This window comes from Peromyscus maniculatus, chromosome 20 (assembly GCF_049852395.1).
Source record: "Peromyscus maniculatus bairdii isolate BWxNUB_F1_BW_parent chromosome 20, HU_Pman_BW_mat_3.1, whole genome shotgun sequence".
Classification (NCBI taxonomy): Eukaryota; Metazoa; Chordata; class Mammalia; order Rodentia; family Cricetidae; genus Peromyscus; species Peromyscus maniculatus.
Genome location: NC_134871.1, coordinates 45,384,760 through 45,523,504, shown reverse-complemented (window position 1 = coordinate 45,523,504; position 138,745 = coordinate 45,384,760). Strand labels below are relative to the sequence as shown.

At 52.5% G+C, this 138,745-nt stretch overlaps 4 protein-coding genes and 1 non-coding gene across 19 annotated transcripts in view; 3 read left to right on the top strand and 2 right to left on the bottom strand.

Moving 5' to 3' along the window:
• The window catches only part of Spatc1 (spermatogenesis and centriole associated 1), a 24,791-nt gene extending 11,370 nt beyond the window's left edge, over positions 1-13,421 (bottom strand). Inside the window, exons 1-2 of one of the 5 annotated variants that reach the window (XM_076556162.1) lie at positions 13,291-13,350; positions 11,617-13,052 (exon numbers count right to left, since the gene is read on the bottom strand). In XM_076556162.1, the coding sequence (XP_076412277.1) occupies positions 11,617-11,821 (205 nt within the window). In that variant the 5' untranslated portion in view covers positions 11,822-13,052; positions 13,291-13,350. Of the gene's footprint in view, positions 1-11,616; positions 13,132-13,290 lie in introns of those variants that run through there. The other 4 variants (XM_042264909.2, XM_042264907.2, XM_016007710.3 and 1 more) reach the window with 4 other exon arrangements.
• A 19,722-nt stretch (positions 13,422-33,143) lies between these two features.
• Grina (glutamate ionotropic receptor NMDA type subunit associated protein 1) lies at positions 33,144-36,350 on the bottom strand. Its single transcript, XM_006989325.4, has 7 exons — positions 36,205-36,350; positions 34,906-35,241; positions 34,706-34,815; positions 34,421-34,621; positions 34,162-34,290; positions 33,936-34,079; positions 33,144-33,849 (listed from the first exon to the last, which is right to left on the bottom strand). Exons 2-7 carry the CDS (start codon positions 35,216-35,218, stop codon positions 33,700-33,702), a joined length of 1,047 nt encoding a protein of 348 aa, XP_006989387.1. The 5' UTR covers positions 35,219-35,241; positions 36,205-36,350; the 3' UTR covers positions 33,144-33,699.
• A 3,856-nt stretch (positions 36,351-40,206) lies between these two features.
• Parp10 (poly(ADP-ribose) polymerase family member 10) lies at positions 40,207-52,826 on the top strand. Of its 2 annotated transcripts, XM_016007733.3 has the most exons (11): positions 40,207-40,282; positions 40,383-40,561; positions 40,637-40,891; positions 40,967-41,203; positions 41,288-42,021; positions 42,137-42,358; positions 42,451-42,523; positions 42,741-43,385; positions 43,508-43,641; positions 51,974-52,148; positions 52,237-52,826. In XM_016007733.3, the coding sequence occupies exons 2-11, from the start codon at positions 40,390-40,392 to the stop codon at positions 52,539-52,541; spliced, it is 2,952 nt and encodes a 983-aa protein (XP_015863219.1). In that variant the 5' UTR covers positions 40,207-40,282; positions 40,383-40,389; the 3' UTR covers positions 52,542-52,826. The 2 variants fall into 2 exon arrangements, with proteins under 2 accessions (XP_015863219.1, XP_006989386.1); XM_006989324.4 differs by having other exon boundaries at positions 40,240-40,561.
• Positions 52,827-53,158: 332 nt separating this feature from the next.
• Plec (plectin) lies at positions 53,159-114,973 on the top strand. 10 transcript variants are annotated; one of them, XM_076556160.1, is made up of 33 exons: positions 53,159-53,310; positions 54,507-54,711; positions 91,054-91,115; positions 91,449-91,538; positions 92,383-92,460; positions 92,564-92,656; positions 93,603-93,769; positions 94,395-94,510; positions 94,586-94,692; positions 94,786-94,905; positions 94,986-95,081; positions 95,337-95,464; positions 95,751-95,844; positions 96,529-96,683; positions 96,765-97,086; positions 97,172-97,249; positions 97,338-97,499; positions 97,722-97,826; positions 97,936-98,031; positions 98,242-98,367; positions 99,206-99,358; positions 99,458-99,612; positions 99,711-99,837; positions 99,954-100,137; positions 100,227-100,384; positions 100,527-100,705; positions 101,841-101,979; positions 102,067-102,423; positions 102,498-102,581; positions 102,778-102,882; positions 102,978-103,076; positions 104,030-107,410; positions 107,553-114,973. In XM_076556160.1, the coding sequence occupies exons 2-33, from the start codon at positions 54,513-54,515 to the stop codon at positions 113,772-113,774; spliced, it is 13,737 nt and encodes a 4,578-aa protein (XP_076412275.1). In that variant the 5' UTR covers positions 53,159-53,310; positions 54,507-54,512; the 3' UTR covers positions 113,775-114,973. The 10 variants fall into 10 exon arrangements, with proteins under 10 accessions (XP_076412275.1, XP_076412276.1, XP_042120995.1 ...); XM_042265061.2 differs by lacking the exon at positions 53,159-53,310 and adding an exon at positions 53,477-53,914; XM_076556161.1 differs by lacking the exon at positions 104,030-107,410 and having other exon boundaries at positions 53,181-53,310.
• Positions 70,982-71,086, top strand: LOC121824581 (U6 spliceosomal RNA). The gene has a single exon (XR_006066509.1). It is a non-coding gene; the product is annotated as a U6 spliceosomal RNA (small nuclear RNA).
• Positions 114,974-138,745: the final 23,772 nt, after the last annotated feature.

Sequence of the window (138,745 nt, the reverse complement as noted above, 5' to 3'; positions counted from 1 at the left end):
AACCCTCTGGATCTGTAAGCCCAATCAAACAGTTTCTTTTCTTTTCTTTTCTTTTCTTTTCTTTTCTTTTCTTTTCTTTTCTTTTCTTTTCTTTTCTTTCCTTTCCCTTTCTTTTTCTTTCTTTCTTTTCTCTTTCTCTTCTTCCTTCCTTCCTTTTCTTTCTTCTTCTCTTTCTTTCTTTTTCTTTCTTTCTTTCTTTCTTTCTTTCTTTCTTTCTTTCTTTCTTTCTTTCTTTCTTCTTTTCTTCCTTCCTTTCTTTTTTTAAAGACAAGATCTCGCTATGTAGCTCTACCTGTCCTAGAACTTACTATGTAGACCAGGCTGGCCTTGAACTTATGAAGAACTTCAGCTCCCGCTCACTATTTTCAATATGTAAATTTGACTTTTCTTCCCTCCCATGATTATTATGACATCAATAAAACAGCTTAAGAATTCATCTCTTGGGGCTGGAGAAATGGCTCAGAGGTTAAGAGCACTGGCTGCTCTTCCAGAGGTCCCAAGTTCAATTCCCAGCACCCACATGGCAGCTTATAACTGTCTGGAACTCCAACTCTAGGGATCCAACACCCCCACATAGACAGACATGTAGGCAAAATACCAATGCACATAAAATAAAAATAAATTACTAAAGAAAAAAACGTTCAAGGTCAGCATTGACCTGTAGGCTAGCCTGGGCTACTTGCGACCTTGCTTAAAAACAAATAAGAATTCACCTCTTAGCTGGTCAGTGGTGACACACACCTTTAATCCCAGCACTTGGGAGGCAGAAGCAGGGGCAGGTGTCTCTGAGCTTGAGGCCAGCCTGGTCTACATAGGGGGACTTTCAGGACATCCAGGGCTACACAAAGAAACCTTGTCTTGGAAAACAAAACAAAACAACAAAAAAACAACAAAAAAACAAATAAAAAACAAAAACAAACAAACCAAACCAAACAAATAATAACTAAAACCAAACCAACAACCAAAAAAAAAAAAAAAAAGCATTTCTTTACAGACTGGCTTCTGCCAAGCCAGGTAAACTGAGTTCGATCCCTGGGACCCATGTGGTAGAAGGAGAGAACAGACTCCTGCAAGTTGTCCTCTGACCTCCCTCTGCACACCATGGCATTGCATGCCCTCTCCTGAACAAACACAAATAAGCCGGGCGGTGGTGGCGCACGCCTTTAATCCCAGCACTCGGGAGGCAGAGGCAGGCGGATCTCTGTGAGTTTGAGGCCAGCCTGGACTACCAAGTGAGTCCCAGGAAAGGCGCAAAGCTACACAGAGAAACCCTGTCTCAACAAACAAACAAACAAACAGAAAAAAAAAACACAAATAAATGTAATACTTAAAAAAAAAAGAAATAGGAATATAACCAATAAACAGTAACAGAGATAAAATTACATTTAAAAAAGTTTGTCTTTTTACATTTAAAGAATGCCAACAAAAGGTTAATTAATACACTCTTTGGGAATATAATGCCTGGTGCTGCCATCTGAGGTCCAAGAAATAAAGTCTCAAGGCTGGAGAGATGGTTCGGCCATCAGGATCCCTTGCCGCTCTTGCAGATTCCAAGCACCCACACGGTGGCTCGCAGCCATCTAGGGGATCCAACGCCCTCTTCTGACTTCCAAGGGCACCAGGTGTGCTTGTGGTAAACATACATACATGTAGGCAAGACATTCAGACACGCAAGCAAATAAATGCAATTAAAAAATAGTCTCAAGAGGACTCCAGAGCAAAAGAGGGTGCAGAAAGGGGTTGGAGATATTTGTCAGCTATTTATTTCAAAATGCCAACTAGAAAATCTATGTGCAGGGCCAACAAGATGGCGCAGCAGGTAAATGTGCTTGCAGCCAAGCACTCCAGGGATTGAACTCAGAACTATGATCTGAGTTCAATCCCTGGAGCCCATGTGGTGGGATGATAGAACGGACTCCCACAATTTGTTCTTTGGCTTCTGCATGTAAGCCCATCCAAATAAGTGTGATTAAAAAAAGAGGACTCTGTTTTTAAATGCATCTTATGTACATGGAGCCAAGGGTATAGCTTGCCTATTATTCTTGAGACCCTGGACTCAGTTTCTAGTGCTCCCCTCCACCACCAGAACCCCTCACTGTGTACACAAATGCTTCTAGCAGCATCATTTATGAAAGCTTAAAAGAGGAAATAACTCACACCTAAATGTCTGCAAACTGGTGAACAAACAAAATGTTATTAGTCATAAACCCCATATCATGGACATTGATAACGCTACTGAGTAACAGAAGCCATTTACCACAGATGCACACATGATCCCGTGAACTGGGGGGTAAGTGAAATGTCTGTCTGTCTGTCTGTCTGTCTTTTTTTTTTTTTTTTTTTTTTTTTGGTTTTTCGAGACAGGGTTTCTCTGTGTAGCTTTGCGCCTTTCCTGGAGCTCACTTGGTAGCCCAGGCTGGCCTCGAACTCACAGAGATCCACCTGGCTCTGCCTCCCGAGTGCTGGGATTAAAGGCGTGCGCCACCACCGCCCGGCCTGTCTGTCTGTCTTTTAGTTTTTCAAGACAGGATTTCTCTGTGCAGCCCTGGATGTCCTGGAACTCACTCGGTAGACCAGGCTAGTCTCGAACTCACAGAGATCTGCCTGCCTCTGCCTCCTGAGTGCTGGGATTAAAGGCATGCGCCACCACCACCTGGCATGAATTATGTCTTTATAAACTTATTATAGAAAAGGATGCATCTCGGTCACAGGCATTTAGGGTAACATTTATGGCCAGACAATTAAGTGCCCCTAGGGAAGTACCACAGCCTCTGCAGGCACAGACCCTGCTCACACTGGAAGGTCTGCCACAGACGTAACATCCATAGGGTTTGACATTAATCAGGATCACTGAAGAGATCAGCAGCAGCCTGGAGATAGAGAAGTCTGAATTTGGGGATCTCTCCTAAGAAGGTAGGCCATCATTTGTGAGGTGAGATCTCCCACCTAACAGAAATGTACTGTCTAACACACCTTGAAGACATTTCCACCCTACTCCTTTGCCTCTAATGAAAAATGTACAAAAAATTTCGACCCTTTGTTAGAGTTTGCATTTAGTTGATTGGGATTTTTTTTAATTCAAAAGCTTGCTAGGTTCTGGTACCGTACTAGAACCTTACAGAAATTAGAAATTTCAGATTCGCTGAGTGCATGTTTATCTTAATCATGTAGAATTACGGAAGATAAGTTTGTTACGTCAGCCAGTGGGTTAAAGAGAAACGCAGTGTCTTAGGATTTGACTTCAGCTTGTCATGTTTAACTCTTTGAACAGCTGTTTGCCTCCCTGAACCTGGGGCTCCAGCTCTCCCACCCTCCCTTGGTCCTGTGCGGTTTCCTACACTCGCCCCAGCCCTGACACGCCATCTCAGACCCCCCCTCCCCCACACTTTTCAATGGCTCTCTCCAGCCCAGACAGGCCAGACCACAGCAGGGCTAGGGCTCAGAGGGCTCGCCATGCCCTAGAAGGACACCCAGGGGTCCCGATAGGACGAGGAGTATGGGGTAGCCACATTAGGGGCGAGAGGCTGAGTCTGAGGGAAGGGAGGACTGAGGAGAGGGGGCCACCCTAGCTAAGACGTTCAAATGGGGGTTTCTAGAGAGGTGGAGGGATGTGGAGAGGTGGGGAAAGACCAAGCAGGGTAGTGGAGAGGAAGGTACTCAGGGAAGAGATACCTGAGGGGAGGAGAGACCTGGAGACCTGAGGAGATGAGTGACCTGAGGTGGAGGAGAGACCTGGAGACCTGAGGAGATGAGTGACCTGAGGAGATGAGTGACCTGAGGGGAGGAAAGACCTGGAGACCTGAGGAGATGAGAGACCTGAGGAGATGAGAGACCTGAGTGGGAGGAGAGACCTGAGGGGAGGAGAGACCTGAGGAGATGAGTGACCTGAGTGGGAGGAGAGACCTGAGGAGAGCAGAGACCTGAGGGGAGGAAGGTCCTGAGGGGAGAGTCCTGAGGGGGAGGATATTCCCCGTAGAGATCCTGAGGCGGAAGGTACTGAGGTAGAGTCCTGAGGGAGAAGGGTCTTTGGGGGAGAGTCTTGAAGGGCAGAAGCCCTGGAGGAGAGTCTTGAGGACAGGAGGGTCTCTAGAGCTGGGTCCTGGGTTGGAGATAGGCTGTGGGAGCGTGTTTTGTGGGGGACGTCTGAGTACTGAGAGAGCAGAGGTAGGAGGGACTGGCTTGTGGCCCAAGAACAGGCTCCTAAGGAAGTGAGTCTCAGGGCAGAGACAGGTCTTGTGGATAGGTTAAAGTTCTCAGACAGAGGACGTGGTTGGAAGGAAGGGGGCATTCTATAGGTTCTTCCCTGGGAGGAAGAGGGAGGGGGTGGGGGGGTGGAAGGCTGCCCCCTGCTGGAGGACACATGCACCAGCACAGGCAGTGGGCTTTACAAAGGTAAGCTCAGCAATCCAGCGGGCAGAGCGTGAAGGCGTGAAGGCGTGGGCGGCAGGGCCAGGGGACAATAATAGCACAGACTTCTTAGCCATTTTATCCCTAGTGTCTGTCGAATGCTGACCACTGTTTGTCCATGTTAGTCTACGACACTCTGGTCACCTGTTACCTCCCCCTGCCTTTTTTCTTTTTTTGGTTTTTCAAGACAGGGTTTCTCTGTGTAGCTTTGCGCCTTTCCTAGAACTCACTCTGTAGCTCAGGCTAGCCTCGAACTCACAGAGATCTGCCTGGCTCTGCCTCCCGAGTGCTGGGATTAAAGGAGTGCGCCACCATTGCCCGGCTCTCCCCCCACTTCCTGTCTTGCCGTGTAGCCCAGTCTCACCTAGCATTTGTGATCCTCCGGCCTCCATATCTTTTGTGTTGGGATTATTATTATTATTATTATTATTATTATTATTATTATTATTATTATTATTTTGTTTTTTCGAGACAAGGTTTCTCTGTGTAGTTTTGGTGCCTGTCCTGGATCTCGCTCTGTAGACCAGGCTGGCCTCGAACTCACAGAGATCGGCCTGACTCTTTGTGTTGGGATTATAGGCCTGTACCATCCTGCCTTGGTCCTGTGTTTCTTCTTCTGTGGGGAGAAGCTAGATCCGAGCACTGGGGCCAGCTGTCAGCCACTGCCTGGAGCTTGGGACACTCAGCCCTCATTTTTGGCTCTCCTCTGCTGCTTCCCATGTGCACCCATTTGTCTCTGTCTCCCAGAGACATCCTCGTGGGAGCATCTGAGCCAGTCCTGGAGCTCTTAGGAGCAAGAGGCCCCGCAGTCTGAACGCCGTCCTGGTTCTGTTTCCACGCTCGGAGGCTGAGCTAAGATCTGAAAGCTCTTGGCAACTATCTTCCCCAGAAAGTTGTTTTCTTTCTGACAGTCTTCCTAAGGGACCCTTCGTCCCAGCCAGCACAGTCTATCGTGAGTCTACACTCTTGCTAAACCACTGTGTAAGACATGCCTGCCCTCGGGTTACAAAATACTGCAAGAAAAGGCGTAAGGTGGGTGGCGTATGCCTTTGGAAATCTTACCGACGGCTAGTACCATGTAGCTCGCTATACAGTCAAACAGGACTTCCGGGTTTCCTTCTCAGTTCCTACTCCCATCTTTATTTCAGACTCCTCCACCCTTGTTCTTATTTTTGAGATAGGGTCTCACTGTGTAATCTTGGCTGGCTTTGAATTTACTCTGTAGACCAGGCTGGCCTCAAGTTTACAGAAATCTGTCTGTCTCTGCTTCCAGAGTGCTGGGATTAAAAGTGTATACTGCCATGCCTGGCTCCACCCCACCCCCCTTGCTCTTTAGAAAATTTTACAGAGAAAATTGAGTCAGTGAGTCTGAAGTTCCCTCACCCAGTGTTCACACAATTTGTTTTCATTCTTCCCTTCAGTTGAAGACACTTCCTAAAAAGTTCCTCTTTCATTTTGTACATTTTCAATCAGCCTCACCTAGTTTCTTCCAAATATAAACAAATTTGGGTAACTGTCATCTCGAAAAGAGGCAAGTCCTCTCTCTAGCTACCACAGTGTCCACCTAGCTCCCATACCCTCTGGGAAGTTAATTTCTATAGTTAACCTGATTGGATTAAGAAACACCTAGAGCGCCCGAGAGGACATGGTGTCTCCTCTCAGTAATCCTAGCACTTGAAGTGGGGGCGGGGTGTCAGAAGTTAAGCCATCCTGAGCTAGACAGCAAATCTGACACCAGCTTAGACTACATGAGTGACTGTCTCAATACACAAAGCAGACAACCAAAGTCAACCTAACTTTCAGTTTGTCTGAGGGCTTTCAAAGGGTGGTTGATGAGTGTATGAACCCTGACTTGACTATGGGCTGCTGTCCCAGACTGAATAAAAAGGAAAAAGCTAGTTGAGCACCAGTGTTCATCTCTGTACAGATATAAGTGACGAATTACTCACATTCTCATCCCTGCCATGATGGACGATGCGCTCTTGGACTGTAAGCTAAACCCCCTTTTCCTCAAGTTGATCTTGCCACAGTAATGAGGAAAGTAATAAACTCTCAAAGGCAAGCTTCTTGAACTGAGATGTCATGGCCATCTGTTCTTCCCATTTTCTTTTTAAAGTGTTTTTACACCGTGTGTGTACACATACACACATTCACACACACACCACAGCATGTGTGTAGAATTCAGAGGACAATTTGTGGGAGTCAGTTCTCTCCTTACAGTATGGGATCTGGGGATTGAACTCGGGTCATCAGGCTTGGAGCGAGCACCCTTTCCCACTGAGGCACCCCACCAGCCCTGTTCTTTCTATCTTCTTACTCACTCTTCACCTCACTCTGGTCAGCCTTTCTCAGTGAGGTTGAAATCGCTTTGATTAAAGTCATGGATACCAAGTCATTGCTCAGTAAAAGTTGTGAATATATTCAGGACTTTTTCTTGCTCAACTGTTGGGAAAGCCTTTACCTTGCTGATGTCATTTCCTTTGAAATTGTCTCTTGGACTTCAAGACTTTAAACTTTTGACATTTCCTTTGTGTCTTGGGATGTTCCTTTGCCAACTTCTCTACCTGTTCTTCCTCGGTACTTGCCACTCAATCTCTTCATACTGTGCACTCTCTTCCCAGGTGGTCTTTTCTTTTCTTTCTTTCTTTCTTTTTTTTTTTTTGAGACAGGGTTTCTTTGTGTAGCTTTGGAGCCTGTCCTGAATCTCACTCTGTAGACCAGGCTGGCCTCGAACTCACAGAGATCCGCCTGCCTCTGCCTCCTGAGTGCTGGGATTAAAGGCGTGCGCCACCACTGCCTGGCGTTCCCAGGTGTTCTTAACCCCTCTCATGACTTCAATTATCAAAGACTTTCAAATCTTTTCTAGCTAGCCCTGACCTCCTCCTCTGATTTTCAGGATTCATGTTACCACTGTCTCCGGAAGCCTCTCAATGGCTATCTCACAGTCCATCCAATTTCCACTCTTTGACTTCCTCCAACATTGTATTTCCCTTTGCCAGGCTCACCTCTAACACTCACAGGGCTGTGGGCAGGAACACAAATGGGAGCCCACATCCTGTGTTGAAAACTATTATTCAAGTCAACTCTTAATGTTCTTCCTTCTCACTCTGAAAAACCTTTGTAATGACCTAGAATAGTAAATTTAAATTTAGGATTATTGTACTTTCTGGAGTGATGGCCTAGGAGGTGGTCCCTGGCGTAGAACTGATGATCCCTTGGTCCCGAGACCCATCCATCCAACACCCATTTTTTTCCACCATCGGGCCTTGGTGCTGCACTGCAGTGAGCCTGGTGTACATGATTTTGAGTACCTACAGCCCATGTGTTCAAGATCTGTTCATATCTCCCAGCTCTATTTCCTTCTGTGTTCCTCCTGAATTTGGTTGCATCAGAGCCCTGGACCAGAGCTTAAAGGAACAATGTGGTCCCTAGAAAGAGAAATTAAAGCTGGAGTTCTTGAGAGCAAATAAGGAGCCTGACCTCACAGAGAAGGCCATTCACAGAAATAGGTTATAGGAGTCAGGTGTGGTGGCACAGTCCTGTTAGCCCAGTGCTTGGGAGGCAGAGGCAGGGGGATCAGGAGCTCAAAGTCAGTTGGTCTACATGAAACTCTATCAAAAGCCATACATGTAGCCGGGCGGTGGTGGCGCATGCCTTTAGTCCCAGCACTCGGGAGGCAGAGGCAGGCAGATCTCTATGAATTTGAGGTCAGCCTGGTCTCCAAAGCGAGTTCCAGGAAAGACACAAAGCTATACAGAGAAACCCTGTCTTGAACCCCTCCCCCCAAAAAAAAGCCATACATGAAAAAAAAGAAAATAGATTGTTGTAACAAGCAGAGTGAGAGAGTAGTGGGATAAGAGCCACTGAGGTAACTCTGAAGGAGCCTCCTTGACTGGGCCTGATGATGGCAAATTGTGCATTCTTAGGAAGTGGTGCCCGTTAGTCAGACACCTAGTCCTTTCAGTCAGACATACTCTGAATATTTATTGTCTCTTTATTTTATTTATTTACGTTTTTTTTAAAGACAGGTTTTTTTTTTTTTTTTTTTTTTTTTATGTGTATGGGTGTTTTGCCTGTACGTATGTCCATGTATCACATGTGTGCCTGGGGCCTGAGGATGCCGGAAAAGTGTGTTGGGCACTGGAGTTACAAAAGATTGTTAGCTGCCCTGCCCTCTGCAAGAGCACAATGCTCTTAACTATTGAGTCATTTCTCCAGCCCCAAGTTTTGTGGGATATTTCATCATACTGTGAACCCTGAGTGTGCATTTGCATTAATTAAATAAAATCAACCTTGGGTCAGGAGGCCAAATTAGCAACTACTTAACAGAAAGTAATCATAGAGAGTCATAGGTGTCTGTAAGAAGACAGACACACAGGAAGTAGTAGAGAGGGACTTAGTCTAGGGTGGGTTCTTTTGTTTTGGTGGAATGGAAGGATCCTCTTTTTCAGAGACACCAGCAAAAAGAAAAGGTCAACTAGTTGTTACTCAACCTCTTTGAGCTAGCAGGTTTTCACCCCAACCTTTGGCTCCCGAGTCTTATTGATAAACAGAAGAATAGAGATTTAATTAAAAGCCATATTTGGCAACAGCAACAAAGCCAGTGCTTTGGAGAACAGAATTCCTGCCAGGCCACAGCCTGAGTGGCCACTGCCAGAGAAGCAGGCCAGTAACTGTGGAGTCACATTTGCTGGCTAACACAGCAGTAGGTTAAAGTACAGCCTCTGTACCAATGGAAAAACAACACCCAAGGGTTTAAGATTTAAACCTAAAAGCCAGATATGGTTGTATGCACCTGTAATATCAGCACTCTAGAGGCTGAAATAGGGAGATAACCACTTTGAGGCCAACCTGGGCTACATACTAAGTTCAAGACCAGCCTAGGCTATATAGTGAGATCTGCCTCAAAATCACAAGGGCCAGGGAGTTGGCTTCATGAACAAAAGCACTTAATACAAGCATGAAGACCCGATGTGGGTCACCAGAACCTGTATAAAAGTGGGACATGTGTCTATAAGATGCAAATTCCCCTTATGAGATCAGAGGCAGAACCTGGAGAATCCCCCAGAAGCTCATGGGCTGGGTAGCCTGAAGTATACATACAGAGGCTGGAAAAAGAGGAACCCTGACTCAAGATGAAAGATAAGAACCAATGCCTGCAGCTGTCTCTGACCTCCACACATGTGCCATGGCATGTGCATGCATGCCCTCACATACAAACCCATACACAAATACATACTTAAAAGATGAATTTAGAAAGGAACAAAACCCTATGCTTAGAGTAGGAAGACAGAATCTAGCATCTTAGATGAGGGAACTTCTTAAACTTCATACCTTCTCGATGCATATTATTTTTGTTCCCCTGTCTGTGTTATCTCAGTCATTAATGACATGACATGTAAACCTGGAGGTGCACATGTGCTTATGACCACTACTAGGGAAATAAAGAGTGTCCACTACAGCCAGGCTTGATGGTAAGACGCCCGGCGGGGAAGGAGATGGGAAGGAAGCCGTAAGGGAAGTGAGTACTGTCCAAAGGACTTTAGCCTCTCAGTATGAAGGTCTGAGTTCTAAACCAGAACTTCCTTTTTGAGACAGTGTCTTGTGTAATCCAGACTGGCCTCCCATCACTACGCAGCTGAGAATGACTTTTAACTTCTAAATCTTCCTGCTACGGACTTGTGTAGTCATACCTAGTTAGGGGTAGGGATCAAGCCCAGGGCTCCACGCATGCTCAGCAAGCACCCTACCAACTGCACTACATCCCCACGCCCTGGTGAGACTATTTTCGGGGATTAATTAGACCTTCAGGATCCTCCCTGAAGCTATCTTCACTTTAAGTTGGGGGTTGGAGCAGTGCTGTAGGTGGATTGGCTGAAGGTGGAGGGGTGGGCGGGGCTTGGAGCCTGAGCCTGGGAGTTGCCGTGATTACCGTGAGTCAGGACGTAGATAACTAACTTGGCTTGGGAGCTCAGGGAGAGAGTACTCAGCAAAGGGTTATTATTCCCAAATGCCGTGCAGAGGTGGAGAAGGCACTGAGGTGGCACTTAGAATGTTACTCAGAACCTTTCTAGACAGCATGGTTGGCGTCCATTGCCAAACCGTAGAGGTCTAAACAGGCAGAGTAAAGCTCTCTTCTCAGATGAGAGAGACTTCATGCCTGATCGTGAGTAGAGGAAGCAGGGGCGGTTAAGCTGGAGGGCTGTGACAGAGGGTGGGTTACCGTAGAGGGGGACGGACCGTAAGCACACGCAGAAAATCACGGACGGCAAAACACAATGTCTAGGACAGGAAGGCCTGTGTAGGCAGGGAGATGGATATAGTCACTACCAGTGTTCCCTCACTGTGTACACTTTGGTAACCTGTATCAGCCATGATGGCGTCTGTAGCCACATCCTGGGAGCTTATTGCCCCTGTATGTTTTCTGCCTGGTATCTTCAATTCTGACCACACTTTGCTCACAACTTTCTAGTCTTTTAACCCTCCCTTCCTGTTAATATACTGACTGGGCTTGGCGGCCTCTGTCATCTCTTGGTGTCTGAATGCCACCTCCCTCTAGCCCCCATCCCTGGACCTGGGCTTAGCACGGGTCAGCCATTGGTTCAACGTCATTTCTGTGAACGCTTGAACATCTTTGCTTGCTCTCCTCTCTCTTACCCTGCTCTGGATATCTCTAGCCACAGAGCTCCTATCACACACTAAGAAATCCCGAATCTCAACTTCAGCCCTGGTTTCCTCTCCTCAGCTTCTGGCTACGAGTCTCCTTCTGTCGGTCTCTAACTGGAGAGAAATGCAGAAAAAGCTCGTGGGCTAACGGTGAGGGTTGGGAAAGGCTGAAGGCAAGAGAAAACAGGGATATGGGGGCTGAGGGTCGGTAGCACATTGGACTCCGTAGGGAAGAACACTGGACCCCAGAGCTGGGCAGTTTTTCAGTCAATGATGCTGCCTGGAAGTTAGGTTGAGAGGCAGTGAAGAGCTCCTCTTGGGTGAGTGGGTATGGAGCCTAGTTTTACCCTTTGGTCCTATGGTCCTATGGTCCTGTATATTCATCCTGCCTCCATCTGTTGAGGCCAATGTCCTCTATGTTGGCTATTATCTAAGCCCTCCCTCCACAGTTTCCTCAGGCCCCAGCACACCGGCTCTTCCTCGCTCTGCACATCCCCATCCTTCCCTCCCCGCTGTCCTTCTACCCAGGCCTCTTATAGTTACCCTGGTGTTGGGAAGGGCCTGCCGCTGCCTCACCAAGCCCGTTGGTGAACCCGCTGATGCCGAGGCCACCTGCCTGAGTCTTGATCGCAGACTTGAGCTCGTGATTCTCCCGAATGAGCCGTACCAGCTTCTTCAGTTCCTCGTTTTCCCGCACCAACCTCTCTATCTGATGCCGAAGCCCCTCATAATTTGTAAGTAGAGACATGCCCCAGGGCAGTGGAGAGGGTGCGGCCCAAGGGAGGGCACTGCACCTGGAGGCTGCCCAGGGCCCCGGGCCTTGCCCGGGCTGGAAAAGGGCACCAGAGTCTGCAAGGCTAGCCTAGTGGGCCCTGGGTATTGTGAGGTCAGAGACTGTGTCCTCCTCCTTGCCCTCTGCTCTAACAGGTTCAGCTCTCTGTGCCTCCAGGCCTGTGCCTTGCCTTACCTCAGCCTGAAATGTCCTGACAAGGTCTGGCCAATTTTGATTTCAACTTTGCCTCTTTTGCAACGTTTTTTTACTCCACTAGCTAATTGCTGCCTCTGGACTTCCCCAGCAGATGAGTTCGAGGTCACATCACTTATCTTGCATCTGTGAGATTAGCCCCTCAATGCTTTCCACTGGATAGACAGTGCTGATGTTGCACCTCCCTGGAGTTCTCAGGCTACCACAAGGGGTGCAACCTGGTATAGGCATTTGATGACTGTTTGTTGATAAATACTCTTTGTTCTGCCTTCCTGGGCAGGGTGCCCTTCCTTTTGATATAGGGCATGCCTGGGTTTCATCTATCATCCATCTCCTGAGGAAACTCTGTCTGGGATGCTGGGACATTGGCCCATACTTTCTTCTGGCCCATACTTTCACCCGGCTATCGGTCCAGGGTGTCCCGTATCCAAGTACCAGGCTCCCCATAGCTCGGGCGTTTCCATTCCTGACACGGGTCCCCTTCTCCCATCCTTCGTGGTCCTTTTGCACCTGGGTTTCTGCTCCCACGTTTCAAGAATGTGAAGTGAGATGTGATGGTGATCCGACAGTACCCTCTGTTACTCCATGATTGCCAGGGCTGACGTGGCCGATCTGGCTGGGTAGATGAGCATCTCATTCCCCCCTCACTGCTCCTGTGTATGCCTCTGGAATCGGTCCGCTTGGTAGAAGACAACATTCTCCCAGAGGAGAACCGTTTTCAGTCAAAGACATACAGGTAGCCACACTCCTCTGCTCGGACTTCCAAACAAGAACCCGAGACCATCTTCCTCGACTGGTTTCAAGAGACTGAGTCCTTGGTACTCTCTTCTCTTAGTGCCGTCTATGGAGAAGTCCATGGGCCTGATCTTGGGAGCCAATGGAAGCTGATCCTCAGGATCTCCACTGGCTCTGTGGTCACGTTCTCTTGACCTCTCCATGGGTCAGGAAGAGGAGGGTAAAGTCCAGTTTCAGACCAGATTCCAGTGGGCAGACTCTGGTAGACAGGAAAGATGAGGAAGAGGAGAGCACCTGGGACTGGGGTCAGTCTGAGATGAGTATTCCATCTGGACCTCACAATGGGGGGGCCTGACCCCCCACCTCTGACACTCCATGCTATAATCCTAAGTCACTCTGGCCTCGAGGACAAGAGTGCCTGAGGACCAAGGATGCGTTCTCCTCATTATTCCAACTCTATAGACTGTCTTCCCTCCAGTACATGACAATAAGCTTACCATGGTGTTGTCTTTGAGGTGACATCATCCGTGAGGGGTTACATTTAATGTGCTGGTTTGGACAGTCTAGGGTGTGGTGCCCATGGCTTTGGTCAGAAGCTGGTATGACATCACTGTAAAGGTATTTTGTAGGTGTGGTTAACATTTACAAAAAGTTCACTGTAAGGAGATCACCTCCAATCTTCTGGGTGGGCCTCCTCCAGTCAGTGGATGGACTTGCTACCAAAAAACAGTATCGTAAATAAAAAATAAAACCCTGTAAGGCAAAGAGCATCCCTATTTCTTTTTGTCCCAGTGTTTCTCTCCTCCATCTGTGCAGGCATTGTGTTAGGAACTGGAGATGCAGTGCCAGTCATAAGCAGATAGTATGAACTGAATGATCGTAAGGAACACACGAAAAACGTTGAGTTACCCCTGTGATAAACGCTGGGAGGTGGTGCCGTGGGTGGGTTAGATACAATTGGGTCGGGACGGCCCTCCCTGAGGAAGTGAGAGTTGAAATACTGAATATCAAATGTGGGAAGAGTTTCCTAGTAGAGGACTAGTCCCTGCAGAGGCCACGGGGGAGGATGCTCTGAGGAAGGTGGATGTGAAGAGTGGACCTCTGTGAGAAGGATAGAGGGCCTTGGTCATGATGGACTGATGTTGACTTAGAAGGGCTTTAAAAAAGGGAGTGTGGGAGATACTGAATGGGGAGAGCTGCTGGATGGTGTGCAGGAAGGAGGTCATGGCAGCCATCCAAGTGAGTGATGAGGGCAGCATGGAGGTGGATGGTGAAGAAAGTGGTAGGGCTGAGAGATGGTTAGCGCTATTAAATGGAGCGGGCTTAGGGACGATGGCAAGGCTGGGGACAGGGATGGCCTCGGAGTTTCCGGCATGGGTGGTGGAATAGTCACTGGTTATTCCAACCCAAGAGAGAGGAAGGTCAAATTTAGAGAGGAAATTCCAGGTTGAGTTTAGATGTGCTCCAAGAGCCTGGAGGTGTGTTCAGGGAGGTGGGAGTTTCTGTTATGAATCTCAGAGTAGAACAAGCTGCATGGGCTGGAAAGATGGATTTTAGAGTCATCAGCTTCTGGAGTGGCAAGTGAAGGCGTTCGAGGGGATGAGATCAGCCAGGAACTGGTAATGAATGGGAGGCCCACTGTGCCTCAAAGAACTAGGGCAAGTCTGCAGAAGACAGAGGGGTGAAACCGTAGGGATGGATGGACTACTCAAGGAGGCCTGGATGGATAAGCCACACACAAGGGAACACTTCAAGGCCATAGAGCAGCAATACTACCTAATGCTTCTGTGAAGTCAGAAGAGACAAGATGGGAAAGTCTATTAGTTCTGACGTGGAAGTCATTATGTGGAAGGCTGCTTGGGTGGAGCAATTTGGCTGACTCCAGATTCACAAGTCTGGCAAGTGAGTGGGAAGGTAAAGGGAAGGGAGTGCATGTAGCTTTTCTCAGGGCTGGGCTGTGGGAAGGAGTGTGGGTAGAGCTGACTTCCTTCTCTGTACCTTTCCTTCTCACAGTTGGGTGCCAGGGTCTGCTGTGGCCCTTGGCCCTTAGCCTCCAGCTTCTCCGTGGAGCTTACAATGTAGGGAGGGCATGTCCTCAAAGGGCACGCAGACTTTCCCAGGGCACAGAGCTGCTCCGTCCTCCGCTCCATTTTCTACTTATGCCTATATGCTCTCTCTATTCTTTGCAAAAAGATTTATTTATTTATTCATTTATTATTATTATTATTATTATTATTATTATTATTATTATTATTATTATTATTATGTGTGTGTGTGTGTGTGTGCAGGCAGAGTTGGTGCCCACATAGGTCAGAGGTAGATCCCCTGGAGCTGGAGTTACAGGCAACTGTGCTGGGATTCAAACTCAGGTCCTCTGCAAGAGCTGAGTTCTCTCTCCAGCCCTGCTCTTTCTATTCTTATTTTCCTCCTCACTGCATTTTTTCTATTTATTTATTTATTTATTTATTTATTTATTTATTTATTTATTTATTTATTTTCTGAGCATTGGTGTTTGGCCTGCACGTATGTCTGTGTGAGGGTGTTGAATCCACTGGAACTGGAGTTATAGACAGCTGTGAGCTGCCATGTAGGTGCTGGGAATTGAACTCAGGACCTCTGGAAGAGCAGTCAGTGCTCTTAACCACTGATCCATCTCTCCAGCCCCTCACTGCATTGTTCTTTTTTTTTTTTGTTTGTTTGTTTGTTTGCTGAGACAGGGTTTCTCTGTGTAGCTTTGTGCCTTTCCTGGAACTCACTCTGTAGCCCAGGCTGGCATCGAACTCACAGAGATCCTCCTGCCTCTGCCTCCTGAGTACTGGGATTAAAGGAGTGTGCCACCACCACCACCCGGCTAAAAAGTGGGTAATTTTGTTTTGAGACAGGGCTTCTCTGTGTAATAGCCCTGGCTATCCTAAAACTCACTTTCTAAACCAGGCTGTCCTGGAACTCACAGAGATCCACCTGCCTCTGCCTCCTGAGTGCTGGGATTAAAGGCATGAGCCACCACCACCCTGCAGCATTGTTCTTATGGTTAGTTTTATTATGTAGTATTTACAAAGTGTCCTTTGGTATCCAAACTAGTGGGTTTGGAAGTTTGGAGAGTGAGATTTATCTAAAATCCTCCCATCCACCTGGATCTTATATTCCAGAAGTGAGGTCTGGGGAGGAGGGGTGATGGGTGTCCCTGAGTTATCTTCAGTCTTGTTCTCCTGGGCTCCTGGGCAGCACCATCCGCAAACAGATCAGGGTTGTGGTCTGCAGGCAGCTGGAGGTCCAGCAGGACTGATAGGAACCTTCCAAGGTCCACTCAAGCTTCTCGTTCCTCACAGGCATCTGAGGAACTCACTGGGAACTGATCTTAAGGATGTCCCTTCTTGAATGCTGAGTCAGATCCACTCCCTCTGGTTTCCGGTCACTGGGTTTGCACAGTGTACCCCCGTTCAAATTTGTCTTATTAGATTCAGTTCAGCGTTCCAGCTTGGCGATCCTTCAGTGAGCTCTGCTCCCTGCCTTGGCTGGGAATTTGTGCAGCTTCAGCAAGCTTGTTAACCCTTTTTCTTTTTCCTTCCAAAACATCAAGTTGCTAAGGATCTGGGGTCTGTCTTGGAGCCTGTCCATACCCCCTCTCACCTTCAGCTCCCCCTTTCCTCCCCATGGAGGGACCGTGACGTGCTGAGAGACGGTCCCTGGGAAGCTTCCATAGACTGGACATGACCCACACAATGCTAGCAGAGCCGGCCACGTGACCGCTTTGAGCCTGCCTGAAGTAGTCGCTTTTAAATCTGTGGCATGTGTTCACATCCTGTTGATGGCGGGAGCTCCTGGGAGGGATTTGTCTGTTCTCTGCTCAGCTTATCCCTTCCCCCACGTTGTGTTTTTTTGTTTGTTTTTGTTTTTTTTAACAGAGTCTCACTTGGAAGCCTTGGCTGACCTGGAACTCAGTCTGTAAACCAGGCTGATTCCCAACTCACAGAGATCCACCAGACTCTGTCTCCCCATGTCTCCACACCCAGCTTTCAGCTTAGCCTTTGTCCCTGTGCTCCCAAATGCCAGAGGCAACTCTTACCTACCCCTGACTTATACTTCAGATGATGAAGGGACCTCGGGGGACAGTTACTGAGCGCTACGTGTATGCCAGACACAGTTGTGGCAGTTGATAAGGCAGGGGGAATCATGGGACATGTGAGGAGGGCACCAGGACCCAACCGGCTCTCTGTTCCCTCAGCATCTTCTCGGCTGTACGGGTCAGGGCGTGGTGCAAGCTCCACAGTCTCTGGCCTGCTTGTCTCACGTCCAGCATCTTCTTTCACGCCAGCTTTTCTCTGCACAGGTGCCAACAGGGGCTACCCTGCTACGGCCATCAGAACTAGGCTCTGCCCGGAAGAGACTGTCAACAGAGGCTTTTCTCTGTCCCGCCCTGTCCCGTGGCCCCTTGTAAATAATCACTCAGAGGCTTGATATTAATTACAAATTGTGTGGCCGAACAGCTCAGGCTTATTACTAGCTAGCTCTTTCAAATTAACCCATTTCTATTAATCTATGTATGGCCATATGACTGTGGCGTTACCGGTCTGCTGGCATCTTGCTCCTTGGGTGGCTGGCTGGCTTCTCCCAGACTCTGCCCTTCTTTACCTGTATCTCTGCTTGGATTTCCCACCTGGCTCTATCCTGCCTTGCCATAGGCCAAAGCAGCTTTATTTATCAACTAATGAGAGCAACACATATTCACAGCGTACAGAAGGACATCCCACATCAAGAGAGACTTAGAAAGACATCCCAGAAGAAGAGCCACGTCACCTCCTACTTTGTGTTCCAGAGCCCAGCACAGGCCCTGCTGGCTCATAGAAGGGGCTCAAAAAATGGATGAATAAATTGTTATTTTCCCCCTAAGAGAACACTATTATAAAACTGAAAGGTGCTCGCTCTCTCTCTCTCTCTCTCTCTCTCTCTCTCTCTCTCTCTCTCTCTCTCTCTCAGCAATCAATAAGAACTTAATTTTTTTTTTAAAACCAAATGCTACTTGAGTATGGTGGTACATGCTTTTAATCCCAGCACTTAGGAGGCAGAGATAGGTGGATCTCAGGGAGTTTGAGACCAGCCTGATCTACAAAGTGAGCTCCAGGCCACCCAGGGATACTAAGTATGAAAAATCCAACACGTATGGTGGCAACACGCCTTTAAATCCAACACTTGGGAGGCAAAGGTAGGCAGATCTCTATGAGTTCAAGACTAGCCTGGTCTACATAGCGAGTTACAGGTCAGCCATGTTTGTATATATGTAGGCGTTTAAGTGTGTATGCACCTGTGTGTATAATGTACATGCATGTGTACATGTGTGTGTACATGGTGTGTCTGTGGAGACCAGGGGGTAGTTTTAGGTGTGGGGAGCCAAGGAAGGCTTAAGTGACTGTGTAAGGAGTGGATGAAGTCCTGAGGGAAGGTGTACTGTTGACATGGGCAGGGCCTCATGCCCATGCCCAATACCTCAGACCCACGGAAAATCGGCAAAGCCCCCCCTTCCGGAGGCAGGGCCTCTGAATAGACAAAGCCTTGCCTCTGGTCAGAGTGTGAATACTGGCAGTTTGTGCAAAGCCAACAGCTGCCGATTCCTCCTTCTGGATGTTTACAGCCTGAGACGGCTCACCTACAGAGACCGCCTACAGGACTATTTAACTCCTCCTCTCTGTGGAGTACGTGAAGACAAACTCCCTGAGGTTCTAGGCTGCAGCGTGGCTGGTACCACTCCCTTAGAATGCACACAGCTCATCTGAACCCCGTTTTTCTGTGCATGTGTCTGTAAGTCTGGGCTTTCTGCATTTCCTCCTTGCTCTAGTCAGATGTCCAAATCTAAGCCCTGGGATACGGTACCTGGGAGGTATTCTCCAGGCATCGTCTCCATCGGGAGGGGAGCAAAGCTTCACACTGGCCTGGAGTTTGCTGAGTAGGCAGCGCAGGAATGGCCAGCAAGCCCTAGGGATCTGCCTATCCCAACCTCTCCAGCGCTGGGATTATAAACTTGTGCCGCCACGTCTGGCTGCTTTTTTTTTTTTTTTTTTTTTTTTTTTAAATCTGGGTTCTGGGGTTCCCACTCAGGTTCTTAGGCCTGCAAAGCAAGCACTATTGTACCAGGCTTTTTCTTTTGGGCCGCCAACCACCTCCCAAATCATGACACAGAGACTTATCATTAGCTGTGAATGCTCAGCCTAGCTTAGGCTTGTTTCTGGCTCGCTCTTTTAACTTAAACTAACCTGTTTCTCTTCATCTACCTTTTGCCTCGGGGATTTTTACCTTTCTTACTTCCTGTATAACTTACTGTCACTGCTTCTTGTGTCTCCTGGAGCTGCCTGGCTTCTTGCCCCGGGCTTGTCCCCCTCTTTCTCCTCTTTCTCTTCTCCTCCTTTTTGGTTTTTTGAGACAGGGTTTCTCTGTGTAGTTTTGGTGCTTGTCCTGGATCTCGCTCTGTAGACCATGTTGGCCTCGAACTCACAGAGATCTGCCTGGCTCTGCCTCCTGAGTGCTGGGATTAAAGGTGTGTGCCACCACTGTCTGGCCTCGCCTCCTTTTTTTTTTTTTTTAAGGATTTATCTATTTATCTATCTATCTATCTATCTATCTATCTATCTATCTATCTATCTATCTATCTATTTATTTATTATGTATACTGCGTCAGTCTGCACGTATGCCTGCACACCAGAAGAGGGCACTAGATCTCATTATAGATGGTTCTGAGTCACCATGTGGGTGCTGGGAATTGAACCCAGGACCTCTGGAAGAGCAGCCAGTGCTCTTAACCTCTTAACCTCTGAGCCACCTCTCCAGCCCCTCCTCCTTCTTTTTGAGCCTAGAGTTCTCTTCCTACTTATTCTCCCTCCCCAACGGCCCCACCTATCCTTTCTCTGCCTAACTATTGGCTGTTCAGCTCTTTATTAGACCAATCAGGTGCCAAGGTGAAACAAATGCAACACATCTTTACATAATTAAACACACATCCTTACCTCATTAAACAAATGCAGCATAAACAAATGTAACACACCTTTGCCCAGTTAAAGTAATACTCCACAGCACACTTTCATGACCGAGAGCACTTTCTCCCCAGCCTTTGTTTTGTTCTGTTTGTTTGAGAGAGGGTTTCATGTATCCCCCAGACTAGTCTCAACTTTACTGTGTAACCAAGGGTGACTTTTAACTTCTGATCTTCCTCCTCCACCTCCCACGTTCTAGGCTTACAGGCATGTGCCACAGTGCCCTGCCTTACTGGACTCTACACCACATTCTCTACATGGGCGGTGTGCCTGCCTGGGTAGGGCGCTTAGGCATAACTGCTTTACATTTGGCATGAATACCATACAGGTTGGTTATCTTCAAAATAGGCCAACCAGAGAAGCCTTACCTGCTGCCGGCAAAATATCAGTAAACACAAAATATCTGGAAGCACAGATCTATTTTGAAGCCTTGACCAGCTTCCTACACCAGATGTTGACAGGGGAGTTCGCAACTCAGATGTTCAGTAGACTTTTGACAGAGTGTACGCATGGAGTGGCACTGCGCACGGTCTGTAATGAAGCAGTTTTTCCACCTCTATGGTACACATTCTTTTTTTTTTTTTTTTTTCTGGTTTTTTGAGACAGGGTTTTTCTGTGTAGCTTTGGAGCCTGTCCTGGAACTCACTCTGTAGCCCAGGCTGGCCTCGAGCTCACAGAGATCCTCCTGCCTCTGAGTGCAGGGATTAAAGGCGTGCGCCGCCGCCACCCAGCCTTAGTGCACATTCTTGTCAGTGGCTTTGTTGTTGTTTTTGTTTTATTTTTCTGAGACAGGGTTTCACTGTGTAGTCCTGGCTGGAACTCGCTCTGAACATCAGGCTGGCCTCAAACTCAGAGAGGTCCGTCTGTCTGCCTCTACCTCCCAAAGGTGTGCGCCACCACCGCCCGGCACTCTTGGCTTTGCAACCAGTTGTTTCCAGAGTGCTTTACAACAGGTGATACGCAGGCGGTCTGCTCTGTCTGAGCCATGCTCTAGAGACTTCCTTCCTTACCCTCTTTGCCTGGAGGTTGGCAAGCTAGAGGTGGGACTGGCAGGAGAGGATGGCAGCAGCTGCTGGGGAGGATCATGTGTTGACTGGCAGAATAAGCAAGGCATTAACTAAATGTTCTTTTTTTAATTGATTATTTCTTTGACAACGGTGTCTGATCCTGTAGCCCTGGCTGGCTTGGAACTCACTATGTAGTCCAGAATGGCGTCAAACTCAAAGCAATCCTCCTGCCTTAGACTCCTGGATGAGCGGATTATACATGTGAGCTCCCACCCTGGGCTTGTAGGGATCTTGAGAAGACAGACTGTATTCAGCAGAGTCAGGGCATCTATATTATCTGTTGCTAGGAAGAAAGGAAGAAAGGCCTTAGTGAAACTTTCCAGAGGTCTTGGCCGGAAGCAGAGTTCCAGATACATGCCCTGGATCACATCCCCAGGTTTATCCCTCATGGAAGGGCTGGGGCCAAATCCTAAGGCAGAGACCAGGAGGCTCTGTGAGGCTTTGGAGGAGCCTTGAAAATGTTCCTATGCTGCTGGTTCAATAGCTGCTTTTATATACATATATATACAAAGCAGGGAGGGGGCGGGGAGAGACAGCTCAGTGGTTAAGAACACTGGCTGTTCTTCCAGGGGACCTGGGTTCAATACCCAGCACCCACATGGCAGCTCACAACTGTCTGTAACTCCAGTTCCAGGGGAATCTGACACCTTTTTTTTTTTTTTTTTTTTTGGTTTTTCGAGACAGGGTTTCTCTGTGTAGCTTTGCGCCTTTCCTGGAACTTGCTTTGGAGACCAGGCTGGCCTTGAACTCACAGAGATCCTCCTGGCTCTGCCTCCCAAGTGCTGGGATTAAAGGCGTGGGCCACCACCGCCCGGCATGGGATCTGACACCTTTACACAGACATTTATGCAAGTGAAACAGCAATGCACATAAAATAAAAATTAATAAATTAGAAACAAAACAACAACAACAAAAAAAAAGCAGGGAGGGTCAGCCCTGGAAAGCCAGCAGGGTATAGTGGTCTATCCTACCAGACGACAGCAGGCTGACAGAGACCTGCTGGAAGTATGTGGTTGGGGTTCCAGACCTTCAGACTGTGTCTTCATAGCCTAACAAATTACCATAGACGAGGCAGTTTAAACAACACACCTTTGTTTCTCAGAGTTCTACAGGGTAGTGGCCCAAGAGCAAAGTCCTGGAAGAATTGGTTTTCTGCTGAGGATTCCTTCCTAGCATGCAGATAGCCATTTTCTCCTGTGTCCCCATAAAGTGAAGTGGAGAGAGAGAGAGAAATGGGGAGCAAAATTACTGGTGTCTTTTTTTCTTTGTTGTTTTGATTTTTGAGACAGAGGGTTACTATATATATCCCAGGCTGGCCTTGAACTCACAATCCTCCTGCCTCAGCCTCCTAAGTGCTGGCGTGATAAGTGTGTACCATCATGCCCAGCTTTGGTGTCTTTTTATAAGGACACTACTCCCTTACATGAGGTCTGCGTCTCCAGACTTAATCACCTCCCTATACCATAACTTCGGGGGCTTGGATTTCAACATATGAATTTAGAGGATACACAAACTGTCAGTCCGTAGCAAACTCCAGGGCGCCAGCCTCAGACCCACGCTATCCTTCTCCGTCTTTCTGTAATTACTCCTTCAGAACTCAGCTTGTGTGCTGCCCCTCGGGTTCTCTAAATTGGTCCGTTCCCATCAGACCCTTTGCTCTCCCTTCAGTAGCAGTGGTTGGAGCTGCATTCGTGATTCCTGGCTTAGGTGCTGTGGGTCTGGGCTTAGCTCCCCACCTTCTCCAGGCCTCCATCTCTTCCTGTCGGTGTAGGGACAACCCTGTCTTTCTTCCTCTTGCTGTCCTTGGGAGCACTGGATAAGGTAATGAGGGAAAGCAGGAAGCACTCTCTCTCTCTGCTGTAAACACATTTTCTCATTAAACTGTAGATCTGGAACCTGGCAGCTGCCAGGCACAGGATGTGTCCTGGAGGATACATCAGTGAGCAGCCGGGCATGTGAAGCCTCAATCTCCCTCTGATTCTGTTATATTGCAGGGACTGCTTAGGGTGGCCGTGCTGGAAGCTAATGGGGGCCTGGAGCTCCCCAGCACAGTTCCCTGTCTATAGTACTCACACAGCCTGTCTGGGGGAGAGACAGAAGGGCACAGACATTAGACAGGCCTGGTATCTTTTATTATTTAACGTGTGTGTGTGTGTGTGTGTGTGTGTGTGTGTGTGTGTGTGTGTATGTGTATGCACGTGCATACAAAGAAAAGGGTGAAGTCCAGAGTAAGATTTTGGGTGTCTTTCTCTGTCTCTTTCCACTTTAATCACTTGAGACATGGTGTTTCACTGTGTTATCTATTTTTGTTTTTGTTTTTGTTTTTCGAGACAGGGTTTCTCTGTGTAGTTTTGGTGCCTGTCCTGAATCTGGCTCTGCAGACCAGGCTGGCCTTGAACTCACAGAGATCCATCTGCCTGGCTCTGCCTCCCGAGTGCTGGGGATTAAAGGCGAGTGCCCGTCGTGTTATCTAGTTTTTTTTTTTTTGGTTTTTCGAGACAGGGTTTCTCTGTGTAGCTTTGCGCCTTTCTGGAACTCGCTTTGGAGACCTGGCTGGAGTGTTATCTAGTTTTTATGCCAACTAACACAGCTAGAATCACTTGGGAGAGCCGGGCAGTGGCGGCGCATGCCTGTAATCCCAGCACTTGGGAGGCAGAGGCAGGCGGATCTCTGTGAGTTCGAGGCCAGCCTGGGCTACAGAGTGAGCTCCAGGAAAGGCGCAAAGCTACACAGATAAACCCTGTCTCGAAAAAAAAAAAAAAATCACTTGGGAGAAGAGAGCATCAATTGAGAAAATATCCCTTCCAGATTTGGCAGTGGGCAGTCCTGGGGTACATTTTATTGATTAGTGATTGATGTGGGAGGTTCCACCCCAGGGTCGGTGGTCCCAGGGGAGTATAACAAAACATGAGCAAGTCATGAAGACCAAGCCAGTAAGTAGTACTCCTTCATGGCTTCTGCATCAATTCCTGCCTCCAGGTTCCTGCATGGAGTTCCTGCCCTGACTTTGCTGGATGATGGACTACAAGGTGTGAGCTAAAGTAAATCCTTTCCCCTCCAAGTTGCTTTTGTTCATAGTGTTTAATCACAAGAGACATCCTAGCAGGAAAAAGAAAAAAAAGAAAAAAGAAAGAAAAGAAAGAAAGAAAGAAGGATCCTAGCAGGATACTCACTTACCCTGAGCTCCAGTGATCCTCCTGGTTCTCCCCAAACAGAGCTGGGCTCCCAGGGCTCTGTGTCATCCTGTCCTGCTTTCTATGTGGGTTTTCGGGATTTAAAGTCTCTGTGCGTGCACAGCAAGCGTTCTGACCCGTGGAGCCATCTCTCCAGTCCATGGCCTGAGATCTGAAAGCTGGTTAGGGCTGGGTAACTGTGAACCGCCTGAGCTTTTCCATGCCGTGGTTTATTCCTCTAAAGCAGGTGGCCGTGCTGTCGTTCTGTGGCCGCAGAGAGGACTGTGCTTAGGTAATTCTCCACAGCAGGCATCCAGAGCCATCTTCTACAGGACAGTGAACACAGCAGAGTCCCTGCTGCTGCTGGGGCACAGAGCCAGCCTCCTAGCAGAAGGAAGGATGCTGGTCAGATAAAGGGATGACTGTGTATAGGTGGCAGGCGGGATTATGTATCACGAGTACGGGAAAAGGGAGCCGAGGCAGAGTGCTGTTGGGACAGAGGACTTGGAAAGGCTTCCCGAACAAGGTAACGCAGGGCAGGACCCGAAGGTAGGGAATTTAGGAAAAGTAAAACTGCGTTAGTGAGACTGAGATGTCTGCCAGTGAAAGCACTTCCTTCCCACCCAGCCTGGCTGTGTGAGTTAGATCCCCGGTACTCACAAGGCTGGGTGTGGCGGCACACTCCTTCACTGCCAGCATTCAGGAGACAGAAGCAGAAGAAGGCTGTGAGTTTGAGGCCAGCCTGGTCTACATAGAGAGTTCCAGCCTAGCCAGGGTTACACAGTGAGACCCAGTCTACATGTAACAACTCTGTAAACACAGCGTGTATATATAAACCAATAACATTAAAAAAAAAAAAAAAAAAAAAGACAAAACTTTTCAAACTAAGGGAGTAACAGTGCAAACCCCCGGGCTTGGCATGTTGTTGAGATCTTCAGGCGAATGAAGATGAGGTGGGACCAGCCACAGGAAGAGGGATGGATGCAAGTCAGGGAAGCCGAATACGAGTCTGTGGACTGAGATCAGAACTTCGTATTTTACACACAGGTGGAAGGGCCAGAGAATTCGGAGCACAGGGAAGGACCGCTCTTGCTCTGTGAGCGGAGACATCCGGTGCAGGAGGGTCACTTGGTTGGGTCTTTTGAATGAATTACTGTCCCTTCTGAAGGCTCTTGGTGATTCCATGGAGTATCGGATGGGCACTGCCTGGCTCTACCCACTGACTTTGCTCCTGGCTCCAGGCCTCTTGAAATTTCACCTTTGGGTGCCAGTACCTCCCTCTGAACATGTGATGCCTAGACAGATACGGAGGGTGCTGTCAGGCTAGCCTGCTCCTGGGTGAACTGACCCTCCCCCAACTCTCAGCTCAGCCCAATTGTAACAAATCCTTCAAAAGCAGTTTTCACTAGGAATCTCTGTAAACACAGGGAATTGGCAGGTGACTATGGTGGTGTGAATAGGAATGGCCCCCATAGGCGCTAATATTTGAATGCCCAGTCATCAGGGAGTGGCACTATTTGGAAAGGATTAGGAGGTGTGGCCTTGTTGGAGGAACCATGTTGAGGTGGGCTTGAAGGTTTTCAAAAGCCCAAGCCAGGCCCAATGGCTTTCTCTTCCTGCTGCCTGTGAATCTGAATGTAGAACACTCTGTTACTTCTCCAGTGCCATGTCTGCCTGCACGCTGCCATGTTCTCTACCGTGAAGACAATGGACTAAACCTCTGAAGCTGTAAGCCAGCCCCAGTTAAATGTCTTCTTTTATAAGAGTTGCCGTGGTCTTCGAGTCTCTTCGCAGCGGTAGAAAACAGATTAAGACAGTGGCAGTCTGTGGAGCGGTGCTGAAGTACTGCCCAGCGTTTTCCTGGCCATATAGGTCTGGAAGTGTGAGGCCCCTCTCTGTGAGTGGGGTTCATAGCACCCACATCTAAAGGGCCAGCTGGAAATGGTGAGTGTAAATGAACCCCGATAATGAATATGGACTTCTGAGACTCGGCCTCTTTACCAGCCTCCCTGGAGTGGTGGTGGTGAAGGATTCCTGAGATGGTCTGAAAATGCATAATGCACACTAGCTTATTCTGTTCCAGGCCAGTGAGTGGACTCTTAAACAGGAGGACAGGCCCAGGGTTGAAGTCCGCCCTGCAGGGTACTGCCAGACTACTCTGCAGCTATGCGGGCCTCTTCGTCCATGATCTTGGGCTGGAGGCAGCCTTTCCACGTCATAGGTCCCTAGCGGAGCTGCAGCCAGATCCCAGTAGTAGATGTTGTCCTGAGGAAGCCTGGCACCTTCCTGGACTCTTGGGCCAGCCCTTCCTGCCTGGCGTGGGAATGAATCCCGGCTGGGTTTCAGTAAGGTCAAAAAGGCCTTCCCAGAACCACGGCCTAGAATTCTGGGAGGAGCTTGGGGCCTCTGACAAACACTTTAAGCTATTTGGTAGGTAATGATGGATACCTGCTTTAGCCAATCAGCTCTCAAACTCTGCTCTGGTCCGTTCTTGGCTCCTCCCCCTAAGGGTAGTCGCCCTCCTTACCACTCAGATAAGGGTTTTCTGATCCCAGAAATCTTTGTCTGTCTTTTGGGTCCTTGGACCAGTTTTGCTACATTTTTATAACAAGGACAAATAAGAGTATCCTTGTCTGGTACAGTTGGGACTGTTGTGTTTTTGAAAAAGCTGATTAAAGGAATAAGTCAGTAAACAAGTTTGCTGTTATGTTTTGAAATGCAGACCAGCTTCAGCACTATTGATATGTTTGGGACCACTTGGAGCTTGAGGTAAATTTTGTGTTTAATTTTCCCCACCAGAAACATTATGTGAAGGGCTACAGGGACGCTCCTCAGTTAAGAGGCCCCTCTGCTTCAGCCGAACCCCGGTTCAGTTTGTACACTCACATGTTGACCTACAGCTGTCTACAGCTCCCGTTCCAGAGGATCTGACGCCCTCTTCTGGCCTCCATGGGCACTACACACAGGTGGTGCACACACACACACACACACACACACACACACACACACACACACACGCAGGTACAACCCTCACACACATAAAATAAAAATCTTAAAAAGGATGTGAAAACAAAAAGTGCCTAGTGAACAACCCACAGCCCCAGAAGGACACACAAAACGGGCATGCCTTGGGTGTGGACCAGATGCCCCAGTTTGTTGACGGTTCCACACCTGGTGTGATCTTTTCACCTGACTTCGGCTAACTCACTTTACAAAAACCCACTCCCACAAGCAAACTTTAGGTCTTTTTCATGGTAAATGTTATAAATTGAGTACTATTTATGTACTTCTTTACCATTTAACACATATAGAGTACTTCCGTTTTTATTTGGTTCTTACCACATGAAACCTTTATTATATTCTGTAACTAGGTCACATGGTCCTTCTATTTTTAGTTATTCTAGGAGCTGCTATCCTGTTTTCCCTAGCACTGTATGTACCATTTTATGTTCTACAGTCTGTGCACAGGACTCCAGTTTCTCCACATCTGTTAGTTTCTGTTCTTATTGTTTTTATTTTGTGTGTGTGTGTGTGTGTGTGTGTGTGTGTGTGTGTGTGTGTAGTCAGGTTTCAAACCCAGGGCCTGAAACACACTAGGCAAGACTTTTACTATGGACCTGTACTCCAAGCCCTTTATGGTTTCTTTAAAAAATATTTTAGGTTATTTTATGTGTATGAGTGTTTTGTCTGCCTGTATCCATGTGTATCACGTGCATACCCGATGCTTGTGGAGAGGGCATTGGATCTCCTGGAACTGGAGTTACTGATGTTTGAGCGGTCACGTGGGTGCTGGGGACTGAATACGGTCCTCTGCAACAAATAACTCTTCATCTCTGAGCCTGTGGTTCCAGCCCCCTGAGACTTTACCTTAAAAAGAAAAATTTTAAAGCTCAATTTGATTTTCGTTATTGTTTCGTTTTGTATTTTTTCCCCTCGAGAAGGGGTTCCCCTGTGTTGCCCTGACTGTCCTAGAACTCAGCTTTGTAGCTCAGGCTGGCCTTGAACTCACAGAGATCTGTCTGCCTCTGCCGCCGGAGTGCTGGGATTAAAGGCGTGCACCACCATGCCCAGCTGATTGCTGTTGTTGTAGAATTTAATTCTTGGTGCAATTTTTCATATTTCTTCTACTCTCTACCACTTCCACTTGTAATCTTCCTTAATAATCATGTTTGTACTAAAGACCTTGTTTTTTCTCTCCATTTTTGAATCACCTCTAGGTCTGTTTCTGTCATTGGACTTTCTCTCTTGGTTGTTTGCCAGACGATCCTATATTTTGAAATACTTAGTAACTTTAATGAAATGATGGATATTGTGTTCTAGGGGATACTATCTTCTTTTAGAAGGAATTCACTTTATGCATTGCCAGGCACAGGGAGAGGACTGATTTCCAATAACCATTGGAGCAGAGATGGGTGGAGCCTGGGTTGTGGTTTTGGCTGCCGCATGCCTACTTCTAATTGGAACCCTCCAGAGCCTACGATCTTACCAGGGCTTTCTTCCCCTGAGAGTCCCAGGCGTGAATTCTGGTCAGCTCAGGGCACACAGCTGTCAGTCACACAGCTGCAACTCTTCCTTCACAGTTGAGGGGTTCTCTCTTTGCATGTGTTTTGTGCATTCCTGCTCTCCGTTGTGCGTGTTTACATGGTTTACAGCGTTTGATTGGGGGTTGGGCTCATCAAGTCAGGCCATTTCTCCATCTTTGTGAAGACGCTAAAGGGGTAATGACCACCTGGCCATTCTTCAGAAAGATTTGTCAGCTGTGTTCAGGATTGACGGAAGGCCGCTGGGGTGACAGTCACATGACATGAGAGAAGGCCTAGCTCAGAGACACATTCAGAAGAGAGAACTTAATTGCCCCGAAGTCCTGATGACAGCTGGGACCAAGAAGCGGGTTTGAGCCTGATCCTAGAGTTGTCCCGGGACCAGGAAGTTGCTGGATGAGAGTGAAAAGCTAGCCAGAGCGGGATGAAAGAGAACAGATGCACAAGAGCCTTAAGGTTAGAAGTGGCAGTGATGGCGGAGATGTGGCTGATGGAAGTGGATCCAGACGGTAGGATGCCTTCAAGGAGAAGCGCCATTCTGTTTTTGAAGAGATGGGAGTTGAGAAGTTGGAGTTGGGGGAAGGGTTGTGTGCATTTCGGCCATTCGGAAAGGTCTCCAATGTCCTGCAAAGCCCACAGCACCCGTGGAGTGATTGGGTGCCTGAACAGGCACCTGGGGCCTGGGAAGTAGCATCCGGACCACACTGGAGAAGGGACCGGTTTGGGAGCCTGCAGGGCTGATGCCAGGTCTCCATCGAGTCTCTTTACTTCTAACCTCCTGCTGTCTCCGAGTGCGAGTCCTCCGTGCCTGTGTCACCACCCGGTCCTCACCAGTCCTCCTGCCTCTGCTCAAAGCATTTCAGAGCCTTTGCTGCCAGCACAATACACTTCAGAGGTTTGAGCTTCCAGTCTAGGGTAGGCTGCCCTCAGCTTTGACTCCCTTGCTCAATCCATCCCTCTCCCTTTTCCTCCAGGTGCTTTCCACGCACGTGACTCTGTGCAACTCCCCAGGGGCTTTAGTTTTACTCTCCTCACTCCTGGGACACTACCCACTGATGCTGATGGTCAGCCAGAGGACACACGGGGTCACTTGTCCCGAGGCGGGTGGTGCCTGTGTGGCTCATGCTGCGTTATTCCTTCAGTCCATGTTTGACATTGTAGTGTGCCAGGCTCTGTACTAGGTGCTGGGCTGTGTGTAAAATTCAGATCACAGTCCCTTTCTCTGAAGGTGCTCCCAACCTAGAGATGCTGAACAGTAGCCCTGGTGAGCCAGGGCAGTGTGTGTGTGGGGTCTGAGCTGGCCTCAGGGAGCTGGAATCTAGAGCTAACCCCCGCCCCCCAACACTGTGTTTTGCAACTGGTACCAACGACAGGGTTGCTCTGAGGGTCGGGCATAGGATGAAGAGGTGGACATCCCCCCCTCCCCCATACATGCTGGTGTTGTTTCATCTTGAAAACAAGACTTAATTATTATTTATGAAACTAAGTATTTTTGATTGAAAGTCAGTCTCCTCCTGTGGCCTTAGTACAGTTCACCCCGTCAGTGCTCTCCCATGTAATCCACTTGGGCACATCTATGGGTTGGCCAAGTTGGATTCCGACCTATGGAGGGCAATTCTTGAAGCATAGACACAGAGTACAGCTCAGTCCTTCTCTATAGCTTGAACAATGCCTATGTTTTTTCTGTGTTCAGATAAAAAAGGGTCTTGGTTTTTTCTTGACCCATTATGGTAACAGAGTGGCCTGGTCTGCTGTCAATGTTTCATGAAATTGTTTAAACAGATCATCAAGGCCTATATCTGTGAGGACCAGAGCAGCTCCTAGCAACCCCAGTGTCTATCTGGGAGTGCCAGACCAGCTCTAGCTGCACTGAAACCTTACAGATAGGACAGGCCAGATCCCAGGTGTTGGAAAAAGCTCTTCTTTCTCGATTGAACATCCCCATGGTGACCTCACAGTTACGATTCCATTTGACTCCATGCACCAACTTGAGAGCCTTTTAAAAAATATCCCCGTGTGCAATGTGTGTTTATGTGCAGGCATGTACATGCCATGTTGTGTATGTAGGTCAGGGGACAAACTTGGGTGTCAGCTCTCACCTTCCACTTTGAGATAGGGTATCTTTGCTGCTAGCTGCTTCATACTCCAGGTTAACTGGCCCACAAGCTTCTGCAGATGCTCTCGTCTCTGTCCCCTATCTCAATGTACGGGCACTAGAATTACAGATGCATGCTGCCACGCCCAACTTTGCTCGGGTCCTGGGGGATATGGATGATGCAGAGCAAGCATTTTCTCCACGGAGCCATCTTTACAGACCAATATGAACACTTCTCCCTACTCCAGTGCATAGGTTAGCATCAGGAGCTTGGATTCTGTTTTACTTTCATTTCTCAGTGGGTAGAAACCTCTGCTCTCCTGGCCCTTACACTCGCCTCATGAGTTCAAGGCACTATTTGTTTGTAGTGTCCAACACATCTCAACAGCCCCCTTGCCTTCTACAAACCTAGTACCTCTTGCTGAGTCTCTGTCTCTCTGTCTGTGTCTCTCTTTCTTTCTGTCTCTCTCTCATCAGTGGTTTCTAGACAGACTTTCTCTGTGTAGCCCTGGCTGTCCTGAAACTCGCTTTGTAGACCAGGCTGGCCTCAAAAATCACACCTCACAAGTGCTGGGATTAAAGGCATTCGCCATCACTGCCCAGCCGAGCATCTCTCATCTTTAGGACATTTTCAAGCCCCTGTGTTTGGCCCTTACTTCCAGGACCTAGCTGTTCCCAGAAAGCCCCTTCCCCAATTAAATTTTCCTGGGATTTTCTGAGGAAACACTGCTCTTGCTCACTTTGCTTTGTGATGACCCCCGGGCTGCTCCTCCCATCCTGCTGCTGTTTTAACACTATGAATGGTCTCTTTTCTCCAGATCTGTGAGCTAGTATCAGGAGTGGGGCTTTGTTTTGGGGGTGCTGGAGATCCAGGCCCTTGCATGTGCTAAGCAAGTCCTTATTGGACAAGTTCTCAGGCATTGAGCGATAACCCCAAAGCTTTCGGTTGATTGCCCCTAATCGACATGTTTACAGAACTTGACTCAGTATTCTAGATGAGGAACTGGATCTGCTCAAAGGAATGACAGAAGAGGAGGTGGGGGAAGTGTTTTGTCACTTTGGTGTTGACCAAACGACTACAGTTAGCTGTTAAAGTAAGTCAGACTTCAAGCAGGGGTTCTTAGCAGCGAACTCCACTCCCGACAGAAGGCCTACAAGAATTGCCCATCAAGGAGAAACTCTTGGTTCAGTTTGTCTGAGGTCAGGGCTGGGGATAGGAGTAGGAGGCGGGGCTGCAGAGATGGCTCAGCAGTTAAAAGCACTGGCTGCTCTTCCAGAGGACCCGGGTTCGATTCCCAGCCCCCGCAAGGCAGCTCACAACTGTCTATAACTCCAGTTCTAGGGTACCCGGCACCCTCACAGAGACATACATACCCTAATGTGCATAAAATAAAAATAATAAATTAAAAAAAAAAGAGTAGGACGACATCTGGAACAGCCAGTTGGCAGAGCCTGGATGCCAGGGTGAGGGGTACTGGCTTCACCCTGAGGGAACCAGGTAAGGGGGCTCTTAGGAAAGTGGGCTGTGGAATCCGTGGCTCCCATCTAGCAGTCTGGTTTGCAGACATAAGGTCTAAATGAAGCTGAGGAGGCTGGGTGGGGGAAGAAGGAGACAATGGAGAGGACAGCCACTTCTGGCCTGGGGAGATAATGCAGAAGCCTCATGTTTTTGGGGAGGGCGTTTGTGGCTTGGCACAGGCCACAGCCGAGGTACCTGCGGACGGGACGGGACACTGGGTGGCTTGTGGAGTCCCTACATGCGCATGAGGAATTCATGCCAGTTAATTAGACACACCCACACCCGGCAGGGGAGGCTCTCATGCCAACCAGGATGCAGAGTCCTAGGGAAGAAACCTACGAGGATCAAGGCTGCCCTGACCTTGGGGTTTCAGTAGGCTAGGAGCTTGAACTGGATGGAGAGCTAGTATCAAGGAGCCTTCTGCAGGGAGGGGGAGGGGGAGAGGGAGGGGGAGGGGAGGGAGAGGGGGAGGGGAGGGGGAGGGCTCACTCTGCTTGTGCATAGCCAGATTCCAGGAACTTGGATACGGGGATGAGGGCTCCAGAGATGACGTGGAAAGAGCAAGGGAGGGAGGAAGAAGAGGCAGGCCTGAGGAACCGGGCCCTGGGCCGAGAGACATAAGGTACCCACAGAACCCTCTGTTGCACTGTGCCGTTCTCGGAGAGCAGGGTGGTAGCACACAGCCAGCGTACTCCCAAGTGTGTGGCCTGGCACTATGCCTGTACGCCTCAGGAAACCCGGTCCTCAGCTCAGAGCCCAGAACGCACCTTCAAATGCAGCTGGCAAGAGGGCAAGGAAGCTAGAGGGTTAGCTACCGTCGCGGACCTCCATTGTCAGCGGCCGGTCCCAAACTTATCACCGGCCAGGGCGGGCGCGGTGCGGAAGCCCCTCCTACAGCGTGGAGGAAGGTGGCAGCGAGGAGCGAGACGAGGAGAAGCGGAGAGAAGGTACCCTTTATTGGAATTTTCATGATGGCAGCCGAAGAGAAGGGGCTCCTCCCCTGAAACATGCCATCCCTTCTGCTCTCAGGGCTCAGCACAGGAATGAAACCCCACCCTGCATGTCCGTCCCTCAGAAGGCGGGGAGGGGAAGGGACGGGGGTACTCTATGCCAGGGGAGCCGGGACAGGAGGGAAGACGTGCACCCTCCCCCCTCTTGGAGTGATCCTTCTCCCCTGGGACCTGGTGTTGATCCCAGACCCTGGGGTGGGCTGGCAGACAGGGCTCATGCAACAGTGAGTGGACAGAAGGTGGCACAGAATTGCAGCCCCATCATCCCGTGGCGAGGGCAAGAGGGCTAACAAGGGCCATGCTGTGGCCACAGAGGGTCCGAACGTTAAGTATCTGCAGTGTACATACACGAGGGGGAGAGGGGGGCCCCCTCTGCTCCAGGCTGTGCCTGGGGACACAGAGAAAGGGAAGCACAGATGACGTTGTCATGCCAGGGGCACGGGTCCGAGCCAACCATGCCACCTGAGCTGGGGCTTCTACTACTCCTTGGCACGGCCAATGATGGTGAGAATATATAGGAAGATGTTGATGATGTCCGTGTACAGGTTCAGAGCCGCAAACACATACTCCTCCGGGCTCAGGGAGAGCTGCTTGTTCCCCAGGAGCAGCTGAGTGTCCACTGCCAGGAACTAGGGGGTAAAGGCATGGTTGGTATCAGACAGCTTCGTCACTTACTCAGTCTCCCCATAAAGGTCGCCCAACACCCCTTACTCACGCAGGTGAAGAGCAGAGCGCCCAGCGAGGCATACACAATCTCCAGGATGCGGTTCCGGATGAAGATGCAGAGTATGGCGAAGATGAAGAGCACCACCACACTCACCAGGAGCACACCCATGCATGAGGTGAAGTCATAGCGGGTCTAGAAGGAAGGGAAGGAGGTGAGAGACTGTGGGTGTGGAGGGCCCCGAGGCCACGGTCCTGTCTCAGGTTCCCCCCCTTACCTGCATGGAGAAGATGACCACCGTGAAGCACACCGCCGTGGTGATGCCCACCGCCATGATGACCGCCTCCGTGTTGTAAAAGCTGGCTATCATGCCCACCATGTAGGACAAGCTGACGGTCAGGATGGACTGCGGAAGAGGAGCAGAGAGGGCCGGGGTGTGTGTGTGTGGAGATGCTCCTGGTCCAAACCCTGCGCAACCAACACCCTTTCCCGGTTCCACGGGCCTAGGGGTCCTGGGCTTAGGGTTTGGGAGTTACCAGAGCAACAAGGTTCCAGGGGTGCTTTCGCCGGAAGTCCCCACAACAGCTGAGGACAATGAGGGAGATGAAGAAGATGGCGTAGGAGACATAGTAGGTCCAGACGTTCTCCCGGACAAAGCCCTTCACCTCCCCAACAAAAGTGAAGACGGCCACCGTGGACAGGGTCACCGACAGCTGCAGGGTCAGCACCAGAAACACCTGGGGAGGGAGCAAATCAGAGCCCCATCTCAGCGGCCTCCCCGTGACCCCTCCCAGCCCCACACACTTGCCGTGATGACCGACCTTTCTGATGAAGGCCTGCCGGATATTCTTGTCCCAGTTGACGGAGGGGAAGTCCTGGTTGTCGTAGTAGGACGGAGGACCCTCTTCCTGGTAGTTCCCATGCTGTGGTGCTGGGGCACAGAGGCTGAGTCAGTGTCCCATGAGGGCCGCTGAATCCCTGCCCCTGCCCCTGCCCCTGCCCCACCTCTCCCTACACTTACAGCCAGGGTCCTGGAAGGGTGGTGGCTGTCCATAAGGGTTGGGGGGGAAGGGGCTCTGTGGGTATGGCCCCTGTGGGTAGCCTCCTTGAGGGTAGGGTCCCTGAGGGTAGCCACCTTGCGGGTAGGGGCTGGGCCCATGGGGATACCCTGGTTGACCATAGGCGGAGGGCTGGAAAGGAGGCTGTGGGTATGGGGCTCCAGGGTAGGGAGGCTGAACATAGGGAGGCATAGGAGCTTGAGGCCCCACAGGATATCCAGGGTTTGGGGGAGGATAGGTGTCCCCAGATACCAGGAAACTCTTTTCATGGGACATGGCCTCGGGTTCTGTGGCTGCCCCTAGAGGAGAAAAAGGGAACAGTTACCGGGGAGAGATTGGAACCAGTGACAGCCCCACCTACTCGAAACCCAGGAAGGGGAAAAAAAAAATCTGGACCATGACCTTTGTACGGGGTTGTAGGGAGCCTGAGAACAAGGAGGCAGCCAGCGTTGGGTGGGGCTTGGGGGGGACCGCTGTGGACCCTTGGAAGGGGCTGCTCTAGACCGATCTCGGGGGTGGGGGATGGGAGACAGAGTGATGGCTGTCAGCCTGGGCTTGGAGCTTGGGAGATGCCTTCTCACCGCTGCGGGTCTTTTCGGGTTAGAGCTCATCAACGAAGGGTCTGGGGGAGCGGCGCGGTGGCTAGAGAGGCGTGGGGGTGTGCCCTGGCCCTCCCTCTCCCATCCTGCCTATTAAGCAGCTTGAAGGGGCCAGCGCTGGCGGCTATTTCTATCCCAGGAAATCCCCAGGCCATCTGTGACTAGCTCGGGAACCCTGACCCTCCTCCTAAGCACAGGGCCGAACGTCCCTAGCTCCGGGTGCTGAGTGCAGGCCTGTATTGGCTGCTAAGGTGTCTGGGAGTAGGGTACGCCAGGAACAGCGGGGTGCGGGGGTGTGTGGGGGATGGAAGCGACCAGAGGGCGTTCAAGGGAACAAAGCGGGGATGGGGACGACGGGGAAGGGGGGGCGGTGGCCACAGAACGCGTCCGGAGGGGCCCCCCGATGGGACCTCCCGCTGGATTGGGGGGTCGCTGGGCCTCGAGTCTGGGCCGCTGCAGCGTACCACCCCCTCCCTCTTGCTCAGAGCCACCGGGGCTCCCCACCCCCAATGATGCCATCAGTCTGGGCGAGCGGGCAGCGAGTCCCTGGCCGAACCAACTGACCCGAGGCGGCCGAACTCAGTAACAACGCCGGGAGGGGATGGCCAACTAGCAGGGGGCTGCGGCGGTGACACGCTCTTGGGTTTGGTTGGGGGGACTCACCGCTGCCGGGGAGCCAGAAGCCAGTGCTTACGGTGCCCGCTGCGCAGTCGCGCGCGGTGATGGCCGGTGCGTCCGCACCTGCACCCGCTGGGCGGCCGGATTGCTTGGGCCTGCGCCTGCTGCTGGGGAGACGCAGAGGAGCCTTGTGACTGGGCGGGGCCTTGTGACGAGGCGGGGCGGGGCGGGGCGGGGCGGGGCCTTGTGATAGGACGGACGTGGTGACCGGTCAGGGTGCTTTTGGCTGACCTGCTGGGCCCAGCCGGGCTAGGCAGTTTATTGTCATCTGTAGGCGTTCTAGGTCACAGTCCTGCACCCTGGGCTTTCTGACCAGGGTTGGAGTCTGGCGTGGGGGGAAACGACTTCTGGAGGCATGGTTCTGTTTTTGGCTTATGTGGCTCTCTACATTCAGGGGGTTCATTCCTAAACCCAGGATTTACTGAAGCCTCCAAGAACTCCATCCCTTCTTGGCTTTGCTGTTTTGAGACAAGGTCTCTGTAACCACAGCTGGCTTGGAACTCACTGTGTAACCCAGGCTGGCCTCAAACTTGTGGCAATCCTCCTGCCTCAGTCTTCCAACTACTGAGATGATCCACTGTACCCAGACCATCATTTGCTTTAAAACAAGAAGGTTTTTGTTGTTGTTGTTTCATTTCTCAAGACAGGGTTTCTCTGTGTAGTTTTGGTGCCTGTCCTGGATCTCACTCTGTAGACCAGGCTGGCCTCGAATTCACAAGAGATCCGCCTGGCTCTGCCTCCAGAGTGCTGGGATTGAAGGTGTGCGTCACCACCGCCTGGCAAGACCAAGAAACCTAATCATTTAATTTTTCCATTCTTTCCATACTCAGCCTCTTGTCTCATATCCTCGAAATAAACTTGTCAGGCCAGGCGGTCATGGCGCACGCCTTTAGACCCAGCACTCTGGAGACAGAGGCAGGCGGATCTCTGTGAGTTTGAGGCCAGCCTGGTCTACAGAGCGAGTTGCAGGACAGCCAGGGCTACACAGAAAAACCCTGTCTTGAAAAACCAAAAATAATAAACTTGTCAGGAGGCCGAGGTGGCGCCAACTCCCTGACTCAACTCTGGTGGGGGATTTCCTGAAGAAACATTCCACTGGGTGGTCTCCTGGTCCTCTGCGGCTTAGGACATTCTATGCTTCTTCGGTTCTTGAAACATGCTCACCATTGTGGATTACAAATTCTAGTTGCACCGAGTAGTGGTGGCGCACGCCTTTAATCCCAGCACTCAGGAGGCAGAGGCAGGCGGATCTCTGAGAGTTCGAGGCCAGCCTGCTCTACAGAGTGAGTTCCAGGACAGCCAGGATTACGCAGAGAAACCCTGTCTCGAAAAATAAAAAACCCAAACAAATTCTCGTTGCATTCTGTTGCTGTGATCAACACCCTCACAAAAGGCAGCCCAGGGGTTGGAACGGCTCATTAGGCTCACGATTCCAGGTCACAGTGCATCCTTTCAGCCAAGTCAAAGCAGGAACTCAAGCTGCTAGTCACTTCAAGTGCACAGCCAAGAGCAGAGAGCCATGCCACTTGCTCGGCTGCTCTCGGCTAGCTTTCTTTTTTTTTTTTTTTTTTTTTTTTGGTTTTTTTTGAGACAGGGTTTCTCTGTGTAGCTTTGCGCCTTTCCTGGAACTCACTTGGTAGCCCAGGCTGGCCTCGAACTCACAAAGATCCGCCTGCCTCTGCCTCCCGAGTGCTGGGATTAAAGGCGTGCGCCACCACCGCCCGGCTCGGCTAGCTTTCTTATACAGCTCAGAGAAATGGCGGTTGTTCCACACCCAGTTAACAAGAAGATCCCTCACCGACATGCCCACAGGCCAACCCGTTCTGGATCATTCCACTCTAAGACTTTCTTTCTAGATCATTCTAGGTTGGGTCAAGTGGACAGTTAAAACTAACCAGCACTCGAGGCATTATTGGTTTAACATCCCGTTCACAGAAATTCCTGAAGAGTTATAGTAATGTGAGCTGTTTTAGTGCGCCTCTGCCTCTGACAGGCCCTCTGTAGCAGGCATTTTCTAAGGAAAACACAGTGTGCTAAATGGTGGTTAAGTGCCCTAAGAAGAAAGCGGGCTTTTATAGAAACAGAATCTCATATGACTCTCGGGACCTCTGAGGATAATAAAACGACGAACACAAAGTTGACTCTGGGGACTCAGAAGGAGCCTGGACAACTCAGAGGCCCTTTAAGTTTTTAGCTCCGAGTTATATCTGCCACGAAGGGCTGGGTAAGGGAAATCATGGTGAAGCGATGGCCACGTGGCTCTTTGGGGGAAGGCTGGGTCATGGAGAGTAAAGCTGGTCCAGGGGCACTGGTTTAGGTTAGAGCTGAAGACAGGGAGGTTGGAACCGACTAAGCGTCGGGGGGTCCAGGTGTGGAAAGGGACTAGAGGGATGGGATCTGGGGCCAATCAGACTTCAGTCTTTACTGTCACTGGCCTTGGGGTTCGTAGCAGACAGTGGTACCCCGCCAGCTCCGGGGAGGGTCCACAGTGGGAGTGGCTAGAAGTGGTAGAGAAGAAGAGAGGGCAGCATGGCCCTTTGAGACATTCTGGAGGCTCTTAGTTGTGGGGAGAGGAAGGGAGTGCAGATCACAGGGTTAGATGTATAGACCAGGCAAACACCACGATCCTCTGGGAGAACAGCGGAGGTAGAGCTGGCAGCCGGTGTGACCGGAAGGTGGGGTAGAGAGCAACAGTGGTTACAGCCTTGGCGACGACAGAAGCAAGCAGGCGACGGTGGTGGGCAGGCGACGGTGGTGGGTAGGAGAGTGAAGTGTAAAGGCGCAGCCCCCAGATCCCGGCATGGTTGTACATACCTACAGCTCCAGCTCTCAGGAGAATGAGACAGGAGAATCACTTCTAGTTCAAGGCCAACCTGCCCTGCCTAGTGAGTTTCAGGCAGTCTGGGCTACAAAGAGACAACCTGTTTCAAAAATAAATAATAAAGGCATATCTTAGGTGGGAGGCCTGGCCCTCTGGATCCCGTCTGCACCTCCATCCAGTTCCCCTTCTGCGGTAAGGATTCGTGGCTGAAAGACATGTCGGAATAGCGCCCACATCTGGAGCAATGGTGATGGCCAAGATGATAGAGATGGAGGGACTGGGCAGATGTGGGCTGAAGGGCACAGGAAAGGAGCTGAGTTGTGATGAGAGCTTTATGTTTTAAAAATATTATTTATTTGTCTATCTATTTATTTTTGCACGTGTGTGTGCCATGATGTGGCACACATGTGAAAGTCAGACAACTTGCAAGAATCAGCCCTCTCCCTCCATCTTGTGAGACCCAGCGATCAGGACTCAGTTTGACAGGCTTGGGACCAAGGGTTTTTACTTGCCTCAGGGTCCGAGCTTTTAGGGGGCCAAGGGTGGAATTGCTCAGCCTTCAGCACTAAGAAGTTACCTTAAGAAGGGTAACTTAAGGCTGGTTACCCTCGGGGTGTGAAAGGACCTGTTTGGGAAGGTTTCTAAGAGCCAGCCTCAACCAGGGGCCCGCCTACAGACTCAGTGCTGCTCCCGTGGAGGATCCAGAGAACAGAAGCCTGGAGACTCTTAGCCAGGTGTACCATGAGGGTACAGCGACTCCAAGCATCCCGAAGGGAGGGCAATTAGTCACAAAGGGAAGCCAAGAGAGTAGAGAAAGTTTAGGAGACATGTGGTCCACTCTGCAAGTCCGAGGTTATTGGGCGTGCTGGCAGAAGGGCCCTTAGAAGTTATGTGTGGCCGGGCGGTGGTGGCGCACGCCTTTAATCCCAGCACTCGGGAGGCAGAGGCAGGCGGATCTCTGTGAGTTCGAGGCCAGCCTGGACTACCAAGTGAGTCCCAGGAAAGGTGCAAAGCTACACAGAGAAACCCTGCCTCGAAAACCAAAAAAAAAAAAAAAAAAAAAAAAAAAGAAGTTATGTGTGGCCTGAGGGTTAAGGCTTCACCAGAAGAAGCATCTGGGCTACAGCCACAGGCTTAGCTCCACCCCCTTTCCTTTCTCCGGTCAGTTTCACTTTTGGTTTCCTATCTCAGGCCTTCTTCCTGGAAGCTCATCAGGCCTGCGTGACTGGCTGAGCCGGCAGGGTGAGTGTAAATATGGGGTATTGGGGAACAGCTGGGGGCATGGGAGAGAGGACTGAGCTGGTGGCATGGGCTTTCCCCCTTCCCGTGTGTGGCATCCCAGGATTCTGATGGCAGAGGCGGAGGCAGGGGCAGCTGTGGAACTCCGGGGGCTGCCCCCTGAAGTGCCTGATGAGCTGCTCACCCTCTACTTTGAGAACCACCGTCGCTCTGGGGGAGGGCCTCTGTTGAGCTGGCAGAGACTGGGCCGTGGGGGTGTCCTCACCTTTCAAGATCCTGCAGGTGAGGAGGCTGACTCCCGGGGCCGCCTAGGTGCTCTGAACTTGGACGTCTCTGACACCTTGCCTCTGCTCACAGATGCAAAGAGGGTCTTAACCCGGGCAGAACACCAACTCTCTGGTGCGCGCCTCAGCCTGAGCCTAGCTCCACCACGAGCTCCAGAACGTGTGCTTCTCCAAGGACTGCCGCCAGACACTTCACCCCTGAGCCTGGAGCAACATGTTCGGACCCTGCTGTGTGCCGTGGGACACCCAGTGCAGGCTTGCCATGCCTTGGCCAGTCCTCGGCAGGACTGTGCCCTGGTCCAGTTATCCATGCCCCTTTCTGAGGCAGGTGAGAGGCAGGGTGGGGGCATAGATAGCGTCTAGTTAAGGAAGGTGCCTGAGCTGACTTCCGTCCTGCCCACAGAGGTCCGTACCCTGGAGGAGCAGGCCCGGAATCTGCCTCTGAATGGGGTCACAGTGCCCTTGGCCTGGGTGCCCCAGACCCGAGCCGTACGTGTGGTGGACAGCGCTGCCCCGGTGGACCCGCTGCTGCTGGAACTCTACCTGGAGAACGAACGCCGAAGTGGTGGGGGGCCCTTGGAGGGCCTGCGCAGCCTGCCCAGGCAACTGGGCACTGTTATCAACTTTCAGGAGTGGCAGGGTGAGTGGGATGATGCGACCAAGTCAACAGGACACTTTCTCGACGCTGCAGACCTAACGGGCTTCCTGTCTTCTCTCCCGCCAGTGGCTGAACGGGTGCTGAAGCGGAAACACTGGCTACAGGGCTCTGAGTTGAGTCTTGTCCCCCACTATGATGTGTTGGAGCCAGAGGAGCTTGCTGAGGGCACCAGTGGAGAGGATCGCCCAACCGTGCAGGAATCTGGAGTCACTGAGCATGCTGTCCTAGATACCGGAGGGCTGGCAGGGGCCTTGACTGTGGGCTCTGGGGAGGCACCAAGACAGTTAGGAGCCTGTCTAAGGACAGGTCCTGTAGGGGCTCCAGGACAAGCCATGCCAATTGATTCAGGGCCTCTGAGATCTCCGGAGAAAGAGGAGCCTGTAAACCCAGGAACTACGGGATCTCCAGAGCAGGCTGGTGTCATGAGGGAGGAGATTACGGGGTCTGCGAGCCCAGAGGGTCCGGTAGAAAGCTTTACAGGGCCCTCAGGGCAAGTAGGATCTATGGCCTTATACTCTGTGGGAACTGAGAGGCAGGAGGGCCTGGGGGAAGTTGCCACAGGCTCACCAGGGCAGGAGGGGCCTGTGGGTCTAGTGGGGATGGCCACATACTCTGCAGAGACAGAGCTAGAGAGCCCTGGGTATGGGGAGCCGCAGAGGCAAGAGGACCCGGTGGAGACAGTAATGTCAATGGATCCAGGGGCCATGCGCTTCCTGCAGCTTTATCACGAGGACCTTCTTGCCAGCCTGGAAGAGGTTGCCCTTTTCCCACTGGAAGAAGTAGACGTTACTGGCTTTCGGGTGAGTGACCCTGAGAATCTTCTCACTTTGCCTCTTCTTTTACTGGGGTCCAGGTACCTTTCCTGTACTCAGAACCTGTAAACTGTCCCCCCACCGCCCCGGTCTGGTCTCACAGCTTTGTGGACCTAGGGCCTCATGCCAGGCAGCCCAGGAGTTGCTGCAGAGTCTGCTGGGCAGCATTACCTGCCACGTGCTGAACATGAAGCACCCAGGCAGTGCCAGGTTCCTGCTGAGTACAGAGGGGCAGCACCTTCTTCACGGACTGGAGGCTCAGTTCCAGTGTGTCTTTGGGACAGAACATCTGGCCAGCATCACCCTGGGCATAGATCCTGAACGGGTAAGATGGAGTTCTGCCTTTGTCCTTTTTTTTTTTCATGCCCTAGACCTAATTATCTCCTCTGCTGTGACTCTGACATCCTCTTCCCACAGGCGGATCCCACTGAGGCCCTCCAAGTCCTCCGTGGCCACAGTGCAAGCAGCGATCAGGAGAACATGAGACTGGGTAGGGCTTCCCAGGGGCCCTAGTATGTCCTGCGGTCTTTTCTTGACCATCCTCTTCATGCTCTGCCCCATCACTTGTTCAGTGACCCTTTTGTGGTCTATTCTGTACCCACAAATACAATCTCCATCTTTTAGGCATGCCAACTCATCCTGTTGTTTATCATCAGCCCCCCTGGCTGGACCTGGCCCCTGACCCAGTGGCCTCTTTCTGCCCTTAGAGGAAGTCCAAGAGCTTCTGGCTACCCTGGAGGGCCTGCATGGGGAGGACTGGCCACCTCTGGAGACGGGGATGGAGAGCCCTGAAGAGCAGCCAGAGGAGCCCACCCTGGAGCAGGAGGAGGAAACCCCCACACTTGAGGCTAGGGAGGAGACTGTGGCCCTCGGCACTGGGAAACCCGGACGGTTAGAAGAAGAGGCCACCCTGCAGCTGGCTATCCACCGATCCTTGGAGTCTCAAGGCCAAGTGGCAGAGCAGCAGGAGGCTACTGCCCTAAGGCAAGCCCTGGCCCTCTCCCTGTTAGAAGCAGAAGAGCCCCTGGGTGAGGACCCTGGGGGCAGGACACAGCTGGCGGTGCATATATCCTTTGAGCAGGATGTGGATGAATTGGACCGGGCATTATCGGCTGCCATGGAGGGACATCTTCGGGAGGAGACAGTGAGTCTCCAAGGCCGTAAGCTGCCCTTAGAGCTTGGGGCTCGCCTGGAGAGGTGCCATGATGTGAGTGTTACCCTGCACGGTGACCACATCATCCTCCGTGGCTTTGGAGTCCAGCCTGCCCGTGCGGCTCGCCACTTAGCTGCTCTGCTTGCTGGCCCCTGGGACCAGAGTTCGACCTTTCCTTTGGAAGCTTCAAACAACAACTGTGAGTCTGTACCTTTGGACTTGAGGCCAAAGAGGGATGGTCATAAACCGGTAGAGAATGAGTTAGCTTTTGGGGCTGGTGCTTGAGATACGGCCCTGATGCCCATTCTTTCTGTGTGTCAGTGTCAGAGCAGGGACTGAAAGAACCTTTGGGCAGGCTGGAGGCCCTGGAAGAGAGTTCCAAGGAGTTCCAGGACGTGGTGCAGGCCTTTTATGACACCTTGGATGCTGCCCATACCAGGATCTGCATCGTTCGAGTGAGTTCATGTCCTGTGTTGCTGGCCCTGTGGCCTGTGTACGCTTCTCTGTGTATTAGGGTCAATTGACCCAAACTGGTTCAAAGTGGATGTGCTGAAAGCTGATAGAATGGATTGCCGCACTTGGACCTGACTGGGGGCATTGAGGGAATGAAGAAAAGACAGACACACAGATACATAGAAAGCTGGGATGGGGTCTGGGCTCTTAGATGGAGAAACTTCAGCACCGCAGAAGTCGAACGTCTTTATTTTACGGAGTTGACAGGAAGGTGGAATTAAGTTACTACATACAGCTGGACCAGGGGCAGTCTCTGTCGGGAGCAGTCTTCAGGCAGTAAATATCCCAGGGGAGAAAGCTATGACGGACATTTTCTGCACACACCATCAACATTCACATTTGGACCAGAAGAAGGCTTTGCCAAGGTTCTGAGGTCCTTGACATGGCTGGCTCATGTCACTAATATGCATTCACTCGGGACTTAATTCACTCAGGGGTTCTCTGCTCCATACAATAGATAAGTACCCCTTCTTTGCCCAGAAAACACTGAGTCTGAGGAAGACAGACAGAGGGCACAAGGATTAGGGATCTGACAGGCCTGCTTGAGTGAGGCTCTCTACCAGGAACGAGATGGGGAACTAACTATAGGACTGTCAGTTTCTTTGTCTGGAACATGGAGGGATGATACCATCTGGTGGCCAATGTGAGGATCACTCTTCCTGTTCTGGGAGAGGGGGGGTTCTTCTGTCCCTGACAGAGGCCTGTTCTGACAAAGAGCTAGTCCCACCTTCTCTATGTGTAAATAAAAGAATATACATTTTTTTTTTTGTGGAGCTGGGGATATAGGTTAGTGGGAGAAAAATATGCATACATCTATGCGTCGCACACATTTATAAATAGTGGCGGCTCCTCCTGTCGTCTTGCTAACTTTGGCAACTACGAGCATGGACAAGAAACAAGCTACTCCCAAGTAGTAGGGAGCCAGAATGAAGCCTCAGGACCAGGTACTGTCCAAGCAGGTGAAAAAAAGAACAGCAGAGGCAGGGGGATCTCTGCGAGTTTGAGGCTATCCTGGTCTACGAAGCGAGTTCCAGTCCAGTCAGAGTTATAGAGAGAGACTCTGTCTCAAAAACAAAAATAAATAAATGCATGAAGGACTGAGAGGGAGGGACTGTCAGGCTAGTCTGCGACGTGTGATGAGGGAGCAAAGGGTATGCAGGGAGTAACAGGAGAGACCACCCTGGAAATATGCTAAGGAGATGGAGAGTAAGCTGGAAGACAGTGTACGATGAACAACAGCTTTCTCGCCCGGAAGACTGAACGTACTCATAGATGAGGCCAAAGTGCGATGGTCATAAACCGGTAGAGAGGACAGGAGAGTGGTCACTGTGTCGTAAGACTGGGCAAGGTACTCTCCATTCTTGATGCTAAAAGTTGTGGGTGGGGCTAGCAGCCTCAATCTTCACACAAAGATGGCTGGAAATGCAGAATTTCTGGTCTTCTCCAGAGGTTACCAAGGTCACCACCGGGCCCCAACAATGGCAATGACTACCACCACCATCACCACCACAGCGACTGCCATCCAAAAGTACTTTGTTCACAACCTGCTGCTTTTGTTAGTAATATTCATGTACTTGATTCTCAAGTATTTATAACTTAAGATGGCAGGCACACTTTGGGATTTTTTCCCTGTTATTAGAGACTTTTTCTTTTTTTTTGCTTGTCTAGTATACAAAGAAGAGTAGATGGGTTTTCTTTCTTTTTCTGCTACCTCTTCTTCGCCCCATCTCATGATTTGGTCATTTACAGTGTTTGTGCTCTATCGTTAAGGTGCATAAACAAACTTCATATTGTAGTCTGCACGCTTTGGCCCTATGTTGATAATGAAAAAAAAAAAACCTACCCTTGCATCACAACCAGGTAAATGTAACCAGATGTGTTAAAACTGTGGGAGCTAGCTGGGCGGTGGTGGCGCACGCCTTTAATCCCGGCACTCGGGAGGCAGAGGCAGACGGATCTCTGTGAGTTCGAGGTCAGCCTGGTCTACAGAGTGAGATCCAGGACAGCCAGGGCTACACAGAGAAACCCTGTCTCAAAAAAACAAAGCAAACAATCAAGTCTACAGGAGCTAAAGAGACGGCTCAGAGGCTGAGCACTTTTTCTTCTTGCAGAGGACCTGGGTTCAGTTCTTAGCAACCACATGGTGACTCACAACCATCAGGGAACCTGACGCCACTGAACTCTGCTGGCACCAGGCATGTACGTGGTGCCCAGGCATACATGCAGGCAAAACACTCACACACATTATTAACACAATCTATTTTTAGCACATTTTTCCCCAATTTTTATTTATTTTATGTTTATGAGTGCTTTGCCTACATGTATGTCTGCACCATGTGTGTGCCTGGTACCCAAGGATGCCAAAAGAGAGCATCATAGGTGCTGGGAATTGAACCAATGTCTGTAGCTAGAGTTTTCCTGCCTTGCCCACAGTCAGGACAAATCTTTGTCACCCGCCAGTCCCACAGCCGCTCAGACCCAACCAAGTAAACACAGAGACTTATATTGCTTACAAACTGTATGGCCGTGGCAGGCTTCTTGCTAACTGTTCTTATAGCTTAAATTAATCCATTTCCATAAATCTATACCTTGCCACGTGGTTCATGGCTTACCGGCGTCTTCACATGCTGCTTGTCCTGGCGGTGGCTGCAGTGTCTCTCTGCCTCAGCTTTCTTCTTCCCAGAATTCTCCTCTCTCCTTGTCCCACCTACTTCCTGCCTGGCCACTGGCCAATCAGTGTTTTATTTATTGACCAATCAGAGCAATTTGACATACAGACCATCCCACAGCAAATGTCGGTTTTTTTTTTTTTTTAATTTTTTTCAGTCTATGTAGTCCTGGCTGACCACAAATGCATTTTTTTTTTAGATTTATTTATTTATTATGTATACAGTGTTCTGCTTACATATATGCCTGCAGGCCAGAAGAGGGCACCAGTTCTCATTATAGATGGTTGTGAGCCACCATATGGTTGCTGGGAATTGAACTCAGGTCCTCTGGAAGAGCAGCCAGTGCTCTTAACTGCTGAGCCATCTCTCCAGCCCTTTTTTGTTGTTGTTGTTGTTTTAAGATTTATTTATTTATTATGTATATAATGTTCTGTTTGCATGTATCCTTGCAGGCGAAGAGGGAGCCAGATCTCATTACAGATGGTTGTGAGCCACCATGTGGTTGCTGGGAATTGAACTCAGGACCTCTGGAAGAACAGCCAGTGTTCTTAACCTCTGAGCCATCTCTCCAGCCCTTATTTGTTTTTTTTTTTTTTTTGAGTCAGGGTTTCTCTGTGTAGCTTTGAAGCCTTTCCTGGAACTCACTCTGTAGCCCAGGCTGGCCTTGAACTCACAGAGATCAGCCTGCCTCTGCCTCCTGAGTGAACCAATGTTCTTTAGAAGACTAGTCAGTCAGTGCTTTTGACTACAGAGCCATCTCTCCAGCCCCTAAAAATAGTCTATTTTTTTTAAGTAAAAAAATCAAACAAATCAGCATGGAGGCTGGAGCATGACTCAGTGATTAAGAGTACTTGCTGCATTTTCAGAGTACTGTAGTCTGAGTCCCAGTACCCACGTTAGGTACTCACAACTGCCTGTCACTCTAACTCCAGGAGACTACTGATGCCTTTTGGCCTCTGAGTGAATGTACACACACATATACAAAAATTAAAAAAAAAAAAAGGTAGCCGGGTGGTGGTGATGCACACCTTTAATCCCAGTACTCAGGAGGTAGAGGCAGGCAGATCTCTGAGTTTGAGGCCAGCTGGGTCTACAGAGCAAGCTTTAGGACAGCCAAAAGCCAAGGCTACAAAGAGAAATCATGTCTTGAAAAAACCAAGTATTTGAATTAAAGGCATGAGCCACCACACCTGGCTCTAATTTGATATAGAGGTAAACTTTGCATAGTCTTCCATTTGCTAATAGGTTCTTATTTCTCTTATTATCTTAGCTGGCATATAGTGTTTAGATTCAGGATATATTTTTTCTCAGATATTTGAAGTCATTGCTCCCCTTCCATCTTTAGTGGGTAGGTTCTGGGGCCTGCATTCAGGTTCTAGGCTTGTATAGCAAGGGTTTTTACCTGCTGGTTCATCTTACAGCCCCCCATCCTCTGGGAAAGTTAGTACGATTGCTTTATTTTTATTTTTATTTTTATTTATTTATATTTTGTGTATTAGTGCTCTGCATGTATACCTGCATGCCAGAAGAGGGCATCATATCCTATTATAGATGATTGTGAGTCACCATGTGGTTCCTGGGAATTGAACTCAAGATGTCTGGAAGAGCAGCCATATGCTCTTAACTACTGAGCTAATCCTCAACCCTATTTTTTGTTTTTGAAAGATTTAAAAAAACTGTGTTGTGTGTTGGGGGTCGGGGGCTATGGGTACATGGATGCAGGTGGCTATGGAGACCTTTGATCTCTCTGGAGCTGGGCTGTTGTGAGGCATCTGACCTGGGTGCTGGGAATCAAACTTGGGTCCTCTGTAAGAGCAGGATGCACTCTTACTAACTGCTGAGCTGTCTCTCCAGCCCCATGCTCGATGATTACTATTGATTACTATTGGTGTTGAGAGACCCAGAATGGGATTTTCACCCCATTTGTATTTGTGTACTGATCTTGGTGTGTATGTATATACTTGCACAGCTTTCTGCACTTTTAAAAAAAAATTTATTTATTTATTTTTAAAATTATACTCATGATATTAATCACATTTGTGGTATTCATAGATTACATTCTCAGTATTCATTCAATTATATATATATATAATTTTAAATGTCCAATGTCATTTCTTGAAGGGGGTAGGAGGTCTTAAGTACAGGCTTACAGCACAATGGGAGAACCCCGGAGGGCAGAAGTTCGCTATTGATGTTTTACAATCTTGCATCTAAGCTGTTAACTCCCATTATTCAGGATACACAGACAAGGAACTTCCCTTAAGCATTCAGGAGGGTTGATATCAAGGTCAAGGTCCGCAAGAAAGCCAACAGTTACCCAAAACGGGGGCCAGGGCCCTGCAGGTCCCCCTTTTATTAAAAATGAGCTTCTGACTTGGGTTGTGTGGGACGTCAGCAGGTCACCTTATCCATCATGGAGACGCCTGCCCAGGCCACACAGGTGCTCTCTCTTAGGTTGGTGAGTGCCCCCCCAGGCATTACCCATCTCTGAATACTCATTATCATACCGGCTCAATTGTGTGTGAGCTGCATGGTTAGTTGCTGCCAAAGATCTCAAAGTGGCACTGGGCTTGCAATCTGTGTGTTCGATACAGAAAAGACCAACAGAGGTCCTATCTCACCCGTAGCCAGTAGGCTAAAGGCAACTGAGCCATTCCCTTCCTTAACGAGCCATACTGTATGTTGGAGTCCTTGTAAGATAGTATCCCAAAAGCAACTGGAACTTGAGTTTATAAATTTATAATTTTCAAAGCCAATCGAGATGTATATAACTACTGAATTAAATTTATCATGCTCAATAGAATGAAAGATTAACTGTGGTGGCTACTTTTGTTGCCAGGGTCTCCACTGTGCTAGCTGTAGTAAGCAATTATGAAATGGTAATCCCAGAAACAGTACCAGTGGTGTGTGCCATTGTTATAACAGCAACAGCGGCAGCAGCAATGTCAAATTCTCTTCTGGATTGTGTGGACATCCACTGGCATGGATACAACTCCAGGAACACGAACTGCCAAGGCTTGTTTTTCTTGATCCCAGCATGACTTTGGCTGGCAGCTCTTCTGGAGAATCCAATCTCATGGCTACAGTTCCTAGGCTTACATTAATGCTTGCCAAAGCTGGCCATATTGGGCTCTCAATCTCCATTGGGATCAGAAGGGTAGATTTTTTTCATGATGACCCATTAGGTCTCTGTCATGTTGGGCTTCAGCAGCAGCCCCAGGGCACGTTCAGTGCTCAGGAATCCAAAGAGGAACCTCATTGTCCTGAGTAAAGACATAAACCAAACTCCAGGGCCACATCAACACAAGATCGGTTCTCCTCCACGTGCTAGTAGAAAGATCCTTCCATCGCTCCAGAGGGTGATTTGCAACAGGAGCCCTCCAGTGCTTATCTGCATCGTATCCTCCAGCAGAATCCACCGATAAACTCCAGCAGAATCCACTGATAAAGAAATTTAAAATATATAAAACAAGGGAAAGAATAGAATGTAGAGGAATGATGAGTCTCTAGCTCTCCCTTTTTTTAACTTTAGTAAAATGTTTGTTTGTTTGTTTAATATTTCAAATTTTTCTATATTTATTTTTATTGTTTAAAATTAATTAATTAATTTTTCTATTATCATCTTGATAGAGTATGTATTCTTATCTTAATAGTGAGATGTTTCATTGAAGCTTGCTCAGTAATTGAGTAAAACCGAAATTTATTATAAGCCACAGTCGTCTTAGGTACCTCCATGCTGTATGTATAGCCTCCATGGTTCTGTGGGTTGTAGTCTGATTGTTCTTTATTTTATATCTAGAATCCACTTATGAGTGAGTACATACCATGACTTTCTGGGTTTGGGTTACCTCACTCAGGATGATTTTTTCTAGTTCCATCCATTTGCCTGCAAATTTCATGCTTTCATTGTTTTTCTCTGCTGAGTAGTACTCCATTGTGTATATGTACCACATGTTTTTCATCCATTCTTCAGTTGACGGGCATTTAGGTGGTTTCCAGGTTCTGGCTATTACAAATAGTGCTGCTATGAACATAGCTGAGCATGTATCTTTATGGTATGAATCAGCATTCCTTGGGTATATGCCCAAGAGTGGGATGGCTGGGTCTTGAGGTAGTTCGATTCCTAATTTTCTGAGAAACCGCCATACTGATTTCCACAGTGGTTGTACAAGTTTACATTCCCACCAACAGTGGAGGAGTGTTCCCTTTGCTCCACATCCTCTCCAAACATTGACTGTCATTGGTGTTTTTGATCGTAGCCATTCTGACAGGTGTAAGGTGGTATCTCAGAGTTGTTTTGATTTGCATTTCTCTGATGATTAAGGATGTTGAGCATTTCTTTAAATGTCTCTCAGCCATTTGTGTTTCTTGTTTTGTGAATTCTCTGTTTAGCTCTTTAGTCCATTTTTAAATTGGATTGTTCAGTATTTTGATGTCTAGTTTCTTGAGTTCTTTAAATACTGTGGAGATCAATCCTCTGTCAGATGTGGGGTTGGTGAAGATCTTTTCCCATCCTGTTGGCTGTCTTTTTGTCTTATTGACTGTGTCTTTTGCCCTGCAAAAGCTTCTCAATTTTGAGAGGTCCCATTTATTAATTGTTGTGCTCAGGGTCTGTGCTGTTGGTGTTATATTTAGGAAATGGTCTCTGGTACCAATGCGTTCAAGAGGCTTTCTGCACTTTAAACGCTATGGTTTTCTGTTTGGTGCTAGGGGCATGTCTTTCCCGGTGTCCTTGGCACTTCATGGTTCTATCTGGTGACATGGCCTCCAGCTCAGGGAAACATCTTGCACTGTGGTCCCAGGTGCGCCAGCTTGGCTTACGGAGTTCTTTTGCAGCAGAGCTGAGACCTGCTGCTTCATGCCCTCGCCTGTCCTCCGATGGTTCCTTTCTCCTCTCTTCTAGCTCTGGTCTCAGCACCCGTTCCTTGAATCCATGTAGAGTACCCTGTAGTTGAATGTTTAGCTTTAACCATTTCATTATCTAGCCCACTCACAGAGTTGGTGCCGCAGCCCTTTCCTCCTCCTTCCCTTCTTTTTCCTCTCTTCCTTTTTCCATTCCTCCCTCCTTTCCCCTCCCTTTCTCTTTTGATCCTAGGGATCCAACCCACTTGCTAAGCAAGCACTCTGCGTCTCCAGCCTTGCCATCTCATCCTGAATGTCCTGTTTCTTATGTTTGTTCCTTTGGGACTGAAGTTGAGTTGGTTGGCTGAGGCCTCCTCTACTGTCTGAATCTTAACTGCACTGAGAGGCATTATAGGCTCCTGGCTGGCATTTTGACTGCTCTGAACCTGATTGTTAGTTCTAAGTTTGGGTGAGTGGGTGGGGTCTATCCACCTGCAGGGCTCCCTGGAGGAGTCAGATATCCCTGGAGGGGCTTTCCTGGAAGCCAGCTCTCCAACACCACTTGTCCCCTAGAGGTGGTTAGTGTATTCCTCTGGACAAGAGTACGATGGGGGGGGGGGGGGGACGGGGCTTCAAGCCTTCCTTCAAATCCTAAATTCTTCCTTCCACCGGAGAACTGGTGATTGCTGAGTTCAGCTCCTTTCTGGCCAGTGTAGGGATCGATTCCAAGTTAACTTCGCCCCAACTCCCATGCACTTGGCAGGTGGAACGTGTGTCACACCCGCTGCTGCAGCAACAGTACCAGCTGCATCGGGAGCGCCTGATGCAAAGTTGCCAGCAGCGCCCCGTGGAGCAGGTCCTGTACCACGGCACCTCGGAGTCCGCAGTGCCTGACATCTGCACACACGGCTTCAACCGCAGCTTCTGTGGCCGAAACGGTAAGGCCTGTGAAGGAAGGGCAGGGACATGGGCCATGTTGACCCTGATGACCCTCACCTTTGGTGGCTCACCTATCCTCTCCTGTAGGCACACTCTACGGACAGGGCGTGTACTTCGCTAAGCGCGCCTCCATGTCGGTACTGGATCGATACTCGCCTCCCAACACAGAAGGCCACAAGGCAGTGTTTGTGGCCCGGGTGCTGACCGGTGACTATGGACAGGGCTCCCGCGGTCTGAAGGCGCCTCCTTTGAGGGCCCCCGGTCAGGTCCTTCGCTACGACAGCGCCGTGGACTGCCTCCACCAGCCCAGAATCTTCGTCATCTTTCACGACACCCAAGCTCTGCCCACTCATCTAATCACCTGCAAGAATATATTCCGGGGTACCCCCTGAAGACTCTTGGTCTCTTGAATCTCTTTCCTGGACATTTGACCTAAGAGGTCAGCTTCTGGTTCCCTGCCTAAGCGGCAGAGCTTCCCCTGGGGGCGCTCCTGCCTCTGGCTGGAAAGCCAGGGTAACAGTGGACGAGGGAGGGCCAGACCTAACCGGTTCCTTGGCCGGCTCGACCGCCAGGGGTCAGCAGAACACGGCAGGAGGCTGCACAGCCAGTCACGCCCGTCTTGGTGGGACCGCGCCCTAGCGCGGCTCTGTCTTTGAATAAACCTGTACTTGAAACCAGTTAGATAGAAAAGACTGGCTGGAACTCCGAATCGGACTTCTGTTTGGGGAGTGGGGGCCACCCGCGTTCCTAGGGGCCGGGTCAGCTGTTCACGGAGGGGTGGGGGCGGCGGTGGGCCCTGGACCCAAGCGTCTGGACGCGGTGCACTCCTACGACCTCACGCTCGCCAGCAGCATCTCGGTCTCCTCACGCACAGTCCGCCAAGGGGTGCGCACTCCGGTGGGTGCGGACTGATGTGGTCATTATCGTGGGCTCCGGTTCTGCCACCCCCCGGGACCAGGACTCCTGGCACGTAGCCGGGTCACGCGTAAATCCTTTGCGAGCTCTTGGAGGTGCCCAGGCAGCGCAGCTCTCGGTGGGACCGGGGCGGGGCTCTGGGTTCGCCCCGCCTGCGCTGCCTCCGCGGTTCTCCTGGCCGCAGGAGTCTGGCTGCAGCGGCTGAGAGAAGGCAAGCGGAACCACCAGGATCGTAGAACTGGGAGGGTATGGAGAGGCTCCAGATGTCCGGGAGCTTGGGGGGTGGGTGGGGGCAGGTGGGATGGCCTCAGACCACCCGGAACTAGGTGCTGCTTCGCAGCCCCTCTTGCTCTATGCAGAGAACAACACCTCCCAGGGATCAGGAAATTGCGGAACTGGACGGGAGGTGCTTGAGTGTGGGTAGAGAAGGCTGCGGTGAAGGCAAGCAAGCTCGGCTAGGGGCTGGAGCAGGGACAGCCCACCGAGGGGCCCCGGGGTGGAGCAGGGTCGGGAGCGGCCCCAGCTCGAGGACCGCTGACTCTTTCCCAGCCCGTGGCCTGAGGGCGGAGGCACAGAGCCCACATTGTGCCCCCACGCTACGCCACCCCCGCTGAGACAGAGCCCCATTCACCTCTTGGCACGCCAGTGCTCTTGGGGCAAGGAGCTGGGGCGTGTGCACGCGTGGGTATGCGTGCGCTTTGGCTGCTCCTGCATGCAGTAAGCTGGTGGGTTGCTAGAGCGGCTGGCTGCTGGGCTCCCCCGGGCCTTGCCGCATCCGAGTTCCCGCAACCCACGCCGCTGCGGCTCCAGCTATTTATAGGCCTTTGCTGCAGAGATCACAGAGATAGAGGTGGGACTGTGTGGGCTGGAGGTGGGGTAGAGTGATGGGGAATCTTAAAGACTGAGGTTGGAGGTAGAATGCAGTGACCACGGACTGGGGTTGGGGGTCCTTTTCTGAAGAGGGGACAACAATAGGGGCACAGGCAGTGTTTGTTGATGGCCTCGTTGCCAGCCTATTGAAGGATCGGAGGAGAGGGAATCCAAGATTGAAATGCAGGGGTGGAAGCTCTGGCTGTCCCGGTGACAGAGTCCTATCCATGTGTACTCGGAGGTCCAGTGCCCTCTCCCCTCCGGTTTCACAGGTGGAGGGTGGAGTCAGTTTCCTGTGCTGGGAACGGGTGGTGGTGGTATAGTCAGCGTTTGGGTAACTAGGAGACAGGAACGATGGTCAGTGTGTGTGCGCGCTGGAGGAGGTGAGGATAGATGGGAACTGGGGGGAGGTGGTTAAGCCTGGGCTGAGCACCAGACGGTCACTGTGTGGGCAAGACAGGGCCTAGGAGGAGTTTGGTATCAACGTTCTAAGCGAAGGAGGTGGTGGGTCAATGTATTGTATCAACTTCCCCCATGGTTGAGACTGTGAATCCCTCTTGCTCTCCCGCCAGGAGGCCATGTCAGGGGAGGACGCCGAGGTACGGCCGGTGGCAGTGGCTGAAGGTAGTTCCAATGGAAGCAGTGGCTCACCCAGCCCCGGGGACACACTGCCCTGGAACCTCGGGAAAACACAGCGGAGCCGGAGAAGTGGAGGTGGTCCTGTGGGCAATGGGAGCGTCTTGGATCCCGCCGAGCGGGCCGTCATCCGCATTGCAGGTAATGGGGAAGGGTCCTGTCCGCTCGCCTCGTTAGCACAGGTGTCGAACACCTTGTATGTGCTGCGTGCAGATGCTGGGCTGGGTGAGACGCCAGGGACCTCGGCTATGAGGGAAGGAAGGCTTATCCTGTCCCGGTGCGGACAGGCAGCAGAGCTCCACCTGCTGGCTCTACCTTGGTAGCTGCAGAAGGTTGGAGGTCTTGAGATCTGGCTTCCTGCTGCCGCTGCTCATCAGCGGTCTCATGGAAAAGGGTCCAGGTGCCTATCTCCAGGGGGAATAATTTCTTGGGCTCTTGAGGTCAAACGGCTTCTCCTAGTCTTGGCTGCCGTCTGAGGGCTGGGAACACATTGCCATCGAAAAGCAGAGATCCGTGAGAGCCCTCGAACCTTCATGAGCCATGTTCCAGCTGTGCCTTCCCAGAGCTGCCAGTCTGAGGATGGGAGAGACCTAGGTGAAAGGCAGGCACCGTGGGAGGCAGCAGGCAGTTGGAGGGCAGCTAGCTGGAAGTCAGCCTGCTCCTTTGGGAAATGGGTCACCGAAGGCTGGAGGCCATCGGGTGGGATATCCTGGGAAAGGGAGCACTGAATCCATTTCACCGGCAGGGCCCCCCCCAGGGGATGGCGAGGCGTTTGAAATGCAGGATGGGGCCTTGCAGGAGGTGGGAAGTGTAGGTGGAAAGGCTAGGTGCTGAGTACGGAGGTGGTACAACACCCAGGAACTTTGTTGGTAGGAGCACAACAGCAGCTTGTGGAGACAGGAACAGATAACGGATGTGCTCCCCACACTGCCTCGGGGACTATTCATGAGCTGCACACACACACACACACACACACACACACACACACACACACACACACACCATGCCATGCCATAAAGATTTCTTAAAAGGGGGTTATGTTCCCACCTGGATTCATGAATACCCTGCACCACTTCAGACCTTTAGAGACAGGGGTGTGGGTAGAGATGGGGTACCTCAGTAGCCCCCTTTTGCTGGCTGGGTGGTTTCTGTGTTCACGGCCCTTCATGTGGTAGCCTGCTGTCAGCTTTCTGTTCTCTGGCCATTCTCTGAGGACTGATTTCTGAAGCAGAGCCACTTCTGCTCCCGGTGTGTGCAGTGTTTAAGGTTTCCAGGAACAGTGCAGTGTTGGTAGGAAAAGGAGGGTGTGTCAGTGCTGGGAGACAGGTCTGTGTCAGACGGATGGAGAGAAGGGAACTTTTTATTTTGATTACTAAGGTATTTTCTTTTGTAAATTGTGTACTCCGTTTCTCTTATGGGAGACTTTTTCTGTGTCCTAAGGGCGTCTTACATTTTGGAGATGCCACGTATTATCTCCACCGTTACGACGGAGGAGAGTTGTAAGTAACAGCCAAAGGAAGGACGGAGCCAGGCAGGGAGGGCCTCACCCAGGTGGCCAGGTGAAGTTGCTAGGGGCTAAGGAGTTGGAGACTGCAGACTCGCGGCTGGCCTAAGGAAATGGCCACCTAGGGCCGAGTTCTGGGTGAGGAGGGCTAGCCTGTCAGTCCGCCGCCGCATCTGGTTCCCGAGTGAGCAGGGAAGTGTTTGCAACTGGATCTGGGTGAGATCAAGGCTCGCTCGCTCGCTCGGATTCCCGCGAAGGGGCGCCAGGCAGCGGGGACTGCTACCGGGCAGGTCCCCGGCTGGCCAGCCGGGCCCCGCCCCGCCCGTGGGGCATCCTGGGTGCGGGGCGGGGCGGGGGAGGCCGCTTTAAGCCGTGCGCGCGGAGGCGGCGGGGGCAGAGCGGCCGCCAGGGCTGGCCTTGCGCAGCGCGGCCCGTTGCGTTCTGCTCCCGCCGGCATGGCCGGTCTGCTGACATCTGGCCCGCCACCCGACGAACAGGACTTCATCCAGGCCTACGAGGAGGTGCGGGAGAAGTACAAAGGTACAGAGCCTCTGGCCCCTGATCCGCCCTCCGAGTGCGCGCGGGGGAGGGGGGGGACCTCCAGGTTAGCCAGCCTGACAGCCGGTCGTGTCGCCAGCTGCTGTCCCCGACCGACCGACCGTTGTCCCAACAGAGTCCAGTCAGTCGCCGCAAGTTTCACCAGCCTCGTTCGCTCCCTGTGGCTTTTGGGGCCCAGGGAAGGGATGGATGCGCTCCACTGAGCCCCCGCGTCTATGACCTTAATAGGACATCTCGAGGCACGGGTGGGTGGGGTGGGCCCTGGTGGGGGCGGGTGTGTGTATGAAGCAGGGCTTGTCAGGGTCCGGCAGTCTAAACCAGTGTCCGGTGTCTTTGCCCAGCAGACACGTGGGTCCAGGCTAAGCCATCCCCCCTGCCTCTCCTCTGAGGCAACTGCCTATGTGGGGTGGGGGTGGCTGCTGTGGCCTGGCAGTGAATGGCATAGCTGTGGCCTCTCCTCACCTCCCCAAACTGGCCAGGACTGGGCCACACCCTCCCTTGGCGGGGGGAACTCCACTGCACCCTGACTTTGTCCTCTGGAAATAGCCCCTTCTTCTTGTCTAGAGGAACCTCACTGTGTCCTACCAGCTCCGTCTGTGGCTTTGGCAATCCTTCTTATCTGCTCCGTGCCCTCCTGGAGCCTCGGACCTGCCCCGAGGCTGTCAAGCCACTCAAGGCCCGCATGTTTGGCTCTGGGTTGGGGGTCTGTAAGTTCTGGGTCCATCTGTACCTCCCAGCTCTCCAAGACTTCGAGGTCTGGGTCTGTGCCGCTGGAAAGGTTCAGATGGAGGCCCCAGGCAGAGCCCAGCCCAGCAGGTTCCAGCTCCACATGGCTGGTTTTGCTGGCTCTGCCCCCAAGGGCAGCTCAGGGAGAGAAGGTCCTGCCGCTGCTCTGCCTGGAGACTGTGGTGCCACCCCACCCCACCCCTCACCCAGGCAGGGCAGGTTTCACAGTGCTGTGGGCACAGTGGGTGTGCTGTGTGGGAACCTGCTAGTTCTGTGGCCGGCCAGTCTTGCTCATGTGAATCAGGTGGTAATGCTCCTGGGGGAGGAGGCCCTTGAGCCTGACCACTGCACCCCTAGAGAACTATTGGGAGGGCTAGCCTGATGTTCAGCCCTAGAGGGTCTACCTAGACGGATGCAGGACAAGGACATAGCCATCTATCTGCTCAGAATCCTCCTGGCAGCCCCCAGGGCAGTACTATGTAGCGCAGCACCTTTTCAAACCTCTGGTTGGGTTGCTGGGATATAGGGTCCAGTGCCAGAGCCCTTGTAAAGCGTCATGCTAAAGCCACCCTGGCCTCTTCTTCCTGAGGTGGGGGTTTCCTGCTCATCTGGGAGTGTGCTGACAGGTCCCCAGAAGTTCCTGGGACCCAGCTCCGTGTCCTTCCCTAGCCTGGTTCCACTGGCCGCAGAGGTTCACGTTGGGCCCACTGGGCCATCTTGGCCCTTGTCTGTCTTCTGTCTTGGCACTGGAGGCTGGTGAGGGCGGTGGGCACACAGGAGTGCGGCCTGAAGTGGAATCATCATGTGACAGTGCAGCTGCCAATGCACGTGTGTCTCACCAGCCTCAAAGTAGCCGAGTTGCTAAGCAGGACAGCCGGTGATGGGGGGCTCCGGGAGCGGTGACTGAGGAGCAAGAATGCCTGCGAGGCCTGCCAAGGCACCACAGTCTCCTTGACTCTGACTCCACACAGGAGATAGCCAGAGGGCTGGGGCTGTCGGCCCAAGCAAGGAACAGTCTAAACAAGGCCAGAGGTACCCGCTTTATCCCGCTTCCTTTTGAGGCCTGACCCTAGTGATCTCGTTGAGACCTGACCCTGGTGCTCCCATGGGGCTGCCGAGGGGCCTGGATTGCAAGGACATGTCCCCAGCAAGGAAGGCGAGAGGACCTGGTACCTAACACTAGCCAGCAAGGGCCTTGAAGGTGATGATGCCTCCCTTCTAGGCCCGGCTCCCCATTGGCCTTTTCTGTGGAATGCAGGGAAGCTCACTACCGGAAGTTCCACCTCACAAGTCTGAGCTGGGGAAGGGCACTAGCCTTTAAAGAGATGCTACCTTCTGGTTTTGACTCATCCCAGTGACCTTCACTCCTATTTACAACCTCCCAGGCGTCTTCCCTGGAACCATTTCTGGCTGCTCTTCCTTGGAAATCCCCAACCTTCCCCACAGGGCAATGCTTTTCCCCCCAAAACTTTCTAAACTTCCGGTCTACATGAGCCTCCTCTGTCTTTCCGATCTATCCTGCCTTCTATCCATGGAGATTCCTGCAGGGTTGAAAACTGCTGGGGCTTGGTGGCTGGAGAGCCCTGGGTGCCTAACCAGAGGGAGGGAACCACCCTTAGTGTGGTGCTCTGGGCTAGTGAACTTACTGCCAACTGGTCCACCCGTGAGAGGCATTCCGACCCCCTGGTCCCCTCGTAGAGCTGTGCCGCGCTGCTGCTGTGCCACGGGGGCTTGTGGCCGCGGGGAGGGCAGGGGAGGTTTTAAGAGGGGCGAGATGATTTAGGTATACGGAGATGGGGATGTTTGGTAAAGAAGAAGAAAGCGCTGGGCGGTGGTGGCGCACGCCTTTAATCCCAGCACGCGGGAGGCAGAGCCAGGCGGATCTCTGTGAGTTCGAGGCCAGCCTGGGCTACCAAGTGAGCTCCAGGAAAGGCGCAAAGCTACACAGAGAAACGCTGTCTCGAAAAACCAAAAAAAAAAAAAAGAAAGAAAGAAAGAAAGAAAAAAGCCCAACTCCCCGTGAGCATGAGTCAGGGCCACAGTTTATGGTGCGGAACAAGAACAGAGCCTTCACGGGAACCACCTAGCGATCGGTAGCATGGATGGCGGGGTGGGGCTTGGGAGTGCTGACCGGACTGCTCGGTCCTCTGGGCGAAAGGGATAAGAAGCAGGGCAGGAGTGAGTACTCTTGGTGAGGAGTAAGGACTGGGGCTTGGGAATCTGCGTGAGCGTCTGCCTGGGAGACTCAGACATGGCCTGGAAAAAGTCTGGGAGTTATATACACACACGCCAGTACGTCCACAGCAGGACCACGGTGGGTCATACCCTCTCCTGTGTTCCTGTCCTTTTCCACACTGGACTCTGAGCTCTGTTATCTGTTTTCTGTCCCTGGCACCAGCACACACACACACACACAGTCCCCCACCCCGCACCCCTAGCTAGCATTTGCAGGGTGTTTGCATGGAAGAGTGGTGACCGTCCAGGGATCCTCTGGAGTAGGGCTCAGCTGGCTGGGGTGAAGGCTGGGCAGTTGTGTGGGGTCTTTGGAGAAGACTTATGGTCTCTTTACTGTGGAAAGTAAAACATGCTTTTAAAAAAAAATCTAGCACAATGGAACTACCTTAAAGAAAAGCAGTAGAAAGTGGCCTCTGTGTGTGTGTGTCGGGGGTGGGGGGGGTGGGGGTGGGGGATAGTGGGGGAAGGAGGTGGGGGAGATAGAGCTTCCTTGTACTCACTAACTCTCAGACTATGATGACCTCTGGAGCTGATGACCTCTGGAGCCACTGGCTTTTCTTGTCGGCCCTTATTCCGTTGACCTCATGCTTATTATTGTTTGGATGTACTTCACGTACCCTAATGCAATTCACTTGTTTAAAGTGTATAATTTGCCAGGCGGTGGTGGTGCACACCTTTAATCTCAGCCCTCGGGAGGCAGAGGCAGGCGGATCTCTGAGTTCAAGGCCAGCCTGGTCTACAGATCGAGTTCCAGGGCGACACAGAGAATCCTTGTTTTGAAAGACAAAAAACAAACAAACAAAAAAGTACAATTTATTTATTTATTTTTTTAAGCGTGTCGATGGAGTTGTACATCCATCACAGTCAGTTCCAGAACTGTGATTTTGTCCCTTAGTCCCCGCTGTCACTGATTTGCTTTCAGCCCTTATGGATTCTGGATTGGATAGTTCATCTAAACGAACTCCAACGATCTGAGTCCACCTTATTTTACATATACCAGTATTTTATCCACCTCCCTTTTATTCCCACCCTCTTTTTTTTTTTTTTTAAATGACAGACTCATACAGTGTAGCCCAGACTGGTCGCAATTCTCTTGCCTTCATGCCCTGAGTGTTGAGGGTACAGACACATCCCACCATGGTAGAAAATTTCATTTTTATGGATATAGCAACGTTTGTTCGTATGTTTATTAGTTGATGAATGTTTGAGTTGTTATGACTAATGGTACCGTTAACATTTGCATCCACGTTTGTGTGTGGACTTGTGTCTTTCTCTTGGGTAGATGACTAGGGGTGGAATGGCTGGGTCATGTGGTAATTCTATATTTAACTATTTGAGGAACTGCCAGATGGTTTTCCACAGTGGCTGAAGTAGTCTACTTTCCCAGTATCTCCGTGTGCAGTTTCCAGTTTCTCCACTCCTTTTATCCCCCCTTCTCTCCCTTCTCCAGCTGTAAATTTTCTTCTTTATTTTTTTTTTCCTTTGATGGACCCCAGGGCCTTCAGCGGGCTAGCTGCCTTCCTAATTTTTTGAAGTATCTTTTGAAATGCTTATGTTTTGGAAAAATACTTTTAATTAAGAAAATCTACACTAATGTATTTATTGGGTGGGGGAAGCATGAGCTGTGGTGAGCACATGGAAGTTAAAGGACAGTGTGTGGCATTCACGTCTTTCCTTCCAGCTGGGTGTCAGGGGTTGAGCTCGGGTCCCTGGCCTTGGTGGTAAGTACCTTTACCTGCTGAGCCGTCTTCCCAGCTCACAAAGCATATTAAAATTTCATTATTATATATCTTAATTATTTATTTGGCTTTTTTTTTATGCCATATCTAAGAAAACTATTGCTTAAACCAAAGCTACAAAGATTTGTGCTCATGTTTTTGCTTCTTCTTTTTGTTCCCCCGTGGTGCTTCATACATGAAAGGTGAGTGATCACCACTGAGCTACACTTCCAGTCCTATATATTTAGCTCATTTTTTTTTTTGTTTTAATTTTGAGTTTCTGGGTGTAATGCCTGCTTGTATGTACACCGTGTGTGTGCAGTGCCTGTAGAGGCCAGAAGAGGGCATCAGATCCACCCCCACCACACCCTACCCCCCTCCCCGCCTAGAGTTACAGATGATTGTGAGCTGCCTCCTAGATGCTAGGAACCAAACCTGCATCATCTGAAGGAGGGGCCAGTATTCTTCACAACTGAGCTGTATCTCCAGTCCCTATACCTAGCTCTTCTGTCGAGGTCTTTGGTCTGTTTTGAGTTCATTTTGTGCATGACATGAAGTCGATATCCACGTTAGCATGTGAATATCTAGTTGACCCAGCATGGTTTATTGCAAAGATTCTTTCCCCCTGAATGCTATTACCAGTCTCGTGTTTTTAAATGATTACAAAATGCTCTGTTACTTGGAAGCATCACTGTTTATTTACTTAATCCTTTCAGGTGGACATTGAACTTATTTTAAAAGGTTACTGGAAAGGCGACTTGGCAGTTAAGGGCACTTTATTCCTTCTCCAGAAGACCTGAGTTCTATTCCCAGAACCCACTCTGGTTGCCTTATTTCTATTATTTCAGCTCCAGGGGTCCAACATCATCTGGCTTCCCCAGGAACATGCACTCATGTGGCACACACACACACACACACACACACACACACACACACACACACACACACACACACAGACATATAGCCATACATATAAATAAAAAAGTCATAAACATAACGTCTTTTTTGTTTTGTTTTGTTTTGTTTTTCAAGACAGGCTTTCTCTGTGTAATGACCCTGGCTGTCCTGGAACTCGCTCTGTAGACCAGGCTGGCCTCGAACTCACAGAGATCCCTCTGCCTCCTGAGTGCTGGGATTAAAGGTGTGCACCACCACGCCTGGCAGTAAAATCTTAAAAACTAAAAGAAACAAATAAGAAGATGGTATTTCTAGGGCCAGTGAGCTGGCTCTGTACAAAAAGCACTCGCCGTGTGGGTCTAACAGCCGTGTTCCTTCCCCAGAGCCCCCCGGAGGAAAGGGAGAACAAATTCTGAAGGTTGTTCTCTGGCTTCAACAAGCACTCCTGGCACACATATGCACACTCACATGTGTGTAAGCATACACACACACTAATAAAAATTAAAAATATTGTATTTCTGGAGTGTTCTCCAGTGTAGATGAATCCTTCAGATGTGACACAGAACTCTACAGTTTCTTGCTGAGAAAATTCCAATTTGAGCTGGACAGTGGCGGCGCACGCCTTTAATCCCAATACTCAGGAGGCAGAGGCAGGTGGATCTATGAGTTCGAGGCCAGCCTGGTCTACAAAGTGAGTCCCGGGACAGCCAGGACTACATAGAGAAACCCTGTCTTGAATTATCACTCCCTGCAAAAAAAGAAATCTCTAATTTGATTTACTCTGTATTATTTGATTATTAATGAAGGCCAGCATCGTTTCACGGAGTTAGTAACCATTCACATTTCTAATTTTTTTAAAACATATTTTGTGCGTATATGTGTTGTGAGGGGGGAAGGGGAGAGAGAGTTAGATATCATAGATGTTTTACAGTGTGTATGTGGAGGTCAGGGGACTGCTTTCGGGTGTTGTTTCTCTGCTTCCACCACGTGGGCCCTGGGGGTTGAAGTTAGGTTGTCAGGATTGGTGTCTTTACCTGCTGAGCCGGCTCACTCTCCTTAGCTCGTTCTTTCTTTTCTCTCTCTCTCTTTTTTTTGAGTTGCCTGTTGAAAAGTGTTGTTAATTTTGACATGAATTTTTGGTATGTGTGTGTGTGTGTGTGTGTGTGTGTGTGTGTGTGTGTGTGTGTTAAAGTGTGTGTGAGTGCACCTATGTGCATATGTATGCGGATGTCGGAGAACAACCCCTCTGTTGTTATTTCTGGTTGCTGCCCTTTATTGTTGCTGTTTGGAGACAGGGTCTCTCACCGGCCTGGAACAAGTAGGAGAGGCTGGCGGGCCCGGGAGCCCCATGGATCCGCCTATCTCTGCTTCCCTAGCTCTGGATTATAAACATGTGCTTCCACACCTGGCTTTCTTCCCCCCCCCCGCCCCCATATGTAAGAGTGTGTGCCTGCATATGTGTGTGCCTGCAGAGGCAAGAAAAGAAATCCCCAGGAACTAGAGTTACAAACAATTGTAAGCCTCATGACGGTGTTGGGAATTGAACCCAGGACCTCTGGAAGAATAGCAGGTGTTGTTGGTGGCTGAGCCATCTCTCCAGCCCCACCCCTGACTTTTAGCATGGTTGCTAGGATTCTAACTCAGCTCCTCATGCCTGTGTGGCAACTATTTTACTGACTGAGCTAGTGCTATTTTTTTTTTTTTTTTTTTTTGGCTTTTTGAGACAGGGTTTCTCTGTGTAGTTTTGGTGCCTGTCTTGGATCTTGCTCTGTAGACCAGGCTGGCCTCGAACTCCCAGAGATCTGCCTGCCTCTGCCTCCCGAGTGCTGGGATTAAAGGCGTGCGCCACCACCGCCCGGCACTCCATTTTTTAAAAAAAGAAACCTTCTTTTTCATCTGTGAGCGTTCTTTAAATATTTATATCTTTATACGTTATGTAATTTTCATATTTTCTGGTTATTTTGAAAGCAAGTGAAGGTTTATTTTAGTATAGCCTTTCTATAGAAAAATGCACAAATTCTACACATACAGACAGCTTCAATTTCAAGGTTGCCTTGTGATCACCACCCAGACCATAAAACAACGTTTTGGATCCTTTGTATTCCAGTTGCTGAATCTAACATCATCATTCTGTCTTTTTTATTTTTTGGTTTTTTGAAAACAGGGTTTCTTTTCTGTGTAGTCCTGGCTGTCCTGGAACTCACTCTGTAGACCAGGCTGGTCTCAAACTCAGAGATCCACCTGCCTCTGCTTCCCAGCTGTCAGTCTGTCTTTGAGTCTGTTGATAGCAACTTTGGGCAAATTAGTTTTAACTGATTAATTTAATAATAAAAATAATTATTATTGGAGTCTGGAGTGGTGGTACATGCCTTTAATCCCAGCACTTGGGAGGCAGAGGCAGGTGGATCTCTTAGTTCAAGGCCAGCCAGTTCCAGGACATCCGGGGCTACACAAGAAACCTTGTCTTTGGTGGTGCATGCCTTTAATCGCAGCACTCAGGAGGCAGAGGCAGGCGGATCTCTGTGAGTTTGAGGCCAGCCTGGTCTACAAAGCGAGTTCCAGGAAAGGCGCAAAGCTACACAGAGGAACCCTGTCTTGAAAAACAAAAACAAAACAAAACAAAAAACAAAAACAAACAAACAAAAACTTTGTCTCAAAAAATAGTTGTTATTATTATTATTACTTGAGATGGGGTCTTACTATGTTTCCCATTCTGGTCTCAAACTCCTGTGCTCAAATGATCCGCCCCAGCTGAATCTGTGTGTCCCACAGTTCCTGCCCAGAATCGCCTTGCAAATTTGCCAGTCTTCATTCTGTGACCTTTGGATTTTATGCTGTGCTTTGAATGGCTTTCTTTTATTCAAACACAAAACCGTGGGCTGGAGACATGGCTTACTGGTTGAGAGCCCTTGCTGCTATTCTAGAGGAGCCAAGTTTGGTTTGCAGCACCCACATCTTGAGGCTCACGATCATGGCCTGTAGCTCCAGCTCCAGCAGACCCCAGCATCCTCTTCTGGCACCTGCACACACGTGTGCATAAACACAGTGACACACACACACACACACACACACACACACACACACACACACACACACAGAGGAATAAAATAGAAGCAAAAATAAAACCACATACATCTGTTTACTTTCTACCTTTAACTTGTTTGGAATTTTGGGGGACGCTGAAATATGTAAGAGGCTTCAGGGTCTGGGTGTGTGTTCACAGGCAACAAGGATTATTTTAAACCTCTTTTCTCCCATCAAAAAGCTTCCTGAGAGCAGGGTCCACGGCTTGCTGCATCTCTGCATCCCTGAGCCAAGCCCCACCCTGGTTGCTGGGCGTGGCAGGTGGACTCTGAGCTGGACCCCACAGCACCCCACCTTCCGGAGTGACTCCTTAGTTCTCCTGAGAAGCTGCTGAGGTGGCAGTGGAGATAGAGAGCAGCTGGGTGGAGGTAGCACGTCCGTCCGCGTTAGGGAAAGTAGAATGGTAGGTTGGCATTGGGTGTGTACAGCTGACCCTGTGATAAGGATGTGTATAGCGAGCCAAGATGCTGAGAAATACTGTATTGGGCTTGACTGGGGACTGACCTGTTTCCTAAGACCCTCCAAGTCAAGGGACTGGGTATATGCAGAACACTAGGCAAGGAGGAGAGGGCTATCTGGGCATGAGGGGTGTGTGTGTGTGTGTGTGTGTGTGTGTGTGTGTGTGTGTGTGTGTGTGTGTGTGTGTGTTTCGTTCTTTTTGATACAGGGTCTCTGTGTAACCTGGAAATCTTTTATGTAGACTAGGCTTGCCTGCCTAGTGCTTGAATTAAAAGCCGGCGTCACCCCATCCAGTTTGAGCACCAAGTCCTAAGAGGAAGCAGAATCAGAAAGAGTGCCTGGGAGCAATGGATGAGGAACCACAGGGACCTCCGCCAGATTCTCTAGGGGTACAGTCAGATTCCAGGCACTAAGGGGTGTGTGGGAAGCTGTGTGGGGAAGTGAAAGCTGGTGGAAGGTGACAGTGTTCCCCGTGTGGCTTGGGATACAGGCCTTTGCGGTTCTTCATTCCTGACCTCTCTGTGGGGCTTGGGCCCTGGTTTAGCTGTGGAAGCGTCCTCTAAGTTGGAGTTAGCTATTGTCCTTCCTTCCTTCCTTCCTTCCTTCCTTCCTTCCTTCCTTCCTTCCTTCCTTCCTTCCTTCCTTCCTTCTTTCCTCCCTCCCTCCCTCCCTCCCTCCCTCCCTCCCTCCCCCTCCCTCCCTTCCTTCTTTTTCTTTTCTTCCCCCCAAGACAGGGGTTCTCTGTGTAGCTCTGGCTGCCTGGAACTCACTCCGTAGCCCAGGTTGGCCTCAAACTCGGAGATCCACCTGCCTCTGCCTCCCGAGAGCTGGAATTAAAGGCGTGCACCACCACTGCCCGGCTGTTGCCTTTCTCTGAGGGGAGGCATGCTTGCTCTGACTGGGTTTACCACCCTGTTCCCGCTTGTAGCATCTTGGAAGTCTAGCACTTCTGTTTCCTTCCGTCTTTGGCCCTTTAGTCCAGGCTGGCAGGGTTGCTATGGCACAGCATTTTCATAAATCTGTGTCTTCCTTCTGTGTCACAGAGAGCCAGGCCGCTAACCAAGAGTGCCTGCCACAGGGCTTTTCTAGATAATCTCTTTCCTCCTGACTCTGCAGTGGTAGTTGAATGGACTCATGAGTCACACGTAGGCAAAAGGCTATCTAGTCACACATGTGGCTTTCTTTCCAGAGCATCCTGTCCAGACAGTGACATTTCCAATGTCGGCATCTTTTTGCAAACTGAGTAGCCTGTGAATTTCCCAAATCACCAATGCTGGTTCCTTTTTGCTTAACTGATCTTTCCTCAATTTCTTTTTCTTCCTGACTTTTAAGATGAGCCACAAGAAGAAGCTGAGCTGTAACTGCTCAGAAACTGTTTCAGCTAAAAATTCATGTTTGTTGCTTACAAATTCTGCACCCAACAGTGGAACACAATCCAATAGACTTTGGCCACTTCAAGACAAGGATAACCTCGCTTCTAGTATCTGAGAATATGTTTTCCTCGTTTATTTCTTCCTGTCTGTCTTTCTCTGTCTCTCTCTGCCTCTTTCTCTGTCTCTGTCTCTCCGTATCTCTCTGTCTCTCTGTCTCTCTCAGGACAGGGTTTCTCTGTGTAGCCCTGGAACTGGCCCTAGAACAGGCTAGCCTTGAACTCAAAGATCTATCTGCCTCTTTCTCCTTCTTGACAGGATCTTACTATGTATTCCTGGCAGGCCTGGAACTCACTGTATAGATCACCATGGCCTTGAACTCATAGAAATTAGAAATTGATCTGCCTCTGCCTTTGGAGTGCTGGGATTAAAGACCTCCCCCTCCCTCCCTCCCTTCCTCCCTCCCTCCCTCCCTTCCTCCCTCCCTTAGTTACTGTTCTATTGCTGTGAATAGACACCACAACCAAGGCAACTTAGGACTTGCTTACAGTTTCAGAGGGTTAGAGTCCATGACCATCATGTCAGGGAGCATGGCGACAGGCAGGTATGTCACTGGATCAGTAGCTAAGAGCTTACATTGTGATCTGAAGGAAGAGAGAAAGAGATTGGGCTTGTTGTGGCCTTCAGAAACCTCAAAGCCCACCCCCAGTGACATATCTCCTCCAATAAGGCCACACCCCATAATCCTTCCCAAACAGTCCCACTAACTGGAGAGCAAATATCCAAGCATGTGAGCCTATAGGGGCCATTCTCATTCAACCCTCCACACTTTTCTTTTTTCTTTTCTTTTCTTTTTTTTTTTGAAGAGGGGTCTCATGTATCCCAGATTTAACTTCAGCTCACCATGTAGCCAGAGATGACTTTGTACTTTTGATACTCCTGCCTCCAATTCCCCGGTGCTGGATTGCAGCCATGTGTCACCACTGCCACTGTGCCTAGTTTATGGGATGTTGGGGATCAAACCCTAGGTTTCGTGCATGCTAGGCAAGCACCCTTCCAACTCACTCACATGATTCCACCAGCAACATCCCTATGCTTCTTGCTATTCCTCCTTTTCCTCCTTCTCTTAAATGTTGGTCTCACTGTACTGCCCAGGATAGCTTGAAACTCTTTGGCTCAAGCAATCACCCTGTCTTGGCCTTCGAAGTAGCTGGGGTGGGGCCCTACCATGTGACACGACACCCTCTTTCATCCTCCATGTTCCTAACAGTGACTAGGTAAGGCAGTCCTAGGATTTTTCGCTCATATGCCTCAAAATTCTCCAGTTTCTGTCTGTTACCTAATTTTAAAGCCATTTCCACATTTTGTTGTTTTGTTGAGACAGGGTCTCTCTATGTAGCCCTTGCTGACCTGGAACTGGCTATGTGGACCAGGCTGGCCTCAAACTCAGAGATCTGCCTGCCTCTGCTGCCTAAATGCTGGGATTAAAGATGTGCACCACCAAGTCTGGCCTTCTCTGTAACCCAGCCAACTAAGGCTTTATCTAAAGAAGGTACCCAATGAACCATAGCAGTTCATTCATTCATTCATTATGTTTTTTTTTCTTCAGTTTTTCAAGACAGGGTTTCTCTGTGTAGCTTTGCGCCTTTTCTGGAACTCTCTTTGGAGACCAGGCTGGCCTCGACTCACAGAGATCCGCCTGCCTCTGCCTCCCGAGTGCTGGGATTAAAGGTGTGTGCCACCACTGCTCGGCTCATTTATTATGTTTTGAGACAGGATTTCTCCATGTATCCCTGGTTGTCCTGGAACTCTGAAGACCAATGTAGCCTCAAACTCAGAGGTCTGCCTGCCTCTGCCTCCTGGCTTTTCTTTTTTAAAAAATAGATCCCCCCAGATTATTTTATGTGTATGAGTGTTTATATGTATGGGTACCCCCTGGAATTGGAGTTACAGATGGTTGTGAGTAACCACGAGGGTTCTGGGAACTGAACTTGGGTCCAATGCAAGAGCAATAAGTATTCTCAACTGCTGAGACATCTCTCCAGCACTGACCTTTGTAACTTTTTGAGACAGGGTTTCTCTGCATAACAGCCCTGACTGTCTTGGAACTCACTGTGTAGACCAGGCTGGCCTCGAACTCACAGAGATCTGCCTGCCTCTGCCTTCCGAGTGCTGGGATTAAAGGCGTGGACTACTACACATAGCTGATGTACACCTGGCTGAACTTTGTAACTTTTTAATGATAGAATATGAATAGCTTTCTGTGACATTAATTACATTGTCATACTCCTATGTTTATTAATTATTAATAATAAAATATGGTAACATCCTACGTTCATTCTACATTGCTAACAAAATGCATGTGAATGAGTATTTTACACATGATCTTAGAAGTAATTGAGAGTGGCTTATTATTAACTTATTTTTGGCTTTTTCAAGACAGGGTTCTCTGTGTAGCTCTGACTGTCCTGGAACTCGCTCTGTAGACCAGGCTGGCCTTGAACTTGGGGATCTACCTGCTTTTGCCTCCCGACACCTGGCGAGACTGGATACTTTAATAAAGAAGCTTATTTAGGCGTTGGAGATTGAAAGTCTACCATCAGATGACGCCCTCCGGGTGGCCCCTTGTGAGGAGGGAAGGGACTTTAGTACTAGAGTAAGTGGTGTCCTGTGGGAGAGCCAATGACTGTGGGAGAGGGATCCTGGGAGGGTCCAGGCTCATTGAGAACAATCTGCTCTGGCAAGCACTAATCTTGTCCCTTGAGAGACAGCACCCCTGTGAGACAACATTAATCCTTCTCAAGCAGCTAATTCTTTCTCTTAGGGTTTCTGCTCCAATCCCTTTACCTTGAGGAGTTAAGCCTCAGCGTGAGTTTTGGTGGGGACAAACCACATCCAAACCATAGCGGTGAACACATCTGGTTAAACCGTTTCCTTCTCCCAGAACATTGAGGTTATGATTAGTTTTCTTCTAAATTATAAACTGCTATAGGTTGGATGGTTCACATGGTAAAGGTACTAATTCCCAAGTCTGATGACCCGAATTTGTCCCCAGGACCCACATGGTGGAAGGAGAGAAATGACTTCTACAAGTTGTCCTCTGACTTCCACTGCGCTACCACACGCACACAACAGACAGACAGACAGACAGACAGACAAATAGTTTAAATTTCTAATTTTCAAAATGTAGGCTTTATTCACACAGAACTGCAATGATCGTGTTGGCAAAAGTCCAAAAGTCTGGACTTGTGAGAGTTATTGATGAGGAGCCAGCAAATGGCTGAGCGGAAGTGTCAGAAGCAATATGTATACAAGCAGGAAAGACGAGCCACCCTCCTGTGTGCCCACTGAGGGAGCAGGGGGATGTCTTTCACCTATGGATGTGAGGGACCACCAAGGTGTGGGCTTGATGGAAGAGCCAGATTGAAGCATGTACATCAGATGTCACCCTTTTATGTTGGAAGGTGGAAAATGAAGATCATGTTAGGATTTACTTGATTATTTTCCATAAGGAAACTGTAGGAATGATCAGGAAGTGATTGTATTTACACTGTGTTTGGGATCATGAAGGGACTGGATGGGAGGAAGACTTTAATTCTCTACTTTTAATATTTATGTGACCCCCTCCCCCTTCCTTTTTTTTTTTTTTCCCCTGAGACAGTGACTCTAGCCCGGGCTGGCCTCAAACTCTCCATGTAGCTGGGGATGACCCTGATCAACATGTTTTTTTTTTAAAAACCCTCCTTCCCCACCAACCCCTATTGCTGAGGATCGAATCTGGCTGGGGTCTGTGTGTGCTGGCTAGATGCTCCGCCACTGAGCTGCATCCCCAACCCTCTGTCCAAACAAGTTTCGGCCACTTGCTCCGGCAGCACATGTGCTGAATTTGGAATGATACAGAGGATATTAACATGACCCCCCTACATAAGTATGATGCTCAAATTTAGGAAGTGTTCCATATTTAAAAAATAAGCAAATTTTAAAATAATTTCTAAGATGTTTGCTGGTATTGCAATTGATTCTCCCTAGGAGTACCCGAGAGAGTGGATTGCTACCTCTCCCACATCCACTGTTAACAGTTTCAAAGAAATATATATCCTTACCATTACATAAATGAACAGGTGAGGTAAATATTAACAGAGTCTCCCTGAACCAGCAAGTGGGTCGACCTGAACCACAGATAGTGTTTGTTCCTAGGCAGCTTACTGAGCAGAGTATCTGGGAAGTTGGACAGCTGCATTCTGAATGAGGCCTGTTGACTCACACTTAGCTGGGTGTGGTAGTGCATGCCTTTTTTTAAATACCAGCCCTCTAGAGGCAGAGGCAGGTGGATCTCGGTGAGTTCCTGGCCAGCCAAAGATACACAGTGAGACACTGGCATGTCTTGGGTCTTTTTTTTTTTTTTTTTTTTTTTTTTTTTGTGGCAGAATCTCACATAACCGAGGCTGCCTCAAACTTGTTTATGTAGCTGCGCATGACCTTAAATTCTGACCCCCTGATTATCAGGATTATATAGGCATGAGTCACTGCACCAGACTCTTGAGGCTTCTGAAAATGTATTTGCAGCCCACAGCCCAGTGAACTCTGACTTGTTTTGGGCAGGGATGGGTTGAGTTTGTTTGTGTGCTAAGGAGGGTACAGAAGGCTTTGCTGGGTCCTGATGCTGGGGTAACAGCCATACTTGCCTCTCTCCCTTTGCCCCACCACACCCTCTTTCCCACAACCTCCCATAACCTCCCATAGTCATTGCCAGCGGGGAAACATCTGGGACTGCCTTTGTGATTTCAAAGGAACATTACCCTCATATTAATAACATACGTCTTTCCTAGTTTACTGGTCCCACGCTACTGCCCCCTTTTTAAGTCTCAAGATGGCAGCCAGGCTGGGCTCAACTCACAATCCTCTTGCCTCAACCTTTGGGTGCTGGGATTACAGATTTGGGTTATCATGCCTAGCGTACTGGACCATGTGTGGTGGTGGTGGTGGTGGTGGTGTGTACTTGTATGTGAGTGAGTGTGAGTGTGTGTGTGTGTGTGTGTGTGTGTGTGTGTGTGTGTACTGGCCAGAGTTCAATTTGCAGTGTCTTCCTCTGTTGATTTCACTCTACTTTATTCTCGAAACAGGGTCACTTACTAATCAGGAGCTTGCTTTTTAGACTAGTCTGGCTGGCCAGTGAGCCCACGGTATATCCCGTTCTCCACCCACCCAGTGCTGGGTTATAGATAGGCCGTAGTGCCTGGCTCATCCGGGGCCTAAGGATCTGAACTGAGGTCCTCATTCCTGCATTTGCCCACTGACCCCCGTCTCCGGCCCTTTAAAAAATGATAGTTTTTGTTGTTGTTTGTTTGTTTGTTTTTTCAAGATTGGGTTTCTCTGTGTAGTCCTTGATGTCCTGGAACTCACTCTGTAGACCAGGCTGGCCTTGAACTTGGAGATCCACCTGCCTCTGCCTCTCTAGTGCTGGGATTAAAGGCAAGTGCCACCACCATCTGGCCTTAAAAAAAAAAAAAAAAAAAAAAGATAATTTTTTACTCAAATGAGTTGTTAGAGGGGTGGTTAGTGGTTAGTGGTAGAGCCCTTGGCCAGCGTGTATGAGGCCCTGGTGTCTGTCTCCAGCACATCAAGCTCAAGAAAAGCAAGCCAAGAAACAAATGGGCTGACTGTGCTTTAGAGACCGTCTGTGGGTTTTTTTTTTTAATTTTTTAAACATTTATTTTATTTTAGCCAGGCAGTGGTGGCACATGCTTTTAATTCCAGCACTCAGGAGACAGAGGCAGGGGAATCTCTGAGTTTGAGGCCAGCCTGGTCTACAGAGCGAGTTCTAGGACAGCCAGAGCTACACAGAGAAACCCTGTCTCAAAAAACAAAAACAAAAACAAAACAAAACAAAATTGGTTTATTTTGTGTGTATGAGTGTTTTGCCTGCATATATGTCTGTGCACTGTTTGTGTGCCTGATGCCTGAAGAGGCCAGAAAAGGTGTCAGATCTTATGGAAATGGGGTTTACAGATGGTTAGCAGCTTCGTGGTACTGGGAATCCAACTTGGTTCCTCTGGAAGAGCAACCAATGCTCTTAATTGATGAGCTATCTCTCCAGCCCCATTCTTTTGTTTAAAAATATTTTATTTTATTTTACGTGTATGTATGCACACCATGTGCATGCAGTACCTGTGGAAGCCAGAAAAGGCAACGGATCTCTTGGAACTGGAGTTACAGATGGCTGCAAGCTGCCCTGTGGGTGCTGGGAAGCAAATCCAGGTCTTTATAAGAGCAGTAAATGCTCTTACCCACTGAGCCAAGCCCTGCCCCAGATTATTTTTCTCAGTTCAGTGGTAAAATAAGCAGTAGTGGTGGAGTTCCTCGGAAATCTCTTTTCCCTGGTCTCTACACGTCCACTTCTTCATTAGGCCCATGTGAGCTTGGTGACAGCTTAAGTGGGGGGACGGAGGAGGGGTCAGGTGCCATGAAACACACAGGAAGGCCTTTCTGCAGAGGCCTGGAGATGGCGTTTTATTGAGTCTGGTCTCCTGGGGTGGAAGGTATCCACTGACATGATTGACAGCTGTCATCCATCACCCTGCACAAGGATCCACTGGGCTACTCCCCACTAACATAATCCACAACTCATGAGCCCCAACAGGAAGGCCCCAGTCTCAAGGGGTGAGCCTCTGTTGTGTAGGATGGGTGGAGGCAGGATTGGACCAGGGATTCCCCCTCGGATTGGGCACGTAGCAAAGCTTGCTAGGGTCACAGGGCATTTGCGAGGAAGGGTTACTCTATGTGCGGAGGAGAGGATCTGGCTTGAGCTGGATCCTGGGTCCTCAGGGTGTTCATTCCTTTCTCAGTATTCTCAGAAAGCCTCAAGAGGACTTGGCTTTGTGTGTCCCTAGGCCAGATGACATGATGGATGGGGCCCTTAGTCACCATGGGAGCGGCATGTGGCCAGACTGCCTCTCCTCTGAAGATAGCCAGAACAAGCTGGAGGTTGTGGGTTTCCTACCGTGCCCCATGCTGGAGAGCCCAGCTGCAGTCAGTGTCCTGTTGCTTTACAAACCCTGTTGCTTTGTCAGTAAAAACCTGTCTGTAATCCACGGTTGATTGGCCGGGAATCTGGGCAGTGAGGCGGGGAAAAAGCTGAGCACTGTGGCAAGGGCCCAGATGATGCTCCTCATCAAACAAAGATGGAGAAACAGGCATCCTGCGTTTGTGCTGCCACCAGGCTTCCGCCCCAAGGACATCTCTCCTGCCCCCGGGCCCGTCTCCATCCCCAGCCTGGAGCTCTGCGGGTTCTCGGGGCTGGAGGGATGGCTCAGCAGTTAAGAGCAGAAGACCCGGCTTCAAAACAAGGTGGACAGCTTCTGAAAAACACCTGAGTTTGCCTGTAGTCGGCATACACTCCACACGCAGACAGACAGACAGACAGACAGACAGACAGACAGACACACACACACACACACACACACACACACGAGAACTGTTTACATGTAGGCTGAATCTCTGCTTGTCCAAGTACAACTTAGTAAAAAGTAGAAATTTAGGTGGGAATATTTAGATTTTTTTTTTTCCTTTCAGACAGGGTTTCTCTGTGTAGCCCTGGCTGACCCGGAACTCCCTTTGTACACCAGGCTGGCCTCGAACTCAGAGATCCACCCGCCTCTGCCTCCTGAGTGCTGGGATTAAAGGCATGCACCACCATGCATGGTGAAAATCATGTTTTAATTCCTTGCTGTTTTCCCCACGTTTAGAAATTAGTAGACTGGCTGAGTCCCAAAGATGGCAGGAATGGGGGCTGAGGGGTTCCAGAGCCCAATGGGACCAACACCTGTGTCTGTGGCCACCATTTCTCCTGTGCCGTTTTCATGGCCTCCCTGGCTCTGACTTGACCCATAGTAGTAGTCCTATCCGCAGAAAGATGGGTACTCTGAACCTGAGAGGCCAGCAGAGGGTCTTGGGAGAGGACCAAGGAAGAGGGTAGACTTGAGTAGGACAGGAGACTGAGGGAGGCTGGAAACATCCTGTGGAGGTCACCTCTGACCCTCATTGTTTCCCCAGCACAGAAGACCTAGGCTCCACCTGTTCTCTCGGTACTTCCTGCGGGACATGGAAGGAGGTAGAACTGATTCCCTGCTGGCACGGCATCCGGTCCAGGATGCAGGCCGTTAGCACCAGTGCATTGCTGACCTCTGTGGTGGTTGGACCAGATCAGCTGTTGCCTGCTTCTTGGCGATGGTAGCGGTGCAGGAGCAGAGGACTGGACCCTGCTAGGCGTTACATGTCGTGCTGGGTGGCAGCAGACGTGGCGGCAAGTGGGCACACTGAAGGGCAGAGTCCGAAGACTTGGTGGAGCTGGCTATGAGGGATAGTGACCCCAAAGTTGTATCCTGAGCCACAGGGCTGGTGGGGGGTGGGGTGGGATACCATAGAGCTGGGCAGACAGGGCATGACAAAACAGTCCAAAGCTGCGACATAGAAGCATCTTGAGCCTAGGATGGTGGAGTGACCAAGTACCACACTTGAAGAGATTGCATGGGACAGGACCTAGGGAAGGGGCGCACTGCTGGTTGCCCTCCAGTTCCATCTGTGGGGCAAAGCTGGAGGTCTAGACCGTGTGTCCCCCGCAGGAAGCAGATAGGTGGCTGAGGCCCCAATGTGCGGGACAGGCCCTGTGCAGGTGCGACCTACAGGCCAGTCATAGGATTCTCAGGTAGCAGAGGCCCTGGACTGTGGAGCTGGCTGTGCATACATACTTGGCTGTTGTCTGGGTAGTCGGGCTGGACTTTCTTGGTTGGGAAGCTCATGCTAGCTGTGTAGAAGGGGAGGGGCAGGGGCAGTGCGGTGCATGGCCTGGAGCATGCGCTTTGGGCAGTAGTAGTGTCCTGAACATTGATTATCAGAAGCCCCGCCTCTGGCCAGCAAGCCCGGCCCCGCACCTCCCAGCTCCTCCTTCAGGCTGCAGTGCCGGCCTTGAGCAGTGCGGTGCCGTGCGGTCCCGGACACAGTGGCTGCAGCACACCGTCCTCAGCCTCTCAGTGAGGACATGGACCCCTCGAGAGCCATCCAGCATGAGATCAGCTCCCTCAAAGGTACAGTCTGGAGGAGCCTGGCTCCCAGACACTCAGTGACCTCTGCCGGGGTGCGCCATCCCCCGGGTCAGGGTCAGCTGGTAACACATCGAAAGGTGCGGCGCTGGAGATGGAGGACCCTAGGCTCGTGCCCTTCCGGGTTTCCTCCCAGGGCTGGGTGAGAGGAGGTCCTGCAGCCCTGCAGCAGCCCTGCAGTGCTGACTGCAGCGGCAGTACCATCGGGAGCGAGCCAGCAGTCAGCCTGCGCTTCCCCGCCTTGGCCAGATGCCTCACAGATTGGGGTTTGAGCGGGCAGTTGGAGGCCTGTGGGGACCTTCATGCCCAAGGCATTAGGCGCCAGACGGGCTGGCCCTGGGAAAGGCCACACTGTGGCTCTTTGTCCGGGGTTGGGGGGCTAGGGACTGCCCAAGGGCGCTGTCTGGTTGCTCTGGAAACCCAAAGGGGCCAGCCAGGGAGCGTGGCTGGTCTCTTTCAGTGCTGAATCAGCAACTTCTCACAGTGTTTCTGCAAGATAGGGTCGGGCACAGGGAGTCCTGCTCAGCGCAGGGACCCTGAAGACAAGCAGACCCAGGCCAGGGTTGTGTGTACGCCTGTGCACGTGGGAGCAGACGTGGGAGGACATGTTGTTCTAGGCTCCTCCCTGCGGTCTCACGCCTGCAGGTGCTCTGGCTGGGCGGGCGGGCGGGAGGGAGGAGACATTCCCTTACCCCTCGCCCAGGTGCTGGGAGCTACTGCCCTCTCCTGCCTAGGGGTGGGATGGGGATGGTGGCTGGGCTGAGTTAGGTACTGTAAGGGCCACCCACGTGGGCCCGGACAGAAGAGACTTCAGGTCCAAGGGCCCTGCGGACTTTAGATCTGGCTGGAGAGCATTTGGGGATGGTGGTGGGCTATATGTTGGCTTGGTGGGTGTGAGATTGGGGATTTGATGGGATTAGGGAATCATGTCAGGAAGATGGGGGGGGGCAGTGTTGAGTGGGGATGGGGGTAAGTATAGGGTACTGGGGAGAGGTGTCTGAGGGACAAGCCAAGCGGCTAGGAACTTGTTTGGACATAGAGCCGGGTTGGCACTGGTCCGGAAACTAAAACGCTGGTGTAGAGAGTCCCTAGGTGCTGCAGGGATGGCGGTGTATGTCGGCTACACACTCTCGGTCCTGCGGACATGATTTAGTGCTGCCCCGCCCTCCCAGGGCTGGGCTCCGAGGGCCTGGCCCCCTTCCTGCCTTGGCCTGGCTAGGGGCGTGGTACCGGGAGAGCCCTGCGGCAGCGTGCTGGCTGAGCTGGCCCTCGGGGAGGGCTTTGGGGAACTGTTGGCCGAACCTTCAGAGTTTCCACCCGCCGCCACCGGCCCTGCGTCTGTATGTTTGGAGTCTGCCGGGGCGCCATGGTGACAGCCCATAAACCCGCCCGCCCGCCCGCCCCACGCACGGCTTTGTTGGCTGCCTGCCTGCCGCTGGCCAGCACCTCCCACCGCAGGATCCCCCACCCCCGCCCTATTTATAATCAGTTCCTGAGTTTGCAGGGCTTGGTGGGAATGGGTGTGTCCGCTGAGGCAGAGCCTTAATGGATCCGGGGTTTGGTGGGGCACAACCTGGAGAGCCGGGGTACTGGGCGGCGCCCGGCACAGACCCTATCCATGCTGGACCCTCAGTTGGCAGCCCCTAAGACATGCGAGAGAGTTCCTCTGCCTTTCACTTCGTCCCTGGTGGTGTCCTTGCATCCTCTCCCCAGCACCTGCCCCCCTGGCCACAAGTGGACGCTCAGGCTGCCCGGGAGTAGGGAGCTTTTAGGATGACAAGGCCACCGAGCCTGGGGTGTCAGGGACTTGGTGACTTTGATTTCCTATGGCAGCTGGGAGTCCCTGGCCTTTAACAGCTGTGCCGGAGGTGTGGGTGGATGGAGGCCTCACCCAGGGCGCTCCACCCTGAGCTCTCTCTTCAGAGGTCCTGGCCTGGAAAGTGGCTTTGTTTCCGTCCTGGCATGGGAGTGTTAAATTCTGTGGTCCTTTGGAGATCGGAGCACTGTCCCTTCTTTTTCTGATGACAGCAGGGGTGGTGCCCGCAGCCAGCTGTCTGTGTGTTCTGGCTGCTGCCCTGCTCTTCTTTAGGTCTCTGCCCCCCACCCCACCCCGCCCCCCACACACCCCAGGTTCCTCTCCCCTTGGACTCTTCCGGTTTTCCAGTTCAGGCAACTCCTGCTTTCAGAGAGCTATGAACCGATGATCCCCCAGAGATCACAATCTTGGGGGGGGTGTCCTTGCCATGAGGGACCCCCCTGCTCTCTCTGCTCCCCTTTTTCTGCCCATTCTGTCATCTTTGGGGGATGATTCTTGGTCCATGTGAGACCCCACCCTGCCCTTCACAGTCCTGGGAAGCTTGAAGACGTGCTTTAGAAACTGATGTCATCCCTGACATTGGAGCTATATGCGACCCGTGAGGGGAGGGGCAGCTTATTGGTGCCCCTCACTCTTGGAGGGGGGCCCTGCCAGTTGTGGGTGGGAGGGGCCGGCCCTGCTGCTGAGTCAGAGGGGGCCGGCCTAGGCGTCCTGGAGGGCGGGCAGGCGGGAGGCTCAGACAGGCAGCCTTGCCGGCAGGAATTCACAGAGCCGGGCACTGGAGCCACACTGCCCCTGAGCCTGCGCCCTTGTGCTTAGAACCGGAGCCTGCTTGCCTGCTTGCCAGTGGCCCCCTGCCACGTCCTGTGCCAAAGAGAGCCTCATCGGCCTCCTGGCTGTGCCCCACCTGCTGCCTTCCCACTGTGCTGACCGGCAGGCTTCCAGCAGCCATGGTGGCAGGCATGCTCATGCCGTTGGACCAACTGCGGGCCATCTATGAGGTGCTCTTTCGTGAGGGGGTTATGGTGGCCAAGAAGGACCGGCGGCCCCGCAGCCTGCATCCCCATGTGCCCGGCGTCACCAACCTACAGGTCATGCGTGCCATGGCCTCCCTGCGAGCCCGGGGCCTGGTGCGGGAGACCTTTGCCTGGCGCCACTTCTACTGGTACCTGACCAACGAGGGCATTGACCACCTGCGCCAGTACCTACACCTGCCGCCAGAGATCGTGCCTGCCTCTCTGCAGCGGGTGCGCCGCCCCGTCGCCATGGTGATGCCGGCACGACGTCGCTCCCCCCATGTGCAGACCATGCAAGGTCCCCTGAGCTGCCCGCCAAAGCGGGGTCCTCCGCCAGCTGAGGACCCTGTCCGTGAGGAGCGGAAGGTCTATCGCAGGAAGGAGCCTGAGGAGGGGGCGCCTGAAACCCCTATGGTGTCCGCCACCACCGTGGGGACCCTGGCCAGGCCAGGCCCGGAGCCTGCCCCAGCCACAGGTCAGCTGCATTCCGGCTCCAGGCCGGGAGGGGTGGGAAGGGACTGTGGGTGTTTCTGGTGCCCGGGCTTAAGTCTGGTGGGCTTCTGGTGGGCAGCTCAAGGTGTGTGTATGGGTTCTGTTCCTGTATCAGCAGGTGGCGCCCTTTCCGCCCCCGAGGGTGCCGGGTGTTCTAGCCAATGGACCCACGTGGCTTGTACTCCTCCAGGCAAATCCTGGTGGGGGCGGGGCCTGCAGGCCCCAAGATTGGCAGGACCAGCTGTTGGCATAGTCCTGTTTGTATCCCTCTCCGGCACTGTCCTTGCCCTCACCCCCACCTCTTCCTCTCCCCGCCGCAGTGGCCGTTGGAGGTCCCTCTTTTCAGAGGTGGGCGTGTGTAGAAGAGCGGCTGGCATGGAGCTGGCCCGGGCAAACCGCTGGTCCATTGAGGCTTGAGTCTGTCTTCTGTGGCCAAGCGGCTCAGATTCGTATTATAGGAGTAAAACAGAGGACCCCCGTGACTGGGTGCGTGGCTTGCTAGGAGTTGGCCATGATCTGGAGATGGAGTGGGTCTAGGTGAGATGGGAAGAAGGGCAGAGGCCAGACAGGAGCATTTGCCTAGGAGGGCAGAGGCCAGGGCATGGCTCGGTCTGTGGTCTAGGTGAGTTTTTTTTTCCCCCCAGTTGGGATCCAGATCTTAGAGGATGGGACAAGACCCCATTAGCCCAGGGCCTACCAGAAACCCGCTGTCCTTAAGCCCTTATGCCATCAGGACATGGATAGACCTATGTGTCCTGTGCATGAGGCTGGTGCAGGCTCTCCTGAGACACATTGTCCTTTGTGCCCGCGGAGGGCACCCCAGGACCCCCCCAGCATTATCCATGTAATGATGTAGGCAGGCACCAGAAGGGCCTGGTATCCACCCTCCTCTTTGTGGCTTCATGTGCGGGGGAGGAGCTTGTTCTCCAGGAGTCGGGAAGGGAATCTGCAGCGAAGGGTGGAACTTACAGTGGGCACCGCTGCCTGGGCAGACGCCTCAGTTCAGGCCTTTCTGGGTTGGACTCCTGTGGCTTGTTGGGAAGGAGCATACCTGGAAGGGTCAGGGAAGTGGAAAGTGGAGAATGGCCCCTGAGCCCTCTCCATGGCCTTAGGCAAGTTGGTGGCCTCTCCAGCTTCCCTGTAACCATGACTATGTCTCAGTCCTTTCCTTTTGGGTGTGGTGAGTGGGAGGGGAGCCTCCGCCTGCCTTTCATGCCTTGCTTCCTCGTCCTTGTGTGGACGGGGCCAGCAGTTGGCAGCAGACTAGGAAGGGGGTTTGGGTGTGGCTGCAGTGGGCAAAGAGGGGGGCAACCCTCCCTCCCCTGTCTCTGATGGAGGTGACTCAGTCTTCCCAGCCACAACCGCTTGTGGCAATTCAGAGTTTCCAACAGGAAATCAGCTCCAGCTTCGGACTGAGTCAGGGCCCCAGGCGGATTCTCCCCCACACCCTCAGGACTGAGCTTGGGGCCTTAGGTGCCGGGTGTGGCTGGTGGCAGAGGCATTATAGCTCCACATACAGGCTGGGGCAGCTCTGATGCCCCACCTACAACTGTTGGCTTCTTCGGGTTAAAAATGAGCAAGCAGCGGGCCACAGAGACTGTCACTTTCCATAGCACGGCCCCTCCAGTGGGTTATATATGAAGTCTGTGGGCAGCAGTGCTGGTCACCAGCATGGCCTCAGTTAGATGGGCCACCTCTGTCCATATAACCCTGGCCAGGGAGCCAGAGGCATGGCAGGGTGAATTGGGAGTGCCCCCATCTCTAATCAGCACATTTATCTGGAGGGTATCACTATCTTGCAGTTTTAGATGAAGCCCATGCCTCCCCAACACTCCCCCCCCCCCCATACTAGGTGAGGAGAATGTGGTAGGAGGTGACTTGAGGAGCAATCAGAGAGCTAACCCTGACAGGTGAGGAGGAGGGGCTGGTCAGCGAAGAGAGTTGCTGTGAGGAGGGAGGCAGCCAGAGATTTCCTTGTGGTATAAAGCTGCTGGATTGCTTTGTGTATGTGTATTCATTTTGACTCCAAAAGATAGTGTTTTGCCTGGCTCAGAATTCAGAATCGATCCAGAAGTGTTTGGAGAAAAGCAGTCTGAGCACTTCGAGGCTCTCAAAGAGATGCCACGTCACAATCCACATGTGAATCACCTCCCCTCTTTTCATGCCCACACGTGGCTAATGCACCCTGCCATTCCCCGTGAGCCTCCACGGTGTGTGGCATGCATAGAGGATGCTGCCCTGCCCTCCTCACGGCTACACAGCCCCTGTTCATGTGGGCCGTGACTCTTGGCAGGTGCTAGTTGGTACCAGGATGCAGGAAGGAATCTGAAGAACTCTGGGAGGCTTTTTTTTTACCCAGGTTGTAGACAAATCAGGTTTGCATTTCCCAGGTTATCTGCAGCTGGGTAGAAGGAAATGTGGATCGCTTGGAGATGTCCTATTTGCTCAGACTAGAGGACTGAGCTAGTTGTGGAGGACCTGGGCAAGGGAGGGGCCAAATTTGGGGTCTGAGGGAATGTGAATGTCAAGGAGGAGTAGAGGGGGGCCAGCAAGATGGCTCAGCAAATAAAGATGCTTGCTGATAAGTCCGATGATGATCTGAATTTGATCCCCGGACCTACAAGGTGGAAGGGAGGGACTCACTTCTCATAGTTGTCTTCTGATCGCTACATTCACGCTGTGGCTGGCACGCGTGCGCGCGCGCACGCACACACACACACACACACACACACACACACACACGCACACGCACGCAAGCACGCATGCGCACATGCACACATGCGCACGCGCACACGCACACTAAGTAAGTAAGTAAATATATATATAAATGTAACTAGAAGAAAAAAAAAGTTGAGTGGAGAAACTCTGTTTGTCCAGAGTGGTCAAGGACCGAGTTTGACCGCTAACACCATCAAAATGGAGTATGTGTGTGTGCACGAGTGTGCAGGGCTCTGTATCCATGATGTCTCCATGGTTGTGCCCCAGTGTACGCATGTTTGAAATGTGAGTGGGTGGGGTGGCAGGACTCAACTGCGGGAAGGGGATATGGAGGAGATCAGAGGCTGTGGGGTGAATTGAGCTGTGTCTGGCAAAGTCGACAGGGAAGACCAGTGGACTGGGACCCCAGCGTTTAGGGACTAAGGCAGGTCTTTCTTCTGGACCGACCCCAGGGTTGGTCTGCCTAGGCCACCCACTGATAGCGGTCCGCAGGCCTGGGCTCTGTTGGTCTGGCTGACTATGGGGACCCTTTAGTCAGTCACGAGGAGGAGCTACTGCTGGGTGTGGAGGCCGGGGCATGAGCAAGCCCTCCCTTTGCTTCCCACCCCTCCCCTCCTTCCTGCCTTCCCTTCCTCTCTGCTGCCTCTGGGAGCAGCCTATCCTGGCCAGCAGCTATGGATAGGTACAGCATGGAGGAGCTGATCCAGCTGGGCCAAGGTAGGGCACAGAGGTAGTGGAGGCTTTAGGTGGAGGATAGAAAGCAAGGAGGGACCAAAGCTGCAGCCGAGGTTGGGCCCTCGATGGCAGGGGGCAGGGAGGTGTGTGTGTGTAGGGGGGAGATGGACTGGGTGTCCCCTCCTGGTAGTTCTCATGACCTCAGGTACCAGGATTTATGGGCGGCATGACTCCTCACAGCTGGCTCAGAGGGTGTGGAACTTAGGATGGGGGCCCAGGGCAAGATAAGTGGTAGAGGGGCTGCCCAGAGCCAGGGCACTCCGCGTTGGGGGCCATCTCTGAGGCTGTGGGGACACAGGTTCTGCTGAGGCGTCCAGGCCCCTGCAGAACGCTGCCTGCCTGTCTCTGCCCCTGCCCACTGCTGGCCAGCAGGGGTCTCTTTGGCCTGCCCTGGGACTTCCGTGGTCCTCCCCCTCTGCCCCAGTCAGTCCAATCCCTGACTGCCCAGAGCTGACCGCCACAGGGTAGTTTTCTTGGGAAATACGTTTCTAAAATGTGATAGGCCCAGCCTTCTCAAGCACTTATCCGCCCAGTGTGAGCAGGGGGCCCCACCTCAGCAGTCAGGGTCCAAGGCTGGTTGGCTCTGCTGTGTTGACAGTCAGTTGAGGCCCTTGACCTTGTGGACCCCCAGGCTCGTCACTGTTACCGTGGCTCCGTTTCCTCATCTGAAGAGCGTGCCCACAGCCCAAGACTTCATAGGGTGTCCTCAAGATTATAATAGAGCCGTGCTCGACACAGAAAGTGTTGCAGGATGGAGGACAGACTCTAGTTCCTCAGCCATTTGTCAGTCAGGACCCGAGGACCTGGCCCAGTATGCTCAGGGCTCCTGGGAGGAAAGAGATGGGGTGGTGTCTCCCCTCCACCCAGATGCATGCACACACACAGCTTGTTTCTCAGGAAGCACTGGGGTCCAGGTCAGTATTGCATATGGCGGATGTATTCTGGGCCTGCTTGCTGACCCGTGGGGACACTGTGCCTCCACAGATGAGGAATGCTGGGGAGTCTGGGGTTGGGAGGAGGCTTCCCCATTCTGTAATTCCTGGGATACCAGGGAGAGAGGCCTGGGCTGGGCAGTGTAGCCTGATGGGGGCAGGTGAGTGAAGGTTCATCTGCCTTAGGCCCCAGCTTTGGGCTGCCCGGGTCTCTGGCTGGTAGTGTGACCTTGGAGAAGCAGTCCTGTCTGCCCTGGGGCCAGGTGTTATGTTGAGTGGGGAGAAGGGACTGGCGCCTCCTTGGCCCATGTGGCATTTCCCAAGAGCGCCCTAGAAGTTGGGCAGGGCATGGGCAGCACCCTCTCCCAAGGGAACATGAGCCTAAGTCCACTTCTGCCTCCATCCATGGTAGGTCCCGATGCCAGGCACCTCCTTATTATAGCATCAAGCATGGGAGCTGGGGAGGGGAGGGCGCTGCACTGGGGGGGGGGGCTGAGAGTCGTGGGGCCGCCCAGCCAGATGGGACTGCAGTGAGCCTGGGCTCCATACGTCATGTACTAAGTCTGGACAAGTGACGGCCCTTGCTTGCCCTCCTTGGATATTTATATCCCCCTGGGCCCCCTGCCCACCGCTCCCCTCCCCTCCCCCAGCTCCTGCTGACAGGGCTGGAAAGCTGTGCCCTCCTCCGGCCTCCTCACTGCCGCTGCAGGCTTGCTGCCTCAGAGGGGCCCGTGACCCTCCCCACGCCCCTTGCCCGCTCCCCGTCCGCCCCGTGGGCTCCCGTCGCTGTCCCCAATGAAGATCGTGCCCGGTAGGTGGGGCAACCCTTCAGAGTCTTTTGGGAACCCAGCTAGGCTGGAGGCCGTGGCCCCTGGCTTCCTCTGTATACACCCGGCTGCCTGACCTCACTGGCCTCTCCCTCAGACCCTGTCCAAGGCCTCCGCATGGGAGCTTGGGGCTTATGAGGAGCCCACCCCCATCTTTCAGCGCGGTGGGGTCCGTTGTAGGCCTGGGGAAGGGCAGTGAGGGACTGGACACTGACATCCGTTCACCCCCTGGGCTTGGTGGCTCTTCCCAGAGGGCACCCTTGGAAGTAGAATGAGAGTTTGTTTGGGTTCTCCTCCTGATGGGGACAAGGAGCGCTGCTTAGGCTTGGCTCGGGAGGGAGGATCCGTGTTGAGTCTGCCCAGGCTAGGCTTGGGGGGCCGAGGCCTGCGGAGAAGAGCTGCAGGCCCCTCCTCCCGGCGGGTGTGGCTGCGGGTAGGCAAGGGTTAAGGCTCCAGTTAACCTTGAGCGTCGTCAATGGCTCTGCGCAGAGACAGCTGAGCCGGGCCCTGTGGGGAGCGCGGGTGGGGAGCGGCCAAGAGCCACGGGGAGGGAGGAGGCTGGGAGGAGGCTGGGTCAGAGCGCAGCCGGTCCCGGTGCCGAGGGGACCGTACACCGTCCCCCCGGGCTGAGTGCAGATGGCACAGCAGGGCTGCCTCTGAGGGCGGGACGGCAGCGGGCAGGGTGGGCTCTGGCTCCCGGGGCGGGGCGGGGGGACCCCTTGGCTGGCTCACCCTCCACGCACGGAGGGGGCCGTCTGACTTGGCAGCGGCTGGGTCCCTGGTGAGGACGGCTCTGCCCATTCAGAGTGGCAGCCATGGAGCCGTCGGGCAGCCTGTTCCCCTCCCTGGTAGTCGTGGGTCATGTTGTCACCCTGGCTGCCGTGTGGCACTGGCGCAGAGGGCACCGGCGGGCCCAGGATGAGCAAGGTAAGCGCCCTCGCCTCTGCCACTGGCATGGGCCACCACCCCGGCCAGGAGACTGGGGCGGGGCAGGGGGTGGAGGGTCCGCCCTCCTCCCGCCCCCTGTCTTCTCCCGAGCCCTCCTCTTCCTGTTCCCCAGTGGAAACACTGGAGTTTGTGAAAGCGTCCATCCCGGGCCTCCTCTGCCCCCAGGACCCTTCCGCTTCCTTGGGTGTGCTGGGGGTAGAGCTTTGCGGCTGTCTAGCCTGCAGCAGGGCCTGGGGAGGTGAATGGAGAGAGGCTGGGGTGAACTCTGGATGGAAGGCACAGGCCTGTGGGCATGCCAGCCTTCTAAAGAAAGGCCCCTCTCCCTTGGCACAGCAGTGAGAAACCAGAGTGGCAGGTTCACAGGCTGAGCCGGGCAGGGCACAGAGCCTGCCTAGTGGCCTTCCTGCCCACAAGAGTGTAGGCCGAGGTGCACAAAGGCAGTTTGTCTGAGTGTCCTCCAGCATGGCATAGGACCCAGAACCAGTCGTGGGGGCAAGGCGTTCGTCTTAAGTTCCGCCCTCTCCTCAAAGTCACCAGCTCTTGGGCTATAGTCCGAGGTGGCCATGCTCACCGCAAAATAGGGTGGGGCCGAAGTGAATGGGGCCCGGGACAGTCCCTGGGGATTGGCAGTTCTGCACCAGGGCTTCTGGCCAGAGGGACTGCCCTCGTGAGATGCACCCCAGGCATGGCACCGATGGGAGTGTGTGTGTGTGTGTGTGTGTGTGTGGCCTTGTGCCCCCTAGCGGGCCTGCTGGGTCTTAGCGTCCAGTGGAAGAGCGCCAGGACGTGGGTCTTAGAACGGGTTTTCCAGGCGTGCCTCTAGGGTTCCCAGAAGCCGGTGAGTCAGCTGTAAACAGTGGCATCCAACAGAATGCACAGGCCCAAGGGCTCCTTCCCCTCGGAGATTCCCCCCCCCCTTTGGGACCAGACGCTGGCCCCTCCTCCCTGAGTGCAGTTTTGTTTTTGGTCACCTCACGAGGGGCTCCCTGTGTCCCCTCTTGGTTCACTTAGACGCCTTGCAGTGTGCAAGGTGTGGGCGTGGCCGCCCGCAGTTCTGTACTCTGCCCATCGCCTCAGCTGATCCGGCCTCTTGGAGCGGGTGACACTTGGACATCCTGCTGGGAGTGGCCCTCCCGCAGTCGCCAGGCGTCTTGAGAGTTACCATGGGCGTGGGAGGAACCCCGGAAAACTCCGATCACCGGAGAGTTCCCAGACCCTCTTGGCTAGAGGGCACCTGCACCCCTGTCCCCTCGACTTCCCGCGAGCTGGTCTGCTGCTCCCTATGGGTTGGGGCGCGGCTTCCTGGCCCACACTGGGCGGGGCGGGGCGCTGGCAGCAGGGGCAGGTTCTCCGGGTCTGGGCACTGCGTCCGGTGGGCGGGGGCGAACGTGGAAAGCCAAGCCAGGGCCTTCAGCCTTGAACAGCTCCCGTGCCTTCCGAGAGCGACCCGGGGCGCCCGGGGTTCCCGGCCATGGCAGGGACGTGGGCGATGAAGGGCGCCTTCACTTCGCAGAGGGAGGTCCTGCTGGAGCGGCCCTGCTGGCTGGATGGGGGCTGCGAGCGGGTCCGCCGGGGCTACCTCTACGGGCAACTGTGTTGCGTAGGTGGGTGCGGCCGCTCAGGTCGGTGGGCAGGTCTCTGAATTTGTGATGGGGGTGGTACTTGGCCCAGGTACAGCCCCGCCTCCAAGCTCCGGAAACACCTGGGGAGGAAGGCAGGCTAGGCTGGCTCAGGGATAGGTTTGCCTCTGGAGGAGGGGGATGGTAAGTGGGCGGGCCAGGGGGTTTTCTGGGCTTGGTGCTCTAGCTGGGGGGGGGGGGGGGGGGCGGGGGGGAATGATCCCGGAGCGGAGCCGACGTTAGAGTGGGGCTCTGGGTCCTCCCCCTTAAGCTACCATTGGCCTTCAAGTTCTCTTCCAGTGTGCGTGTGCGTGTGCGTGTGCATGTGTGTGTCTGTCTGTCTGTGTCTGTGTGTCTGAGGTGGGGAGGGATTCTTTGCTTTGGCTAGCTTGTTACCACTTCGCTGGGAGCAGAAAAAGACATTTCCTTGTGGGAACATAATGACCTCCCTTCCTAGGGAGACTGACTTGGTGCTGAGCGTCAGCCCCGTTCCACGGATGTGCAGCACAGTATTGACGCGGGGGTGTCCCTGGGGCTGACTGGCCAGGTGGGAGAGCCCCATGAGATAGATGTACAGCAGCGTTTGAGGGCATGGCTTGGGCCCTGGCCAGGTGGGGGGCTGGGCAGCTTGGGAGCCTGTGGGCTTGAGAGTCTGAGTAGGAGGAGCAGGAGAGGCGACATCTCCAGCCAGGGGCGAGGGGCGAGGGGTGAGTGGCGAGGCGGAGCTGGGAGAGGTGAGAGCAAGCATAAGCTCCGAGGCCCTGAAAGACTTTTAAGGAAGGAGGCCCCTAGAGACAGACTGTTCAGGGACAGGGGTGCTCAGAGGTCCCCTGGCGAGGTGGAAACCCCTACCTGGAGCTGTACCCACTTCCCAGACAGCATCCTTAGAACGGTCTGGGTTAGGGTCTGTGTCTATCTCGGATGCCAGATCCTGTCTCCCCCACAATCTAGTGGCTTCTTGGGTTCCTGTGCTCAACTGCTGGCCCATTTCCAGGAGTTGTCCTCGACAGAGTGGCAACTCACTTCAGCAATGTTACACACCGCCACTAATTTTAAAAAAGATTTATTTCTTCACGTATATGAGTGCTCCACTGGGGTGTAGTGCCTGCATGGGAGAAGAGAGCCTCAGAGAGAAGAGGAGGGCGTCTGATCCCGTTGTAGATGGCTGTGAGCCGCCATGTGGTTGCTGGGAATTGAACTCAGGACCTCTGGAAGAGCAGCCAGTGCCCTTAACCGCTGAGCCATCTCTCCAGCCCCGGCACACCTCCACTTCCCTGAAGGGTTTGCTTTCTGACTGGGAGATTGCTGGCCTGGTCTCTGAGGAGCTCTCGGAGCCCTGACCAGCGTAGAGTCAGATTTGAGGTTCGGAAGGCCTTTGGAGTGGGAGGAGTCGTCTCTGGTGGGTTGTGGTGGTCATTGGACTAGAGGGGAAAGAGGTAGATGGTCCTGGGTTGGAGTCCGAGGAGAACCCTCAAGTGAGGGGCAGTGTATGCCACTCAGCAGAGCGTGGTGCTCTGGGGTGAATGTCAGACTTCACGCCGGCACTCGCGCCCACTCCGCCCTACAGAGTTTTGGTGCCCCCTTGTGGCCATAAGGGGAGCAGTGAGGGCAGCGGAGGGCAGACTTCCCGGAACAGAACGCAGAGGCCTTAGACACCGGGAGGGGGCTGGTCCTCAGCAGTCCACAGCTGGATCACATCAAGGCTGATGCCTGGGCTGGAAAATTCTTGTGGTCTGGGTGGTACATTTTTTTTTTTCCTAGAGTGGGTCGGGTAGGTTGGGCAGTTCCAGATGCCGGCCATAGGTGGCTCCATCTTCTGACCCAAGGGAGCCAGAGGTTACAAGAAGCCAGGTCTAGTCACAGGGGCCCTTGTGCCCTTTGCCCAGGTCTTGTACCTTTACAACCGGTAACAGCTGCTATCTCCCTGCCCGGCCCTGATGCAAACAGCCCCATCCTGCCCCAAGGTACAGCTTCCTTTCTGGTGAGTCACGGCGGCACCCGGGCCCCCTCCCCAGGTCTGACTCACCGGCTGTGCCCCCTTGGTGCGCTGCCTGCTGCCCCAGCAGCCCTTGCTCCCACCCCAGCCGGGGAGGTGTCCCCGCAGCTTGGGCTGGTCTGCTCTGCTGGGATGAGTCACCACTGAGCTATGAGCCCTTCTTGCCTGAGGTGTGCTTTGCCTGGCTGGGCTGGCTGGGGCTGGACTGTAGGGGATCCTGTGGGAGACTCTGCCGAAGCCAGGAAGTCCTGCAGGAGGGCCTGGCAACCTGGCCGCTGCGGGGGCTGCTGGATATAGGGCATGGTCCCTGCTCAGTGCAGGATCCAGGAGCTGTGGTTGAGGGGAACTTCAAGGAGTAGACAGGCAGCTGGTCTCCACCTCCAGGAGTTTCTCCTGCAGTCACTGTGCAGGGAAATAGGCTGGTTATATCCACACATTAATTAATACCCCCGTGTGGTAGGGTACTAATGCTCACTGCCTGTGCTACAGGATCCTTCCTGATGGCCACGGGGACAGTAGGTGCTCCCTTGTGATCTTGGGGCCAGCCCTCCCTCCCCCATCTCTCTACCCAGGTCCCACTGCTGTGGGTAGGGTGGGTGAGGAAACCCGGGGTTTCCTGTTTCTGGTGGGCTGAGGGTGTGGCCATGGGGGAGGGGCTGCCTTCCTCCCTTCCCCGCAGGGACACTCCCCTCTGGGGGGCGGGCCAGGCGGGGTAAGGCTCCTGGGGCGGGACGGCCCCTTGCTAGGAGTACGGGCAGGGCAAGGGAGTGGTCACCAGAACTCCAGTCTGAGCTGAGCCTCGGTCGAGTTAGTGCCCAGAGCAGCCGGTGGCGGCGGGCGGTGGCGGCGGCGGCTTCAGCCTTCAGCAGGCGCACCACACAGGAGGCTGCCTAGAGGGAGCCCGGCACCTGAGAGCCAAGGGACAGGGTGACGAAGGGGCGGGGGCAGCACCATGTCTCAGCACCGGCTCCGTGTGCCCGAGCCTGAGGGCCTGGGTGGCAAGAGAACCAGCTCAGAGGACAACCTCTACCTGGCTGTGCTCAGGGCCTCGGAGGGCAAGAAAGGTAGCTGGCATTCCTTCTGAGCGGGGGCCTGGTGACAGGAAGGGGTCCTTCCTGTATCAGGAAGCCTTGGCACAGAGTGGGGGGGGGTGGGGCCCTGTTACAAGGGTATGGATTTCGGGGACGGGCTCCAAGATGGGGGCCCGTGATCCATGCCCATCATCGATTGGCCCTTGACCTGTAAGCCAGGGGCCGGGGTGTCTCGGGCTCTCTGTGTCTCTGGGAAGGCCTGCTGCCCTGTCAGGGAGACTTGACTTTCCCTCCAAAAGCCCTGCCGGTCCCAGGGCTGCCATGTTCTTGCTCAGCCTGGGAGGCAGCATGTGGGGTGGGGCAGGCTGGGACTTGTGTGTTCTGGGCCCCGGGTACAGTGGCTCCAGACCTCCTCTCTTGTAGAAACAAAGGAAGTTTTAAACAGCAACACCCTGCTGGGACTGGTCCCGTCGCAGGACTAGGGCAGGCTAGACCTGGGTTCCTTGGTCTCTGGTGTCTGTGTGGGGAGGTTTCTTGGGGGACCTGGGGCTTTCTGATCTGGGCAAGGCCTGGGGTGGCCCTGGTGGAACCTTGTCAGGCAAGGTGTGGCCCAGCCGACCGCTGTGTGTCTGCGTAGTGCTCACCTCTGGGGGCCTTTCTAGGCTTCTCCCAGGCTCCAGGTAAACTGGTCTTGTCCCCTCTAGATGAACGGGACCGTGTACAGAAGAAAACTTTCACCAAGTGGGTCAACAAGCACCTCATCAAGGTGAGTGGAGCCCGCTTTGTGAGCTGGGAGGGTTCCCCAGCCCACACCCACACCCCCCCAGGGGGTTCTCACACTTCCTCCGCTCCCCTTTCATCTCTGAAACCTGTTATTTTCTGCTTTTCCTCCCACACTTACTCTGTCTCTTTCTTCCTCTCCCTTCTGGTCTCTCCTGGTCTCTGCTGTAGCACTGGAGGGCAGAGGTAGGTGCCTGCATGGGGCAGGGGTGTGCTCCAGGCCCTTGCTTCTTCACACCCTGGGCAGTGAGTGCCCCGTGCCTGAGTGCCTGTGGGGATTCTCATCTGTGGCCCTCTTGACCCCCCGCTGTTCCCACAGGCTCAGAGGCACATCAGTGACCTGTATGAAGACCTCCGGGATGGCCACAACCTCATCTCCCTGCTGGAAGTCCTCTCAGGGGACAGCCTGGTATGTGTGCCCCTGCCTGCCTGCCTTCTCCCTCGGGGCCTTTCCCACTACCCACTCGGTGTCCAGCTTGGTCTCTCACCTTCTCCGGCCTCCTCCAATCCCGACTGCTCCCCCCTGGCCAGGGTGTTGGCATTACAGCCCAAGGCCAGGCCTACGAATGGCCGCGGCCCCCCGCTGTTCTCTGCATTTGAGCCCTAACACAGTAACCTCATGCTCTGCTCTGCTTTGGTTTCTCTGCTGCTTGGACTCTGAATCTTGACCTCTGCCCTTTACCCTCTGCCCTGCTCTGGCTGGGCAGCCGAGGGAGCGGGACGTAATCAGGAGTGTGCGCCTGGTGAGTGGTTGTGCCTGCTGGCCTGGCGGCACCTGGGCTTCCCAAGACTGTGGAGCCCACCCACCTCACCTGGGGATGGATGGCAGCCGATCCAGCCCGGCCCACATCTGGCTCCCGGGCGGGCTGATGGCTATGTGACGAGCTGCCTGCTGCCTGCCTGGGGCTGGGCCAGAGACTCACCAGAAGCTGCAGTGGGCACCACTGAGGACCCCCCTTCAATGCCACTGCCCTCCGCCCGTGGCTTCCTGGCCATTGTCTCCTCCCCACTCCCTTCCTTCCTTCCCACAGCTGGGGTTGCCGGCTTTCCAAGCCTGCCCCTGGTGGGCTGGTGGTCGGTCACCCAGCTGAGGAGGGTGAACCTGGGCTCCTGGAGGGGCTGTCGGTGCACTGGGGGAGACCCTTGGTTTAGTTGCTGCTGCTGCTGCTGCTGCTTTGGGGGTGACGGAGGGGTGGGGGTCCTGAAGAGGCTGCTGCCCAGTGGACTCTAAGCCGGGTCTTGCCTCCTCTCAGCCCCGAGAGAAGGGAAGGATGCGTTTCCACAAACTGCAGAACGTGCAGATTGCCCTGGACTATCTCCGACATCGCCAGGTAAGGAAGGCTGTCTACCTGGCCCCAGGCTCTAGGTCATAAACCCCAAACCTGGCCGCCCTCCCTCCGCTCTCTGGGTCCTGACCGAGCCATTTGTTCTCAGGTGAAGTTAGTGAACATCAGAAACGATGACATTGCCGACGGGAACCCCAAGCTGACCCTTGGCCTCATCTGGACCATCATCCTGCACTTCCAGGTCGGTGGCCACCCGCCTCCCATCCACCTTCCCCTAGGGTTTCAATGGGTTCCATGGCTAGTTGGCTGGCCCTATTCCTGGCTAGGGTGTGGCCCCGGGAGGTGGTGCCTTCGGGCCTGCTTGCCAGTCTCGACATATGCTAGCTAGCTCCGTGGCTCCAGGGTGTAATCCTCTCTCCAAGACCAAGACCTGCCTATCCTGTGCCCTCGGGCCCTGGCTAGATAGGGCTGGTGGAACCTCCTTGTAGAGGAATGCATTTTCTGCTGGCTGCCTAGAGAAGTTTCTGGAGCTGCAGGGATGCCCTGGGTGACTCATCCATTGCCTGTGTTAGCCTCACAGGAAGCCACAAATCTAAGATCTTGGGCCTAAAAGCCAGGCTGGCATGGTGGCTGAGTCACATGGGCTGGCCAACAGATAGATTGCTAGGGGACAGGCTGCCACGCCTGTGGACAGCAGGCAGGCTGGTAGACCCAGGCCGGCCATTGGGTTTAGGGTCAGGGTGCCAGCCCCACACATCATGTCCAGTTCCCAGCGACTACTCCCTCCCCCTGGGCCTGCAGCTAGAGAGGGGCCTTGACCTGCCCCTCACCCCCAACAGCTGGACCTACTTTGAGGGTTGCCCGTCTGTGCCCATTGCCCATCATCTGTGTTGCGTGCCAGCCTCTGGGGGGGTTGGGGGGGTATACTCCAGCCTCCCCCAGCTAAGGGGAGCCCAGAGCACCCGTCATTTGGCAGTAGAAGTTGGGGCCTCCGTAGTCTTCTGTGGAGCTGCCTGGTCTTGAGATAAACGTGGTGGGCTTTCGCCCCAAGGACCCCAGTGTGGCCTGGGAGCCCTGGGCATTACAGTCGCATGCTAAGCTGCTCTGCCTTCGTGCAGGTGATCAGGGCCTGCGGTGGTGTGGGTGGTCGGTCAGGCAGGCCCCTGACTGCTGTGTGTGTGTGGCAGATCTCAGACATTCAGGTGAGCGGGCAGTCAGAGGACATGACTGCTAAGGAAAAGCTGCTGCTGTGGTCCCAGCGTATGGTGGAGGGTTACCAAGGCCTGCGCTGTGACAACTTTACCACCAGCTGGCGTGACGGCCGGCTCTTCAATGCTATCATCCACCGGCACAAGTACGTGTGTTTCCCTGGGACAGAAGGAGGCTGGAGGTTGGGAGCGCTTCAACCCTGTGACTTCAAAACAAGTCAGGGTAGAGAGGCGGCAGGAGGCATGTGTTATCTTCCGCTGTTGGAACCTGGTGCCTGCAGGGTGTATTGAATTCCTGCTGCTTCCTCTGGGAGGTGCCTGGGGCAGGGCCCTGCTGTCTCCTCCAGGGCCCTCGAGAAGCACCTCTGTTCTTCCGGGCTGGTCAGGTCCACGTGGACCCTCAGAAGGAACCTGATGGGCAGGGAGGCTGTAGGAGCCCAATTGATGATGTCTAGCCAGTGCACTGTGCTGGTGACCACCGTAGGCTCCTTGGGTCCCATTGCTGGGTGTGGTGGTGGTGCACGCCTTTAATCCCAGCCCTCTGGAGGCAGACACAGAGGCAGGTGGTTCTGTGAATCTGGTCTACATAGGAGTTCGAGGCCAGGCAGGCAGGGTTACACAGTGAGACCCTGCCTCACAACATTAACCCTCCAACCCCAAACAAAAATCAACGTCCCTGTGGCAGGGTTGGCTAGGATGCTTGAAGGACTGTGTCTGTGTAGCCCTGCTCAGTGGGTGTCTCTCTCCCATCCATTCTCCACTCGTCCATAGGCCCATGCTCATTGACATGAATAAAGTGTATCGTCAGACCAACCTGGAGAACCTAGACCAGGCCTTCTCCGTGGCAGAGCGGGACCTGGGGGTCACAAGGCTCCTGGACCCAGAAGGTACGAACCACCCCCTGGCTCTCCCCATCCTCCCCCTGGTGTGTGGGCCCCACTGAACCAGCCTCCCCCCTGCAGACGTGGATGTGCCTCAGCCTGACGAGAAGTCCATCATCACCTACGTCTCATCCCTGTACGACGCCATGCCCCGTGTGCCCGGCGCACAGGACGGGGTGAGGGCCAATGTGAGTGGGTAGCCCACGATGGGTGGAAGGTGGGTACCTCAGCCCGGGACCCGGGACCCCGAGGGCCGCTCGCTCACTCTCCTGTGCTCACAGGAGCTGCAGCTCCGCTGGCAGGAGTACCGGGAGCTGGTGTTGCTGCTTCTGCAGTGGATCCGGCACCACACCGCGGCCTTTGAGGAGCGCAAGTTCCCTTCCAGCTTCGAAGAGATTGAGGTGGGCCCCGCCGCCGACCTGGGCTGGTGTCCTGCGGTTTGTCTTTTTGGTGTAGCTGCTGACACCCCTTGTCTCCCTAGATCCTGTGGTGCCAGTTTTTGAAGTTCAAGGAGACGGAGCTTCCTGCCAAGGAGGCAGACAAGAACCGGTCCAAAGGCATCTATCAGTCTTTGGAGGTAAAGGGAGAGGCCCCTAAGGGAAGTGAGTGGGGTGTCTCCTGTTTTTTTTGGGGCTACCCAGGGGTGTGAGAGTCGGTGTATTCCCCTGGGTAGATAACGTGAGGCCTCCGTGAGGCCCAGAACTCAGTGCCTCTCAAGCATGGCTTGACCTCGCCTGGTGCTTAGGGACTAAAGTCGTACCAGATTGTGGAGGGGACGAGCGTCCAGGAGTCCCCGTGTCCGGTTCGGGCCTGAGTGTGCCCCTGTTCACAGGGGGCAGTACAAGCGGGCCAGCTCAAGATCCCCCCTGGCTACCACCCGCTGGACGTGGAAAAAGAATGGGGCAAGCTGCACGTGGCCATCCTGGAGCGGGAGAAGCAGCTCCGGAGCGAGTTCGAGAGGTGGGCCGCGTGGAGGGCGGCAGGCGGTGTGGGAGGCGGCAGGCGGGTGGGGCCCTGCGGTGGCAGGGGAGCCACCCCAGGGTGAGTCATTGCCCGAGGAGGAAACCCCCGCCACACCAGGCTGGGGAGCCCAACCAAGCTCCAGCGCTCTAGGGCCAGCAGGACAGTACGCCCCAGGCAGGCAGTGAGGCCAGAGCGGAGGGGAGCCGCTCCCTGGCCCTGGAGTGTGGTGGGCCCGGTGACTCACTCACTCACTCGGGGGTTCTGGGGGTGATCTGGTTCCTAGGCTGGAGTGCCTTCAGCGCATCGTGAGCAAGCTGCAGATGGAAGCTGGGCTGTGTGAGGAGCAGCTGAACCAGGCCGACTCCCTGCTGCAGTCGGTGAGGGGGAGAGGAGAGGCGGGGCCGAGGGGCGGGGTGGCAGGGTGAGGGTGGAGCGGGCACCCGTCCAGGCCCGAGGGAGGAGCCCTGAGCCTGCCTACTCTGCAGCCAGGGCTGTGGCCTGCTGGGCTACAGGCACAGGGTGTGGTGCTAGGGCGGGGAAAACCAGGCCCTCCTGGTTTTCCGCCAACTCTGACCTCCTTTGGAGAGCAGAACTGGCCTCTGGCCACCAGGCAGGACTCTCTGCCTCCCTGCCTCATTCCAGAGTGTCCCTCTCTCCTTCATCCCCTCCCTCTCCAGGAATTGGGGAGTGGGGGAGACCCCAGCCTCATTGCTGGCTAAGTGCCATGGGGCCCAGAAGGCACAGGGCTGTGGGCCTGGGTGGGAGAAACTGTGTGGTAGATGATGGAGGGTGAGGCGGAGAGACTCTGTGGACAAAGCCTTTCAGGTGTCTGTCCTTGGACCCAGTGGGAATCTTTCGGACGGATCCCGATTCCCCAGAGGACTGATACAGATTTGCCTAGAAGCGTGCTAGGAAGATAATGTGGGATTGCCAGGAGAGAAAGGAAAGACAGGACCTTGATCTTAGGCTGCGGAAGTGGGTGGAGGGGCGGCCTTGGTTGAGAACCGTGGGCAGTGAGCAGGAGAGTCAGCCAGACCAAGTCACACAGGACCATCTTGCAGGATATTCGGCTGCTGGCCTCAGGCAAGGTGGCTCAGCGGGCTGGGGAAGTGGAGCGAGACCTGGACAAGGCCGATGGCATGATCCGGCTGTTGTTCAATGACGTGCAGACCCTGAAAGATGGGCGGCACCCACAGGGTGAACAGATGTACCGGAGGTATGTGCCATGCCTAGGCAGGGCGGGTTCGGGGGGCCTGGGACCCGCCTGACCCTCTTCCCGACTCCTGCGTCCTCTCAGGGTCTATCGTCTGCACGAGCGCCTGGTAGCCATCCGCACCGAGTACAACCTCCGACTGAAGGCCGGCGTGGCAGCCCCGGTACAGACCCAGGTGACCCAGGTGACCCTGCAGAGTACACAGAGGCGCCCGGAGCTAGAGGACTCTACGCTACGCTACCTGCAGGACCTGCTGGCGTGGGTAGAGGAGAACCAGCGTCGGATGGACGGGGCCGAGTGGGGCGTGGACTTGCCCAGCGTGGAGGCACAGCTGGGCAGCCACCGGGGCATGCATCAGTCTATCGAGGAGTTTCGGGCCAAGATCGAGCGGGCACGGAATGATGAGGTAGGCGGTACCCTTGGGGTGGGCCACGGTTGTGGGCCATGCCCCGGCCACTGCAGACCTTACCGCTCCCACCTGTCTTTTGCAGAGCCAACTCTCCCCCGCCACCCGGGGTGCCTACCGAGAATGCCTGGGCCGCCTCGACCTGCAGTATGCAAAGCTGCTGGTGAGTTGCAGGGGCAGTCCCTGGGAGGGGTAGGCAGCCCCAGTCAGTCTGTCAGTCAGTCAGCTGACTCATTCTTTCCTACTTAAAGAACTCCTCCAAGGCCCGCCTCCGGTCCCTGGAGAGCTTGCACGGGTTTGTGGCGGCAGCTACCAAGGAGCTGATGTGGCTGAATGAGAAGGAAGAGGAGGAAGTGGGCTTTGATTGGAGTGACCGCAACACCAACATGGCCGCCAAGAAGGAGAGCTACTCGGTGAGGCGGCTTTTTCTTCACAGCACGCCCCCGCCTCCCCCCCCATCCACACCTCCCATGCACCCCCTCCCTTCCCACTCGCATCCATACTGTCGCCCACTGTTGGGAGCCCCTTGAGTTCGGCTTCAAGGCCCTGTGAAGATGGGCGTGAGACTTGCGTCGTCGTCGTCGTGTTCACAGCCTTCCTGAAATTGTCCCTGAGACCCTCTCCCTCTCTGCCAGGCCCTGATGCGGGAACTGGAAATGAAGGAAAAGAAAATCAAGGAGATCCAGAACACCGGGGACCGGCTGCTGCGGGAGGACCACCCTGCCCGGCCCACAGTGGAGGTGGGGTGGGGTGGGGCAGGACCGCAGGGAGCCTCGGGGAGCCTCGGTGGGGGTGGGGCCGTGGGACCGATGGCGTGGGGGCGGGGCCTGAGGACCCTGCTGTCTGCAGTCCTTCCAGGCTGCCTTGCAGACGCAGTGGAGCTGGATGCTACAGCTCTGTTGCTGCATCGAAGCGCACTTGAAGGAGAACACAGCCTACTTCCAGGTGAGGACCAGAGCCTCTCTTGCTCCTGTGGCCCGGCTGCCCTGCCCTGGAAGGGTCCCCATCGGACCTGACATATGTGTAGCCCTGACTGCCAGTCCCCCTGGGGCGGGGGGGGGGGGGGGGGGGCGGGGGCAGTCCCGGCACCTCTTCCCTCAGGTCTGGCTGTTTGTCCCGGGTCAGCCCCCCGTGTGACCCCTCCCGCTCTGGTAGTTCTTCTCAGACGTTCGGGAGGCCGAGGAACAGCTGCAGAAACTGCAGGAGACGCTGCGCAGGAAGTACAGCTGTGACCGCTCCATCACCGTCACCAGGCTTGAGGACCTGCTGCAGGATGCCCAGGTGAGGCAGACACCAGCAAGGACCAGAGGGGCAGGCTGGATGGAGCGTGGGCCAACAGGGCTGAGGAGACAAGGCAGGGTGCAGGTGTGCGGCAAACAGAAAAACAAAAACAAAAACAAAAACAAAAACCGGGTGACCAGCAGGTGGGCTGGCATGAGCCCCAACCTTAGAGCCTACCTGAGTGGAACGTCCTCAGCCCTATGGTGAATAATCGACGTCGTGGCCTGACGACTGGAACAGGGCCTAGCTGCAGGGCCGTGAATGGCAGCTGGGCAGCTGGATGTGGTGCCCATGTACACTGGGGCGTGGCTGGGGGGTACCCACAAGAGTCCCAGTGCTCTGGACAGGGAGTCTAGAGGCAGAGGGGAGAGGAGGAAGCTGGTTCTGGAGTCTGCAAAGACTGGACCGGCTTCAGTGCTTACCTGAGAAGGTGGGAGAGGGTCAGCTGCTCCAGCATGGACTCTGTCCTTGAACTGCTCTTGGCGAGGTTTGTTCTCGCTCCCCTCCGGCTGGGGCAGGACAGGGGAGGAGGATGCCCCTCTTCTACAGCTAGAAGGGGAGGGAGCAGGGGCGAGGTCATTGCAGGGGTAGGTTTGTAAGTAGGGCCCTACCCCTTCTTTATGTAGGAGCGGTCCAGGGTAGGGATGGGTACCTAGTCTCGGTTGGAAGGAAGGGGCCCCGTGGAATCAACTGGCGGAGGCCTATACCCTCTCCCAGCTGTACCTGCCTTTAAATGCCCTCATTCCTAGCATCAAAACCCTCCCCAGACAGGCTTCTGGGTCAGGTATCTCTGCACCCGGAGCTCGATGGGTCGACCCTGAACCTCCCCTCCCCACAGGACGAGAAGGAACAACTGAACGAGTACAAGGGGCACCTCTCGGGCCTGGCCAAGCGGGCCAAGGCCATTGTGCAGTTGAAGCCACGCAACCCTGCCTACCCTGTGCGGGGCCACGTGCCCCTGCTGGCTGTGTGTGACTACAAGCAGGTGGAGGTAAGGGCGGAGCTAGGCTGTGCCCAGGCCCGAGGGGACGACGATGGGCCGGCCAGGGCATAGGCCTAGCTCCACCCTCTGCTACTCTTACTGTCCCAGGTGACTGTGCACAAGGGTGACCAGTGCCAGCTACTGGGTCCTGCCCAGCCATCCCACTGGAAGGTGCTCAGCGGTCCCAGCAGTGAGGCTGCTGTGCCTTCCGTGTGCTTTCTTGTGCCACCGCCCAACCAGGAGGCCCAGGAAGCGGTCACCAGGTGGGTCCCCCGAGGGTTCCCAGCTGCAGGAGGGGGCTTGTGGACAGTGAGGAGGGTCCCGGACACCCCTGAACACGCACACGGTCCTTGCCTACTAGACTGGAGGCCCAGCATCAGGCCCTGGTGACGCTGTGGCACCAGCTGCACGTGGACATGAAGAGCCTCCTGGCCTGGCAGAGCCTCAGCCGTGACATACAGCTCATCCGGTCCTGGTCCCTCGTCACGGTAGGGCGGCGGCGACCCCCGTGGGTCCTGGGAGGGACGGGAAGATGGCGTCTGGGGGGGGGCGGGCGTGCGCCGTCTGGCCCGACCCAGTTCTCAACGCCGCGTGCCGCCTCCAGTTCCGCACGCTGAAGCCGGAGGAGCAGCGCCAAGCCCTGCGCAACCTGGAGCTGCACTACCAGGCCTTCCTCCGGGACAGCCAGGACGCTGGCGGCTTCGGGCCCGAGGACCGGCTGGTGGCCGAGCGCGAGTATGGGGCTTGCAGCCGCCACTACCAGCAGCTGCTGCAAAGCCTGGAGCAGGGTATGGCGTGGGGGGCGAGGCCCTGTGGGGTGGCCGGCGGGCAGGCTGTATGCAGGCCGTGGCTGAGTCCACCCGGTTGTTTTCCCCAGGCGAGCAAGAGGAGTCTCGCTGTCAGCGATGCATCTCGGAGCTCAAGGACATCCGGCTGCAGCTGGAGGCCTGTGAGACCCGGACCGTGCACCGTCTGCGGCTACCCCTGGACAAAGAACCTGCGCGGGAGTGCGCCCAGCGCATCGCCGAGCAACAGGCAGGCGCACCCCCCCCCCCCCCCCCCCCGTTCCCATCTCACTCCCCCTGCCCACCCCAACCTCCCTCCCCTTCCCTTCCAGGGAAGCCGGTTGTTAGGCTCTGATGGTCAGCGTGCCTCTCTCCCTGGTCTCTCTCCACAGAAAGCGCAGGCTGAGGTGGAGGGGCTCGGCAAGGGAGTTGCCCGCCTCTCTGCCGAGGCTGAGAAGGTTCTAGCCTTGCCAGAGCCGTCTCCTGCCGCTCCGACTCTGCGCTCGGAGTTGGAACTGACCCTGGGCAAGCTGGAGCAGGTCCGAAGCTTATCTGCCATCTACCTGGAGAAGTGAGTGTTCCTGTGCAGGTTCCGGGGCCCAGTGGGGCTCCTCCGGTGAGGGCAGTGATTGCAGACGTGTTCTGAGCAGAGGAAAGATGGGGGGTGGGGGGTGAAGTGGCAGTGGGGCCCGTTGAGCAGTCTGGCTGCGGGACGGAGGGCGTGGGTTTGGACCTGCGCACAGTGTGAGGGAGGGAGGGAGAGAGAGATGCCATGAGGTGTGGCCAGACTGGTGGGTTCAGGAGGAAGGACCGATTTTTCCACATGGAGGGCATCAGTGAGTTTGAGAGACAGATGAGCTTCTTGGTGGAGAAAAATGGAGACCTGAGAGGAGCGAGTAAGGCTGGAGCAAGGCTTGAGACATTAGAGGCACAGGGCAGCAAGATGCTCCCCAGACCTCTTGGCCTCATCCTCTCAGGGTCCTCCTTGCAGAGCCCAGCCCCTTCTGCCTATCCTCCTGTGCCTAGCTGCAGAGTTTCTATGTCTTTCTTTCTGTTTATCTCAGCATATTTTGATTCAGAGGCACAGCAGGTACATTCATAAGGCCTGTCTTTCGGAAGCCTTGTGCCCTCAGCATTTACTTCCAGCATGTATTGGTTCCTGGATTACACAGTGCATTCACACTTTATTATTTTTTATTTTTAAATAATTTACTTTTATTTATTGTGCACTGGTGTTTTACCTGCATGCATGTCTGTGTGAGGGTGTCAGATCCCCTGGAACTGAAGTTACAGACATGTGGGTGCTGGGAATTGAACCCGGGTCCTCTGGAAGAGCAGTAAGTGCTCTTAACCACTGAGCCATCTCTCCAGCCCCTGCATCCACCCTTTGTTAACAAATACAGTGTTAGAGAGGACCGTCGGTCGGACACACGGTCCCCTTCCTACTTCCTGTTTGCTCAGCCGGTCTTGAGTGTAGTCTTGAGGACTACACTACAGGTACTATCACCTGCCCCAGGACTTCAGAATCTGCTGCTCCTAGCTGGAGCATCCTCCCTCCGGGTCTTCCAGCTTAAGTGACCACTGCTGTGGCCGGGTAGGGTCTGGGCGTAGCAGGAGGCCCCTAGGGGCCGCAGTTCCTTCATCTAGGGTGTGTGGCTTGAGCCCATGTTATCTCCTGGCTCTGAGTCTTGCCATCTCCCACCTAGACTCAAGACCATCAGCTTGGTGATTCGCAGTACCCAGGGGGCTGAGGAGGTGCTTAAAGCCCACGAGGGGCCGCTTAAGGAGGCCCAGGCGGTGCCTGCCACCCTCCAAGAGCTTGAAGCTACCAAGGCCTCACTAAAGGTACCATCCGGGAACCCGTGCTTCACCGGGGGACAGGGTCAGTAGGAGTCCATGTTGAACTGGTACCAACCCTGCCTCGCCCAACAGAAACTGCGGGCCCAGGCGGAGGCGCAGCAGCCCGTATTCGACACCCTGAGAGATGAGTTGCGGGGGGCACAGGAAGTCGGCGAACGGCTACAGCAGCGCCATGGCGAACGGGACGTGGAAGTGGAACGGTGGCGCGAGCGCGTCACCCAGTTGCTGGAGCGCTGGCAGGCTGTACTGGCCCAGACCGACGTGCGACAGCGCGAGCTCGACCAGCTGGGTCGCCAACTCCGCTACTACCGGGAGAGCGCGGACCCACTGAGCGCCTGGCTGCAGGATGCCAAGAGGCGGCAAGAGCAGATCCAGGCCGTGCCGATAGCCAACAGCCAGGATGCACGGGAACAGCTGCGCCAGGAGAAGGTAGGGCCCCCCGACAGGCTTGGCATGTGGTAGGGCGCAGCCTGTAGCTCGAGGCTAACCCCTGCCTCCCTCAGGCCCTGCTGGAAGAGATCGAGCGTCACGGCGAGAAGGTTGAGGAGTGTCAGAGGTTCGCCAAGCAGTACATCAACGCAATCAAGGTGAGGCCTCCCAGCTTGCCAGCTCTAAAACTCAAAACTGGGGCACGCTTGCCAGTTGAGCGGGCACCGGACTCTCGAGTGGCCCTCCCAAGCCTGGACTGTGCCCGAGCAACAAGCCCGTGAGGCAGCCGCCTGGGGATCAGGCCCAGGCAACCAGAGTGGAGAGCTGGCAGCTGACTGCGTTGTCTATCTGTAGGACTATGAGCTCCAGCTGGTCACCTACAAGGCGCAGCTTGAGCCCGTGGCCTCCCCAGCCAAGAAGGCCAAGGTTCAGTCTGGATCGGAGAGCGTCATCCAAGAGGTAGGATGGAGGCGGGCCAAGCCTCAGCTGAGCAGGGGGCTAGATGGACCTCAAGGGGTCTCCTGGTCACTGACTGGCCCTCTCCTTCCCCCCAGTATGTGGATCTGCGGACACGCTACAGTGAGCTGACCACACTCACAAGTCAGTACATCAAGTTCATCAGTGAGACACTACGCCGCATGGAGGAGGAAGAGGTATGCCAGGGGCCATGTGGACCGGGTGGGGGAAGCCCCTTCTCCCCATTTCAAATGCAGCCCATAGCCCATAGCACCCCACCCCAGCACGGCTCCCCAGGTCGCCCTTCCTTGTGGCCCCCCCCACCTTGATCTGGCTCGGCTCTGCTCTCTGCCTGGCGGCTAGTGCGCCCTTTCTCATTGGCTGGTGTTCCTCGGTTGCATCCTTCTGGTTCTCCTGTGTGCTCTTCCCAGAGAGTCTGTGTTGGTGTTACTGGGTCTCTTGCCTTAGGAAGAGTTGGTGTATGTGGCTGTAGGGTTTGGAGAGTGGTGTCTCCGAGGAACTTGGCCGGGCATGGTGCCACCTGTCTAGCTCCTTACATCCTAGGTGGCCTGGTTGGCCCGCCTTCATCCTTGCCTCCTCTTTGCTCCTGTTTGCCGGCTTGAGAGGCCTTCTGTGCTGGCTCTGGTCTGCACGGCTGTCTGTACTTGGGCTGCCTCACCATGCCCTCACCCCATTGGGCTTTGGGGACAGCCCCCCCTCCCTGTGTGGAGAGAGGGTCTTTGTGGTGGGAACCAGGCCCGAGGGCGTCTGGTAGAATTCGGGCAGGGCTGTGGTATGGTGGGTATGGCTTGCAGGCCCTGCGAGCCTCCTGCTTTTTGCTCTCTCTCTCTCTCTCCCTCCCCGTATCCGTCTGTCTCCGTCGCCTGTCTGCGGGAAGAGGGGAGGACGCCTGGGCCTCCTTCCCCAGGCTGGTGAGCATGGTGGGGCCGCTATGCTCGCTGCCCAAGTACCCCGGGCGGGTGCACGCTGTCTCCTCGACTGGGTTGGGACCTCTGTCCTCCCTGATCCCCCGAATCGCGCTGTCCAAGTGAACTGTGGTGGTACCGTCCACGTCACGTGAGCGCCCGGCACCCTGCCTACGCTCACGCTGTCTCTGGTTCTCTTCCCCTCTCTGCGGCCGCCCGCGCAGAGGCTGGCTGAGCAACAGCGGGCCGAGGAGCGGGAGCGACTGGCCGAGGTGGAGGCCGCGCTGGAGAAGCAGCGGCAGCTCGCCGAGGCGCACGCCCAGGCTAAGGCGCAGGCGGAGCTGGAAGCACAGGAGCTGCAGCGGCGCATGAAGGAGGAGGTGGCGCGGCGCGAGGAGGCAGCGGTGGATGCACAGCAGCAGAAGCGCAGCATCCAGGAGGAGCTGCAGCATCTTCGGCAGAGCTCAGAGGCAGAGATCCAGGCCAAGGCCCAACAGGTGGAGGCCGCGGAACGCAGCCGGATGCGCATTGAGGAAGAGATCCGGGTCGTGCGCCTGCAGCTGGAGACAACGGAGCGTCAGCGTGGAGGGGCGGAGGGCGAGCTACAGGCTCTGCGCGCCCGGGCCGAGGAGGCCGAAGCGCAGAAGCGGCAGGCTCAGGAGGAAGCTGAACGCTTGCGCAGGCAGGTGCAAGATGAGAGCCAGCGCAAAAGGCAGGCAGAGGCAGAGCTGGCCCTGCGTGTGAAGGCTGAAGCCGAGGCAGCTCGGGAGAAGCAGCGGGCCCTGCAGGCCCTGGAGGAACTGCGACTGCAGGCGGAGGAGGCCGAACGGCGGCTGCGCCAAGCGGAGGCCGAGAGGGCACGCCAAGTGCAGGTAGCTCTGGAGACAGCGCAGCGCAGCGCGGAGGTGGAGCTGCAGAGCAAGCGCGCATCCTTTGCGGAGAAGACAGCACAGCTGGAGCGCACGCTGCAGGAGGAGCACGTGACGGTGACCCAGCTGCGGGAGGAGGCCGAGCGGCGGGCACAGCAGCAAGCCGAGGCCGAACGAGCCCGCGAGGAGGCCGAGCGCGAGCTGGAGCGCTGGCAGCTGAAGGCCAACGAGGCGCTGAGGCTGCGGCTGCAAGCTGAAGAGGTGGCCCAGCAGAAGAGTCTGGCCCAGGCCGATGCCGAGAAGCAGAAGGAAGAGGCCGAGCGCGAGGCCCGGCGGCGTGGCAAGGCCGAGGAACAGGCCGTGCGGCAGCGAGAGCTGGCCGAACAGGAGCTGGAGAAGCAGCGGCAGCTGGCGGAGGGCACTGCCCAGCAGCGCCTGGCTGCAGAGCAGGAGCTGATCCGCCTGCGGGCTGAGACAGAGCAGGGTGAACAGCAGCGGCAGCTGCTGGAGGAGGAGCTGGCCCGGCTGCAGCGGGAAGCGACTGCAGCCACGCAGAAGCGCCAGGAGCTGGAGGCCGAACTGGCCAAGGTGCGGGCAGAGATGGAGGTGCTGCTGGCCAGCAAGGCACGAGCCGAGGAAGAGTCTCGTTCTACCAGCGAGAAGTCAAAGCAGAGGCTAGAGGCCGAGGCCGACCGGTTTCGGGAACTGGCTGAGGAGGCTGCCCGGCTGCGTGCCCTGGCCGAGGAGGCCAAGCGGCAGCGGCAGCTGGCCGAGGAGGATGCGGCGCGCCAGCGGGCCGAGGCAGAGCGAGTGCTTACTGAGAAGCTGGCAGCCATCAGTGAGGCCACCAGGCTCAAGACAGAGGCGGAGATTGCGCTCAAGGAGAAGGAGGCCGAGAACGAGCGCCTGCGGCGCCTGGCTGAGGATGAGGCCTTCCAGCGGCGGCGTCTGGAGGAGCAGGCTGCGCTGCACAAGGCTGACATAGAGGAGCGCCTGGCCCAGCTGCGCAAGGCGTCGGAGAGTGAGCTGGAGCGGCAAAAGGGGTTGGTGGAGGATACGCTGCGGCAGCGGCGGCAGGTAGAGGAGGAGATCATGGCGCTGAAGGCGAGCTTTGAGAAAGCCGCCGCCGGCAAGGCAGAACTAGAGCTGGAGCTCGGGCGCATCCGCAGCAATGCCGAGGACACAATGCGCAGCAAGGAGCAGGCCGAACTGGAGGCGGCTCGGCAGCGGCAGTTGGCGGCCGAGGAGGAGCAGAAGCGCCGGGAAGCCGAGGAGCGCGTGCAGAAGAGCCTGGCAGCCGAGGAGGAAGCTGCCCGGCAGCGCAAGGTTGCGCTGGAGGAAGTGGAGCGGCTCAAGGCCAAGGTGGAGGAAGCACGGCGCCTGCGCGAACGCGCGGAGCAGGAGTCCGCCAGGCAGCTGCAGCTGGCCCAGGAGGCGGCCCAGAAGCGACTGCAGGCGGAGGAGAAGGCGCATGCCTTTGTGGTGCAGCAGCGAGAGGAGGAGCTGCAGCAGACACTTCAGCAAGAGCAGAGCATGCTGGAACGGCTGCGGAGCGAGGCAGAGGCAGCCCGGCGCGCGGCGGAGGAGGCGGAGGAGGCCCGGGAGCAGGCCGAACGGGAGGCCGCCCAGTCCCGGAAACAAGTGGAAGAGGCCGAGCGGCTGAAACAGTCGGCGGAGGAGCAGGCACAGGCCCGGGCTCAGGCACAGGCAGCTGCAGAGAAACTGCGCAAGGAAGCCGAGCAAGAGGCCGCGCGTCGGGCCCAGGCCGAGCAGGCCGCGTTGAAACAGAAGCAGGCCGCCGACGCCGAGATGGAGAAGCACAAGAAGTTTGCCGAGCAGACGCTGCGGCAGAAGGCCCAGGTAGAGCAGGAGCTGACAACGCTCCGACTGCAGCTGGAGGAGACCGACCACCAGAAGAGCATCCTGGATGAGGAGCTGCAGCGGCTGAAGGCCGAGGTCACGGAGGCAGCCCGGCAGCGCAGCCAGGTGGAGGAGGAGCTCTTCTCCGTCCGCGTGCAGATGGAGGAGCTGGGCAAGCTCAAGGCCCGCATCGAAGCCGAAAACCGGGCGCTCATCCTGCGGGACAAGGACAACACCCAGCGCTTCCTGGAGGAGGAGGCTGAGAAGATGAAGCAGGTGGCCGAGGAGGCCGCGCGGTTGAGCGTGGCGGCCCAGGAGGCCGCACGGCTGCGGCAGCTCGCCGAGGAGGACCTGGCCCAGCAGCGGGCCCTGGCAGAGAAGATGCTCAAGGAAAAGATGCAGGCAGTACAGGAAGCCACGAGGCTGAAGGCTGAGGCGGAGCTGCTACAGCAGCAGAAGGAGCTTGCCCAGGAGCAGGCCCGGCGGCTGCAGGAGGACAAGGAGCAGATGGCGCAGCAGCTGGTCGAGGAGACGCAGGGTTTCCAGCGGACTCTGGAGGCCGAGCGGCAGCGGCAGCTGGAGATGAGTGCAGAGGCCGAGCGCCTCAAGCTGCGCATGGCTGAGATGAGCCGGGCTCAGGCCCGGGCCGAGGAGGATGCCCAGCGCTTCCGGAAGCAGGCTGAAGAGATTGGCGAGAAGCTGCACCGCACCGAGCTTGCTACGCAGGAGAAGGTGACGCTGGTGCAGACGCTGGAGATCCAGCGGCAGCAGAGTGACCATGATGCCGAGCGTCTGCGGGAGGCCATTGCGGAGCTGGAGCGTGAGAAGGAGAAGCTCAAACAAGAGGCCAAGCTGCTGCAGCTCAAGTCTGAGGAGGTACCATCCTCCCTCCTCACAGGCCCTCCTCACAGGCGGCCGGGCGGGCCGGGTGGGTCTGCCTTTGGTGGTGGTGGTGAGTGCTTCTTGGGTCTCCCTGCTTTCTGAGAGCTGACCCCCCCCTTCCCCCATCCCCCAACAGATGCAGACTGTGCAGCAGGAGCAGATACTGCAGGAGACCCAGGCCCTGCAGAAGAGCTTCCTCTCTGAGAAGGACAGCCTGCTGCAACGGGAACGCTTCATCGAGCAGGAGAAGGCCAAGCTGGAACAGCTTTTCCAGGACGAGGTGGCCAAAGCGCAGCAGCTGCGGGAGGAGCAGCAGCGGCAGCAGCGGCAGATGGAGCAGGAGAAGCAGGAGTTGGTGGCCAGCATGGAGGAGGCCAGGAGGCGGCAGCGCGAGGCCGAGGAGGGTGTGCGGCGGAAGCAGGAGGAGCTGCAGCATCTGGAGCAGCAGCGGCAGCAGCAGGAGAAGCTGCTGGCCGAGGAAAACCAGCGGCTGCGCGATCGGCTGCAGCGCCTGGAGGAGGAGCACCGGGCTGCGTTGGCACACTCGGAGGAGATCGCCGCCACCACTCAGGCTGCTGCCGCCAAGGCCCTGCCCAATGGCCGCGACGCGCTCGATGGCCCATCCGTGGAGGTGGAACCCGAGCACACCTTCGAGGGGTTGCGTCAGAAGGTGCCCGCTCAGCAGCTCCAGGAAGCGGGCATCCTGAGCGCGGAGGAACTGCAGCGGCTGGAGCAGGGCCACACCACGGTGGCTGAGCTCATGCAGCGGGAAGGCGTGCGTCAGTACCTGAAGGGGCGCAGCAGCATCGCGGGACTGCTGCTGAAGCCCACCAACGAGAAACTGAGTGTCTACGCGGCCCTCCAGAGGCAGCTGCTTAGCCCTGGCACAGCTCTTATCCTTCTGGAGGCCCAGGCGGCCTCAGGCTTCCTGCTGGACCCTGTGCGGAACCGGCGGCTGACTGTCAACGAGGCTGTGAAGGAGGGTGTCGTGGGTCCCGAGCTGCACCACAAGCTCCTGTCAGCCGAGCGCGCTGTCACCGGCTACAAGGACCCCTACACTGGGGAGCAGATCTCCCTCTTCCAGGCCATGAAGAAGGACCTCATCGTCAGGGACCATGGCATCCGCCTGCTGGAGGCCCAGATTGCCACGGGTGGCATCATCGACCCCGTACACAGCCACCGCGTGCCCGTGGACGTGGCCTACCAGCGTGGCTACTTCGACGAGGAGATGAACCGCATCCTGGCTGACCCGAGTGACGACACCAAGGGCTTCTTCGACCCCAACACGCACGAGAACCTCACCTACCTGCAGCTGCTGGAGCGCTGTGTGGAGGACCCCGAGACGGGCCTGCGCCTCCTGCCGCTCACAGATAAGGCCGCCAAGGGTGGTGAGCTGGTGTACACCGACACCGAGGCCCGTGACGTCTTTGAGAAGGCCACCGTGTCTGCACCGTTTGGCAAGTTCCAGGGCAAGACTGTGACCATCTGGGAGATCATCAACTCGGAGTACTTCACCGCCGAGCAGCGACGGGATCTGCTGCGGCAGTTCCGCACCGGCCGCATCACCGTGGAGAAGATCATCAAGATTGTCATCACGGTGGTGGAGGAACATGAGCGGAAGGGCCAGCTCTGCTTCGAGGGTCTCCGTGCCCTCGTGCCCGCCGCGGAGCTCCTGGAGAGCGGGGTCATCAACCAGGAGCTCTTCCAGCAGCTGCAACGGGGCGAGCGTTCCGTGCGCGAGGTGGCAGAGGCAGACAGCGTGAGACGGGCCCTGCGGGGTGCCCACGTCATCGCCGGGGTGTGGCTGGAAGAAGCGGGCCAGAAGCTGAGCATCTATGAGGCCTTGAAGAAAGACTTGCTGCAGCCAGATGTGGCCGTGGCCTTGCTGGAGGCCCAGGCTGGCACCGGGCACATCATCGACCCTGCCACCAGCGCCCGGCTGACTGTGGATGAGGCCGTGCGCGCTGGCCTCGTGGGTCCCGAGCTGCATGAGAAGCTCCTGTCAGCCGAGAAGGCTGTGACAGGCTATCGGGATCCCTACTCAGGACAGAGCGTCTCACTGTTCCAGGCCCTGAAGAAAGGTCTCATCCCCCGGGAACAGGGCCTGCGCCTGCTGGATGCCCAGTTATCCACTGGTGGCATTGTAGACCCCAGCAAGAGCCACCGCGTGCCACTGGATGTGGCCTATGCCCGGGGCTACCTGGACAAAGAGACCAACAGGGCCCTGTTGTCACCCAGGGATGATGCCAGAGTCTACCTTGACCCCGGCACCCGCGAGCCGGTCACCTACAGCCAGCTCCAGCAGCGGTGCCGGTCCGACCAGCTGACCGGGTTGAGCCTGCTGCCCGTCTCCGAGAAGGCCGTCCGGGCCCGGCAGGAGGAGGTCTACTCCGAGCTCCAGGCCCGTGAGACCCTGGAGAAGGCCACGGTGGAGGTGCCCGTGGGCAGCTTTAAGGGCAGGACAGTGACAGTGTGGGAGCTCATCAGCTCTGAGTACTTCACCGAGGAGCAGCGGCAGGAGCTCCTCCGGCAGTTCCGCACGGGCAAGGTCACTGTAGAGAAGGTCATCAAGATCCTCATCACCATCGTGGAGGAGGTGGAGACCCAGCGGCAGGAGCGGCTGTCCTTCAGCGGCCTCCGTGCCCCTGTGCCAGCCAGTGAGCTCCTGGCTGCCAAGATCCTCAGCCGAGCTCAGTTTGACCAGCTCAAGGAAGGCAAGACGTCAGTCAAAGATCTGTCAGAGGTGGGCTCCGTGCGGACGCTGCTGCAAGGCAGTGGCTGCCTAGCTGGCATCTACCTGGAGGACTCCAAGGAGAAAGTAACCATCTATGAGGCCATGCGCCGGGGCCTCCTCAGACCCAGCACAGCCACACTCCTGCTGGAGGCCCAGGCAGCCACTGGCTTTCTACTGGACCCTGTGCGGAACCAACGGCTGTACGTCCATGAGGCTGTCAAGGCAGGGGTAGTGGGCCCCGAGCTCCATGAGAAGCTCCTGTCAGCCGAGAAGGCCGTCACTGGCTATAAGGATCCTTACTCAGGCACCACCATCTCACTGTTCCAGGCCATGAAGAAGGGCTTGGTCCTCAGGGAGCATGCCATCCGCCTGCTGGAGGCCCAGATCGCCACGGGTGGCATCATCGACCCCGTGCACAGCCACCGCCTGCCCGTGGACGTGGCCTACCAGCGTGGCTACTTTGACGAGGAGATGAACCGTGTGCTGGCAGACCCGAGTGACGACACCAGGGGCTTCTTCGACCCCAACACGCATGAGAACCTCACCTACCTGCAGCTGCTGGAGCGCTGTGTGGAGGACCCCGAGACGGGCCTGCGCCTCCTGCCACTCAAAGGGGCGGAGAAGACAGAGGTGGTGGAAACTACACAGGTGTACACTGAGGAGGAGACCAGGAGGGCGTTCGAGGAGACGCAGATTGACATCCCAGGTGGTGGCAGCCGCGGCGGCTCCTCCATGTCCCTGTGGGAGGTGATGCAGTCAGACATGATCCCTGAGGATCAGCGAGCCCGGCTCATGGCTGACTTTCAGGCTGGCCGAGTGACCAAGGAACGTATGATCATCATCATCATTGAAATCATCGAGAAGACCGAAATCATCCGCCAGCAGAACCTGGCCTCCTATGACTACGTGCGCCGCCGCCTCACTGCCGAAGACCTGTACGAGGCCCGGATCATCTCCCTCGAGACCTACAACCTCTTCCGGGAAGGCACCAAGAACCTCCGTGAGATTCTCGAGATGGAGTCTGCCTGGCGCTACCTCTATGGCACCGGGTCAGTGGCCGGTGTCTACCTGCCTGGCTCCAGGCAGACGCTAACCATCTACCAGGCCCTTAAGAAGGGGTTGCTGAGTGCCGAGGTGGCCCGCTTATTGTTGGAAGCACAGGCAGCCACGGGCTTCCTGCTGGACCCAGTGAAGGGCGAGCGGCTGACTGTGGATGAGGCTGTGCGGAAGGGTCTGGTAGGCCCCGAGCTGCATGATCGGCTGCTCTCCGCAGAGCGGGCTGTCACCGGCTACCGGGACCCCTATACAGAGCAGACCATCTCACTCTTCCAGGCCATGAAGAAGGAGCTCATCCCTGCCGAGGAGGCACTGAGGCTGCTGGATGCCCAGCTAGCCACAGGAGGCATTGTGGACCCTCGCCTGGGTTTCCACCTCCCTCTGGAGGTGGCTTACCAACGCGGCTACCTCAATAAGGACACGCACGACCAGCTGTCGGAGCCCAGCGAGGTGCGCAGCTACGTGGATCCCTCCACGGATGAGCGCCTCAGCTACACGCAGCTGCTCAAGCGGTGCCGCCGTGATGACAGCAGCGGCCAGATGCTCCTGCCGCTCTCCGATGCCCGCAAACTGACCTTCCGCGGCCTGCGCAAACAGATCACCGTGGAGGAGCTGGTGCGCTCTCAGGTCATGGACGAGGCCACAGCGCTCCAGCTGCAAGAAGGCCTGACCTCCATCGAGGAGGTCACTAAGAACCTGCAAAAGTTCCTTGAAGGTACCAGCTGCATTGCCGGAGTCTTCGTTGATGCCACCAAGGAGCGGCTCTCGGTGTACCAGGCCATGAAGAAGGGCATTATCCGCCCCGGCACAGCCTTTGAGCTCCTGGAAGCACAGGCAGCCACTGGCTATGTCATTGACCCTATCAAGGGGCTCAAGCTGACTGTGGAAGAGGCTGTGCGTATGGGTATCGTGGGCCCCGAGTTCAAAGACAAGCTGCTGTCCGCTGAGCGTGCCGTCACTGGCTACAAGGATCCCTACTCTGGGAAACTCATCTCCCTCTTCCAGGCCATGAAGAAGGGCCTGATCCTGAAGGACCATGGCATCCGTCTGCTAGAGGCTCAGATCGCCACTGGTGGCATCATCGACCCCGAGGAGAGCCACCGCCTGCCTGTGGAAGTGGCCTATAAGCGCGGCCTCTTTGATGAGGAGATGAATGAGATCCTGACTGACCCCTCAGATGACACCAAGGGTTTCTTTGACCCCAACACAGAGGAGAACCTCACTTACCTGCAGCTGATGGAGCGCTGCATCACTGACCCCCAGACTGGCCTGTGTCTCCTGCCGCTGAAGGAGAAGAAACGGGAGCGGAAGACGTCCTCCAAGTCCTCGGTGCGCAAGCGCCGAGTGGTGATTGTGGACCCCGAGACGGGCAAGGAGATGTCAGTCTATGAGGCCTACCGCAAGGGCCTCATTGACCACCAGACCTACCTGGAGCTGTCAGAGCAGGAATGCGAGTGGGAAGAAATCACCATCTCCTCCTCAGACGGCGTGGTCAAGTCTATGATCATCGACCGACGCTCTGGCCGACAGTATGACATCGATGACGCCATTACCAAGAACCTCATTGACCGCTCGGCCCTGGACCAGTACCGTGCTGGCACACTCTCCATCACCGAGTTTGCTGACATGCTCTCGGGCAACGCAGGCGGCTTCCGCTCCCGCTCCTCCTCGGTGGGCTCCTCTTCCTCCTACCCCATCAGCCCCGCCGTCTCTCGGACTCAGTTAGCCTCCTGGTCTGATCCTACTGAGGAGACCGGCCCAGTGGCCGGCATCCTGGACACGGAGACGCTGGAGAAGGTGTCCATCACGGAGGCCATGCACCGCAACCTGGTGGACAACATCACTGGTCAGCGGCTGCTGGAGGCACAGGCCTGCACCGGGGGTATCATTGACCCCAGCACCGGGGAGCGCTTCCCCGTCACCGAGGCCGTCAACAAGGGCCTGGTGGACAAGATCATGGTCGACCGTATCAATCTGGCCCAGAAGGCCTTCTGTGGGTTTGAGGACCCACGCACCAAGACCAAGATGTCGGCTGCCCAGGCCCTGAAGAAGGGCTGGCTCTACTACGAGGCTGGCCAGCGCTTCCTGGAGGTGCAGTACCTGACGGGAGGTCTGATTGAGCCCGACACCCCCGGCCGCGTGCCCCTTGACGAGGCCCTGCAACGTGGCACCGTGGATGCCCGCACAGCCCAGAAGCTGCGCGATGTCAGTGCCTACTCCAAGTACCTCACGTGCCCCAAGACCAAGCTCAAGATCTCCTACAAGGACGCTCTGGACCGCAGCATGGTGGAGGAGGGCACCGGGCTGAGGCTGCTGGAGGCCGCGGCGCAGTCCAGCAAGGGCTACTACAGCCCCTACAGCGTCAGTGGCTCCGGCTCCACCACGGGCTCACGCACTGGTTCACGCACCGGCTCCAGGGCCGGCTCCCGCCGGGGCAGCTTTGACGCCACTGGCTCCGGCTTCTCCATGACCTTCTCTTCTTCCTCTTACTCTTCCTCGGGTTATGGCCGCCGCTACGCCTCGGGGCCTTCAGCCTCTCTAGGGGGTCCTGAGTCCGCGGTGGCCTGACCCCCCCTGCCTGCACCCTGCCCTCCCGCTCTGCATGTGGCCAGGCTCCCTGTGGAGGCGCTGGGGTCTTTAACATGTAAAGGTGTCTTCCTCCCAAGCGGTGCCTAAAATTTAACCAAAAAGACCAGACTAACACATTAATATATATCTCTCTATATATGTATCTGAAGTCCAGACAGCCTGTGTCTTGGGAAATGGGGCTGGCCCAGGCCCAGTGACCACTTCACTCTCCTCGGGTCTCCCTAATCCTTTCTACCTGCCACTCACTCATCACAGCTAGGTGCCTTGGAGAACCCAGAGCTGGGCACTCAACCTACCACTCCTGTCTCTCCTGGGAGGTTTCTAACTGGGAAAGGTCCCCAGACCTCTAAGCCAACCCTACTGGATGTCTGCCTGCTGGTCCTACCTGCTGAGGGGGAGCCAGGGGCGATCCCTATGAGCAGACAGCTCTCGGGCCTCTGGCGGCCTCTGTCCTGAGCCAGCCGCGTCTCCTCAGCGTGTCTCTGAATCACCTGCCTATTCAGTGGGTCCTGCTGGCAAAGGAAAGGTCCCAGGCCGAACATCTCTTCCAGCCTGCCCAGAGAAGCCCCTTCCCCATGGGAAGATAAGGCCTGGTCCCGGCCCCAGCCTCCCCCGCCTGGCTCCTGCAGCTGCCATTGGAGCTGTGCTTTGTAGCACACACCACCCCAGACTTCCTCCCCCCCAAGACCCGAGCCTCTGCTTCAGCCTTCCAGCCTCAGCTCCCCTTGTAAGTGCCTTCTGTGTTCTTCTTGTACCCAGGCCCTCAAGACCCAGACACAGGGTAGGAGATGGACTTTCTGGCTGGGCAGGGCTGGAGGGTTCTCCAGATCCAAGACTTCTCCTACCCCAGAGGCCCGGTGACTCCTCCAGCCTGTGGAAACCCTCTCTGGGTGCTGCTGCCCATCTCTTTCCCGGGGAGCCCTGGCCTCTCCATGGCCCAGAGACACTGGCTGGCCCATCTGTGCTCACATAAGCACCTGGCCAGTGCCACCCTCCCTTCCTGCCCAGCCAGCCCCTGGCCTTGGTGGCTGCTACCCCTGCCTCCACCCTCTGAGTGAGCTTTGCATGTTCCACTAACCTCGAGCTGGTGGCAGGTGGAGATGCCAGGCAGAACACTAACCTGACCATGGGCGGGGCCCTGCGGTGTCCGCCCCTCAATAAAAGCAATTCCAACCTTCCTTCGGGTCTCGCCTCGTCCTTCGGCCTATGAGTGGGAGGGTAGAGGCTGTGGTTCCAGACTCCAGGGCTCAGCATATGTGTCCTGACACAGTAAAGACATGAGGCTGGGGCTGGGCATCACAACCAGGAAACCCCACGTGGTAGCGAGGCTGCCACGCACAGAAGGCAGAGTGGAGAAGGAAGCAGGCTATGCTGAGGCGCACCTGTGGCAACCCGTCTCATCTGGGTGATGAGCTGTCACTTGGCCCACTCCAGGGACAGCCTGGAACACCCCGTTCAGAGAGGTTAAATCCACACGGTCCTGAACTGGCTCTGGTGCCTTACTCATCGTAAGTCTACGTCATGTGATCTGGAGGTCTCGCTCCCAGCCAAGGCTCCACAGGCTCCTCAGATAAAACCCAGGCTTTCTAGAACAATCCCACAACCCAAGATCACCACACCCAGGAAAGCACACCTTGAGAACTATTTGGAAAAGCAGAACCAGAACCCGAAGGTTTAAGATGTCAGGATTATTCAGTAAATACACAGTAGGGCCTGGGGAGATGCCTTCGCAGGTAAAAGTGCTTGTGTGAGCCCGATGCCCTGAATCTGCTCTCCCATCACCCATAAGAATCCTAATGCCCCCGTGTGCATCTGTGACCACAGCACTCCTACAGTGAGATCAGAGGCGGAGACATGAATCAGCCAGAAGCTGGTGGACCAGCCAGTTGGTAATGCACATCATAACTGCAGACCCAAGAGAGACCCTGCCTTGAGACAAGGTGGGCAGAGTGAACTGACTCCAGAAGTTGTCCTCTGATTTTCATCCTAATACACACAATAAGATATATACATATACAACAAGATATATTCACACACACACACACATGATATATATGTGTGTGTATAAAATCCTGCCTAGCCACCCATCAGCCTGGACCCTGGGTCCACTGCTTCAGGAGAATCGAGCTTCCTCTCCAGATAGGTGCCCTTTCCATGTTGTGGAGTGTCCAAGATATCAACCCTAATGTCCTTTCCCTCTCCTCCCCTATGCCTACTGCTGCCCCTGGCATCCGTGCCATGAGTCAGCTGGTTCCTGGTGTGGTAGGATTAGCGTTACACAGACAACGGAGATGTTCCAGTAAGTGTAAGCACACCGGCTAGCATAGCACACGTCTGTAATCACAGTACCTGGGAAGCAGAGGCAGGAAGATCAGCTCAGAACCGAACCACCACAGAGTGAGACTGAGGTCAGCCTGAGCTACAGGATTCTTGTTCTCTGTTTATAGTGACTGCAGAAAACCTGTCTCAAAAAACAAACAAACAAAAAAACAAAAAACAAAAAACAAACCAACCACCAAATATAAAGTGCTAGGGTAAGATGGGAAGATGGCTCGGGGGTAAGAGCACTTCCTAGGAAAACAAGAGAACCCAGGTTCAAACCTCTAGTGCCCACATAGGTGTGGCTAAGTGTGCCACCCTGTCATTGAGAAGTGGAGACAGGTGGATCCTTGGAGCTCGGTGACCAGCCAATAAACTATATGGTCTTTTTTTTTTTTCCATTTAAAACAATGCTTCAGGAAGCCAGAGACAAGCCAAAAGCAATATAAGTGCAAGAGGAAATAGACGACAACCCAGTGGAAGGTGTCCACACCCTTCAATCACTGATAAACCGATAGACATGCACCTCTTTAATCCCAGCACTCAGGAGTCAGGGGCAGTGGACCTCTGAGTTGGAAGCCAGCCTGGTCTATATAGAGTTCCTGATAGGGCAGCCCTATCTTAAAACAAAAACAAAACACCAGGAGGGATGTCAAAGTCTTTAATGTTTGCAGTGGATTTTTTTTTTTCTTATCCCTGAGACAGGATTTTTCTGTGTAATAACAGCTCTGGCTGGCCTGGAATGCACAGAAACCCTCCTGCCTCTGCCTCCCAAGTGCTAGGATTACAGGTGTGTGCCACCTCCACCACCCAGCAAGCTGTGGATTCTTGTGTTTATAGTGACTGCAGAATATACAACTTGAAAGCTCAAAGAACACTTCCAAAGCAGACCGACAACTTTAATAGATTCAAGCCACAAAAATATTTCATGCTGGTGCCAGGGAGCTGGATTGCTGAGTAATTAAAGGGCTTGCAGTGCAGGCCTGAGAGCCTGAGTTCAGGTCCTCAGAACAAATGTAGATACCAGATTGTTGTAGTGGCCCATTGTAATTCTAACCTTGGAAGCTGGAGACAGAAGTTCCTCCCAGCAAACTGGCTAGCAAGACTAGCCATATTGGTGAGCTCCAGCTTTGACTGAGAAATGCTATCTCAATGTATAAGGTGGGAGAGCAGTGGAGGGTGGTTCCAGATGTCAACGTGAAGCCTCCACACATGGGCATGCGCACCCCCTTACACAGATGTGTCTACACACATGCATATATAATATCCATACCCCCCCACACACACACTCATGGAAAAAGAAATGAATGGAAAAAGAAAACATGGTATCTGACACATTGGAATTAAATTAGAAATGAGTGGCTAGGTGTTAATGGTGCACGACTTGAATCCCAGCACTTGGGCAGAGGCAGGCGGATCTTTGTGAGTTCTGAGGCCACCTTAGTCTACGTAGTGAGTTCCAGGACAGCCAGAGCTACATAGTGAGACCCTATCTCAAAAAAGCCAAACAAAAAACAACAAACCAATAAGTAAGTAATAAAACAAATTTAGAGATGAATAGAAAATATCTGGGAAATCTTCAAGTTATTTAGAAACTAAACACCATGTTTCTGTGTGGTCCTGGGCCAAAGAAGAAATCAAAAGAGAAACTGAAGAGTGTTTCACACCAAATTAAAATATAAACAAATCAAAGTTGAGAGATGTGGCTGGGGCAGTGCTTAGAGAGTAACTTGCAGCATATGATAAAATTAATGAAGCAAGAGCTGGAACAAGTGGCCACGGTCTCAAAAAGGAGGTGGAAGGAGAGAACCAGCCCTAATGGTTACTGGCAGACTGCCACACGCACACCATGGCACGTGCACACCACTTGCACACACAATTACATCTTTATATCTTTTTTTGTTTTGTTTTGTTTTTTTGAGACAGGGTTTCTCTGTGTAGCTTTGCTCCTTTCCTGGAACTCACTCTGTAGACCAGACTGGCCTCCAACTCACAGAGATCTGCCTGCCTCTGCCTCCCGAGTACTGGGATTAAAGACGTGCGCCACCACCGCCCGGCTATATCTTTATATCTTTAAAAAAGGTATATTGTTCAAATTGAGATTTCAGTTCCATGCAATCCTTGAAATTTTGTTTGATTTTTTTTTTAAAGGAAGGGGAGTGAATAGATTTTAAATTTAAAAATTTAAAGCTGATTTTTTTTAAAAACTAACATGGAAATAGATTAAGAACACCAAAACAGAGCCGGGCCGGCAGTGGCACACGCCTTTAATCCCAGCACTTGGGAGGCAGAGGCAGGAGGATCTCTATGAGTTTGAGGCCAGTGTGGGCTACAGAGTGAGATCCAGGACAGGCACCAAAACTACACAGAGAAACCCTGTCTTAAAAAAACAAAACAAAACAAACAAACAAAAAACCCACCAAAACAACCTTGAAGAAGAAAATAAATGTAGAGGCCTTATGCCTGAGCTGAAGAGTCAGTATAAATCTATAGCAATGGACAGAGAGGTGCTGGCTCTAACATAAGGCAGACAGGGACAGACTGTGCATCACTTTCTTTGGTTCCGGTTAAAGCTACAGAGGAGTAACGGTGGTCATTTCAACAGACGATGCTTTGGTGGCTGGCTATGAATATGTGAAAAACGAGTCTTGTGCAGTGCACAGAGGATCTCAGACTGAATCACCATCAGAATCTAAATCCAAAGCATATGAAGGAAGACAGAAGAGCTCTTTTTTGAGCTAGCCCACGGTTCTTGAGATTAACATTGAGAAGTGTAGTCCACAGGGAAAATCTTGCTAAATCACACTTCATCGAAATTAGAGACTTAATGCTCTTTAAAAAGTATGCAAAGAAAACAAAAAGACAAGCCACAGACTGGGGAACACACTTTTAAGTCCTTCAGTGGATATAAAACGTGGAGCTGAAGCCTACAGAAATCACAATTCAGTGAAACATCACGTTTAGACTGGGTTAGGTTCCGGGACTCTCCAGAATGAGACAGCCGCTGCTGGACCACCCAGACTGCATCCTATTACCCGTCTACTAGCCAGATAACAACAAAATGGATGAGGGACGGCTCCACTGGAAAAGTGCCTGCTGAGAAAGCATGAGGGCCGGCGTCGGAGTCCCAGAACCCATGGAAAAAGAAGGGCATGGTAGTGTACTCTTCTAATCTCAGCATGGGGAGATGGAGACAGACATCCCCGAGGCTCACTGGCCAGTCCGTCTAGACCAATCAGCAAGCTCCAGGACAGTGAGAGACCCCATCTAAAGCAAAAAAACAAAATCCCAAACACACAGACCCAAACATGCACCCACGCACATGTACACAGACAGACAAACAACATCATTTCTGCCTGGTTCCATTTATATTGAGAGTTTGGAAGAATGTGAACAAGTCTTTGGGTCCAGGGGGCCAGTCAGTAGTTATTGAAGATGGGACACATAGAGGGACACATTAAAGGGTTAGTTAATTAATTAATTGAGCATAGCTTTAAGATCTCTGTGTGTGGCAGCATATTTAAGGACCATAGGGAGGCCCCTGTGGCTACCACCACCTCTCCAGTCACAAAGATGCTTCCTTCTGACTCGGGAGTGGGCAGTGGCCAAGGTCCACAAAGAAACCAACAGATCTGGTTAGCCAGTGAGCTGCAGGTCCCGTCTCCCTGCCACACGTTTGGAGATAACATTTCACTGTAGCTTTGGGACTGAGTTCAACACTATGAGGAACGCGCCAGGTAGCCTGAGCGTAGTGATCCTTCCCAGGGGAGGCCGCACAGACGCTCAGGGAATGACATCCAGGGATCTTTCACTTCACGAGGGATACAGAGAAGCCGAAAGCCCGACAGTGGTGGATTAAGGTTTTCAAAGCTCTTTTGGAGGACGAACTTACAAAGCTTCAAGTGTGAGGGTGAAACGAGTCACACCTTCGAGCCGTCTCAAGAACCGATGGTGTCACTCTCAGAATGGATGACTCAAGGCCCTGCGATGAGACCAAGAAGGACCTTTTGGAAGAATTTGCCTCTTGAGAGCAAAATCATTAATCCAGCACGTGTCACCATCATGCTTCGAGGAACCTAAAGGAACGACAGGGTATCCTCCGAAGAAGGAAGACTCATGAGGTGCTTGGGTGCTCAGGGAACGTCTGCAGGGTGGTGCGTGATACACTGCGTGGCTGTGGGACCTGGCGGGTGCCCCGGCTACTTGCAGGTGGCATTTCTGCTATGAGAATGCTCTTCTTGATGGGTAGGCTTTCTGCAGACTTAGAAATAAAGAGGGGTGGGAATGGTGGCTCACACGTGTAACCCCTTGGGGAAGGAAGGTAGAAGGATCTCTGCTGGTGTGAGGACAGCCTGGGCTACAGAGTGAGACCACCCCCTTCTCAAAAACTATTTTAAAAACAACAGCAAAAGCCACCACTGGGAGGGGGGTCCACTCAGCTTCAATCCACACTCCACGTTCATCTGGATTTCTAAATGATCACAAAGTGAGACCTCCAGAGTTGGGACTTGTACCCAGGGACGATGCCTTCCACTGTGTGACCTTACTCCTGGAGGCACACACCATTGGATTACTGGCTTCTCATTGGAGACTTCCTGATGACCTCTCATTTAGGAAACTGCTCTGTAGTTTGACCATCTTTGTTCACAGAATTTTTTTTTTTTTTTTTTTTTGAGACAGGGTTTCTCTGTGTAGCTTTGCCTGTCCTGGATCTCGCTCTGTAGACCAGGCTGGCCTCGAACTCACAGAGATCCGCCTGCCTCTGCCTCCTAAGTGCTGAGATTAAAGGCTTGCACCACCACCGCCTGGCTCGCTCACAGAATTTTTTTTTTTTTTTTTTTTTTTTTTTTTTTTTTTTTTTTTTGGTTTTTTCGAGACAGGGTTTCTCTGTGTAGCTTTGCGCCTTTCCTGGAACTCGCTTTGGAGACCAGGCTGGCCTCGAACTCACAGAGATCCGCCTGCCTCTGCCTCCCGAGTGCTGGGATTAAAGGCGTGAGCCACCACCGCCCGGCCAGAATTTTAATAATATATTTATCCCTTAATTTTAAATTGGCTTTGAAATTGAGGGAAACTTTTAGATCTGAAACAAACAACAACAACAACAACAAATGAAACCAAACAAACAAAAAACCACCTTGTGTTTTAAAGACCTCAAGTTCTTTTTTTTTCTTTTTCCCCCATTTTTATTTATTTATTTATTTTTCTATTATCAGCTTGATACAGTATAAATTCTTATCCTAATAGTGAAATGTTTCATTGAGGCTTGCCCAGTAATTGGGTAAAACTAAAACTTATTATAAGCCACAGTCATCCCAGGGTCCCCCCTGCTATGTAGCCTCCCTGGTTCTGTGGGTTGTGGTCTGATTGTTCTTTGCTGTACATCTAGTGTCCACTTATGAGTGAGTACATACCATGTTTGTCCTTATGAGTCTGGGTTACCTCACTCAGGATGATATTTTCTAGTTCCATCCATTTGCCTGCAAATTTCATGCTTTCATTGTTTTTCTCTGCTGAGTAGTACTCCATTGTGTATATGTACCACATTTTCTTGATCCATTCTTAAGTTGATGGGCATCTAGGTTGTTTTCAGGTTCTGGCTATTACAAAGAGTGCTGCTATGAACATGGTTGAGCATGTAACTTTATGGTATGAATCAGCATTCCTTGGGTATATGCCCAAGAGTGGTATGGCTGGGTCTTGAGGTAGCTTGATTCCCAATTTTCTGAGAAACTGCCATACTGATTTCCACAGTGGTTGTACAAGTTTGGATTCCCACTAATAGTGAAGGAGTGTTCCCTTTGTTCCACATCATCTACAACATAGACTGTCATTAGTGTTTTTGATCATAGCCATTCTGACAGGTGTAAGGTGGTATCTCAGAGTCGTTTTGATTTGCATTTCTCTGATGATTAAGGATGTTCAGCATTTCTTTAACTGTCTTTTAGCCATTTATGATTCTTTTGAGAATTCTCTGTTTAGTTCTTTAGCCCATTTTTTAATTGCATTATTCAGTATTTTGATGTCTAATTTCTCGAGTTCTTTATATACTTTGGAGATCAGTCCTCTGTCAGATGTGGGGTTGGTGAAGGTCTTTTTCTATTCTATAGGCTGTCTTTTTGTCTTATTGAACATGTCTTTTGCCCTACAAAAGCTTCTCAGTTTCAAGAGGTCCCATTTATTAATTGTTATGCTCAGTGTCTGTGCTGCTGGTGTTATAGGTAGGAAGTGATCTCCTGTGCCAATGCATTCAAGAGTACTTCCTACTTTCTCTTCTATTAAGTTTAGTGTAACTGGATTTATGTTGAGGTCTTTGATCCACTTGGACTTGAGTTTTGTGCATGGTGACAGATATGGATCTATTTGTAATCTTTTACATATTGACATCCAGTTATGCCAGCACCATTTGTTGAAGATACTTTCTTTTTTCTATTGTATAGTTTTGGCTTCTTTGTAAAAAATCAGGTGTTCATATGTGCGTGGATTAATGTCAGGGTCTTCAATTCGATTCCATTGGAGACCTCAAGCCCTTTTGCAATTAGGAGCACAGTTCCCCAGAGATGCTGGATTAATGTCAGGGTCTTCAATTCGATTCCATTGGTCTGTATGTCGGTTTTTTATACCATTACCAAGCTGTTTTTATTACTATAGCTCTATAGTAGAGCTTGAGGTCAGGGATAGTGATGCCTCTGGAGGTTGCTTTATTATACAGGATTCTTTTAGCTATCCTGGGTCTTTTGTTTTTCTATATGAAGTTGAATATTTTTCTTTCCAAGTCTGTGAAGAATTTGATGGGGATTGCATTGAATCTATAGATTGCTTATGGTAAGATTGCCATTTTTACTGTTAATCCTACCTATCCATGAGCATGGGAGATCCTTCCATTTTCTGATATCTTCTTCAATTTCTTTCTTTAGAGATTTAAAGTTCTTATCAAACAGGTCCTTCACTTGTTTAGTTAGTGTCATCCCAAGGTATTTTATATTATTTGTGGCTATTGTAAAGGGTGATGTTTCTCTGACTTCTTTCTCAGCCCTTTTATCATTTGTGTATAGGAGGGCTACTGATTTTTTTGAGTTGATCTTGTATCCTGCCACTTTACTGAAGGAATTTATCAGTTGTAAGAGTTCCAAGGTAAAAATTTTGGAGTCACTTGTATATACTATCATATCATCTGCAAATAGTGAAGGTTTGACTTCTTCCTTTTCAATTTGTATCCTTTCCAATTTGTTGTCTTATTGTTCTAGCTAGGACTTCCAGTACTATATTGAATAGATATGGGGAGAGCAGACAGCCTTGTCTTGTTCGTGATTTTAGTGGAATCGCTTTGAGTTTCTCTCCGTTTAATTTGATGGTGGCTGTTGGTTTGATGGTGCTGTAAATTGCCTTTATTATGTTTAGGAATGCTCCTTGTATTCCTGATCTCTCTAAGACCTTTATCATAAAGGGGTGTTGGATTTTGTCAAAGGCTTTTTCAGCATCTAATGAGATTATCATGTGTTTTTTTTCTTTCAGTTTGTTTATATGGTGGGTTACATTGACATATTTTCATATGTTGAACCAACCTTGCATCCTTGATGAAACCCACTTGGTCATGGTGTCATAATTTTGGTCATAATTTTTTGATGTGTTCTTGGATTCAGTTTGCCAATATTTTGTTGAGCATTTTTGCATCAATGTTCATGAGGGAGATTGGTCTGTAGTTCTCTTTCTTTGTTGCATCTTTGTGTGGTTTGGATATCAAGGAAATTGTAGCCTCATAAAAAGAGTTTGGTAGTGTTCCTTCTGTTTCTAGTGTGTGGAACAATTTGAAGAGTGTTGGAATTAGTTCTTCTTTGAAAATCTGGTAGAATTCTGCACTGAAACCATCTGGTCCTGGGTTGTTTTTTTTGTTGGGAGACTTTTGATGACTGTTTCTATTTCTTTAGGGGTTATTGGTCTATTTAAATAGTTTATCTGGTCTTGATTTACTTTGGTATGTGGTGTCTATCCAGAAAATTGTCCATTTCTTCCAGATTTTCCAATTTTGTGGTTTTTGAAGTATGATCTGATGATTCTCTGGATTTCCTCGTTGTCTATTGTTATGTTTCCCTTTTCATTTCTGATTTTGTTAATTTGGGTGCTCTCTCTTTGTCTTTTGGTTAATTTGGCTAGGGTTTTGTCTATTCTGTTGATTTTTTTCAAAGAACCAACTCTTTGTTTCATTGATTCTTTGTATTGTTCTCTTGGTTTCTATTTCATTGATTTCAGCCCTCAATTTGATTATTTCCTGGCGCCTGTTTCTCCTGGGTGAGTTTGTTTCTTTTTGTTCTAGAGCTTTCAGTTGTACTATTAATTCATTGGTATGAGATTTCTCCATCTTCTTTATGTGTGCATTTAGAGCTATGAGTTTTCCTCTTAGCACTGCTTTCATGGTGTACCATAAGTTTGGGTATGTTGTACTTTCATTTTCATTGAATTCTAGGAATTCTTTGATTTCTTTCTTTATTTCTTCCTTGACCCACTGGTGTTTCAGGTGGGCATTATTCAGTTTCCATGAGATTGCAGGCTTTCTGTAATTTTTGTTACTGTTGAAATCTAACTTTAAGATACAGGAGGTTATTCCAATGTTGTTGTATCTGTTGAGATTTGCTTTGTGACCAAGCATGTGGTCAATTTTTGAGAAGGTTTCATGGGGTGCTGAGAAGAAGGTATATTCTTTTGTGTTAGGATGGAATGTTCTGTAGATATCTATTAAGTTCATTTGAGTCATAACATCTGTTAGGTACTTTATTTCTTTGTTAAGTTTCAGTCTGGTGGATCTGTCTTTTGGTGAGAGTGGTGTGTTGAAATCTCCCACTACTAATGTGTGGGGTTTAATGTGCGATTTAAGCTTTAGTAATGTTTCTTTTATAAATGTGGGTGCCTTTGTATTTGGGGCATAAATGTTCAGAATCAAGACTTCATCTTGGTGGATTTTTTTCCTGTGATAAATATGTAATGTCCATCCTGATCACTTTCGATTGATTTTAGTTTGAAGTCTATTTTATTAGATATTAGGATAGCTACACCAGCTTGCTTCTTAGGTCCATTTGCTTGGAAAGCCTTTTCCCAGTCCTTTACTCTGAGGTAGTGTCTGTCTTTGAAGTTAAGGTGTGTTTCTTGTATGCAGCAGAAGGATGGACCCTACTTTCTTATCCATTCTGTTAGTCTGTGTCTTTTTTTTTTTTTTTTGGATTTATTTATTTATTATTATGTGTACAGATTGAATGACTGCAGGCCAGTAGAGGGCACCAGATCTCATTACAGATGGTTGTGAGCCACCATGTGGTTGCTGGGAATTGAACTCAGGACCTCTGGGAGAGCAGTCAGTGCTCTTAACCTCTGAGCCATCTCTCTAGCCCCTAGTCTTTGTCTTTTTATAGGTGAGTTGAGACCATTGATATTGATGGATATTAATGACCAGTGATTGTTAATTCCTGTTTTTTTTTTTGTTTTTTGTTTTTTTGTGGTAGTGTTGTGTTTCCATTCTTTGATATTTGTTGTTGTGGGATTATCTATTACCTGAGTTTTCATGGGTGTGTTTAGCTTCTTTAGGTTGGATTTTTCCTTCTAGTGCTTTCTGTAGGGCTGAATTTGTGGATAGGTATTGTTTAAATCTGGTTTTATCATGGAATATTTTTTTAACTCCGCCTATGGTGATTGAGAGTTTTGCTGGGTATAATAGTCTGGGTTGGCATCCGTGGTCTCTTAGTGTCTGCATAAGATTTGTCCATGATCTTCTAGCTTTCATAGTCTCTATTGAGAAGTCTGGTTATTCTGATGGGTCTGCCTTTATATGTTACTTGGTCTTTTTCCTTTGCGGCTCTTAATATTTTTTCTTTGTTCTGTATGTTTAGTATTTTGATTATTATGTGGCCAGGGGACTTCTTTTTTTAGGTTAGGAAAGTTTTCTTCTATGTTTTTGTTAATATATTTTCTGTGCCTTTGAGTTGGTATTCTTCTCTTTCTTCTACCCCTATTATTCTTAGGTTTGGTCTTTTCATGGTGTCCCAAATTTCTTGGATGTTTTGTGTTACAACTTTTTTTCTTTAGTGTTTTCTTTGACTGACGAATCTATTTTCTCTATTATGTCTTCAATGTCAGAGATTCTCTGTTCCATCTCTTGAAATCGGTTGGTTATGCTTGCTTCTGTAGTTCCTGTTCATCTAGTCAGGATTTCTATTTCCAGCATTCCCTCAGTTTGTGTTTTCTTTATTGTCTCAATTTCAATTTTCAGATCTTAAACTGTTTCCTTCATCTGTTTAAATACTTTTTCTTGGCTTTCTTTGATTTCTTCCAATTTTTTGTTTGTTTTTTTTCCTTCCATTTCTTTTTTTTTTTTTCTTTTTTTTTTTTTTGGTTTTTTTGAGACAGGGTTTCTCTGTGTAGCTTTGCGCCTTTCCTGGAACTCACTTGGTAGCCCAGGCTGGCCTCGAACTCACAGAGATCCGCCTGTCTCTGCCTCCCGAGTGCTGGGATTAAAGGCGTGCGCCACCACCGCCCGGCTTCCTTCCATTTCTTTAAGGGAATTTTTTTTTTCCTCTTTAAGGGAGTTTTTCATTTCCTCTTTTTTTTTTGTTTTTTGTTTTTTGTTTTTTCGAGACAGGGTTTCTCTGTGTAGCTTTGCGCCTTTCCTGGAACTCACTTGGTAGCCCAGGCTGGCCTCGAACTCACAGAGATCCACCTGCCTCTGCCTCCCGAGTGCTGGGATTAAAGGCGTGCGCCACCACCATCCGGCCTCATTTCCTCTTTAATGGAGTTTTTTATTTCCTCTTTAAGGGTCTCTATCATCTTCTTAAAGTCATTTTTAAGATTGATTTCTTCTGTTTCTTCTGCCTTGGTATGTTCAGGTCTTGCAGGTGTAGAATCGCTAGGTTCTGATGTTGTCATATAGGTCTTTATGTTGTTGCCTGTATTTTTGCACTAGTGTCTGCTCATCTCTTCCTCTACTCGGTGTAGGTGGTGTTTGTGTCTGAAGGTGCCTCTCTTGTTCTAATTGATAGTCTTGGTCCACTAGGGGTTCTCCGGGAGCAGCTTAGTCCAATCAGTGTTAGTGGGTTCTGTTTCAGGGAGCAGTTGTTCCCAGTTGGTGCAGGGTGTGCTTATGGCTCCAGTGGTTGTTAGGTTCATAGGGTTTTTTTTTTTTTTTTGGTGGGGGAGCAGGGAAAGGTAGCTGTCTGGTCCCTGGGATTCTGATGGGTAGGGCCTAGGGGCTAGAGATCTGATCTGCAGGTCCGGAGATGGGGGCTTACCTGTTCCCAGCTTATGATTCTGCTGATCTGGTTCAGTGACTGGGCGGCACCTTCTTTTGTGTTCTCAGGTCACATTTTGCTCATTCATCAGCTACTCAGCTGATCTTGTTTCCTCAGACTGCAGACTGTAGGATTCTGAATCCTCTCCCGAATGGATCTCAGTGGAGCAGGTTGTTCAGTAGGGCAATCTCACCATCACCTCCAAGTTGTTGGGTTTTGCAGGATCAGCAGCTGGGCCCTGGGCTGTCTTCAGGCAGAGTTTTCGGATCCGTTCTCAGTTTTTGTTTTTTTGAGGCAGGGTTTCTCTGTGTAGCCTGGGCTATCCAGAAACTCACTTTGTAGACCAGGTTGGTCTCAAATTCACAGAGATCCACCTACCTCTGCCTCCTGGATACTTGCATGTTATCCTTTGCTTTACAGCTAATATCCACTTATGAATGAGTACATACTATGTGTATCTTTCTGGGTCTGGGTAACCTCACTCAGGATGATTTTTTCCTAGTTCCATCCATTTACCTTCAAATGATGTCATTCTTAACAGCTAAGTAATACTTCATTGTGTAAGTGTGTCACATTTTCTTTACCCATTCTTTGGTTGAGGGGCATCGAGGTTGTTTCTAGGTTCTGGCTATTATGAATAATGCTGCTATGAACGAGTGTCCTTGTAGAATGATTGAGCTTCCTTTGGGTATATGCCCAAAAGTAATATAGCTGGGTCTTGAGGTAGATTGATTCCAATTTCTTGAGAAACTACCATATTGATTTCTAAAATGGCCGTACAAGTTTGCACTCCCTCCAGCAGTGGAGGAGTGTTCCCCTTACTCTACATCCTCTCCAACATAAGCTGTCATTTGTGTTTTTTAATCTTAGCCATTCTGATTGATGTAAGATGGAATCTCAGGATCATTTTGATTTGCATTTCCCTGATGGCTAAGGATGTTGAACATTTCTCTAAGTTTATCTTGGCCATTTGAGATTCTTCTGTTGAGAATTCTCTGTTTAGATCTATACCCCAATTTTTTTTTTGAGACAGGATTTCTCTGTCTAGCCCTGGCTGTCCTAGAACTCACTCTGTAGACCAGGCTGGCCTCGAACTCACAGAGATCCGCCTGCCTCTGCCTCCCGAGTGCTGAGATTAAAGGAGTGCACCACCACTGCCCAGCTTGGTTCCCATTTTTTAATTGAATTTTTTTGATATCTAGTTTCTTTATATATTTTGTAGTTTGGCCTTCTATCAGATGTGGGATTGATGAAGATCTTTTCTCATTCCGTAGGCTGCCGTTTTGTCTTATTGAGCATGCTCTTTGCCTTACAGAAGCTTCTCAGTTTCATGAGGTCCCATTTATTAATTGTCAATCTCAGTGTCTGTGCTTGTGGTGGTGTTCTACTCAGGAAGTGGTCTCCTGTGCCAATGAGTTCAAGGTTGTTCCCCACTTCCTCCTCTATCAGGTTCAGTGTAACTGGTTTTACGTTGAGGCCTTTGATCCACTTGGACTTGAGGTGATAGATATGTATCTATTTGTAGGTGTGGCCTGTGTGTGCTCATCCATATGTACACTCATAAATAAGTATTAAGGAAAAGAATATTTAATTGAGCCAGTCATGGTGGTTCAGGCCTATAATCCCAGCTAATTGAGAGGCCGAGGCAAGAAGATCTCAAGTTCAAGGCCAACCTGGGCAACCTAGCAAGATCCTGTCTCAAAAAAAAAAAAAAGAAAGAAATATTAGGGATGCAGGTCAGTGGTTGAGAGATTACCTCACGTGTCCAAAGCCCTGGTTCAGTCTCTAGCACAGGAAAGAAAGTATTTGCAAAGCTCTTTAGGCTTCACCCTGGAGGTTAATTTTAGTAAAACAAATAAACTTGAATTGTCTTTATTGCTCAGACATTGCTGTTGTGAAACAAGTAGATGTAAACGAGCTGAGTTTGGCCACTCATGACATGGATCTTTCTCCTTTGTAACATTGTCAAGATATTAGAGCTTTGTTGTCTTTTTAAAAAGTTCGTGGAGGCCAGGTAGGGTAGCACACACCTTTAATCCTAGCCCCTGGGAGGCAGAGGCTGGCAGGTCTCTTTGAGTTTGAGGCCAGCTTGGTCTACATAGTGAGTTCCAGGACAGCCAGGGGTACATAGTGAGACCCCGTCTTGAAACACACCCATCCCTATGCCCAGAAAAAAAGAAAAAGAAAACTCATGGGTCTGGAGATGTAGCTCAGTCGGTAGGGGACTTGCCTAACATCCAGGAAGCCCCCCTAGCAAGGTACAAGCCATGCATGGTGAAAGACTCCTGTAGTCCTACCACTTGGAAGGTGGGATCAGAAATAAACAAGTACGTTCAAGGTCATCCCCGGCTACACAGGGAGTTTGAGTGCAGCCTAGGTCACATGAAACTTGGTTTGAAAACAATAACAATGGACAGCAACCAATGAAAATAAAAATAAATAAATAAAAGTTTAAAAAGAAAGAGAGAGAGGGAAAAACACGTGGCATGATCATTGTATATTAATTTATATCTTAAATATATCTTATTTTAATGGGACAGAGAATTGTATACATATTTATACATATTGATTTAGATTACATTAGATTACATACGTATTTTGAGAATCTAGTGCTAAAAATTGTAGAGCATAAAAGGTTGATTTTTTTTTTTTTTTTGGAGCTGAGGATCGAACCCAGGGCCTGGCGCTTGCTAGGCAAGCGCTCTACCACTGAGCTAAATCCCCAACCCGATTTTTTTTTTTTTTTAAGGTGGGAGGTGGGTAGGATGGAAATGCTTCTGAAAATGTCCTTGTTCCTGTGGATAATACCAAGAAACTGTGTAGCTGACCTTTGCTAAGTACGCCTTATACCATTTGAGCTTCATTTGTTTGAAGTGACATTTTGTGAAGAGACAAAACTTACTGAAGAAAATCCCCAACAAGCCCGTATTTAAACACAGCCCTGTGAGCTGGCTTTGGCACAGCTGTGGCTCCTTCAGAGAAGCGTTACAGAGACACACGAGATGTGCCTGCACTTGCCGCATTCCTGGGACGTGGAGTAAAGCTGGAACGGACTGCTAGAACCCATGCAGCCCGGTGGTTTCCAGCAGGCGAGCTGTTCCTGCAGGACTAGGCCGAAGCTCTGAGGCAAGACACAGAGAGGGAAACCTCTGAGCGGAAGACCGGGTCTGGCCTGAATGCTTGTGTATTTTTTTTTTCAGGGACAGACGGTTTCTGGTGGACTCTGGACTTTGTGAAATGTTCATGCAAAAAATATGAAAGTAACCTTTTAAAGAATGAAGGGACATTAGGCCCGTCAAGCCAGGAGGCAGCTAGCTGAACTCAAACAAAGGCGGCATTATAAAGCCGTGGGCAGGGAAGGCAAGCTCTGGGCAGGGTGGCAGGCAGACCTGCCAGCACTTGTAACTGCTACATCAGGCTGATGGAGTGGGAAATGCCCATCCCTGCCAGGGTGGGGCACCTCTCGCTTTTCTCTGTTTCCAAGGGTGTTTTATCTGCTGTTTATTTTTCTGCTTCTATAATGGCCTCAGGTGACGACTTAATATTTTAAACCTGATCGCCCAAACGACGAGCCCCAACCTGGGGACGTGTGGTGCCTGAAGTTCTGGAGGCCCTTGGCTGTCTTCCTCATGCCGTAGCTCCAGGGATTTTGCACTGTCTGGGCTGTGGAGGAAGGTGATGTTCAGTGTTGCAGATCGACGTACCGTGCTCCGGGGTAGGCAAGTGTCCATGTTCAGGGACAGTCCGCTGGTGGGCAACTGAGCCCTCCTGTCCTGGTCTGAGGCCTATTCCGCTCCATGTCTACTGTGGGTAGGAGGCAGCTTCCTTGTCTGCTGAGCATCAGCCCAGCCCTTGGAGGCCTGGCTTAGCACACGACACTACAGCGCTGCTGGTTCACACGAAGGCAAGCAAGCTCACAGTCCCTCCTCGGGCTCCACATGGATGGCGTGACCTTGATCTCCTGCTGCCTTGCTGGACCCTGGCTGCCCATCCCACAGCTTTGGAAGCCTTCCTGGAACCATGCTTTTCCAGAGTCAGCTGCAGCTGTAGGCCCCAGACAGAGGGATGGAGTCGAGAAGAGCTGGCCTGCCAGGGTAGGGCTGGGAGATGTCAGGCCATCTACTAGAGAAAGTTCTGAGGTAATGGAGCCTCTCGGCCTCGACACGTCTCAGGGTCTGACACACAGGGAGTCCTGAAGGTCCCCCAGCAACTGGAGTGTGACTCAGGGAGCTCCCCAATTCAAGGTATGTCTAGAGTCTCATTGGAGTGTCAACCAATAGCTAATTTCTACTTTTTTTTTTTTTCCTTTTTGAGACCCGGTCTCTCTCACTATACAGCCCTGGCTGTCCTGGAACTCACTATGTAGACCAGGCTGACTTCGAACTCATAGAGATCTGCCCGCCTCTGCATCTGGAGTGCCGGAATTAAAGGCATGCATCATGTCCAGCCGGGGGCTAGTTTCCATGGACATCTCCGCAGGAGGATGGGGTTCCTTGCTCCCGTATTCCTTTAGAACGGAAGCTTTATGGTGTGGAAATGCTCCTGCAGGATGGGACTTGAACGCCCCTCAACCCAGCCCCTTACATCAATGAGTTACAGAGACGACCGCTCATCTTCAGGAGCCAACCTGAATCTGCAAGCTGGTAGACAGGAAAGGAGTGAATCGTGTATCCTTCTTTTCTTTTCTTCTTTCTTTCTGAGAAGGTTTTAGTACATATGAGCCGGCCTCGAACTCACTGTGTAGCCCAGGCTGGCTTTGAACTTGATCCTCCTGCGTCAGCTTTCCAGGTGATTTCCAGGGATTACAGGCATTTGTCACCGCGCCTGGTTCATACTCCATTTTCCCTTCACTAACTGGGCCTCCAGGTACCCAAATGCCCTGACAAGGGCATTTCTGTCCGTGAGAAGGTAACAGATTGGGAATGTCAGGCATATACTGTAGATACAGCGGATGATCCCTGGCCCCATGGGATGATCCCTGCCTGCTGAATTCACCAACCCTGATTCTCACACATTCCAAAGGCTGTCGGGGTGGGGGTGGGGGAGGGTCTGAACCCCGCCCCACCATGACAAGAGTCAATAGAATGTCCAAGAGGGCGGAACAGCATCAAGAGAGGACATTTGCTGTAGGGATGGTGATGGGACCACAGTTTAAAGGACTTGAGCCAGACACGGTCAAAGAATCATGGATGGGAGTCATTAAGGACCCTAGGCCCTTCTTCCCCTCTCTGGGCTCTTCTTTCAGACTTAATCAGAGGATGCTGGGCCATGGGGCAGTGGGAGACAGTAGATGACCAGGGCTGCTGTCTGTGCCCCTGTGGCTTCACCCTCCCTTTCCCCAGCTGAGGCGCCCCCTGGCCCTTCCTGAGGACAGGGCTGCACGGGGTAGACCAGGAGCTCTGCTAGAAGCTCTTCAGATTTTACCCCGATCCAATTTCCTTCTGCCTCGGAGGCCAGCCACTCCCGCAAGGAGCGCTGGGCTGCAGGGCCGCTTCTAAGAGGCGCCGCTGTGCTGAGCTGTTAGGAGATACTTCCAGCAGGTGGCAGCAGAGGGTCTCGTTCCGACACGAATCGGCGCTCGTTCCTGTTGTGAAGGAAGAAAGGGGGTATTGTGTTGGATCTGAGAGGAGCCACCTCACCCCCTGCGGGATCAAAGGCCTGGGCAGCCTGACATCATCTGAAACAACCCGTGCCCTGGACACTTGAGCACACAGCTGACCAGGGCCTCTGAAGAGATAGCACTGTCTGTGGACAACAAACAGACAGTGGATCCTGGAACTTACACCCCTCAAATACAGATTCCTAATCTCCAAAACTGGGGCCACAGAGAGAACGCTTTAGGAAACTCATTGAATATGAGTTCTTCTAGTTGAAGATTTTCCTTTTTTTAAAACAGGATCTCACTATGGAGACCAGACTGGCCTCCAATTCACTCTGCCTCTTGAGTGCTGGGATCAAAGGCATGTGCCGCCACAGACATTCTTTTAAAATATTTTTTTAGATTTATTTTTATTTTCTGTGTGTGAGTGTTTTGCCTGCATGTATGTGCATTAATGTGAACCCGGTGTCTGTGGAGGCCAGAGGAGGGTTATTGGGTCTGGAACTGGAGTTTCAGATGGTGTAAGCCTCCATGTGGGTGCTAGAAATCAAGCCTGGGTCCTCTGGAAGAGCAGTTGGTGCTCTTAACCACTGAGCCATCTCTCCCACACTGAGGATTTTTTAAATTGTAGATCCAGGTTACTTTATGTAATATATAGAAGAAAGGATTATGGATTTTGTTTTTGTTCCAGTCACTTTGGACATGGGAGTGGGGTGGGGGTGGGGAACCAAATGGTGAGAGAAGATGAGTGAAAATCCCCCCGCCCCAGGGAGCATCAATGGGTGGCCCAAGTCTCAGCCAATGAACCTGCAGACCAGATTTGCCTGTCACAGCAAGATTGAACAGGAAGTGGAAAAACATCAGGGAGAAATGGCAGCCTGCAGTGTAGACCACACTCGAAGCTGGGTTGGCACCTCCCTGCTCTGCATCCTTCTCACGCCTGACCCCTTAGTGCCAGGACCTGCCTCTTAAGAATCAGATGTTTCCCTAGGCCAGTGGTTCTCAACCTTCCTAATCTTGCAGCCCTTTAATACAGTTCCTCATGTTGTGGTGACCCTCAACCATAAAATTATTTTGTTGCCCAGCACTCGGGAGGCAGAGGCAGGCGGATCTCTGTGAGTTCGAGGCCAGCCTGGTCTACAGAGCGAGATCCAGGACAGGCACCAAAACTATGCAGAGAAATCCTGTCTCAAAAAATCAAAAAAAAAATTATTTTGTTGCTACTTCATAACTGTAATTTTGTTACTGTTATGAATTGCAATGTAAACATCTGTGTTTTCTGATGGTCTTAGGTGACCCCTGTGAAAGGGTCGTTCAGTCCCCAAAGAGGTCTGGATCCACAGGTGGAGAACCGCTGCCGTACGCCATCATCTGTTGAGAATATTTCAGATGAGGGAATTCATGGGACTAAGCCCAGGAAGAATGTTTGGCTGTGAACTGTAAAACTGAACGTGTGCTGCCTCTGAGCTCCGGCCTCAGCCCTGTCCTGCTCACCCAAGCCCTTCTTTCTTGTCCTCTGGCTGTGCAAAGCTGCCTTGTGCTGTTAGGATGGTGTATTCATTGTTTTTTGAAGGAAACAGAAGGTCCCACGTGGTCTTATTAAAATTATTTTATTAATCCGTGGGAATATAGAAATAAAATGTCCCTATAGAAATTCTGCTGAGACATGTACTGAGAGATGCACACATTTCCTGAAGTTTCAGTTCAGGAAAACTCTCCTGAAGGTGCTTTGTGGCTGGTGCCTCCATCAGCTTTCAGAGGGTGGATATCCGGGACTCAGAACTACCCACACAACCAAAGTCACGGCGTGGGGTTGGGAGGAGTACTTTTTACTTGGCAGAAATATAGTACAATTCAACAACATGCTACCATGTCACATAAGCAGAACCCCTGTCCACACCACATCTTATTCTTCCTACTTCGAGCACACCTCACAAGACCGATACTTGACCCTTCACTTGGCATGAGGTGAGGGGCGGTCACTGGGGCTACTCACCAATGCCCCTGCACCCCCAAGACCATGGCAGAGGGAAACATCGCCTTGTCCTCCCGTGATCCACTAGGCTGTGTGACCAGTATTAGCCAGTGAGGTACAAAGGAAGTGGCATTTAGTGCCAGAATGTCATTGCCAGGCTAAGCTCCCCCACCCCACGCTCAGCCAGGAAGAACCACGATGTCCTAGCTGGTTGGCTAGGTCCTGGAGACAGAGCTGAGCTTCAGCCAACCCTTGCGGGCAACAGGAGTGAGAAGGTGCAACTCTTCAATCTTCTGTCAGCTTGACACACCGTAGAATCACCTGGAAAGAAAGCCTCAATGAGGGGACTGTCTCTATCCGGTTGGCCTGGTTGCATGCCTGTGGAAAATCGCCTGGATTCGTAATTGGTGTGGGAGGACCCAGCCCACTGCGAGCAGCACTATTCCTTAGGCAAGGGATGCTGAGCTATACAAAGTGCAGTGACCTGAGCGCTAACAAGCATGCGCGTGTTCGTTTCTCTCTGCTTTCGACTATGAATGTAATGGGACTACCTGCTCCGAGCGCCTGCCATCTTGATTTCCCCCGCAGTCATGGATTTTGTGACCTGGAACCGGGAGCTAAACGTTAACCTGCTCTCCCCTAAGGTGCTTTTTTTTTTTTTTTTTTTTTTTTAAATAACGGCAACAGAGATGAAACCACAATACTGGGGTTGTTGGCAAGGATGGCGCAGTCAAGCCTGTCCCAGTGAGATGGAGACCGGTGCCAGACGTGCGGCATCACAACAAGCAGCCCCACATGACTCTGGCATCAGGACTCCCAGCCAGGCACCTGTCTCCAGAGGATAGAAGGAAGGGATCCGTGTTATGCAAAACACTTGGCAAGATAGCAAGGAAGCAGACTGAATATCTCGTGACCTTGTGATCCAGGAAGGAGGGCACAAAAAGAGTCTGTGTTTATTTGCTGGGCACTTCCAGGGAGAGCTGTGCTCAGCTGCAGACGTGCCAGCAGGGACATGCTTCGGGACAACGCAGTGTCATTGTTAAAGTCGCTGTGTTATATTATTATTATTACTATTATTATTATTATTATTATTATTATTATTATTATTATTATTTGGTTTTTCGAGACAGGGTTTCTCTGTGTAGCTTTGCACCTTTCCTGGATCTTGCTCTGCAGAGCAGTCTGGCCTCGAACTCACAGAGATCCGCCTGGCTCTGCCTCCCGAGTGCTGGGATTAAAGGCGTGAGCTACCACCGCCCAGCCTATTACCTTAAACATCTAGGTTTGGGGCTAGGGAGATGGCTCACTGGGCAGAGCACTTGCATTATGACTTGTGTTTGGACCCTGGCACCTGTGTAAACACCAGGATGGTGTCTCAGCTCACCTGCAATCCCAGTTGCTTAGGAGGTAGACGTGGGGATCCCCAGAACAAGCTGGCTGGATTGACTAGCCATATCTGTGAGTTCTGGTGAGAGATGCAAGTGTATAAGATATATTAGGTAGAGCGTCAGGAAGATACCCGCCATCAATGTCTGGCCTCCACACGTGTACATGTAACCACATACATAGGAGCACACATACACACACATACAGGCATACACACATACATGCATACCACAAACATACACATAAAAAATACCTAGGAAATAAAATTTCCTTGTTTTTTGGAACAGGGTCTTACTATGTGATTACCTAGCATGCTGCTCAGTTTTTATGTCAACTTGACTTAAGCTAGGATCATAGAGGTAGAAAGAAACTTAACTGAGAAAAATGCCTCCATAGAATTGGCTTGTAGGTAAGCCTGTAGGGTATTTTCTCGATTGATGATTGAATAGAAGAGTCCAGCTCTCTGTGGGTGGTGCCACCAATTGGCTGATGGTCCTGGGTGTTACAGGAAGCAGACTGAGCAAGTCATGAGGAGCAAGCCAGTAAGCAGCATTCCTCCATGGCCTCTGCATCAGCTCCTGCCTCCAGATTCTCGGAATGCTTAAATTCCTGCCCTGATTTCTTTTGATGATGAACTGTGCTGTGCAACTGTAAGCGAAATAAACCCTTTCCCTTGTCCCTGTTCCCCACCCTCCAGCTCTCTGTGACCTGACAGAAAATCACAGTGCCTTGAGCCTTCTGTGAATGGGCAGCTGCAGGCTTTTCTTAGCAGGTTTGGGGCCGAGCCCGGGCCTTGAACATTTCTAGGCACTAACAAAATTATCTAAGCCATTGCCCAGGGCACTGAAAGAACCAGCTCTGTCCCGAGTCAGGTTCTTAAGCCTTTATATAAATGCCATCCCTGCCCCATCCCTTGCTGGGGACATACCTGGTAGGAGATCTTTACCCTTGTGTCCCGTCATTACAAGGGTAAGCTGCTAAACTGTCGAGCACCTTCAGTATATGCCTGGACTCAACGCTTCGAATCCCACTTGGCCCCATTTTAGCTTGATTTGGGGATCACCTCTTGCATCTTTTGGGAAAATCTCATACCATTGGCAAGAAAAATACTGAAATATTCAATATGAGGAAAAGAAAAAAAATTAAGTGAACAGAACCTCCAAAACCTGTGATGCACCTGTAAGTACGACGTGTTCATAGTGAGTGTCGTAGAAGAAGAAAGACAAGAGTAGGAAAGGTAATAGACAGAAAAATCTCAGATTTGATATAGTACGTTAATCCACACATCCAAGAAGCTCGACTCCAAATAGGATAAATTCAAAGACCGTTGCAACGAAGGTAATCATCAGTAAATACATCTTAATCGCGTAGATCCTCTGTCTTAAAGGCAGCCAGCTAGAAGCTACTCCGATGCAAGGAGTCATCGATGAGGTTAGCAACTGGTTTCCCATCAGACACCAAGTTGGCCAGAGGCAGCATGAGGTAACATTCTTAAAATATGAAAGAGGGTGGGGGGAAACAGGCAGCCAAGAATTCTGTATGCAGCAAAAATTATCTTCCAAAAAAACAAAGAAAACTTTCAGTTATTCTTAGATAGTGAAAATGAAGAGTTTCTTGATAAAAATATGTATGCTGGCTAGTTTTGTGTCAACTTGACACAAGTTAGAGTCATCTGAGAGGAGGGAGCATCAGTTGAGAAAAAATGCCTCTGTATCTATCAGTGGTTCTTCCTAATGCTGTGTCCCCCAACCATAAAATTATTTCCATTGCTACTTCATAACTGTAATTTTGTCGCTGTTATGAATCGTAATGTGAATACCTGTGTTTTCTGATGGTCTTTAGCGACCCCTGTGAAAGGGCTGTTTGACCCTCAAGGGGGTCTTGAGCCACAGATTAAGTGATTGATGGGAGAGGGCCCAGCCCAGTGTGGTGGTGCCATCCCTGAGCTGGTGGTCCTGGTTTCCATAAGAAAGCAGGCTGAGCAAGCCATGCAGGACAAGCCAGAAGCAGCGCTCCTCCATGGCCTCTGTATGAGCTCCTGCCTCCAGGTTTCTGCCCTGCTTGAGTCCCTGATTTCCTTTGATGATGGACTGTGATCTGGAAGTGTAAGCCAAATGCCTTTCCTCCCCAGCTTGGTTTGGGTTGTGGTGTTTCATCACAGTAGTAATAACCCTGGCTAGGACAGCACATTAGGATGAATTTGCTTCCGACCTCTAAGAAATGCGAAAAGGAATCTTTCAGACTGAATATTAGAAAACAGTTCAAATGCACATGAAGAAATAGAGAGTTGTCTTTTATGTTGGCTTACGTACTTCCCAGTAAAGTGTATAAGTGAATGTCAGGCAGTGGGACTAGAGATGACTGATAGCTAAGAGTACTTGCTGCTCTACCAGAGGACCTG

Excerpts from the sequence above, each read along its gene's own strand:
- Grina (XM_006989325.4), bottom strand. The coding sequence starts at position 35,218 with ATGTCCCATGAAAAGAGTTTCCTGGTATCTGGGGACACCTATCCTCCC. Across the intron at positions 34,622-34,705 it reads GGCAGGCCTTCATCAGAAAG|GTGTTTCTGGTGCTGACCCT; the intron begins GTCGGTCATCAC and ends CTCCCTCCCCAG. Across the intron at positions 33,850-33,935 it reads GCGCTCTGCTCTTCACCTGC|TTCCTGGCAGTGGACACTCA; the intron begins GTGAGTAAGGGG and ends TTTACCCCCTAG.
- Parp10 (XM_006989324.4), top strand. The coding sequence starts at position 40,348 with ATGGGCTTTCCCCCTTCCCGTGTGTGGCATCCCAGGATTCTGATGGCA. Across the intron at positions 40,892-40,966 it reads CATGCCCCTTTCTGAGGCAG|AGGTCCGTACCCTGGAGGAG; the intron begins GTGAGAGGCAGG and ends TCCTGCCCACAG. Across the intron at positions 42,524-42,740 it reads TCAGGAGAACATGAGACTGG|AGGAAGTCCAAGAGCTTCTG; the intron begins GTAGGGCTTCCC and ends TTCTGCCCTTAG.
- Plec (XM_006989313.3), top strand. The coding sequence starts at position 78,986 with ATGGTGGCAGGCATGCTCATGCCGTTGGACCAACTGCGGGCCATCTAT. Across the intron at positions 96,684-96,764 it reads GGTGAACAGATGTACCGGAG|GGTCTATCGTCTGCACGAGC; the intron begins GTATGTGCCATG and ends GCGTCCTCTCAG. Across the intron at positions 99,359-99,457 it reads GTGACTACAAGCAGGTGGAG|GTGACTGTGCACAAGGGTGA; the intron begins GTAAGGGCGGAG and ends TTACTGTCCCAG.